The following is a 129,263-nucleotide window of genomic DNA, read 5'->3' on the forward strand; positions in this document are numbered from 1 at the left end:
GCATAACACGGAAATTCAGTTATTTTCACCTGCATATCTATCCAGTGCCCTCAAAGAAGTTCCAAATGCTTTAGCAAGTCACATGAACAGGAAACTTCCATATTTTTTTCCTCCTCAAATCCACTTTGTATTCATGCCCAGCTGTAGTGAATAACTTACACTCCCATGAAAAGCCTCTTTGAGGGGCACCTGGGTTGCTCAGTTAAGAGTCTGCTTTCGGCTCAGGTTGTGATCCCAGGGTCCTGGGATGAGTCCCCGCAATGGGCTCCCTGCTCATCCCGAAGCCTGCTTCTCCCTCTCCCACTCCCCCTGCTTGTGTACCCTCTCTTGCTGTGTGTCTCTCTCTGTCAAATAAGTAAATTAAATCTTTCCAAAGATTAAAAAAAAATTTTAAAGCCTCATCATATCTGCTACTCATTAGGTCATACTCACCTGCTCCATTCACTTACAGGATGCGGTCTTCCCCACGGCTTAAATATTCTTTGCTCCAATAAGACATCTTGTGGGGTTTTGTCCTGTATGCTAATAAAAGCAATGTGTAAAAGACTACAGGCTTGGAATCAGGCTGCCTAGATTAAAATAATAATCCTGCCACTTATTCTGTGAACTCTGTCCTTTTTTTTACTTGTAAAATGGAGATAACAATAGGAATGAGAAGGAACATCTTGATAAATATACATAAGGGCACTGGAAACTCGACCTGACTCATGACCAACCTGTAAAAAATAAATATTATCCTCAGATGATGGGAAACATGAATGAGGGGTGGATGGTTTAGTAACTTTGCTTTATGATGATTAAAATATTATCAATAACTGTACATCCATGAAGCATCTGGCTCTTGATCTCAGTTCAGATCTTGATCTCAGGACCATGAGCTCATGTCGGCATTGGGCTCCATGCCTCATCAAAATGTTGACAAGGGCTGCAGATGACTCAGGTATTCTGAGCGTGTGTGTATTAATTCCTAGAATGCCAGAGAGAATCTTGGTGAAATTGTGCCATTTTAGGCTACGAGTGTCTTCCTTGATTCTGTTACTGAAAACCAGGCAGCATAAGAATAAATTCCTATTTATTTGGAATAAAGTTCCAAAATAATATTTAAGAAAGAAATACCATTTGTAGTACAGCACCTATGCATACATTACAAATGATAACAGTGGTTATGTCTAATCCCTGAGATTACAGGTTATTCCTACTCTTTTTATATTTTTGTATGTCCTAATCTCTCTATAATGGGCATATATTTTACTATAATAAGAACATGATGTATAAAGCCCCAAAAGATCTTCTAAACCTGTTAGAAAAAAAACTTCCTCAGAACATATTCAGAACTATTTCCTGTTATATTTTTTTATGTACAACATTGAGATTAAAAACATAGACTTGAGGCTCTAACACCTTGGTTTCAAATGGCAGTTTTGCCTCTTACCAGCTGTAAGTTTTGGGCAAACAAGCTTACCAAGAGTAAATGAAAAAGGAAAAACAAAAAAGGAATTTTCCTTGTCCAAAAGATGAGAGCATTTTCTTAAAGCATTTCCATAGGAAACCCAGGGCTTTTGGGATCTTTTCTCTGACCTTTAGATGCACTTGTAAATCTTGTTAGAGGCCCAATATGCCTCTTACCAAGTTTAGAATCCAGAAGTGCTTTTCAAAGGTCTAGACTTTAAATTAAACAATTAAAAAATAAAATAAGAGGTCAGGGCTTTGTCCCCTTTAAATGTAAATGTATGAGAAAATAATCCAGTGTCCCTATCACTGTGTGGGTTGAACCAAGGTGCTGTTCTCTGAACTTCAGATCTGCTAGCAGGGGAGATGATACATTTCATTACTCCCTCAGATAAAGTCAATTACCTAAGACATGATTCCCAAGTAAATTTTAGCATAAATTTATCAAACAATTTGCAGCATATGGTGCAGTCAAGTCCTCTTATAGGAAGAAAAGCTATTGTTAATCTTGAGAATGCACAGATCTAGTGGTTGGATTGCATGTATCCAGTATTGAAAAATATAATGGTATAGAAAGCTTGTAACCGCTTGACTGTATAAATGGGATGAAACTTCATTCTTTGTCATCTCTTTCCCTAAAAAGATAATAACAGCATTATCTACCTCACAAGGCTGTTGTCATTTCACGAATTCTTGTAAAATGATAAGGGACCACCACCAGATACACTACTTGTAAGATGAGAATAACGAGACCAAGAAAGATTAAGTAAATAGCAAAACACTGTTCTGCTGGGAAGAACTGACTGGTCGGTGAGGAAAGCCGGCAGGAGAGCCAGGAGACCTTCAGACCAGGAGCCACGAGACCTGCGCCGCCCCAACCCCGAGAAGCACCAGGCCCTCCCCGCGGGAGGCGAACGCAAATCCCTCCCACTCCACCCTCCTCTGCCAGCCGCGGTTTTTCTTCCTTTCCCCGAGAGCAGAGGTCCCGCTGGCTCCCCGCTCAGTTTTAGAAAGGTCCCTGGGATGGAAGATACTGGACAGGAAGGTGAGCAGCGGCGTAGCACTATAGCGAGTCTCCTTCCGCCTAGAGGGAGCACCTGGACCACTTCCCACAATCCCCCGCTCCAGCTGCCCAGAAGCGGAAGTGCTGCAGGCTACAAGGACTCCAGACTACAACTCCCAGAATGCACAAGATAAATGACGCCCGAGCTCCGCCCTCTGAGGAGAAAATACTTCCAGGTATTCTGAGCGTGTGTGTATTAATTCCTAGAATGCCAGAGAGAATCTTGGTGAAATTGTGCCATTTTAGGCTACGAGTGTCTTCCTTGATTCTGTTACTGAAAACCGGGCAGCATTTTAGCCACTCGTGAGGACGGGTTCGGGAGGAGGTAAGAGTAAGGTGGTGAGTAATCCCCAAGAGCTTCCCGGTAGGAGTAAAAATATAAGGGAAGTGGATTGTCTTTGGTAGAGACTGAAGACAAACTCCCAATCACGTCACTACTTGAAATTGGTTTACAGTGAATCTTTTTTGTTACACTCTTCAAGCACCTAGCACAAACAAATGAACATCTTTTCTAGAGAAAGAGAACATCACCCTAGGCTTCACATTTTTTCTAAACTCTAAAAATGTATTAATACTAGACCAAAGAGTCCTTGAAGATAAAAGCATTATGAGGTATACAAATAAACACTTCATAAGCTTCAGATTATCAAGAATAACAGCTTCAATGTAATATAAAGCAAACTTTAAGAAGCAAAATTAAGAGGCACATCCGTTCCTGGGTCAGTTAAGCTAGGGTCTCTTGATTTAGGCTCAGGTCATGATCCTGGGGTTGTGGGATCCAGCCCTATGCAGGACTCCCAGCTGGGTGTGGGACCTGCGTTGAGATTCTGTCTCACCCTCTCCCTCTACCCCTCTGCCCCCCCCAAGAAAAAAAGCAAAATTGACAGAATTACAAGGAGAAGAAATTCACAATCAGAATGGGAAGGTTTAGGGTGCCTTCGTGGCTCAGTTGGTTAAGGTCTGCCTTCCGCTCAGGCCATGATCCCAGGGTCCTCGAATCAAGTCCTGCATGGGGCTCCCTGCTCAGCGGGGAGTCTGCTTCTCCCTCTACCCCTCCCCCTTGCTCATGATCTCTTGCTCTCTTACTCTCTCTCTCTCTCTCTCAAATAAATAATTTTTTTTAATCGGAAGTTTCAATCCTAGGAGGAATTGTAGAGTCTTAAGAGCATTTACTATAACAGAAGGGAAGCTAAAAATAAAAGTGGAAACATCCATCTCGGGAATTTAATAAAAAGAAAACAAAAATATGGTAAGTAGATGGAAGGAAATGATAAAGATAAGAAATTCATGAAATGGAAAACAGACTGAATTTTTTTTTAAGTCCAGAGATCATTCCATGAATAAAACAATAAAAATGATGAAGTTTCGTAAGAGTGACCTCTGGCCTCTCCCCTTGTGCTCTCTCACTCACTCTCTCTAAAATAAATAAACAAATCTTTATTTTTTTTTAGAAAGAAAGAAACCATTGCCTAATCCAAGGTCATGAAGATTTATGGTTATGTCTTCATCTAAAAGTCTGATTTTTAGGTTTTTTAAAATTTTGTTTATTTGAGAGAGAGAGTACAAGCAGGTGGAGTAGCAGGCAGAGGGAGAAGGAGAAGCAGGCTCCCAAGAAGCCCAACATGGGTCTTGATCCCAGGACCCTGGGATCATGACCGGAGCCAAAGGCAATCACGAAACCAACTGAGCCACCCAGGTGCCCCTGATTTTCAGTTCTTATGTTTAGGTCCTTGATCCTAGTTTTTGTATATTGCGTGAAGAAGCGGGTGTGACATCTTTTGCCTGTGCACATCCAGTTGTCTCAGCACCATTTGTTGAAGAGACCATTCTTTTGCCACTGAATTGTCTTGGCACCTGAACTGGATTTTTAAATTCATTTATTGTGTCCTACATTGAATAAACATCCTTAGTTATGAAGAAACTAATTTTTTTTTAATTTATTTGACAGACAGAGATCACAAGTAAGCAGAGAAGCAGGCAGAGAAAGAGGAGGAGGCAGGCTCCCTGCTGAGCAGAGAGCCCGATGTGGGGCTTGATCCCAGGACCCTGAGATCATGACCTGAGCAGAAGGCAGAGGCTTTAACCCACTGAGCCACCCAGGTGCCCCTATGAAGAAACTAATTTAACAAAATTTGTCTTAATTTCCGTGCTTTTGAAATTCCCAAGTTTCAACAATATTATCTTGCATCTTAAAAATTAACTTTCTTGGAGCTCCTGGGTGGTTCAGTCCGTTAAGCATCTGATTCTTGATTTTGGCTCCGGTCACAATCTCAGGGTCATGAGATTGAGCCCTTCCTTCAGCTCCCTGCTGAGTGTGCAGCCTGCTTAAGATTCTCTCTCTTGGGGTACCTGGGAGGCTCAGTCAGTTAAGTGGGTTAGGCCGCTGCCTTTGGCTCAGGTCATGGTCCCGGGGTCATGGGATCGAGTCCCGCATAGGGCTCCTTGCTCAACAGGGAACCTGCTTCTCTCGCTGCCTCCGCCTGCCTCTGTCTACTTGTGTATACTCGCTTTCTCTCTCTCTGGCAAATAAATAAAATCTTTAAAAAAAAAAAAAGTTGGTGTAGCTGTGAGCTGGGGTCATAAGAGCGTGTTGATAGCCCTACCAGATGAAACCAAACTTCTTTGGATGATGTTTACTAACAGGTACAGAGGGGGGGAAAGCATGTTAGCACAATGGTGGCCTATCAGGTGGGAGCAAATGTGTTGATTTGCTCCAGCAATAAAACCTCATCTGATTCTGCAAGTGATGTCAGGTCCTAATTAAATTTACAATAATCCCATGTCATTCCCAGATTCACCTGTCTTCTGCACAGGTCAAATGAGTAAACTGAAGAGGGCTATGACTTTCAAGATACCACTAGTGGTGCTAACCTCTAGAATCCCTTGAAGAATACGGTATTGCTTTTGGTTTTCCATTTTGATATATACAAAGCAGTTACAGTGTTTATTTGTCCTTTCTTATCAAAATAGTCCTTGTTTCATTGGTGAGAGAACCAATATGAGGATTCTGCCACTTGTTGGGTATTTCTATTGCAACTCTGCATTCTGGAACTTAGAAAATAACCAGATGATGGGCTCAGGGATCCATTCAGACCACCACATATGAACCTGAGCAAAAGCATCCATTATTTGTTCTTTATAAGCCCCACTATTATTTGCTGGGCACAGGCATTTGAGGCTCCAGGAGTTAATATCATCTCTAGTGTCTAGCAATCCTTCCATGTTCTGGTTATTTCCACTTACCTAATATATAACCTCCATAAAATATAGCTGCAAGCCACTTTGAGGAAGTCTAGAACAATTTGTGGTACACAGTTTTGGCAGTATATAAGATTCTTTCAAGGAGACCCAGCCTGACCTCTAAGGTGCTCTGGAAATGGGAACTAGTTCACATTATGGAATTAGCTGAGGGGCCACAACTCTCATGTTGACTCAGGTCAGAATAAGAAAAGTTGGGTGCCTGGGTGGCTCAGTGGGTTAAACCGCTGCCTTCAGCTCAGGTCATGATCTCCGGGTCCTGGGATCGAGTCCCGCATCGGGCTCTCTGCTCAGCAGGGAGCCTGCTTCCCTTCCTCTCTCTCTGCCTGCCTCTCTGCTTACTTTGATCTCTGTCAAATGAATAAATAAAATCTTAAAAAAAAAAAAAAGAATAAGAAAAGTTCACCAGAGATCAAGTTTCCTGCAAGGAAACCATCACAGGGGAGATTATTACAGGTTCTTCAGGCAAGAGGAGACTACATCAGAGCAGAACAAAAGGCTTCCTCCTAATGGCAAAGGAGACGCTTAAGTTAAGACGTCAAAGACCTAAGCTTTGTTGGAATCTGCTCATATATTCCCACCTCAGTTTTTCAGGATTCTATTCCTTCCCTCTGATGCTCTATAACGTAAGAGAATCTACAAGGTTGTGAACCAATCAATGTGTCATCATTCAGTTGGTGACTGAATTTGACTTTGAGTCCCCTTTTCGTTAAAAGAAAGAAAGAGAGAGAGAGAAAAGGAGGAAAGGAAAGGAAAAAGGAAGGAGGGGTGGGGGAGGGGGAGAAGAAAGGAAGAGGGAGGGAAGTAGAGAGAGAGGGAGAGGGAGGGAGGGACAAAAAGAACAAAAGAGACTAAGAAAGAGAAGAAAAGAAAGGAGAGAGAGAGAAAGGAAGAGGGAGGAAGGAAAGAATGTTTACTCTATATAACAAGTCCCCAAAGTGTTAATATGTAGCCATGCTCAAAACTAAGATGGGAAAATCCCCCAGAGGCACCCCCCACAAAAAAAAGAGCTGATGTGTCAAGTAGGAGTTGAAACTGAATGGCCCACAAAGGCCAATGGAACTGGATACACAATTAGAGGTTTAATTTAGTGTAGATGGAAGTCAAGGTCAGAGGAGCCATGCACACAGGCAGAGTAGTAAACTACCCAATATTATGAATGAAAGACTAGTTCTCTTTCACTGGTTGAGGAGAAACAGGTAGTCCCTATTGTTACCACCATCTCTGGACCAACCTAAAGAACAAGATCAATCAGAAGGGCAGATACAAGAACCAAAAGGAAACCATTCTGAAATCCTGACTGTACCAGGCTCAAGTTAGGCTCTACTTGTGGTCTTTCCAATTGTGGGAGACAGATCTCTTCAGTTTAACACAGGGATCAACAGGCGTATTCTGTAGAGCTCTAGAAAGTGTTTTGGATTTTGTGGGCCACTGTTTGTCACAACTACTAAACTCTGTCACTGCAATGAGAAAACAGCCATAGATACATAAATGAATGGGCACTGCTCTGTTCCAATGAAGCTTTAAAGGGAGTGGACCACATTTGGGCCACAGGAAACAGCTTGCCAACCTTTGATCCAACACACTAAACGAAAATTACCACGAGAGCTCACAGGCTATCCTGGTATCACCAAACAAAACTAAACACAGAAGGCCGGCCTAAGCTTTCTCCTATCTAACACAACTTGAGGTAGCACGGGCTTTACATAGCATGTGAAGGTGTGGTCCAAGAAGTCAACTTTGGAAACCTGCCTCCCACATTATATCCTTTGCTGAGTAAAGCCATTTAACCAAAAAAGCCTCAAGGATCAGTGAAATGCCTATGTCAGAAATGGTACTCAAACCTGCTCAACAGCTTGCTCCTATCGTGCTAGATGATCCCCTATACATAGCTTTCCCTTAGGGAATCTTTGTTAAATTTTACCTCAAAACATACATATTTTCTTTCTCCATCTTCATGATTTTCCCACTCAGTACTCTGTAAACAATTTTCTCATCATTCCTTTTCTCCACAGCTCAAGGTTTTCTGTGCCATGGTGTCTGGAAAGACCTAGCTACTTCCCTAATCAGACCAAGCACTGGAAAGTACCAGCCAGTATCCTGGGATATCTATTCCCCCTGTAGGGAAGTCTGAGAAGAATAAGGATGTATAAATTTTCACTGTTGGAACTACATTAGAATCTTCTATTCCCATAGAGTTATGCATAAACTTCAAATATACTAATTACAAATATACAGTTACACTCACTAATGTATCTGTCTCTGAATGACCACAGAAATTTTTTTAACAACTGATTTCCAGAGTTCTATTCCTTAGTTTTGGTCTTATATACATGGTGATAGGATTTCTTACTGTTAAGAGATATGTTCTTATAAATTTTTAAGTCATAGTTTACTGTGATTTAATAATTTGATTAATATAATAATTTAATAATTTGATTTAATAAAATAACTACTTTACTATAAAACTGATGCTTAATTTTAAAAACATGAGTAAAATAACTGAAAAATCCCTGAAAATCTTGCCACTGTTTATGTGGGGTAAATATCCCTTCACATGACTGGATGATTAACACATTCACAGACACACACGGTTGATTAAGGTATGTGATGTCCCTAAACTACCTTAAACTGCTACATTCTTCCATCTTAAGTCTTGGCCATCATTTTAATGAGTCTATTATTGCATAAGTTTATCAAAATACATATATATAAATTCCTGATGAATGTTTATTTCCACTTGAATAAGACTGAGTTAACAGCATTGATGTCTACTGACCTTTTCTCCCTTTCTATTTAAATCTCCTAATCATATATTCTTATTCTATCATCTCCAGACCAAAGGGATTCTGTATTTTGACATATACTGACCAACTTCAAAAAGTAATTATTTGGGGCACCTGGGTGGCTCAGTTGAGTCCAACTCCTGAGTTTTGCTCAGGTCGTATCTCAGGGTTGTGAGATCGAGCCCAGTGTCAGGCTCCACACTCAGTGTGGAGCCTTCTTGGGATTCTCTCTCTAAACAAACAAACAAAACTAAATAGCCATTATTCAATCCACTGCTAGGAAAAAATGTGAAAGTCAGTCATGCCCCCAGGTAATCAATGTGTTTGATAAAGTTACCGAATTTCAACAAATAATTTTTTCTTCTTTCTCTGTCTGGGGAGAGCAAGGAGTAATAGGGTAGAGAACTTGACAAAAGTAATCTACTTCAAATAGCCTCTCTACCTAAGAAGTTTGTTAAGACTTTATATTTACTTGTCAGAGACAAGGAGTGAGAACACAAGCAGGGGGAGTGACAAGCAGAGGAAGAAGTAGGCTCCGCACTGAGCAAGGAGCCTGATGTGGGGCTCGATCCCAGGACCCCAGGATCATCACCTGAGCCAAAGGCAGATGCTTAACCGACTGAGCCACCCAGGCGTCCCTACCTAAGAAGTTTTAATGAAGTAATGCTAAAACCCTTATTTGGAAGGCAATTATATCAAGTGTGGTTGGAAATGTGGAGACTAAGAAACTAATGATCAATTCAACGTTTACTAAGGGACATATGTTATTAGTATAACTTTGACACTTAAACCCCTGCCTTGACATTGAGAATAAAAATGAATAGTAAAATGGCTTATTGTAGGATTAGCAATCAAGTTTCCAGTCTGTGCTATCACAAAAGATAACAATTTGGTATTCCACTGATTTTATGCAGTGTAAGTTCAAAGTCCATAATGATAGGACCCACCTTGATAAGAGGCTGGGAAAGACAGGAGCTCATCACAAGGCAATGCCAAATTACTAGGACAAATTACTAGTTTTCTTGCATTTCAACTCTGTCTGCCTGAATTAATTTCATTAAGGCCACACTGAGGTTGCTTGTTCTGAATACAAATTTTTAAGAAATTCTGGAGGTAATCGTAACACAACTATCAAAAGATCCATTTCCCCTGTTTATTAACTGAACAAGTATTGCACACCTCCCAAGTCCCTGCTAATGTTAAGACTATGTAGATTCAGAACAAGTCTCTGCATTTATAGAGCTTACATTCTAATGGGCATTACTTTGTGTGTTCATCATGCTTTTATACAAGACCTAATAAAACTCGTCCTTTCCAAAGCCTCCCCTGAGTAGTATTTAATAAAGGTCAAAGTTCAAACTGTACCTTACTATGCCACTCATAAGTGTTCTCTTTTGTGTGGCCTCCTGACTACTGGGATGTGTTAAACTGTGGCTCAAACACTGACTTTCGTGAAACAAAGGATTTTTTTCTTTTGAACTTCATCATTGGAAGAATTCACATGACACCTCGGTTTTCTTTTAAAAAATCATTTTATACAGCCATTTTCTTGTGTGGACTCTCTGATGTTCTTCCCGCTCCTATTACTTTTATAGGACTTATCACCAGCATGGATTCTGTGATGAATGGTAAGATTTGATCGCCAGCTGAAGCTCTTACCACATGTCTCACACTTGTAAGGTTTCTCCCCTGTGTGAACTCTCTGGTGAGACTGCAGCTGTGAAGAGCGACTGAAGACCTTACCACATACATCACATTTGTACGGTTTCTCTCCAGTGTGGACGCTCTGATGAAGCTGAAGACTTGAGGCCTGACTGAAGTGCTTACCACACTCCCCACACTTGTAGGGTTTCTCTCCTGTGTGGACCCTCTGATGCATGTCAAGATTCAAGCTCCACTTGAAGCCCTTCCCACACTCCTCACATTTGTACGGCTTTTCCCCAGTGTGGACTTTCTGATGGGCTTGGAGGTGTGAACTGCGACCGAAACTCTTCCCACACTCTTCACATTTGAATGGTTTCTCTCCACTGTGGACTCTCTGATGAGCCAGAAGATTTGAGGCCTGCCTGAATACTTTCCCACACTCTTCACAATTATATGGTTTCTCTCCTGTGTGGATTCTGCAATGAATTTTGAGATCTGCTCTACGACTGAATCCCTTCCCACACTCGTCACATTTGTATGGTTTCTCGCCAGTATGGATCAGCTGGTGAATCTGAAGTCGGGAACTCTGATTGAAGCCCTGTCCGCACTCCTCACACTTGTAAGGTTTTTCTACGCTGTGCGCCTTCAGATGGATTTGAAGATACGAACTCTGACTGAAGCCCTTTCCGCATACCTCGCATTTATAGGGTTTCTCCCCTGTGTGGACTACCAGATGAACTTGATAATGGGAGTTCCTCCTGAAGCTCTTCCCACACTCATCGCATTTGTAAGGTTTTTCTCCTGTGTGGACTCTCTGATGGGCTTGAAGGTTTGAACTCAGAGTAAAGCCTTTACCACACACATTACATATGTAGGATTTCTCTCCAGTGTGAACACCCTGATGGGCCTGAAGACTTGAAGGGCGACTAAAGCCTTTACCACATTCCTCACATTTGTAGGGTTTTTCTCCTGTGTGGACCCTCTGATGAATGTATAGATTTGAACTACAAATGAAGCCCTTCCCACACTCCTCACATTTGTATGGCTTCTCTCCCGTATGGACTCTCTGATGGGACTGAAGATGTGAATTCCGACTGAAGCTTTTGCCACATGCATCACATCTGAATGGTTTCTCCCCAGTGTGGACCCTCTGATGGTCCTGGAGATGAGACGCCTGACTGAAGGCCCTTCCACACTCCTCACAATGATAAGGTTTCTCTCCTGTGTGGACTTTACAATGAACAGTAAGTGCTGATCTACGACCAAAGCCTTTCCCACACTCCTCACATTTAAATGGCTTCTCTACAGTGTGGACTTTCTGATGGGTTTGCAGAAGTGAGCTCTCACTGAATTCCTTACCACACTCAACATGCTTATAGCCTTTCTCCCCCATGTGAACTCTCTGATGAATACGAAGAACTGAGCTATAACGGAAGCCTTTTCCACACTCCCTGCAGGTATGAGACTTTGCTTTTAAGTGCAACCGCTGATGAAGATCAAAGGTAGAGAGATCACTGAAGGTTTTTCCACATTCGTTACATCGGTGAGGTTTTGGTCCTATGTGAGTCATACTATTCTGGTCCAATGTTGAAATCTTCACACTGTCTTTCTCACTATCATCGTTGCTATAAGATTGGTCATTTCTGTAAATTCCTTGATTTAGATGATGTGAAATCCAACCAATGACATCAACATCCTGTTTACATTGACACAGCTTATTTTTCATGGAAACTTGCTGGGATCTGTTCCGATACATGGAAACTTGCTGGGATCTGTTCCGATAACTCTGTGACTCAGTCAGAGAAGATTTCCTCCATGAGTCCTGGGCTCTCAAAATTGGAAGGTGTGAGTTTTCAGTACCATTAGGATCATCCACTTTACAACATGGTATACAGTTCTCATCTTCAGAAATTTGAATGGAGAGTCCTGTCCCAAGCTGGCAGGGAGAATCACCTTGTTTGTGAAGTTGAGAACTATTTATCATGGAGTCTGGAGGTCTGGATAGGTCATTTGTAATGTGTTGCCAGATTTGCCAGCAGGAAAGCTCTTCATGTGGCTCTCTGCCTCGAACAGTCCTCAGCGCACTTTGGCTGTTCCCTCCTATAAGGGACAGAAGTCAGAGATGTGGACAAGTGAAAACTTTGTTCAAAGAGTCAAGATCTCACACTTAGGACACAGTAGGAGACTTTAATGAACCCCAGGATAGTTTTGCTTACCTTTTTCACCATTTATGAAATACTCTGGCTTACACACTGATCGAAACCAACAACAACTTAGCATTAATGAAATCCATCTAAAACAAAATTACTGCCACCTGACAATTTAAGTCATTTTTCAAAAATTACATGGTCTTTCCCACCACAGTACAGTGTCAATAAGGACAAGCAGCTGGCAGTGTGGACAGCTTTTAACAGTGCCTAGCAGTCAGTAGGTGTTCAGGAAATGTATGCACAGATGAATCCCAGTCTGATGTCTGAGATTGTCTAGAATTCTAAATCCCAGTTTAAGTACAAACAAATCAGAGCAGTACAAGTAAGGTGTCTGAAATAGGACAAGGATGGGCAAATACAGTTTGCTAAGAAGTTGAAAGTCTGCACCAGAAGCAGCAGTATACTAAGGGGGTACTGAGGAGAAAACCAAGGGTGCTAAAGAAGGAAAAGCATGAAGATCTATACACTAGATCCTTCTGAGACTTTGGTACTGGCTCTCTAAATGCCTTTCCCCACCCCCGTCCCAAACCCCCACCTCAAAAGGAGTCAAATTTAGAGGGCAGGGAAGAATGCTGTCTCTCTGAAAATTGTGTGGAAAATTTTTGTATATAGATACATTGGCCTTCAACAAGAATGACTGTTTTGAAGTGCAGAGTGCAGTTTACTGGTGAGCTGGGAGAAAAATTCCATCACTCATGATATTTAGAAGAAACATACTAGAAACTATAAGGAATCATCACAAGTAGGAAAGCTGTCATTACATGAAATGCCTTCAAAAGTCATTTATTGGGCGCCTGGGTGGCTCAGTGGGTTAAGCCGCTGCCTTCGGCTCAGGTCATGATCTCAGGGTCCTGGGATCGAGTCCCGCATCGGGCTCTCTGCTCGGCAGGGAGTCTGCTTCCTCCTCTTCTCTCTCTCTGCCTGCCTCTCTGCCTACTTGTGATCTCTCTCTGTCAAATAAATAAATAAAATCTTTAAAAAAAAAAAAAGTCATTTATTTATTTTCCATTTTATTTATTTTTAAATTTAATTTAATTTTTTCAGTGTTCCAAGAAAGTCATATATTTAAATCCATACACAAACATTAAGTCTGCAGTAACAACATAAGATCCATTTATGATTATATATCTGCATTTGAAAGAAGCAAATGGGATGCAGCTGGGCAAATCTTTTTAGGGAAAGGCTAACTCACAAGCTGGCTATTTTCTGAGACCTTCCATGCCCTGATATAAAAGATACAGAAGTTGAATTTTTTCCCTCCTCTGGCGCAGCTGCTTAACAAGTGGACAGAAGAATCCTCTATCAAAAACAAACAACAAAAAAACCCAAAAAGGGCACATGGTGGCTCAGTGGGTTAAGCCGCTGCCTTCAACTCAGGTCATGATCCCAGGGTCCTGGGATCAAGCCCTGCATCCGTCTCCCTGCTCTGCAGGAAGCCTGCTTCTGTCTCCCCCTCCCCCTGCTTGTGTTCCCTCTCTCGTGTCTCTGTCAAATAAATAAAAATCTTAAAAAAAAAAAAAAAAAAAAGAATTCATTTGGAAGACAAAAAATATTTTGCAATATCCCTTTTTCACATGGATCTGTCCACCACTTCTTAGCTATTTCTGTGGAGGGCAGGTTTTCCTATAGATTAACTCACTCATTTATCCAACATATATTTACAGGGCCTCTGCCATGTACCAGGACTATTCTAAGCACCGAGGACAGTGAACAATCAACAAAACACAAATTTCCTCCACTCTTGAAGATTACACTTCAAGTGAGGAGATGAAGATAAAATAAGCAAATGAAAAAAAATACGTGAGGTGACAATCACCCAAAAAAAGGCAGCACACAGACTGTCAAGAGAGAATGACATTTTCAACAGGGTGGTCAGAACCCTCATGGGAGATTAGAATGGAGTGACCTGCAGGAAGTCCAGAGGGGTCTGAAGGGTTCCAGGTGAGAGACTATTCCAGGCAGAGAGGAACAAGTGAAGGACTCTGGGGCAGAAGCTTCCTTCACAGGTCTGAGCAACGGCAGGGAGGACAAGATGGGTGGGAAAGGCGGAGCAAGAGGAAGGACAGCGGCATTCAGCCAGGCCATGGGGGATGAAGAGCAGATCCCAGAGGACTCGTTACAGAAGCTGCTCTCGGTGGTTTAAATTCCAAGTAAAATAAGCCGTAAGAGAATTCTGAACAGCAGACTACCATGATCGGACTTGAAGTTATAAAGGATCCCCCAGGCTGCTACTTAAAGAACAGGCCACAGGAGATGGGTGGGAGCAGGCACCACTGCGAAGCCTGCGGCGATAATGCAGGGAAGAGGTCTGGCACTTTAACACGGAGGACAGCACACGGGTGCGCTGAAACAGAAACAAAGCAGATAGGCAGGAAACTGCGACAACGCACAGCTGCTTCATTCTTACCCACATTTCTCTCTATCTGGGGTGCTGTCTTCGTCAACCACGGCCGCCTCTCTTCTCTTTCTGTGAGCCATTTATCTCGTTTAAAGGGTTGATGTCCTGAGAACACGCAAAGTCATGAGTTAAAATGAGCATGCTACTTCCTAGAGAAGATTATCCTATTCTGCAAACCGCGAACAGTGGTCTTTGAAGAGTTGCCGTCCCTCTAGACAAATATTTTCCAATCCTTTTTGTATATTCTTCTTACAAACAATACCTGTATCTTTACTGAAAGTAAAGATTTGGGGAACAGATGGATAGAATGTATTAGATTATTTCTTTACCCTGTGTTTAGTGTCTAAAGACCCATGTGATAGAAACCAAGCTTTGGTTTCTGGATACATGAGCTTACCAGTTTTTATACCAATGTAATGAAAGATGATACTACTGGGCACCTGGGTGGCTCAGTTAGTTAAGCAACTGCCTTTGGCTCAGGTCATGAGGCTGCAATCCCAGGATCGAGTCCTGCATTGAGCTCCCTGCTCTCCCTGCTTAGTGGGGAGTCTATGTCTCCCTCTGCCCCTCGCCCCCTCATATAAATAAATAAAATCTTAAAAAAAAAAAAAAAAGAAAAAGAAAAAGAAAAAGAAAAGAAAGATGATACTCTTGTTGCCCTGTTAACAAACCATTTGGTTTCATCCAAAAAGTACCTGTTTCCTCCATGATTTAATCACATGGATGCATTAGTACTAAAAGCAAACCTGTGACTTTTGGACAGTAGATTTAGCGGTCTATAAAGTGAAGCCAACTTAAAAAAACAGATCCTCAAGATCTGTACTTATATTTTCACAAGGGCCTTACCAAGTATATAAATCTGTTTTTGAATTATAACTATTAATTAAAATTGCAAGTAGGTATGTTAAAAATAAATAAATAAATAAATAAATAAAACATGCTAGAGCTAAAATTTACTGGAAATTTGAGTTCCAACTGCATATTCAAGATATCGAAAGTGTACTTTTCAAATCTTTTTTTAGTTATGACCAATTGAAGAAATAGCATTTATTTCATGACCCAATTATTAACATAGAGATAGGTATTACCCAAACAAAGTTTGAGTGACCTATTTCTAACCTGTCTGTTTTCCCCCTATCTCTTCCCAGTGACCCTCACACACACATGCAATCAACTAGTTTTTTGCTGCAATGTATCCAAAGAAGCTCTGATATTTTCTCTCTATTGATTTCATTCAAAACCGCTCAGAGAACTCAGTAAATCAGTTTTATAATTCACTAATATGATAGGAGTGATATCTGAAATCAAATAGACAAGGTATCACAGTATACTGTCCGTTTATAGTCCTTTACAAAAACCCGAATGAAAAAGACCTAAAAGATCCTGTTCAGAAATTTTAGAAACATCCTATGTCCCACAAGAATTAGCAAAGTCCAATCCCTAAATTCAGGGAACCATTTTAAGAGCCCCAAAGCCTTAAAACCCCAAGGTGACAAAGGTCCTCCAGAGGGAGGCTGTTCTCACCCACTGAGACGAGGTTTCTGAAGTTTTCCAACATGACGTCCTGGTACAACTTCCTCTGGGCAGAGTCCAGCAGCCCCAGCTCCTCCTCCGTGAAGGCCACCGCCACGTCCTTGAACGTCACTGCTTCCTACACATACAACAAACACATACAACCTCAATCTTACACCTAAGTTCGACTGGGAGAGGTAGGAGGATGGGTGGGGAGGTCTGGTGGGGAGGACCAATGGGGAGGTGCTCTGGCCCCGGAGCAATCTGTAGATTTTCCAGCCCTTCTCCTTCTCTCCTGCTGATGCTACACACTGACTGTCCTCAGCCTCATCACAAGTGCTGCTATGGAAAAGAAAGCTTTACCTATTTACCAGGCCCTCTCAGTGAGCACTGTTAATAAGCAAACTCCCTAAAATTCTAACAGGTGTATCCTCAACTAAAAAGGTTTACTTTTTAATTAACACTGCCAATTACTTCAGAAATATCAAACAGTTTAGCGCCAGCAGTGTCTTCCACTAAGGTGGGAACCAAGTCAGGAGTAGCGCTCCTTGTGGAAATAAACCAAAAGGGCATGCCAGGTCACTGAATGAAAAACTCTCTCTCCTCCTGTAATCTGTCTCTACTCCAGATCTCTACTGTTCTGTGTGAATTTAAGCAGACGTCTTTTTCACAACCCCTTGTCTTCATATTTAAAGTGAAGATAGGGGCACCTGGGTAGCTCAGTTGCTGGACTCTGCTCAGGTCATGATCTCAGGGTGCTGGGATCCCTCCCCCTCAGCCCCTCCCCTGCTCAAGCACTCACAGGCTCCGGCTCTCTCTCTTTCTCAAATAAATAAATGAAATCTTTAAAAAAAATAATGAAGATAAAACCAAGCCCCTCTTCATAAAATTGTTCTGAGGTGTCAATGCAGGGAGCAACAAAATCTTTAGCACCCCTGGATTTTTTTAAACTAAGGTTATTATTTTGACTAAAAATTAAAAAAAAAAAAATATGCTGGGGGCACCTGGATGGTTCAGTGGGTTAAGCATCTGCCTTCGGCTCAGGTCATGATCCCAGGGTCCTGGGATTGAGCCTGTGTCGGGTTTCCTGCTCAGTGAGGAGCGGGCTGCTCTCTCTCACTCTGCTGCTCCCCCTGCCTGTGCTTTCTCTCTCTCCTCTCTCTCTCTCTCTCAAATAAATAAAATCTTTAAGAAATAAATAAATAATTTTAAAAGTACACTCAAGGAAAAAAAACAGTAAATAAACTACACATAGGGTTTGTGACTTAGGTTTGGGAAGACAGAAGCTAGCTCTTGTGATTAGAAAGCTTCTAACAATATCTTTTCCTGTGAAGCTGAAGTCTGATTCCAACAAACTGTGCCATATTTGAATATCCTACCAAAAAACATCCAGTGCTCCAGATATAAAACGGACCTCTTCAATTCTGAATACCCAATACCTAACACATTAAGGACAAAAAAGGGCAATAATTTTCAGAACGGTCTTTTGAGAAACAGATTAAATCAGGAAAACTATCACTGTAGTATTCCTAAAAGAGTAAAAAACCTAAACTAAATGTCTATGAATAAAGAAATAGTTTTAAAAAATAGGTATACAAATGTAAAGAGAATATGAGACAGCAACTGTTATATAGTAACTGTGTGCCTGTCTGGCTCAGTCAGTTGAATATGTGACTCTTGATCTCTGGGTTGTAAGTTTGAGCCCCATATTGGGTGTAGGGATTACTTAAAAAGAAACAAAATCTTTAAAAAAAAATTGGTGCGTAATATTAAATGGAAAAAAAAAGATTTAAGTTGTATGTTATGGGGTTGGGGGATCGACAAACAAGTGAAAAGGAAAAAAAGTACAAACTTCCAGTTACAAAATAAGTCACAAGGATGAAAAGCACAGCATAGGGAATATAATCAATGATATTAAAATAACTTCATGCAGTGACAGACTCTAACTACACTTATCATGGTGGACAGTCTGCGATGTACCTGTCAAATCACTATGTTGTATGCCTAAAATTGATACAGTACCTATGTTTCCATTTTAAAAAATAATAATAATAAAACTAAAGAATAAAAAATTTAAAAAAACAAAGGTATGAAAGATTTTTAAAAAAGAAATCTTCCAAGATATAAAGCTGTATCTATGTCATGAATGCAAACACACAGCTATGAATACATGTGATGATGAGATTACAGAAATAACCCATCTATTTGGAAGCAGGGAAAGGAGTGAGGTGCAAGATATTCTCATTTCTATTAATTGTTCTACTTTTCCTTGTGAGATTAAAAACGGATGAAATGAAAGCTAAAACCGAAACAAATTAACTTAAAAGGCATAAAGAGAAAAGCACCTAACACACTCAGCAAGTCTGCAGACGCACTCTCCTTAAAAGAGAACTTATGTGTAGTCTCTGAAGACCAAAATGATATTTTTTAAAAAAGATTTCATTTATTTATTTGAGAGAGAGAGAATGAGCGCCCAATGTGGGCCTTGATCGCAGGACCCGGAGATCACAACAGGAGCCAAAGGCAGATAGATGCTTAACCGACTGAGCACCCGAGGTACCCCTAAAATGACATTTTTAACAGCAAGAAAGGCAAGCCCTACTCACCTTGAACATGCTCATATTCTCTTTCCTTCTGGGGAAACAGAATCCTAGAAAGAAGAAAGAAGTCAATGGAAAAAGTCAAGTACACCATTAACCTATGGGACCGTGCAGGTGAACATGGCGAGATGAGCACAATTTGGCACGTGTACCAGACAGCCCCCGACCCCTTTCGGCAGGAGTTCAAGGAACCACCTGCCCAACCATGTAAATGGCCCCATCCCAGTGAGCCTGTAGTTTCCACAGTAGTAATTCTTACTCTGGGTAGGGTATAAATCGAGACAACAGCCATAAGAGAAGGCTCTGGAGTCAATATGCGAGGGCTGAAATCCTGGCTAGCCGTGTGATCCTGGCCTGATGATTAACATCTCTCTGTCTCGGTTCTGTTGTCTGCAAGTGGGGGAAAGAATTATCAATCTCATGGGATTGTTGTAAGGTTGAAAGCTATCAGAGCGCTGTCAGTTTCTTATTCCTTTCCAATTGTGTAATGTGTTTGCAGAATGATATTCTATGGTTTGAAGTTATCCCTGTAAGTCTAATCCCTAAATGATTTCTACCAAGAGAATATTGTTAAAATACACGAGAGTTCACGGTTGTTGCTCTGTCATATGAGTCTCGGTGACGGCTCAAGATCTCTGGTTGTCTTCCTGATAATTTGTTATCTCAACAACAGTATCTAAATCCACACAGCCCACTTTTTCTAAAAAGGTATAAAAATAAGTGAAGTTTCTTTTTAAGCAGGAAGCGCACTTTGACAGGTAGGCATGGAGGTAAAGAAAACTAATCAAACCTAAGATTCTGCAAACAACAAAAGAACAGGTTGACAGTCCACATCTAAGGTAAATAAAAAAGACAGGCATCTGAGTCGTAAGCATATTGTTATGAATAAAGGAATGTATAAGAAATAAATAGGTAAGGGGCACCTGGGTGGCTCAGTGGGTTAAGCCTCTGCCTTCGGCTCAGGTTATGATCTTAGGGTCCTGGGACTGAGCCCCACATTGGGCGCTCTCCTCAGCAGAGAGTCTGCCTCCCTCTCTCTCTCCGCCTGCCTCTCTGCCTACTTGTGATTTCTCTGTCAAATAAATAAATAAAATCTTTAAAAAAAAAAAGAAAGAAAAGAAAGAAAGAAACAAACAAACAAACAGATGAGAAGAGAAAGTTCCTGCTATGGCAGAAGGCAAACCAAAATATGGAGAATGAAAGAGAGTTAGAAAATCATCAGTGGATGCTACAAAAATGGTGAAAGTTTGGTAATAAGATGGTCACACAGTCTCAAAATATTAACTGGCAGATTCTTTGCCCAAGAAAACAACCTGATACCAGCAACTGGAACAAACCCACAGACACGGGCTTCTCATGACGCACTGAGAAGGTGGCCTCACCGCTTACTTCTGGAGCATTCCTGCTGCTAACGCAGAGCCAGAACCCAATCACAAATATCAGATAAACCAAAAAAGGAAGGACATTCTACAAAGTACTTTGCCCATATTCTTCACACAAATACCATGAGCTAAATAAAGTCTGAGGAATCATTCTATTTTGTTTTGTTTTAAGTAACCTTTACATCCTGGAGATGAATAGTTGAGTGCTCTACCAAATGAGCCAGCCAAGTGCCCTGGAATCATTCTAGACTAAAGGAGATTAATGAAATAAAAACTAAGTTCAACGCATATTACAGGACTAAACCCTGAACTAGAAAAGGAAAACTGCTCTCAGAGCCTTTACTGGGGAAACTGGAAAAATGGAATATGGGCTGTGGATTAGGTAACAGTGTGTTATCACTGTACTTAATTCCACTTTGATCAGTCTCTAGCTTGCCTTCAAATGGTTCAGCAAAAAAAACAGAAACAATATACCAGTATGATAAAGCTGTGAAAGAGACCAAAAAAATGGCTCCGGAAGCTAGCAGCAACAGCAGCTAGAATTTGGTGTTTCCCACTGGTCACAGAGAATCTGACAGGGCCACTCAGTCTTAGCGATGAACGTGAAAAGGACAAGACAGTCCTTAACACAGAGATAAAGACTTTCTGAAATGACAAAAAAAAAAAAAACAAAACCAAGAACTGCCCTCCCAACACGAGTGGCTGACTATTAATAATAACAACTGAATGGAAAACAGTATGGAGGTTCCTCAAAAAGTTGAAAATAGAGCTATCTAAGACCCCGCAGTTATACTACTCGGTATTTACCCCAAAGATACAAATGTAATGAACTGAAGGGACACCTGCAACCCATGTTTATAGCAAAAATGTCCACAATAGCCAAACTACGGAAAGAGCCCAGATATCCATTGCAATGACATGGATGGAACTAGAGGATATTGGGCTGAGCAAAATTAAGTCAATCAGAGAAAGACAATTATCCTATGACCTCACTGATAGGAGGAATTTGAAAAATAAGACAGAGGATCATAGGGGAAGACAGGAAAATATGAAACAAGACAAAACCAGAGAAGGAGATAAACCGTAAGAGACTCTTAATCTCAGGAAACAAACTGAAGGCTGCTGGGGGTTGGGGGGAGGGATAGGTTGGCTGGAGAATGAACATTGGGGAGGATATGTGCTATGTTGAGTGCTGTGAATCCCATAAGACTGATGAATCACACGGCGCCTGGGTGGCTCAGTGGGTTAAAGCATCTGCCTTCAGCTCAGGTCATAATCCCGAGGTCCTGGGATCTGCTCCGTAGAGAGCCTGCTTCCTTCTCTCTCTCTGCCTGCCTCTCTGCCTACTTGTGATCTCTGTCAAATAAATAAATAAAATGTTTGGAAAAAAAGACTGATGAATCACAGACCTGTACCCCTGAAACAAATAATACCTTGTATGTTAATTTTTCAAAATTTTTTTTAAAATTAAAAAAAAAAGAAAATATAGTGAAAGAAGAAAAAAATAGCAACAACTGAAGACTCATTTTGTTTCTCCTACCTACTATATAAAAACTATTACAATATTCAGTCATCAACTTGGTTCTGCTTCTGGATAGCAGGTAAACCATAACAAACCCTCACTGCTTAAAACTCCCAACTCAGCTACCACAAGCCAAAACCCTATAAGCAGCCCCACCTAATAACCTCTTACTAAGACACCTGGGTGTGTGGGCTTCTTTGCTTCAGCAAGCTAAAATGAACTTAACTCTTTGATTACAGGTACATTCCTGGGGGTTCTGGCTGACACTAACAGAGCATCAGGTGCTAGGTGTGGAGTCTGCTTAGGATTCTCTCTCTCTCTCTCTGCCCCTTCCCCCATTCATACTCTCTCTCTATGAAAATAAAATAAAAAATAACAAAGTAAAAGAAGTTAGGAAATAGCCACAGCAGTAAGAACAGTAACAATGACAGTTCAGACTATGGCAAAAATATTTCCTGTTAATGAACAGTAACTACTAGCTGATCTTCTGACTTCAGGCAGAATTTCTCTGGTGCGAAAGATGGCAAAGAATCCATTCCCCAAGGCCTGGGAGAAATAATATCTTCAGATTTTCGAATCCCCTCCATTTTGACTCTATACTTGCCAGCTGCTTTCTGCTCAAGTCAATACGCTGCAAGGAGACCGGACAGTTGACTAGTGGGTTTAAAAATCACTGGACTAAGTAGACCGTATGGTACATCCAGCTCAGTTTTATCTATGACATCCAGCAAAGTAAATTTTCTAGGTCTGTTTCCAGACAAGAGGCTTTTTTGAGCTTCTCGAATTTTCAAGTGCACAGGAATCTCCCTGGGATCTTGCTGGAATGCAGATTCCTGGCCCCACGGGCAGAAATTCTATATCAGAATGTCTCAGAAGGGGTTCAAGGACAAGTATTTCTACCCAAGTAATGCCGACGCCACTGGTCTGCAGAACACAATTTAAATGGCTCTGCAGTGTACCATTAGGCCCAAGGGAAATAGCCGCCACTAACAGAAATATACACAGAGTAACCAGGTAAAAGGCTAAAATGTTATTGTTACATTCCAAGGTTATGGGTAATTGGTGGTTTTATTTATATATTTTTGTATTTTTCATAATGATTAGGCTACTTTTATAATATAAATACTATTTGAAATATATGACACAGATCAGAAAGTTACTTTAAAGTAACTTTAAAGGAAAAATAGGGGCACCTGGGTGGCTCAGCTATTAAGTATCTGCCTCCGCTCAGGTCATGATCCCAGAGTCCTGAAGCCCCGCCATCAGGCTCCCTGCTCAGCCAGAAGCCGGGTTCTCCCTCTCACACTCCCCTTGCTCGCATTCCCTCTCTCACTGTGTCTCTCTCTGACAAGTAAATAAAATCTTTTAAAAAAATAAAATTTTAGGGGCACCTGGGTGGCTCAGTGGGTTAAGCCACTGCCTTCCGCCCAGGTCATGATCTCGGGGTCCCAGGATCGAGTCCCGCGTCGGGCTCTCTGCTCAGTGGGGAGCCTGCTTCCTCCTCTCTCTCTGCCTGCCTCTCTACCTACTTGTGATCTCTCTCTGTCAAATAAATAAATAACATCTTAAAAACAAACAAACAAACAAAAAATAAAATTTTAAAACTAGGAAAAACAGGGGTGCCTGGAAGGCATCAGACTCTTGGGTTTCCCCCTGAGTCATGATCTCTGGGTCATGGGATCCAGTCCCCTGTAGGGCTTCCCAGTAGGGAGTCTGCTTGAAATTCTCTCCCTCTCCTTCCGCTTCTGCCCCTCCCCAGCTCGCAAGCGCGCTATCTCCCTCTCTCTAAATAAAACAAATCTTTAAAACAATAACATAAAGTAGGAAAAACAGCAGTACTGCTTAACAGAGCCACTGTGTGGCGGAAATGTGTTCATCTGTGTAAAGCTTTTAGAATCAAACTTAGCAACTAAGGCTCAGCTATAATCATTACGCAAGCGCGTGTCCCACACGTTCTCCGATTTCCGTGACCATCTTAGTAGAAGAATGCCAAGCCCTCCTCACGTGGAGCTCTGAGGCCTCCTCCTCCTCCGCGCAGTGCTTTCTGAGAAGTCACTGCTGGGGAAGGAAAGGGGGCTGTGACATACCAGGCTTGTGCTTCCATTCCCGATACATCACACTCCCCGGTACCAACTAGCAGCAACTCTCTCCTTCCAAAACAAAGGTCAGGAGTCCAGAAAATTGAGCTTCCTGCGTTCATAGAACCTAAGAAATGGGCGCTTCTTGGTTAATTACAGTAGTTTTAATAACAAGAAGTCTCCCGCGAGGCAGTTTCAAACCTTTTACTCGTACTACCTCGCAAGAAGCCTCAGAACACTGTATTCCTCACAGCACAGTATGAGCGACGTATTACTCCTATTTCCCTTTTACAGAACAACAAACCGAGACACAGAGGGATTAAGTAACCTACCCGGGAACGGACCCATATGAAGACAAACAGCTCGCGGGTGGGAAGCTAGGACAGGGGTGCAGAGAGCCCGGGAGACCCTCACACCCGGGAAAGCACAACCAGAGTCCGCCTCATCCCGGACAGGTCCCCAAAGCGCAAAGCTCCGCCCAGGAGAACGCAAATCGCCACCCTCGGCTATCAAACCTCCGTTTTTAGCCGCTCTTCCTCTTTCTCCCCCAATGAAATGCTGGTGGCTGCGGGACTCAGGTGCGTTCTCGGGGGAAGTTGGAATGGGTCGTGGACAGCGAACCTGAAAGACTTTAATCAGTGAAAAGATGGCTGCTAAGGCGGCCTCCTGGGGCGGAAGTGCCTGCGACCAACAGGCGCTCCTGGACTACACTTCCCAGAATTCCCGAAAACCACCGTCTTCAATGGAAGTACCTGCGACTACACGGCACTCCTGGACTACACTTCCCAGAATCCCGCGGAGGAACGGGAGGAAAGGTTTACAGACCCGCCTCACTATAGCGGCAGGATGTGATTACTAGGGTTCCAGACTCTCTGGGGCTGGGGGTAAGGGGCTGTGGTCAATATTACCTTTCACCGACTGTGGGACCGAAAAAGAGAAAGATGCACCCCTTAGGCGGAGATGCCTGACTGCTCTAAGCTCCCGGTTTTCAAAAGAGGGTCTGGGCAGAGGTCTTTACTATTCTAGCACGTCGGCGTCAGGAGAGTGTAGATTCTGTTCCTCGAAAGGCGGAGAAACTGAGTACCGCTTCAGACATGCTGGAGGGACTAAAACACACAAATCCACTGCCTACAACAGAGACTTCCTGGTAAACCCCAAAGAGCTTCACCATAGGATTAAGACCAAAAGGAAACATGGCCTTCTTGGGCAGGAACTAAACGCAAACGTAAAGTCACCTCAGTCCCTGAAATTGCGTGAAAGTGAATTGCTGGCATCTTCCAACCCTTGCAGAAGCAAGTGAAAAGTCCTTTGCAAAGAAAGATGTCAATCATCATCCTGGGCCTCAAATTATTTCTGTAACTAGAATTTGTGATGTCCATATTACACCAAGAGAACTTTCAGGGGGACAAAAAGCATTACTCGGCATACAGAGGGCCATTTCATAATGATAAAAGATTCAAAGTGCCAGAAAGTAATGACTTCAGTTTATACTTTATAAAGGGGAAATTGACAGAACTACAAAGAGAAAGATTCAAACTCAGTTGGAACTGGAGGGGTTTTTCCTTAAAAAATATTTTATCATATGGACTCACTTGTGGAGCATAAGGAATAACACGGAGAACATTGGGAGAAGGAGAGAAGAAGGGAGTTGGGGGAAATGGGAGGGGCAGATGAACCAGGAGAGCATGTGGACTCTGAGAAACAAACAGAGTTTTAGAGGGGGAGGGGAGTGGGGGTTTGGGTGAGTCTTGTGGTGGGTATTAAGGAGGGCACCTATGCATGGAGCACTGGGTGTGATGCATAAACAATGAAACTTGGAACACTGAAAAGCTAAAATAAAGTTTAAATTTTTTTAAAAAACGTTTTATTTATTTTAGAGAGTGTGTGAGCAGGGTAGGAGCAGAGGGAGAGACTCTCAAGCAGTTTCCCTGCTGAGCAGAAGTCCCTTGCAGGGCTCCATCTCACCACCCTGACAGATCATGACCTGAGCCCAAAGCAAGAGTCACACACTTAACCAACTGAACCACCCCACCCAGGTGCCCTGGAACTGGAGATTTTAACACACATGTATAGAAGGAAGTGTTAAGCCTTAAATGCATATTTTTAAATAGAAGAGTAGCTGAAAATCCATTGTGAAAACATCAATCTCAGAAAGTGAATAAACAAATAGCAAAACTAAAGAAAGCAGATAGAATAAAATAAGAGCACATTGATAAAAAACAAACAAAATTAAGTGGATCCTCCCCTCCCACAAAAGGCCAAGAGATCACCTTGTGGATAGAGCAATAAAATTGATAAAAGTATGGTGAGAATGACTAAGAAAATACCGCGTATAAGAAATAGCCAGTATCAGAAATAAAAAAGAGAACATCATTAAATATTATCATGATTTGTGAACAACCTTATAAAATACATAAACCTTATAAAAATATATTCATAAATTTAAATGAAATCAATATATTTCTAGAAAAACAGAAATATAAACTTATATAATAAAATTATTACTTGATGAAATCATGGAAACTTCACTTTTTGAAACTGGGAATGAGAAGACAACGCTGATAATAACTACTTAAAATTGTAATGGATCTTGTATCCAGCAAACTTGTCAAACTCATCTATAAATTTTAATGTTAGTGCCACATTCATCTGGGCTTTCTATACACTTAATCATGTTATTGTAGGTAACAACAATTTTATTTCTTCTTTTCCCGCCTGTACACCTTCTCTTTACTTTCCATTCCTGGCGAGGATCACTTTATTTCCTCTAACATATTTTCAATTTTTATTTATGTCTTAAGTAAACCAGAGATGTACTCACACAAGTAAATACATTAGTATCTATCTCTTACTAATAAGAACTTTTTTGTAAATTCGTCTCCACCCACAACGTGAGGCTTGAACTCACAACTAGGAGCTCAAGAGTCACATGCTTCAGCACCTGAACCAGCCAGGGGCCCCTGATAACATTTTTAAAGCCTAAATATATTATACAATTATACATTTAAGAAAAGTAAAAATATTTGTTTAATAACAATTTATACCCAAGCCCTGATTTTTAAAAAATGTTGAATTGTGTTAAATATGACTAATTAGACTAATTTTTTTGAATCCAGATGTTAAGAAAAAAGAGCCATGGGGCACCTGGGTGGCTCAGTCATTAAGCATCTGCCTTTGGCTCAGGTCATGATCCCAGGACCCTGGGATCGAACCCCACATCAGGCTCCCTGTTCGGCGGGAAGCCTGCTTCTCCCTCTTCCACTCCCCCTGCTTGTGTTCCCTCTCTCGCTGTGTCTCTCTCTGTCAAATAAATAAATATATTTTTTTAAAAAGACCCATACATTTGATTTTATGGATATCACTATTAAATAGCTCTAAAATGATGTGCTTTTCATTTTTTTTTTTAAGATAAGACTGAATTCATGGACAATCACATTATTTTCCCTACACTTGGAATATTTTGGATTTGGCTAATTGCCCCAGCAACATTGAAAGCTATATCTCAATGGAACAATAATTACAAGATTCTTGTGTCTTTTTTACGTATCTGTGTTCTAAATTCTTCTGGGAAATCATCCTCCAAGAACCATGCCTGACTTAATGCAACATGGCACAGAGAACAGATACAGGCTACTTTCTTCTTTCCTTGTTTGCATTACATATTCTGATTATTGATACCTTGTCAGTTTTAGAAATTACAAATATCCTTTCCTAACTGGGCACATATTTTTAAATTTTGTCTATTGTGTCCTTCATTGAATAGAAATCATTGATTTTAAAATGACCACTAATTTTTTTTCTTAATCTCTGTCTTTTGAAACTCCTCAGGCAAAAATATTTCTTTGTGCTTGTTTAAAATTAAATTTCTAGACTTGTCTTTCATATGTAGGTCCTTTAAATGTTTTGGAAGCTATGTAAGTACATCTTATTATACGAGGATTCACTTTTTTAAAAAAATATTTTATTTATTTATTTGACAAAGATCACAAGCAGGCAGAGAGGCAGGCAGAGAGAGAGGAAGGGAGGCAGGCTCCCCACTGAGCAGAGAGCCCGATGTGGGACTTGATCCCAGAACCCTGGGATCATGACCTGAGTGGAAGGCAGAGGCTTAACCCACTGAGCAACCCAGGGGCCCCATGGGGATTCACTTTTATTTTCTCCAAGAAAAATTCTTTAAAAATGGACAGTGATATGTGGAGAGCCATGAAATAGATGCAAGGAGTCACGTATGCGGAGGTGCCCGGGGATTGAGGAAGCGAGACTGATTGGCTGGCTGCAAGCATGGGTGAGCCCGCGCTCGCAGCGAGATCAGGGAGAGGGGCGTGGACTAGATCGGTGATTGGCCGAGGTAAAGGATATAAAGCAGAGAGACTGTCGGGACAGTGAGAGAACTAATAAAGAAGCTTGCCACCCATCACGTTTGCGGGTCGTTCTTGCCGGCGAGAGCGACAAGTGGTGCCGAAACCCGGGAATTCGCCCGCGTCGCAAAGAGGTGATCGAGGTAGAGCAACGATAAGGTAAGGAGTGCACCAATAACTGTCTATTGACAGGGAGGTTCCCTGAAGACGATCGGAGGTAAGGTTGCTTATAAGGCTCTTCAGGGACGATAGAGAGAAAGTTTTCCCAGGATGGGAAACGAGATTGCTAGGTGCAGGATGGAGGGCCCTCTAAAGGATATCCTCAAGGCTGGCACCCCCTTAAAGACGAAAACAGCCCGCTCTTTCTTGAGAGAAGTAGGAGAAGTTGCCCCCTGGTTTATAGAGGAGGGGCTCCTGAATGTGCCACAGTGGGAGCACCTGGGGGAGGACTTGAAACGCCCATTTGTAACCTCGGGAACCCTTGCTGTGTGCTCCTTGGTGAGAGTGTGTTTACAATCTACTCGAGAGCCCTTGAAGCAAGCAGTGCAACAGGGAGGGGAGGTTCTGGAGCAGGTAAAGGAGGAGTCTCATAAAGGATCTTCCCAAGACTCCGACTCTGAAAGTGAAAGTTCGGAAGGACTCTCAGATAGCGAGTTGCAGGAAATAGGGGAGAGAGAGGCAGATAAGAAGGAGAAATCTCCCAGTCTCCAGGCATTACAGGATTTGGAAGCCATAAGACAGCAATTCGAGAGTAAGGAGGTGGAGTTGCAGAAGGCATTAGAGGAATTAAGAATGCAAGGAGAGGTAATGGCGCAGCTGAAAGCAGAAGCGGAAGCTGCAGCTGTGGCGCAGATTGGGCCAACCTGGCCAGAGCGGTTTTAAGATCACGTAGGCTCTCGATTTGAAACAAATGTTACTTGCAATTGCACCTCAGCTAAGCACATAAGTTACTCACCAATGCCCGTCTGTGTTAGAGCTCCCTTTCTCTTCATAGTTTTTAATGCTTCTACTATTAACAAGTCATCTAGTCTCTCTTGTGAATCCCAGAATTGTCTGCTATCAGAATGTTGGAACGCCACGGTGGGAGACTCGGCAGTAATAGCCAAGATACCGACGTATATCCTGATGCCAGTACAGGTGAACCCCGACAACCTGCCGGTGCTGCTTCGACATAAACGAGACTTTGGACAACCTTGATACAGACTGCAGCAACACTCAACAATGTCACCGGGAGGGTAGCTGAAGCCCTTGCAACACAAAATCAGATTAATGGACTGTTGGGTGTATACAAAACCTGCCTGGACTCTGTGTCACCCCGGTAGCTTATAATAATTTGTCTCACGCCGCAAATTTATCCAAACAACTGAGCCGCATGCTCAATGGTTCCTGGAGCGTTGAATTCCAGAACCTGACCAAACAGTTGCGAGCCCAAATTGTTATCATAAACGCCACTAAGGTACCCATTGACACTGTCCATGATTGGGTTGTCATGCTACAACAATCACTCTCGCTCTTCAAAAACTGGGCAGGCATAGGAGCCCTCGTTATATTAATGATTCTGGCTCAAGTGCTCCTACTAAGATGCATCTGTAGAGTTGCGCGACGGCAGCAACGGCAGCAACAAGTTTTGGTTCAAGCTATGATGGCTCTAGAGGCTGGTACCTCTCCCCAGATATGGCTTAATATGCTGGATCGGTAGTCAAAGACGGGTAAGACCGACCCCACCCTATAGCAACCTAAGACAGGGACCCCTCGGCCAGGAGGGACACCCGATGACGGGTAAGCGTAGGGAGTGAGGGCGGCAACCTAAGACAGGCACGATCCCCGCCATCATATATAAATAAAAAGGGGGAGCTGTGGAGAGCCATGAAATAGATGCAAGGAGTCACGTATGCGGAGGTGCCCGGGGATTGAGGAAGTGAGACTGATTGGCTGGCTGCAAGCATGGGTGAGCCCGTGCTCGCAGCGTGATCAGGGAGAGGGGCGTGGACTAGATCGGTGATTGGCCGAGGTAAAGGATATAAAGCAGAGAGACTGTCGGGACAGTGAGAGAACTAATAAAGAAGCTTGCCACCCATCACGTTTGCGGGTCGTTCTTGCCGGCGAGAGCGACAGTGATATTCATGGTTTTAAGATTCAGTATCATAAAGATGTCATACTGTCCCCAAATAATCTGTAGTATCAATCAAACCCCAATAACAATACAGTATTTCCCCCTGGAAACTGCTAAGATGATTATAAACGTTATGTGGGAAATAAAAGAGCTAAGAAAAGTTGAAATAATCTGAAATAAAAAATGAAAAGGAAAACTTACATTAATCGACACTAAATCCTATTAAAAATCCACAATATAAGACAGTCTGGAGTTTGCTCAGGGATAGACAGGCGAGGGATGCCTGGGTGGCTCAGTCAGTTAAGCTGCTGCCTGTGGTTCAGGTCATGATCCCAGGGTCCTGGGATCAAGTCCCACACTGGGTTCCTTGCTCAGAGGGGAGCCTGCCTCTCTCTCTCACTCTCTCTCTGACAAGTAAATAAGTAAATAAATAAATAAATAAAATCTTTTAAAAAAAGAGGGATAGACAGGTGAGAATAGAGATAAAAATCTATATTGAAACAGACATTATACCTGACGTGTATAAAGAAAACAATGCAACAGAGAGGGTAAAGAGGTCTTGCAACTTCTATATATGGTTCTTGGTCAGCTGGGTATCTCTATGGGAAAAAAACACTGGTCATTGTCTCATAGGATATTAAAGTAGAAATTCCAGAAGTCTGCAGATTTAAATTTGAAGAGTAGACAATGATAATGTAGGAAAAACAAGAACAGATTGCTTACCTTGGAGTAGGAAGAACTTATTTTTTTTTTTAAGATTTTATTTATTTATTTGACAGAGAGAGATCACAAGTAGGCAGAGAGGCAGTTACCTGCCTCTCGAGAGAGGAAGGGAAGCAGGCTCCCCGCTGAGCAGAGAGCCTGATGTGGAGCTCAATCCCAAGACCCTGGGATCATGACCCGAGCCGAAGGCAGAGGCTTTAACCCAATGAGCCACCCAGGCACCCCTAAGTAAGAAGAACTTCTTAATACAAAAAAAATCACACAATGTAAAATAAGAAAATTGAAAAATTATACTATTTTAAAGTTAAATACTGTTAATCAAAACATACACTAATAGAATGAAATGGCAAAAAGTCAGAGATATTACCAAACATGTATGGAACAAAAGACTCTTATGTAAAATGTAAGACTTCAAATCAATAAGACAGGCATCCCAACATAAAACATGGACAAAAGACTTAAAGGGTGCCTGGGTGGCTCAGTTGTTAAACATCTGCCTTCAGCTTGGGTCATGATCCCAGGATCCTGGGATTGAGCCCCACATCGGCTCTCTGCTCAGCAGGGAGCCTGCTTCCTTCTCTCTCTCTCTGCCGGCTTGTGATCTCTCTCTCTCTGTGTCAAATAAATACATAAACAATCTTAAAAAAAAAAAAAGACTTAAGTAAACAACTCAGAAAAGAGGATGTCAAAGTAGCCAATAATCATGAAAAGGTACTAAATTCCATATCATAAGGTAAATTCAAATTACATTATTATGAGATACCAGCACATTCTGATCAGAAAGTCTAAAATTTATTTTTTTTAAGATTTTATTTATTTGACAGACAGAAATCACAAGTAGGCAGAGAGGCAGGCAGAGAGAGAGAGAGGAGGGAAGCAGGCTCCCTGCCGAGCAGACAGCCTGATGCAGGGCTCGATCCCAGGACCCTGGGACCATGACCGGAGCCGAAGGCAGAGGCTTTAACCCACTGAGCCACCCAGGTGCCCCAAGGCTAAAATTTAAAACACTGAAAAAACCAAATGGGTAAAGATGCCAATGTTTGCATATCACAAGTGAGAGTGTAAATTGGTATAACCACTTTGGAATACTGTTTGAAAGTACAAAAACAGTACTACAAAAAATAAACTACAAAAAAATAAACATATCTATCCCACCCATATTAATTTTCCTCAAATAAATGTATTATACATTAAAAACAAGACACGTTTTAGACTGTTCATGTCAGTACTCAGTGTGATATCCAAAAATTGGAAATTACCCTCTATCCATCAACAATGGAATGACTAGATCATGGTACATTTACACACTCCAATAATATCCAACAATGAAAGTAAAGTTCAGTTCTCTGCTCCCAACAATATGTTGATGAACATCATGATATGATGTTGAGTGAATGAAGCCAGATATAAAATACATACTCTTTGTTGTACATAGAGTATGACTCCATTTCCATAAAGTACAAAACAGGCTTGGGGCACCTGAGGGCTCAGTGGGTTAAGCCTCTGCCTTCCGCTCAGGTCATGATCTCAGGGTCCTGGGATCGAGCCCTGCATCAGGCTCTCTGCTCAGCAGGGAGCCTGCTTCCCGTCCTCTCTCTCTGCCTACTTGTGATCTTTCTCTGTCAAGTAAATAAAAAAAATAAAATCTTTAAAGTACAAAAGAGGCTAAATGAATTTCTGCCACTATGAGTTAGTGGCTACCACAGGGTAAAGGAATTAACTGGAATGAGCCAAGAGGGGTGTTTCTAAGATACTGGGTTTGTCCTGGTCCTCCAGGAATTGGACACCAAGATGCTAAGCAAGACTTTTTTTTTTTTTAAGCAAGACTCTTAATGAACAAATATTTTATTAGTCAGGGGCCTGGGTGGTTCAGTAGGTAAGCGTTTGCCTTTAGCTCAGGTCAGTTCTGCATCAGGCTCCCTGCTTGGCGGGGAGTCCGCTTCTCCCTCTGCTCCCCATCCTCCACCAGCTTGTGCTCACTTGCTTGTGTGCACTCTCTCTCTCACAAAAATAAACGAATAAAATCTTTTTAAAAACACAAATATTTTATTAGGGCTAACATCTGTGAGAGAAAATGATAGGGAGCTTGGGGCAGAGGCTGCCTGAGCCATGAGATCATGGTACAAGTGTGACCCTGAGTGAAGAAATCTTGGACGGAAGATTTGGTGACCATCCTAGAATGCCTTGTAATCTAAGTAAAGTTCTCCAAAGCTGTCAGAGTCCCTAAAAAAAATTCACTGTATAGAGGAGTCCAGCCTCCAAGGATCTTAGGATTCTTATTGTGTTGACCAGGAGCAATCATGGTAAATCTCCCACCAGATTTGTGTAAAATCTGGTTTGAAATCAGATTTGTGTAAAATCAGGTCGTAGATTTTAGAACACAGCAGCAGGAGTCTTTGGTCAATTATGTTCCCTTGAGTCAATTAATTGTGAAGCAGGAAACTGTCTTATCTGATATTCCCCCATGATTAGATTTGATTGTCTATTTTTTGGCAGTAATAATGGTGAAGCAACATCCTATCAGGAGGCCTAAAATGTTGGTTTGTTCTATTATCAGTGAAATGAACATCTTGGCTGAGAGTATTAACTGGATTTCGCCATTATAGACCTTCTCTGTTTTCTTTTATAATTAATAATACTTTATGGAGAGACATTTTCAACTGTGTAGAAACCATCCTGTTCCTCAGGAACTTTAAACTAATAAGCCATACCTTCAGTCTTATGGGTTGGGAGGACAACAAATAATTTTTTTTCATCTCCTGAGTTTTCTGTAACAAATTCCCTGACAACCTATTATGGTATCTTACAACAGCAAAACAAAACAAAACAAAACAAAAACAAAAACAAAAATCAAACAAACAAAAAAAAACCCCAAACAAACAAAAAAACCAAAAACAAACCAAAATGAAGGCACTGGGTTTTTGACATCATGTATGCTGAGAAATTTAAGACAGAGCTGAGACCACTATCTTTGGAGAGGCCTGCTGGCAAGGCTCATTCTTGATCAGTATCTGGATACTTGGATTGCTCTGGAGGATTCCTAATATTCACTAAGAGTAGCTCACAGTGCCTAAACTCTGTGCAATGTGGTTTATGCTGAATATCTATTTTCCTGCTGAGAGTCTCTAATTTTGGTACATGCTGGGCAGAGAATGCCTAAGTGACCAGCCCCCCAATAAAAAAAATCTAGGGCCCTGAATCTCTGGTGCATCTCTGGTGACAGTTACATGTTATCACAATTTAGTGCTCAAGAAACCTAGTACATTGTGATTCCATAAGGAGAGAACTCTTGGAAACTCACACCTGACATCCTCCAGATTTCATTCTACCTACCTTTCCTCTTTTGCTTTGTATCCTTTCAGTGTGACAAATCGGTTGTGAGCACTCCTAGTGTCTCGTGAGTACTCATAGGGAATGAAAGCACATGGAAGTAGCCGTAGGAACCCCCAACATATCACACAAATTGAGACAACACAGACCTTAGTAAATACCTAGCATCCTATGAATGTGTGGTCCAGAAAATCAGTTGTGGGAACCTCTCTTGACTTAATATTATTTGCTGAGTAAAGCCCTTTAATCCACTACAATGAAAAATCACCATTGTGTCTGACTATGGAATAGCATTCAAACCTGCTCTTCATCTTTATTGGTTCCACATCCAGAGGGTCAACGTCTATTATTTTATGATCTTTCTTCATGCACACCTTTTTCGAAAAGGACTCTTTTGTTGTTGTTGTTAATGCCCCCACAACATATGTTCATTTTGCTTTAGCTCCAGGATCTTCCCACTCCCTGTTAGGAATTTATACTTCAAGCGGAGCATGCACTTATTACAAAGATACAACTGCTAAAACTCATGAAGTTATTTGTCTATGTAAAACAGTCAGAGAAGCTCTTGGCTTTGAAAATTGGCTTCCAGAGCCCATTCTTTAATTTTGATCTTATGTACGCCATATGATAATATAGAACCCTTACAATGGCTTAATTTAAAGGGATAATTACCTGGTACATTCCTAAATTCTATTACAGTAATTTACTGCTTTGATAATATTCCATATTCAATGAAAAACTGAAACATAAATGGAAAGATAACAAGGATGGAGGAGAGAGGTATTTTTAAAAAATGGGAAAAGACCACAAAATAAATGCTCCTTGCCAAGGAAAACCACCATGGAACAGCATCCCTTTATACATTGTCTTATACATGTACACATATACACACGCATGCACACAGAGACAGACTCACAAGTATTTATGTTTGATTATGCTATGAAAGCTACAATCTATGATTTTCAAAGCCTAACATGTATTTCTGTCATTAGTTATCTGCCATAATCTTAATGGCTTCACGTTAACATAGGAATACACCAAAACTCAAATTCCTACATATGTGTACTTACTCCCATTTATAAAAACTCAGTGAAATCATCAATATGGTGCTCATCTTTTTGGTATTTTAATCTCATAATCTTAATTTCCAAATATAAGATTTCCAAATCAAAGAGACATATTATCTATATTGACATATACTCCTTTCCCAGAAAAATGCTTCAGAGCTTCCAATAGGGAAAAGCATATAACTATCAATCTTGCCTCAAAAAATACATTTGATAAAATTATCAAATTCCCACAAATTTGGGGGGCATTCTTTTCATGGGTGTGGGGAATACAATACAGACCCTATGTGAGAAGTTTTGATAAATACTACAGTAATTAGAAGACAAACATTTTGAGTTGGGATGGAAATGCAGTTAGAAATCACCAATTCAAGGCTGATTAAGAAAATTGTTGGGGCGCCTGGGTGGCTCAGTAATTGTGTGTCTCCTTTGGCTCAGGTCATGGTCCCAGTATCCTGGGATTGAGCCCCACATCAGCCTCCCCGCTTGACCAGGAAGCCTGCTTCTCCCTCTCCCTCTCCCTGCTTGCATCCCCTGTCTGTCAAATAAATAAATAAAATCTTTTTAAAAATTGTTATTGGTAACTACTGGTGACACTTTCAAAGTGTTACAATAAATTCCTGCCTTAACATTGATAGATAAAAAAGGTTAGGTGTGTGAAATGCAGTTAAATCCTAGCTAATATAAAACATTTTTCCAGTTTGTACTGTCAGAAAAATTACAAAAGATAGTTCAATATACACTGTATACAATCCTTGGAAAACCAGACAAGGGCCCAGATAAGAATCCAACTTGAGAACAGAGGCTGTGGGAAGAGAAGAACCAACTGTAGTAATTACATTAATATTGTGGATTTAAGATCAGGTGGTTTTCTACACTTCCACAAATGTTCATTTTCCTGAATTAATTTTATTTTGCAGGTTTCCTCCTCTGGATCAATCTTCCTATGTTTGTTTAACATACAAGCAGTGAGCACACCTACAAGTGCTAGTCAATGTTAAGGCTGTGTAGATCTTTTAAAACTTTTATTTAAATTCCAGTTAGTTCACATACAGTGTGTTAGTTTCAGGTGTACAATATGGTGATTCAGCAATCCCATATATCACCCAGTGCTCATCGTTTAAGTGCTCTCCTTAATCCCCATCTCCCAAACCACCTCCCCTCTGGTAACAGCTTGTTCTCTATATAAAGAGTCTGTTTCTTGGTTTGCCTCTCTTTTTCTCCCTTTGCTCATTTGTTTTGTTTGTTTTTTAAGATTTTATTTATTTATTTGAGAGAGAGCATACAAGCAGGGGCAGAGGGAAAAGCAGACTCTCCTGCTGAGCAGGGAGCCTGATGTGGGGCTCGATCCCAGGACCCTGGGTTCATGACCTAAGCCAAAGGCAGATGCTTAACTGAGTCACCCAGGCACCCCATTTGCTTTGTTTCTTAAATCATACAGTGAATCATACAGTATTTGTCAACTTATTTCACTCAGCATAACAATCTCTAGTTCTACCTATGTTGTTGCAAATGGTAAGATTTTATTCTTTTTTTATGCTTGAATACTATTCATTGTATATATACACATCTTCTTTATCCATTCATCAGTTGGCGGTGACTTGGGCTCTTTCCATAGTTTGGCTATTGTAAGTAATGCTGTTATAAACACTAGGGTGTGTGTATCCCTTTGTATTAGTATTTTTGTATTATGTGGGTAAATACCTAGTAGTACACTCGCTAGATCATAGGGTAGTTCTACTTTTAACTTTCTGAGGAACCTCCATACTGTTTTCCACAGTGGCTGCACCAGTTTGCGTTCCCATCAATAGTGCAGGAGGGTTCCCCCTTTCTCCACATCCTCGCCAAAACCAGTTGTTTCTTGAGTTTAGCCATTCTGACAGTCATGAGGTGCTATCTCATTGTAGTTTTGATTTGTATTTTCCTGACAATAAGTGACACTGAGCATCTTTTCAATGTGTTTGTTGGCCATCTGGATTTCCTCTGGAAGAAACGTCTACTCATGTCTTGTGCCTATTTTTTAACTGCATTATTCATTCTTTGTTGAATTTAATAAATTCTTTATATATTTTGGACATTAACTCCTTATCAAATATGTCACTGGCAAGTATCTTCTCCCATTCAGTAAGTTGCCTTTTAGTTTTGATTGTCTCCTTTGCTATACAGATTTTATTTTGATGTAGTCCCAATAATCTATTTTTGCTTTTGTTTCTCTTGCCTCAGGAGACCTATCTAGAAAAAAATAGCTACAGCTGATATCAGAGAAATTACTGCCTGTGCTTTCTTCAAGGACTTTTACGGTTTCAGGTCTCACACTTAGGTCTTTCATCCATTTTGAATTTATTTTTGTGTATGGTGTTAAGAAAGTAGTCCAATTTCATTCTTTTGCATGTGGCTGTCCAGTTTTCCCAACACCATTTGTTGAAAAAAATATCTTTTTCCCATAGCATATTCTTTCCAGCTTTGTCGTAGATTAACTGACCATATAATTATGGGGTCATTTCTGGGTTTTCTATAGTTTTATTGACCAATGTGTCTATTTTTGTGCCAGTACCATACAGTTTTATTTCTTGAAGTTTTGTAATATAACTTGAAGTCCAGAATGATGATGCCTCTAGCTTTTGTAATATAACTTGAAGTCCAGAATGATGATGCCTCTAGCTTTGAGGGCTGTGTAGACTTAGCAGCAAAGTCCCTGCCCTCGTGGAGCTTACATTCTAGTGGGTATCAGTTCTGGTATACCCATCATTATACTTGTGTTAAAGGTCAGACCAAACTCTTTTCCTAAGTACTACTACCCCCTAAGTGATTCTGAACTAAGACTCACTACACCACTTACAGGGTTTCTCCACTGTGTTATCCTGTGAAAACTGAGATATGTTCAATTATTGCTTAAATACCAACTAAACTAACACAAGTGTTTTCTCTCTTATGAGACTCAATGATGACAGGAATTCAGGGTTTTGCAAAGCATCATTTTGAACATCTTTCTGATGATTCTTTGATGTTCTTACTACTCTTCTTACTTTCATAAAATGTACTACCACCATGAGTTTTGCGATGATGTGAAAGTTTTGATCGCCAACGGAAGCTCTGACCACACATCTCACATTTGTAAGGTGTCTCCCCCGTGTGAACCCGCTGATGAGATTGCAGCTGTGAAGAGTGGCGGAAGACCTTGCCACACACATCACATTTGTATGGTTTCTCTTCACTGTGAACACTCTGATGAACCTTCAGACTTGAGGCCTGACTGAAGTGCTTACCACACTCCCCACACTTGTACGGTTTCTCTCCCGTGTGGACCCTCTGATGCATGTCAAGATTCAAGCTCCACTTGAAGCCCTTCCCACATTCCTCACATTTGTATGGCTTTTCCCCAGTGTGGACTTTCTGATGGGCTTGGAGGTGTGAACTGCGACCGAAACTCTTCCCACACTCTTCACATTTGAATGGTTTCTCTCCACTGTGGATTCTCTGATGGGCCAGAAGATTTGCAGCCTGCCTGAATACTTTCCCACACTCTTCACAATTAAATGGTTTCTCTCCTGTGTGGATTCTGCAATGAATTTTGAGATCTGCTCTACGATTGAATCCCTTCCCACACTCGTCACATTTGTGTGGTTTCTCGCCAGTATGGATCAGCTGGTGAATCTGAAGTCGGGAACTCTGATTGAAGCCCTGTCCGCACTCTTCACACTTGTAAGGTTTCTCTACGCTGTGGGTCTTTAGATGGGATTGAAGGTATGCTCTCTGACTGAAGTCCTTCCCACATACCTCGCATTTATAGGGTCGCTCTCCCGTGTGGACTACCAGATGAACTTGATAACGGGTTTTTGTACCGAAGTTCTTCCCACACTCATCACATTTGTATGGTTTCTCTCCTGTGTGGACTCTCTGATGTGCCTGAAGATTTGAACTCATAGTAAAGCCTTTACCACACACTTTGCATACATATGGTTTCTCTCCAGTATGGATTCTCTGATGGGCCCGAAAATGCGAAGGCTGAATGAAGCCTTTCCCACACTCCTCACACTTATAAGGTTTCTCTCGTGTGTGGCCCTTCTGGTGGATATGAAGATTTGAGCTACAAAAGAAACACTTCCCACACTCCTCACATTTGAACAGTTTTTCTCCTGTGTGGACCATACAATGACTATTAAGTGATGATCTACGTCGGAAATTCTTACCACATTTATCACATTTGAAGGGTTTCTCCCCAGTGTGGATTCTCTGATGTTCCTGAAGATGTGAAGCATGAATGAAGGCCCTTCCACATTGGTCACAGTTATAAGGTTTCTCTTCCATGTGCAATTTATAATGAACATTAAGTGCTGATCTACGACAGAAGCCATTCCCACACTTCTCACATTTGAACGGCTTCTCCACAGTGTGAACTTTCTGATGAGTTTGCAGACATGAGCTCTGGCTAAATTCCTTACCACACTCATCACACTTGTAGCGTTTCTCTCCCAGATGAACTCTCTGGTGAATATGAAGTGCTGAACTATAACAGAAGCTTTTTCCACACTCACGACATATATGAGACTTCACTCCTGAGTGTGTTTGTTGATGAAGATCAAGGCTGGAGACATCACTGAAATATTTCTTAAGTTCACTAGACTGATCAGGTTTCTGGCCTGTGTGAGTTACAGACTGTCCTGCCCCAACCTGTCGGGGTGAATCACCTTGTTTGGGGATCTGGGAACTCTTTATCATGGAGCCCTGACACCTGGTTAAGTCACTTGCAATCTGTTGCCAGATCTGCCAGCAGGAAAGCTCTTCAGATGGTTCTGTTTCTAAAACAGTCTTCATCTTACTTTGGATCTTTCCTCCTGTAGAGACAGAATGCAAAGATGTGGACAACTGAAGACTCTGTTCAGTGTTTTCAAGATTTCACATTTAGGTGAAAGCATAAAACTTTAATGAATCCAGAGAATATTCAGTTGGTCTTTTCCACTGTGTATCTTATTCTCTGGTTTACATGTATATGAAATCCAAGAGGGGGTCCAGTGGGCTTCTATCCACTATGCAAGTACACACCAAGTCTCCTTTTTTTTTTTTTAATTTTTATTTATTTATGAGAGAGAGAGAGAGAACAAGCAGGGAGGAGGGGCAGAAGGAGAGGGAGCACCAGGCAGGGGGCCCAATGTGGGGCTCAATCCCAGGGCCCTGGGATCATGACCTGAACCAAAGGGAGACACTTAATGACTGAGCCATCCAGGTGCCCACACACCAAGTCTCCTAAGAGAGGTATAAGTTAGATGTCAAAGACTTAATTCAAAAATTGTAAATATGATTCAAACTGTGAACCTACGGCCATTTCCACTGAATCTGAAAGTCAGTGTACAATCTTGAATAGTAAATTATGTAGTTAAAAAATAATGGAAACAGAAACATTATATAATAAAATATGAATCAACTAGAACTTCGGAAAAGCAGTAACCATCAAATTGGGGGTTCATGTTATATATCCTAATATCAAATACCTTGAAATACTTATATTTATATATGCAAAGTATTCCTGGAAATTCTGCACATTTACCTAATCTTTCTGTTTTAACAGACATTAAATGAGTAGGCTACTATTATACAGTTCTGACCACTTCTAATAATTTAAGTTCAGAGATGTATTTTCTAAAAGGTTTATCCCATTGGTATTCCCAAGTCTCTATATTTATACAAAAGTTATCTGAACACTGGAGATTGTTTTTTCACTAACCTTTTCAATCAGCTTAAGAACTCAATAATAAGGAAAAAAAGAATGTGGTTAAAAAATGAACCAAAGACCTTAATATACACCTTACTGAAGAAAATATACAGATGAGCCAATAAAAATATTGATTGATTCACAGACCTGTACCCCTGGGGATAAAAATATATGTTTATAAAAAATAAAAAATTAAAAAAAAATATTGATTGTTGTACCAATAAATCAATAAGTATTGATCTACTGGGCCAATAAAAATACAGATGTTCCACATCTTATGTAATCAGAGAAATGCAAATCCAAACACCGAGATACCCTACACACATACTAGAATGGCCAAAATCCAGAATACCAACACTATCAAATGCCACCAAGATGTGGAGCAACAGGAATTCTCATTCTTTACTGGTAGGAATGCAAAATGGTATAGAGCCACTTTGGAAGAGTTTGGTTGTTTCTTTCTTTTTTTTAGATTTTTATTTATCTGAAAGACAGAGAAAGAGAGAGTAAACACGAGCAGGGGGAGGGGCAGAGGGAGAAGCAGACTCCCTGCTGAGCAGGGGGCCCAATGCTGGGCTCAATCCCAGGACTCCACAATCATGACCTGAGCCAAAGGCAGACACTTAACCAACTGAGCCACACAAAGTACCCTGAGTTTGGTGGTTTCTTACAAAACTAAACACACTCTTACCATACTCTCCTGCTATTGCACAATTTGGAATTAACCAAAAGGAACTGAAATTTTAAGCCCATACAGAAAACTATACACAGATTTTTATAGGAGGTTTATTTATAAGGACAAAACTTGGAAGGAAGCAAGATGTCCTCCAGTAGGTGAACAGATAAATATTAGCTGTGGTACACCCATACAATGGGATATTATTTGGTGCTAAAAAGAAATGATCCATTAAACCAAGAAAAGATATGGAGAAAATGTAAATGTGTATTACTCAGTGAAAGAATCCAAACTGCAAAGTATAATTCCTAATTACAACATTCTTGAGAAGGCAAAAGTAGGGACAGAGTAAAAAGATCAGCAGTTGCTCAGGGTCAGAGGGGAGGGATGAGGAGGTAGAGAACAGGATCTTCAGGGCAGTGTGACTACTCTGTGTGATAAGGGTGGATACCTGGCTTTATCCACTTGTCCACATCCATAAAATGTACAACACCAAGAGTACCCTAATATAAAGTACAGACTCATCCATACCAACGTGTCAATATAGAGTCATCAATGTTATCTGGCAGGGGATGTGGATGTAAGATGCTGTGGGTGCATGGGGACAGGAACTATATGGGAGATTTCTGTCCCTTCCTCTCAATTTTGCTATGAACCTAAAAAAATAGTCTTTGCTATGAACCTAAACAAATAGTCTTTGAAAGCACTACTGAATAAAATGTTTACAAAAGAGAAATTCAGACCACCTGAGTGGCTCAGTTAGCTAAGCATCTGTCTTCGGCTCAGGTCATGATCTCAGGGTCCTGGGATCAAGGCTCTCTGCTCAGTGGGGAGGCTGCTTCCCCGTCTCTCTCTGCCTGCCTCTCTGCCTATTTGTGCCCCAGCCCCTGTCAAATAAATAAATAAATAATCTTAAAAAAAAAGAGAGAGAGGAATTCACTCCCCTACCTGTATGAATAGTCAATTAAAAGCTGCCTCCTCTTTCAATATAGTAGGCATGTGGTAAACAGCTTCTATATAACTATACAAGCCTCAGATCACTTTATTGGAAAGTTACTTCAGTGTCGAGGTTTCAAATGTCTAGAATGACTTGCGGGTTTGGGAGCATATACCTAAAGCACATGGACTAAAACACAGCATAAAGCAGAGAGCAGAACTTAGTTTCCTATAGGCAAGTTTCCTTCATGAGGATAAAAGGGAAATAAAGCTGTACAGAAAACATACCTGGCTCTAAAACCTGACAGAAACTCAGATCTCTAGGGAAAATGTGAAAACAAAAGAAATTGAGCCTGGGAGAAGGAAAAGATATGATCACAGCATGAACTCTGAAAGCCAGTACTGGAGTGGGGAGTTCAATCCTGCCAGGAACTCTTCCCAGATATACATGTGGATCATTCCTCATGATTTCTAGGTCTCTGCTCAAAGTGAGCCCAGCAACGAGGACCTTTATCACCCACTGTAAAATAATTGATTCTGTCCTAACCCAGTTCACCTCCGGGGACTCCCATCCCTAGCTGTTTCTGTTCCTCGTGGCACCTTGCACCATGTGACACGCTAAGTCATCTGCTGTTCACCACGTCTTTCCCACCATCATGCAGCATCAAGGGGGGAAGCATGTTACACCTTGTAGGCTGAACACATTTTACACTTTCCTACTTTATAACCAATGTCCAAAATCATGCCCGGAACATGGTGCGTAGTCAACAAATCCATGTTGAATGACTAAATGAATCCCAGTTTGACCATTCTGGTGAGAGTTTAAGCCAAGTCCTAGAAGGAAAACATCTTTTCCAAGTAAGTTATTTGAAAAGAAAAGGGACAGAACACTGTGGTCTTGCTGAGAAGCTGAAAAGCTGGACAGGGGACATCAAGAGCCAGAGGTACATGAAGCAGGATGCTAATAAGAAAATCAAAGATGGGGGTGCCTGGGTGACTCAGTCAGTAGGGTATCTGCCTTCAGCTCAGGTCATGATCTCAGTGTCCCAGGATTGGCCCCATATTGGCTCTCTGCTCAGTAGGAGTCTGCTTCTTTCTCTCTGTGCTCACTCTCTCATGTAAAAAAAAAGAAAGAGAGAGAGAAAAAGATGGGAAAAGAAAGGTAGAAGAATTCCTGGGGTGAAAAGGAAGGAGGGTCTATTGCTGGTTCCTTCTGAAGCTTTAGGAGTGTCTGTCTGATGAAAGAATGTAGAAAAACAGTGCATATGTGAATGTGTGGATAAAATAGCCCATCACAATAATTTTTCAAATTAAAAAACTCCAGGATGCCTGGGTGGCTCAGTCCGTTGAGCAGCTGCCTTGGGCTCAGGTCACGGTCGGGCTCCTTGCTCAGCAAGGAGCCTGATTCTCCCTCTGCCTGCTGCTCCCCCTGCTTATACATGCTCTCTCTCTCTCTGGCAAACAAATAAAATCATTAACAAAACAAACAAATTAAAAAACTCCAATAGGCCAGTGAGCTGGAAAGATTTAGAAGCTTATAAAAAGCTTTCAGAAAAAAGAGCCAGGACAGAAACCATCAAAGCATCACAGCCAATAAGACAGGGGGTCATTACATAAAATGCCTATGAAAGTCACAGGTATGAACTGACATGTGAAATGTTTGTTCTGATTACAATGAAAGATCCATTTCTCACTATGGCTCATGTTCAAAAAAAACTTGAAAACTTTGGTTCTAGAAGTTTACCCAGTTGTTTTTTTTTTTTCTTAAAGATTGTATTTACTTATTTGACAGAGAGAGACAATGAGAGAGGAAACACAAGCCAGGGAGTGGGAGAGGGAGAAGCAGGCCTTTGCCAAACAGGGAGCCGGATGTGGGGCTCGATCCCAGGACCCTAGGATCATGACCTGAGCCAAAGGCAGATGCTTAACAATGGAGCCACCCAGGCATCCCAACCCAGTTTTTAATTACACGAATTGTTCAAATGGAAAGGTAAGTTTCAAGAACAGAATCTTGGGAAAATAATACTTAGGTGAGTATGTACTTTTCTGGTAGACAGTGCAGTTCACGGTTTTATTTAACAAATCGCCCCTTAAAAAGAGTAGACGTGGGGCGCCTGGGTGGCTCAGTGGTTTGGGCTGCTGCCTTCGGCTCGGGTCATGATCTCAGGGTCCTGGGATCGAGCCCCGCATCGGGCTCTCTGCTCCGCAGGAAGCCTGCTTCCCTCTCTCTCTCTCTCTGCCTGCCTCTCTGCCTACTTGTGATCTCTGTCTGTCAAATAAATAAATAAAATCTTAAAAAAAAAAAAAAAAAGAGTAGACGTTTGGGGCTTCTGGGTGGCTCAGGCAGTCAAGCAGTTTCAGTTTATTTCAGTTCAGGTCATGATCATAGGGTTGTGAGATTGAGCCCCACATCAGGTTCCAAGTTTGGCAGGGTGTCTGCTTGGGGATTCTCTCTCTCTCTCTCCCTCTGCCCCTCCTACCGCTCACACACATGCTCTCTCAAATAAATAAATCTTGAAAAAAAAAAAAAGCAGTAGCTGTGTGAGGGGAACAGGGAGTATCTCTCAGGATGTGATAGCAAGTTTCCTGATTCTCTCTAGGTTAGAATGTTCACCAGTTGAAAAACACCCTATCTTCATAAAAAATCAAGGAAAAACTATAACATCTATACTCTTCAACATTTGTTTAATGGATACACTTTAGAAAATAAAAGGCATAATGTATTGTGAGCCAGATGTACAGGCAGTATTTACATATGTGTCTCCTGCTACTCTCACCTTAAAAGTTCCCCCTCGAGGACAGGGAAAGGGAAACCAGGGGGTAGTTAACATGGGTGCGGGCTCCAAAGGAGGCAAATGGGCAGAGATGGCAAATCTTCAAGAGGAAGACAGCTTACAATCTGGCTGACAGTGTCTGACACTATAGCAAACAGGTCTTCCTCCTTCTGTGGGGGGATCTGAGAATCAGAATCAGAATTCTCATCCCACAAGTATTCTTCCCAGAAAGGAAAATGCCCCCCAGTGGAAGATTTCAGGGAAGTTGTAGGCAAAGGGTGTTTACTCAGTATGGTCACAACCACAATGCTTGTTAAGTTTCTCTGGGACACCGGTCAAGTACACAGACCCAAACATACACTCATGCCAAGGGCACCCCAAGAAAGTGAGTGAAATAGAAAGTAACTAGACAGGCATTCAGTAGAAGACAAAAAGTATTCTGCAACATCCTTCATTCACTCTGGTTTGCACATGACGTACAGCTATCTTCCTGACCCACGGAGGCATACCGGTCTCCCATCCATTGACACACTCACCAAGTCAACACGTATTTCCAGACACCTGCCACATACCCATAGAGGGCCTGTGCTCACCCACAGAAATCAGGTTTCTGAAGTTCTCCAGCATCACGTCCCCATACAGCTTCCTCTGGGCAGGGTCCAGCAGCGCCAGCTCCTCCTCTGAGAAGACCACTGCCACATCCTTGAATGTCACCGTCTCCTACAACACCAAACACATGCAACCTCAATCTTGTATCTGGTGGCCACTGGGAGTGGAGCCGCGCAGAGGAGGCGAGGATGGTGGAAAGCGGTTTCAGAATTTGAGGGACTCGAGTCCATCATAGGCTTCTAAGCCAACCACCCCAACCCAGCAACCCTCATTTTGTTTTGTGAGATTGAGTCTCTCATGGTTTGTCTCCTTCCCAATCCTATCTTGTTTCATTTTTTTCTTCCCTACCCCCAAAGCCCCCACCCTGCCTCTCAAATTCCTCATCAGAAAGATCATATAACTGTCTTTCTCTGATAGACTTATTTCACTCAGTATAATACCCTTTAGTTCCATCCACATTGTTGCAAATGGCAAGATTTCATTTCTTTTGATGGCTGCATAGTATTCCATTGTATATATATACCACATCTTCTTTTATCTATTCATCTGTTGATGAATGTCCATATATTTTTGTGTCTTCATGCAGTCTACTTATAAGTAACCACAAAGAGCTCTGAATACACATCCTGGATGACCCATGTTTTGTTTTGCGGTGCCCACTGCCAACCATCCCAGAAGTATTTTGCAATTTAGCCCAAACATACTTGATTGTACCTACCTTCTTCCTCTCTCACATATGAACCCTGTCCCTTTGCTCTAACATGTGTCAAACTCACAAGCTTTGGGTAACCCTGTGGGTGTGGTTGGCCCTATGTAACATTCGGCACCATGTTCTAGAAACGAAGGCCTCAGTGCGATTCCCAAGGGTGTGTACTCTGGACAATTTTGTCCGTGTGCCTGAACTTCTCCATACGTGGTTCTTCTATGACAGAGTTCTTTGCAAAGATTAAACAAGGGAATACCTATAGTCTTTGGAACAGAGTAGGGCACAGAGTTAAGTGCCTAAAAAACATCTGATATTATTAGTACTATTTCTTCGTATTGCCAGCATGAGTAATATTTTCATCACAGTGTGTGGCTGCGTTATCTCAGAGAACAGATCCTCTATCCTTACCTGTTCGGCATAAATGGTATTTAGTTTTACATATTTTTCTCATTATAATCCAACCCACAAAGAACATATATTATGTAGCTTTGTTCCCCATCTGTTGACTTGGAAATAATTGCAAGAGAAAATTAAAAGGTCAAAAATAAGCACATTTAAAATTATGATCATATGATGGTAGATTTTCTTCCCAATCTTTTTCCTACTTCCCTAATCTTTCAAGAGAATACAACAACCCGGGTTCTCCAAGCGATGGTCAAGAGCAGGTTATATAACCTTCTATGGTTTTGGCAATCTGATTTGGAAGAACAATCTGTATTAGTATTCTCACTTATTTGACTGTAAATTAATAGAACTACCTTTTCAGGGGAGCCTGGGTGGCTCAATCGGTTAAGCGGCTGCCTTGGGCTCAGGTCATGATCTCAGAATTACGAGATCAAGTCCTGCATTGGGCTCCCTGCTCAGCAGGGAGTCTGCTTCTCCCTTTTCCTCCCTTCCCACCCCCATACTTGCTATCTCTCAAATAAAAAATCTTAAAGGAAAAAAACCACAAACCTACACTTTTCAGATGTTTATTCGTATTTCTCATTTTTAACATGGCTGTGCATGTCCTTCTTTGCATGCCACTGGGTTTTTTCCCTTAACCATATGCGTAAGTTGCCAGTCTCCTTTTTGGCATCACTGTGGTAAATATTTTTGCCCCAGGTTATTGTTCCTGGTAATTGCATATAAGGTGTCTTTTGCCAGAGAGGAATTTAAAGGTTTTTATATAGCGCCTATGCTAACTGCTGTCTTTGTGTCTGTAGCTTTGAGCAGGTCAGTGAAGGAAAGCGACCACAGGAAGAGAGATACCCTGAGACAGGGGTCAGGGAGCAGCAACACTGGTAGAGATGCTCTCTCAGAAGAGTGATCCAGGGATGCCTAGGTGGCTCAGTCGGTTAAGCCTCTGCCTTCAGCTCAGGTCATGATCCCAGGGTCCAAGTATCCAGTCCCACACTGGGCTCCTCACTCAGCGGGGAGCCAGCTTCTCCCTCTTCCTGCTGCATCCGCTGCTTGTGCCCTTGCTCCCTCTCCAACAAATAAATACAATCTTAAAAAAAAAAAAAAAAAGGAGGAAAAAGGAGGAGTGTTGGGGTGCCTGGGTGGCTCAGTGGGTTAAAGCCTCTGCCTTCAGCTCCAGTCATGATCTCAGGGTCCTGGGATCAAGCCCCACATTGGTCTCTCTGCTCAGCAGGGAACCTGCTTCCTCCTCTCTCTCTACCTGTGATCTCTATCTGTCAAATAAATAAATAAAATTAAAAAAAAAAAAAAAGAAGAGCCCTCTAGACATGCCACAGGGCCGAGGGCCCGAAATGAACTCTCTCTGTCTTCCTGTCTATCTCTTTCACTTGAGCAGGACACCTCACATTCCTGCCCTGGGCTTGTTGTGTGAATCTGAGTGGGGCTCTCATATTCACATGCTTAAGAAGAAGGTAAGACTGACACCTCCTTCCTTGGCTACTCTGAGGGGCCAAGCACAGAGTGCAAGTCACCGGCCGATACTAAGACTGAGGCACGGGGAAGGCGGAGTCCAGCTCTCCCTGTGTGCAAACCTCCTGCGGTATTTGTGTGAAGCGGCACTTCCAGCCTGCTCTGCTCTGGCTGCAGCGGGATATTCCACCTAAAATATAGCCTACGTGGCACATGTCAAATGTGAGGACAAAAAGGGGGCTGAGTATTTTCAGAGTTGACCTGAGGGGACAAGGTTTTATGCAGAAAGAGACTGCAGTGTTGCTTAAGATAGTAAAATCCCTAAACCATGGACATGTCTCTGAGTGGGAAGGAGCTCAAGATAGAAAGGTACATCGATTCAATGGGAATGGGACACAACCATAAAAAATGAGCATGACATAACATGAAAGGGGAAAAAAAAATCAGTACTTAAAATTAGGTGTATGTTATGAATACAAATTCAGTTATGAACGCCCACAAGCATAAAAGTAGGAGAAAATGAAAACAGCTCATCTGTTAGTTGGGAAGTAATGAAGTGGGGGAACTGTTCATTTCTAGTCATTTATTCACTCCATAAAATAAGAATACAGCAAAACCCAAAAATACATACGAAGTAAATTCAAAAGGCACAAAGTAAGACCCTGATGGAAAATAGGTCCTCAAAGGCCTTTTGCTCTGCTCGAGTCATCCCCAGAAAAATGTGTGACGACCTGAGTAAGGAGATGGAATCTGGAAAGTGAGAAAGGAAGCCCTACTCACCCTGACCATGGTCATGTATCCTCCTACTTCTGGGCGCGTGCAGAGTCCTATGTTGCACAGATCCCAGGAAGACAGAGCTGCACCTTGCAGGGTGCCTAGGAAGGCAGGAAAAAGGCATGAAACGTAGCCCAGGACGGTGCTCATCTACAGGGATGACGGTTGTGAGTCCATACTCGAATGTTCACAGCGCCATTATTCATTAATAACCCTTGAGCTGGAAACCACCGAAACGCAGACCTATGACCTATGCAGGAATGAACAAATTGTGGCAAATCCATACAATGGAATATTAGCGGCCAATTAAAAGGAAGGGGTGCGGATCACGCTACAGCATGGATGAACCTTGTGAACACTGCTCAAAGTGAAAGACGCCAGTCAAAAAAGGTCAGATACCGTAGGATTCTCTTTATATAAAATGTCCAAAAGAGGGAAATCTATGGAGACAAAAGCAGGTTAGTGATTGCCAGGGTAACAGGGGTGAAAATGGGGGGTTAACTAAAAATGGGCATGAGGAATGGGGAAACAAAAACGGTTGAAACTGAATTATAGCAATGGCTGCACCACTCAGGAGAGTTACTAAACATCACTGATTCAAGGGGTTCACCTGGGTGGCTCAGTTGGTTAAGTGCCTGCCTTCGGCTAAGGTCATGATCCCAGGGTCCTGGGATCGAGTCCCACATCCTGCTCCCTGCCCCATGGGGAGTCTGCTTCTCCCTCTCCCTCTTCCCCACCAGCTGCTCACTCACTCGCTCACTCAAATAAATAAATAAAACCCCTCTCTCTCAAATAAATAAATAAATATTTTTTAAAAAAATCATTGATTCATGCAACTAAAATGGGTGAATTCTAGGATATGTACAATATACCTCAAGTATATTGGTAAAAATAAATGTTTGTTCATCTACATGTTATTTAAATTAGCAAAACTTTGAATGAATGACTGAATAAGCAAAGGGGAAGGGGAAGCTTGTCCTCACAGTAGGATGTCCACTAACAAGTGTATCTTCCCCATAAGAAGGCTTCATTAATCAAATAGTAACTTCACAATGAAGAAACCTAATAGAAATCACCTTAGCTAGTCAACAAAGTTGAGTTCACCAAAACCTAGACAAACCAACAGCCTTTGGCTCCTGTTACGTTGCAATACAAGAATGCCTCAAGCTTCTGTGGAATCCCCGCCAACGACACATAACAGAACCTAAACATGTACACGTCAGACAAACCCCAAATGAAGAACTGTCTCCAAATGACTTCCCTCTATACTCTTCAAAAGCATCAAGAACCAGCACCTGGGTGGCTCAGTCAGTTGGGTGTCCGACTGCTGATTTCGGCTCAGGCCATGACCTCAAGGGTGTTGGGACCCGAGTCCCTTGCCGGGCTCTACACTGAGTGCGGAGTCTGCTTGAGATTCTCTCTCTCCCTCTCCCTCTGCCCCTTCCCCCACTTGCACTCTCCCCCTAAGTAAAGAAATAAAATCTACAAAATAAATAAATAAATACAAATAAAAGCATCAAGAACAGGGGCACCTGTGTCAGTCACTACAGCAGGTGACTCTTGATCTGGGGTCATGAGTTGAGGCCCCACACTGGGCACAGAGCTCACCCAGAAAAAAAAGTAACAACAACAAAAAAAGCATCAACGAAGAAGGCTATGGAATGCATTCCATATTAAGGGACAAAAAGATGATAAAAGTTTTGTAAAATGTTTATAAACAAATATACAGCTCAAGGCAATGTAAAAAATTGGACTTTGAACTGAGATGGGTTAGGGGAGACTGGCTATAAGGCCTTTAAATGAAAAACAGAACAAAATTAACTACAAGACTGTGGATTACATAAACAGGATGCTATATAATGTTTTCCAGGATTATCTAATAGGTAACACTATTAAATACTATTAATAATAACTTACTAGATATCTAATATTTAATAGATAACACTATTATGTAGCATAATATCTAAGAGTATCAGCTAAGTGGTGCTAGAATTCTATAATCAGCCTCTCCTAATCCCTCTTCCCAAGATACCTCCTGATATCCGTATCTGGGGCTTCCTTCCTTCAGAAAGCTAGAATAAGGGGCGCCTGGGTGGCTCAGTGGGTTAAGCCTCTGCCTTCAGCTCAGGTCATGATTTCAGGGTTCTGGGATCAAGCCCTGCATCGGGCTCTCTGCTCAGCAGGGAGCCTGCTTCCCTATCTCTCTGCCTGCCTCCCTGCCTACTTGTGATTTCTGTCAAATAAATAAAATCTTTAAAAAAAAAAAAGAAAAAAGGAAAAGAAAGCTAGAATAAGCTGTCATTGAATTCCATGTATATTCCTGGTGTTATGTGGCTGACAGAGCCATAAAACAGGCAAAATGTAAACAACTAGGGAATGTGGGTAAAGAGTATATGAGAAATCCTTGCACTATTTTTGCAACTTTTCAATGCAAAAATTTTAAATTACAGCCTTAAAATATCAGGAAACAGCCATAGGAATAATAGGAATAATAAAAAGGATTAGAAAATTATATGGAAACTCATTAGTTTATTCTTTCTTCGTAGTGTTTAAAAATTTCCATAGTTAGGGGCTCCTGGCTGGCTTAGTTGATAGAGCATGTAACTCTTCATCTTGGAGTTGCAAGTTTGAGCCCCACACTGGGTAGAGATTACTTAGAAATAAAATCTTAAGGGATGTCTGGGTGACTCAGTCGGTTAACTGGCAGACTCTTGATTTCAGCTCCGGTCAAGCTCAGGGTCCTGGGATCAAGCCCTGCATAAGGCTTCATGCTCAGCAGGGCATCTGCTTAAAATTCTGAATTTCTTGGGGCGCCTGGGTGGCTCGGTGGGTTAAAGCCTCTGCCTTCGGCTCATGTCATGATCCCAGGGTCCTGGGATCGAGCCCCGCATCGGGCTCTCTGCTCGGCCGGGAGCCTGCTTCCTCCTCTCTCTCTCTGCCTGCCTCTCTGCCTACTTGTGATCTTTGTCAAATAAATAAATAAAATCTTTAAAAAAAAAAAAATTGCCTCCTTCTCCCTCTGCACCATCCCCTGCATGAGGATGCGCGCTCATGTACACACTCTCTCTCAAATAAATAAATAATAAATCTTTTTTTAAAAATAAAGAGGGTGGGGGATGGGGTAACCGGATGATGGGTATCAAGGAGGGCACATGCTGGGATGAGCACTGGCTGTTACACGCAGCTAATGAATTGTTGAACACTACAACAAAAACTTGTGATGTACTATTTGCTGACTAACTGAACATAATAAAAAAATAAGTTTAGAAAAGAAATTATAATAAAAAGGTAATAAAGAATAAAATAAGATCTTACAAAAGTTTTCCATCATTAAAATACGCCAGGTGAAAAACACAAAGAAATATGTGATAATTTCGTAAAATGCTTATAAACAAACATACAAATACCACCAAACAGAAATACGTTAAAAGCTTCACATTTGCGATCTTTACATTGTGGATTAATGGGTCATTTAAAAAATGTTTTCCCTCATATTTCTGTACTTTCTGAATTTCGCATCATGGTTCTATAAGCATAAAACATATTATTAGTAATAAGTAAAACAAAATAGTTGACAATGTTTGAAAAAACTCAGAAAAGTCATAGCCCATTAGCCTTTTCAGATCATCCAGAATCAAGTGCTAACTATCTGGGGTCTGACTCCTGCTACTTCCTGTGGCTTAAGGAGAACATATCCAAGAGATTAGAACTCAAGTTCTGGACTCAGACTGCCTCCATCCCAACCCCAACTCAGCTTCTTTACAGGTAGAGATTATGGGCAAATCATTTATGCTCTGTGGGTCTCAATCTCATTTTATAGAACAGAACAGAAAAAGAAAGCAGAATTCCTTCACATAGCTATGGTGTGGCACAATATATTTATTTGTATAAAACCATCGCTGGTGAGGTCGGCAATAAAAAAAATAAGCCCCTGCCCGGTTACACATCCCAAACGTTATCCGACTGATGAGAACATTGTTGTAAAAGAAAAATGCCAAATCCCACTCACGCGGAACCTTGCTGTCAGTCGCCAAGGAGTCCCTCCTCCCACCTCTGTGCAGCCCTTTGTGAGAAATCAGGCTGGGGAAAGAAGAGAATGTTATGAAATGCCATGATCATGCTGCTATTCTCAGTAGAAGTTAAAACCTCCATTTCCCTCCATGCAATCTGGAAGCAACCCTTGCCACCAACTGGACCCCAAGACCTAACGTTTAATGCCCACCTGCTTGCACTCATTAACCTTTGTCTTGCATTGTTCCTTAAGCTCTTCTTTTTAGCTTATCTCTTACCTCAGGCAAGTGAAACTCAAAATCACGCCTCAAGTGATGACAACTGCCAAGACCTGCCACAGGCCCAGACCACCCAGACCTTTTGAGTCTGACTCATACTTGTGTGGAAGGACCATGGAGTGACTTCGGGGGCCGGTGGCGGGGGGGACGACTCAGCCTAACTTACATAACATACAGTGTATGTGTAGGCTAGTTTCCTTACGGTGTATCCTTGACCTTGCCCACCTCTACACAGGATGACAAAACTTCCCTATCTAAATACCCCTCCTAACCCTAAACGAAAGGAACCCATTCACCCTCTTCTGTGGGAATCACAGCTTTGGAAGCCATTCCCTGTGATCTCTTTATTTGCTGCAAATAAGCTTTCTTTGTGCAATGATTTAACCTGGTACATTTTCTGACTCACCAAGGAGCAAACTCACGTCAGTTCTGTTACACCCTCACCTTCCTAAAAGAGAGATTATAAGGGGTCTGGGGTTATGAAGCATCACCCAGGAATCAGAGAAGAGTAAAGGTTCTGCAGTGGAATAGCTGACCCTGACCCGGGGAACTGACTGCTCCTCGGGAAATTAATACTAAGAAAGGTCACCATCCACCAGGTGCCAGAAACAGTTTTGAGATTTTTATTTCTATCACTCGCTGGCACACAGGAGTGCAGGAGCACCTGGCTCTGGGATTCCCAAACAGACCAGACTCCACCTGACAAAATCCACAAGCAGAGAAACGAGTGGTGGTGAATTAAAAAAGGAATTTATTTCAGCGAGGCCAACACCAAAAAGACTGCAAACAGCTCAAAGACTGTCTTCAAAGTACCGCAAATACTTCCAGGTCTATACAAGGAAAATGAGGGGCGATGGCAGGTGGGCAGTGAAGGTCAAATGATCACTGTCTCAGTCGCGGGTGGGGCCTTGCTCGCTCCGAGCAGTCCTTACTGCGTGAGCGGGTAGTTCTGGCTCCCACGAGGGGATGCTTTGCCCTCGGGGTCTTCCACCCGAGCCGAGACAAGCTGGAAAGAAGCCAACTAGAAAGTTTGAGGTCAAAATGGAGGCAGCTTTCACCACCTCTTTCGATTTCCCAACCCCAGGAAGCAGAAGCTGCCGTAGGTGCAGGGGAGGCCGACACTGGGCGAGCTGAGACGCGCAGAAACTCTCAAACCAGGCGATAGGTGACCCCACCCCACCCCAAGACTCTCAAACCACCCTGAAAGCAGAGTCTCTCCCAAAGATGCACACCCCTGCCATCCGCCCTCCATACCTGTATACTCTGCCCAGGCCTCTTTCCCCCTAAACCACCGGGTCGCTGCAGGTCCCCAGTGGACCCAGGAAGTTTGGAAGCGCCGGAGAGGCGGAACTGACGCACCTCTCCCAAAGCAAATTCAGTAGCAACCTCACACTCACCCAACGGAAGTGCCGGCGAGACCACAGAGTCCCGAACTACACTGCCCAGAATGCAGCACGAGATCCGCCTTCCTGAACCACAGAGAGCGTCTGGATGGCACGTCCCAGAATGCATCGGATCTACCTTCCGGAGCGGAAGTTCATGCCACCACACAGGGCGACTGGACTACACTTCCCAGAATGCTGAAGGCAGAACATTCTTAGTCTGACGCTCCAAAGCAGGTCTTCCAGCTGTTGGGAGCTCCTTGTCTCTACTTCCCCCAAACGCCAGAAAGGAAGGAATCACATAGTCTCTATTTCTTGAGTGCTCATAGGGGTTTCTACATTAAAAGTCTGCGTTCCCTCTGCCTGAGTCCTGTGCGAAATGATTCCATGAATACAACTTCCTGAATTCGGAATGCTTCCCAGTTGTGACAGGAGCATTGTTGGAAAGGGAAGGGGTGAGGAGAGAACAATCTTCAAGAAATCAAAGGGAAACGATTGCTTAGGTGACACTAGTTGACTGAAAGGAGGATAATGTTGAGTATAATCTGATGGTAGGAGGCTAAAAGAGAGTTTAAAGGAATGGGTGGGGTAGAATTTGGGAGAGGCGGCGAGGAGCGAGGAAGTTACGCGCCCCTACTCCAGACCCTGATGTGCCCCAAGTTTAGTGGGAAAAACAGCGTAAGAGGGCCAAAGTGGAAGCTTGTCCTCATGGAAAATAGCTCTTCCCTCACTTAAACTTTTCATTAAAATTATCCCTACTTCGGAGGTGAAAACGTCAAGTTTCAGTGAAGTTACAAAATTGTCCACTAACTCGAAGCAAGCAGAACAGCTGCAGAGCTTGACATTGGCGTTATTCTGATTCCCAAAGCGTATGATTTAATGCTAAAGCACTGAGAAGGATTCTGTAGGTGGGGGAGTATATTATAGCATTAAGAGGTTTGTTTTTTTTTTTTTTTCTTTTTTTCTGGTTAAAATATCTTTATTATAGTTAGCAATTTTATTTTTTTTAAAGATTTTATTTATTTATTTGACAGAGAGAAATCACAAGTAGATGGAGAGGCAGGCAGAGAGAGAGAGGGAAGCAGGCTCCCTGCTGAGCAGAGAGCCCGATGCGGGACTCGATCCCAGGACCCTGAGATCATGACCTGAGCCGAAGGCAGCGGCTTAACCCACTGAGCCACCCAGGCGCCCCTATAGTTAGCAATTTTAAAAGATGCATGCTACTGGGGCGCCTGGGTGGCTCAAATAATAATTCAGTAGACTTTCCATCTTTTTATTCACTAGGGACACCAAGATCAACAAGGAAATGTAGAGTTATTTTTAGAAAACATATTGTAAGCCCTGAGGGGTAACTATGGAAGCAGCTGGAACATCAGCAGCATTCTTGGTCTTGGGCTATTGAACGCAATGGCCGTGTGGGAGCAGGATCCCATGATCCCCAGGGTCAGGGTATAGATTAGGAGCTATGAAGGAATATAACCCTCAGTCCTCACTTCCTGTGCCTGACAATTGCGAGCCCAGACATCCTGTTCCTCCCTTATCCCATGACTGACTCCCTGCATGCCTACATGCAGGGGAGAATGCAAGCCTGCTTAACGGCTTCAAGATAGTTGCCATCCCTTTGTACTCCTTTCCCACACTTCTAGGCATTTGTCCTTGCTTTTCTGGTTAAAACAAAACAAAACAGGGCACCTGGGTGTCTCAATGGATTAAGCCTCTGCCTTCAGCTCAGGTCATGATCTCAGGGTCCTGGGATCGAGTCCCGCATCGGGCTCTCTGCTCAGCGGGGAACCTGCTTCCTCCTCTCTCTGTCTCTGCCTGCCTCTCTGCCTACTTGTGATCTCTCTCTGTCAAATAAAAACAAAACAAAAGCTATGTGCAGACTTCAGCTTCTCCTGCTCTGTTTTGCAAGGCAGCCTGCATAGCCACTCAGATTGGAGTCTGAGAACTTTATTTCAATGTGCAGGGAAAGTTCAAGAAGCCAGTGCATGACTTGAAACATTCAAGTCATTAACAGTTGAGCTGGAATTTGAAGCTGTGTGCTCTCCCCGCCCCCACTTTGTCCAACATAGTTAGGAGCAAACCCCTTATACTCTTTAATGTGACTGATACGTTCTGAGGTCTTCAATAGTTATTTCCTTAAGAGTATCAAATGTGTATTTCATACATGTTTGTTATGTCACACCATGGCAAGTGCCCTATTTTGCATTGGAAGTAGAGTCATTAGTGCCTCTGTATCTATTAAGATTCAAGAATGAATTCTAGAAAACACAATTCAGAAAATTTCTTCTAAAGATTTTGTTTCTCTAGGGGCACCTGGGTGGCTCAGTCAGCTAAGCAGCTGCCTTAGGCTTGGGTCGTGATCCCAAAGTCCTGGGGGTCAAGCCCCATGTCAGGCTCTCTGCTCAGTGGATAGCCTGCTTTTCTTTCTGCCTGCTGCTCTGCCTGCTGTATGCTCTCTCTCTCTCTCTCACTCTTTCTCTGTCAAACAAATGAATAAAATCTTTAAAATAAAACACATTCTGTTCCTCCAGAACCATTCTTGGAACAAAAATCTTTTTCAAAATGATTCAACCAAAGAAAAAGAATTATTAGGAAGTAATATAAGAGATTTATTCCAAGAATCTGGCTCACTAGATTGCGGGGTTGGCTTGGCAAAGTCAAAATCCCTAAGACAGGACATCAGGAAGGCCAAAATGGACCTCTCGGGCATAAACTAAAGATGCTACCAACAGGCAAAATAATGGTCTCTTACAGGAAGGTTTCAGCTCTCCTCTGCTCTTAAGGACTTTCGGCTTGTTGAATCAGGCTAACCCAAATTGTTAGGTCAAAGTCAATTGATTCTGAACTTCAATCACATCTACAAAATACCTTCCTAAAACCTAGTACTTTATCATAATAACTGGGGACTGTAGTCAAGGCGAGCTGCCACATAAAATTGACCATGATACAGGTCTTCAGCAACAAGAAACCAGTTAGGGAAAAAAAAATGATAGTTGGTATGCCAGAATACTGTGTAGGTACTAGAAATGAGGTTGTAGGTCAATTTATTGAAGTGACCTTCAAGAATTATTTCAATTTAGTGAAAAACTCTAAATAGAATATAGTATGGTGGTGCCTGGGTGGTTCAGTGGGTTAAAGCCTCTGCCTTCAGCTCGGGTCATGATCCCAGGGTCCTGGGATCAAGCCCCGCATCAGGCTCTCTGCTCAGCATGGAGCCTGCTTCCTCCTCTCTCTCTGCCTGCCTCTCTGCCTACTTGTGATTTCTTTCTCTGTCAAATAAATAAATAAAATTTAAAAAAAAGAAAGAAAATAGTATGCATTGGGGCACCTGGGTGGTGCAGTGGGTTAAAGTGTCTGCCTTTGGCTCAGTCATGATCCCAGGGTTCTGAGATCAAGTGCTCCCCCCTCTCTCTGCCGCCTCTCTGCCTACTTGCAATCTCCGTCAAATAAATAAATAAAATATTTTTTTAAAAAAGGGAAAGAAAATAGTATGCATTAGGTTCTTAGTTTGTAAAATTCTATACAACTCTTACTTGTATGCCTAGAGGTACTGAAGAATGCTCATCAAAATATTAATAGTGGTGAGTTCCTACTACTTCCTGTTTTCTTCTTTTGACTGTCTTCTGTTGATGGGCTTCTTTACAATGTCCAGGCATTATTCCTGTCAGTAAAAAAATATGAAAGTATTTATAGTTTGAACAAATCTTTCGAGAATTAATTTGTGGTAAAACATGGCATATGTAACAAAATGTCAGTCTCCAGATGAGTAAGGCAGAGGTTCTGATAACTTTAGAATCAGTCACAGTGTGTCAAATAATCAGGAGATATTGTGGTACTGGACTCAGATTTTTTTTTTGGACTCAGATCTTTAAATGGATATCCTACCAATATAGTTAGATGTTAATGACTTGGAAAGCCTCTCCTTTTCAAACACAGAGAAAGGATAATGACCTTAAACAATCCCTATCAAATGTAGGTAAGTTCAAAGCTAAGATAAGGATATCCATAGGGACCACATAAGAAAAGTGAAATCCATGGTGACAAGTGGGAGTGAAGCTGGATGAGCTCACCAAAGCTCTGGAACTAGATACAAATCTAAGCATTTACCACTGAGTGTGGTTGGGAGGCTCAGCCTCGCGCTTTGGGAGACACGAACATGAACACACGCCAGCCAGTCTCGGGTTGTCACTAGCTGGGACCACCTTGAGGACTCCTGCAACACAAGTTAGGTGTAAGCCCCACCTGTAGTCTTTCCAGTTTTAAGAGTTAAGTACTTTTGGCTTAATCTGGTGAGATTTGTTACAAATCACTACCTTGGTGATGACTTACTAGTATTTGATGACATTTTAAAAGGAGAAAAAAAATATGGGCCATACATTTCTGTATACCATGTATGGAGGAAAGTTAATATAGCAGTTCTGAGACAGGGATCCTTACTTAGGCCTGCTTGCAAGCCTGGATTTGGCTGGTGTCGGGGAACATGGATTTGGGAAGACTTAACTCCATTTCATTACTGGTAAGAGCCTCTCTCCTCTCATGTTCTCTCTCACATACATAAATAAAAATCTTAAAAAAAGAAAAGAAAATGAATCTACTAGATATACTTTGTAAGTAAAGCTCTTCAGTCAATACACTTAAAATATCACCATGGTGTCCAAGAAGCGTGGGCATACAAAACTGCTCTTTCTTCTTAGAGGTTTGGCTACTACGTTATGATCTCTAACCACGCGCTTTTTTTTTTTCAAATCATTTCTTTTAACCCCCACCATATAACCACGTTACTACTATCTCCAGTATTTGTTTCTGCTCCCTGGCTTATGCCTCAAGATGCATCTTGTGCATTAACTACAAAGACGGTTGATCATAATCATTACTTTATCGCTGTATTCAAAGCAAAAAAATTTTTTTTTTTAAAGATTTTATTTATTTATTTGACAGAGAGAAATCACAAGTAGATGGAGAGGCAGGCAGAGAGAGAGAGAGAGAGGGAAGCAGGCTCTCTGCCGAGCAGAGAGCCCGATGCGGGACTCGATCCCAGGACTCTGAGATCATGACCTGAGCCGAAGGCAGCGGCTTAACCCACTGAGCCACCCAGGCGCCCCCAAAGCAAAAATTTTTGAATACTGCTTGAGTCCTATTTCTTAATTTTGATCTTATCGGTTATATGATAATGTAAAGCAATCTTAATTAGGTGATTTTAACTGTAAGGGGCTCATATAAATAATTTTTCAAATACTATTGCACATAATTTACTAGTTTGATCAAACTGATGCTGAGAAATAAAAACATAATAGAGGGGCGCCTGGGTGGCTTAGTCAGTTAAGTGTCCAACTCTGAGTTTCAGCTCAAGTCATGATCTCAGGGTCATGGGATCAATCTCTGCATTTGGCTCTGCGCTCTAGTGTGGAGTCCGCTGGAGATACTCCTTGCCAGAGAATATTACTAAGTATCAACTTCCACATTATGTATAGATATACACAAAACACACACATACACACAAGAGAGTTATGAATTTTATTATGCTATGAAGACTATGGTCTGATTTCACAAAGTCTGTATTATGTTCTTCTGATATTACATGTCCATTACTTTAATGTCCCAATGTTATTACGGGAACATATGAAATTGAAACAAATTCTTATTGTGAACATTTGTTATTTCCATTTTAAAAACTGACTCTGAAAAACAATCTGAGGGGTTTGAAGCGGCAGGGGGTGGGAGGTTGGGGGAACCAGGTGGTGGGTATTGGAGAGGGCACGGATTGCATGGAGCACTGGATGTGGTGCAAAAACAAGGAATACTGTTATGCTGGGAAAAAAAAAAAACAACCCTGCAGTATTATCAATGTGGTTTTCATCTTTTCATTGTCTGAATCTCATAATCATATGTTCCTAGTTTGATTTCCAGGTCACAGTTACATGTTCACATTCTGCTATATACTCCTTTTCAAAAGATATGTATTGTCACCAAGCAAGAATAACATGTTAACTGTCATTTCTGTACAATTAATATATTTGATGAAACCACCAAATCCCCAATTTTTTCTATTATTTATTTCATGGGGATGAGGGAGAATATGGGAAGCTGACACGCTAAATGTCCTTCAAATCTGGCATAGCTTCTACCAGAGAAGTTTGATTTTTTTAAAATGCTACAATTAGAAGACAATCATATATAAGATCACACAGAAATGCAGAAAGTTGGTTGCTTCTTGGTCTTTTGGCTAAGATCAAATGTAGAAATGCAGAAATTTGAAAATCAATGATGAACTCAAAATTAAGAAAATTTTATCATTACTAAATCTGACACTTCTAATGTTACTTTGAACCCTTGCCTTAACACTGTTGAGAAAGTCCAGTTAGGCTATGTGCAATGGCCAGTTATTACAAAGTTAAAATTGTTTCAGTCTGCAATGAGAAAAGCCACAAGAGAGTTGAATTTCTACTGTACAAACCAATGGAACATGAGATCAAGACCCAGAAAATAACCAACCACAGAATAGAGGCCAAGGGTATGCCAGGAGCCAAATGCAATAGGATACTATCAAAATAATACTGTGGAATGCAGTACTGTGCATTTCTGCATTTCAATTCCTATTTGTTTCTCTGAATTTTTTTTTTTTTTTTGCTGGTTTCCTTTTACAGATACAATTTTTAAATATTGCATCTTCTCCCTTTATCACTACTTTCTGCCGTTTTCCAGAACTATGTGTCTTGGTGTGGACCTTCCTGGGCTGATTTTTGGAGTGTTCTGTGCCTCCTGGATCTGGCTATGTTTCCTTCCCCACAAAAAGGAAGTTTTCAGCTATTTCTTCATATAAACTTTTTGCTCCCTTTTCTCTCTCTTCTTCTGGGATCCCTTCAAAGCAAATGTTATTATGCTTAATGGAGTCAGAGTTCCCTAATTATTTGGATAAATTTCCCCGCTCATTTACTCAGCTTGAAAACTTTTCATTACTCGGTCTTGCAGATCATTAATCATTCTTCTGTGTCATCTAGCCTATTTATGCCATCAAGTGTTTATTTATTATGTTCTTCATCTCTGATTGGGTCTTTTTAATCTCTGTGGTAGGGTCTCACTGATGTCTTTCACTCTTCTCAAGTTCAGTGACTATCTTTATGAACATTACTTTACATTCTCTTACATCTGCTTTGTCTTTTTCTGTGGTTTGGTCATTTTTCATTTGGGTGATATGCCAACTCTCCTCATTTTGTCTCTATTTTGGTGTCTTATTCAAGTGTTACGTCTCTTGGCCCTTGGAGGTAATGGCCTCATGAAGGAGTCTCTTGTTCCCTGGGAACTGTCGCTTTAGGGCATGTCTCCTGTGTGTTGCCTATGCCTGCTGTTTTGTCCTGGCTGCCTTTTCCTTCAGTCTGGTCATCTGCAGAGGCTCCCTTTGCCTGTTGTGGGCAGTGCTTGGTCTTCAGCTGGCTGAGGCACATCTAATGTGGGTTGGTCTACATGTGAAGAGACCTGCTGCCACTGCCACCTCAGGATGTGACATCCCATAAAACATGCAGGTCGGCAGATGAGGTGTTAGTGGAATTTGCTCTACTCTTCCAGGGGAAGGGGCTTGCAGTGCCAGGACTGAAGCAAGTGTGCCTGGGAAAGGCAGATCCACTGGACCACAGTGGGTAGGCCTCGGTGTAATCAAGTTAGGTAAGGAGTGTTGGTGCTGCTCCTTACCTAACTTGTAAGCAGGTGGCCATGTGTTTATGCTGGGGCGCCTGGGAGGGAAATGGGGCTTACCAACTCCTTTATTCCTGGAGGGGTGTCCCCATGATCTGCCTCTCCGGGCCATACTCAGAGATGAATTAAGTCACTTTCTCTCTCGTGTGCCCCTGACATTTTCAGACTGCTGATTCCTGGCTATATCTCCACTGGTTGGTTGCCATGCTCTTCTAGAGCCCAGCCCACAGAAACTGAAAATCCAGGCTTTAAGTCCCACTGGTTGTAAGAACTCATGGAATTTGTCTTTCCTGTGATAATGTGTTTTTTGCCTTCTCCCCACCACAGACAGACACAGTCTGTTTCACTCTCAAACTGCATCTTTGCCCTGCCTGCCTTCTTTGATATTGCCTCTTCTCTACCTTTAGCTCATCAGTTTGTTATGCCAGGCTTCAGGTCGATTTCTGGGTCACTTACACTGATGTGTTGTCTAGCTGTATCTATGAAAGGAGGCAAGCTTAGGGTCCTCCTACTCTGCCATCTTCCCTAAGTCTCTCTCTTCCCTTTGATTCATTTAACAAACAAGTACCAAGTGCACATACAGAGTGCTACTCAATGTTTATTATATAAATTCAGCAGCAAATAAACTTCTTGCCCTCATGAAGATTATATTCCAGGAGACATCAATTTTAATATCCATTAGAGTTTGATTAAGTGCTTAAGGAAAGATTATTTCAACAGCCTGTTTCTTGAGTGATAACTTCAATTGCTAAGGCCTTAACTAAAGCCCTCATTGCACCATTTCTGTGATCTTAAGATCACTGAGATCTATTCAGCTATGGATAAAACATTCACTTTACTGTTTTCCTATGAGACTGGATGAAATTTATCACCAGCATGGATTCTGTGATGAATTTTAACATATGAACTTGAACTGAACTGCTTACCACATATCTTACACTTGTAAGGTTTCTCCCCTGTGTGAACTCTCTGATGAGATTTTAGATGTCCAGACTGACTGAAGACCTTACCACACACATTACATTTGTATGGTTTCTCTCCAGTGTGGACTCTCTGATGAACTTTAAGATTTGAGGTCCTAGTAAAGTGCTTACCACATGCCCTACAGGTGTATGGGTTCTCTCCCATATGCACACTCTGGTGCACATCAAGATCCAAGCTTGTCTTGTAGCCCTTCCCACACTCCTCACATTTGTATGGTTTTTCTCTGGTGTGGACTTTCTGATGAGCTTGCAGGCATGATTTCTGACCAAATCCCTTCCCACACTCTTCACATTTGAATGGTTTTTCTCCACTGTGGACTCGCTGATGTGTCAAAAGAGGGGAGACCCATCTGAAGCTCTTCCCACATTCTTTACAATGATAGGGTTTCTCCTCTGTGTGGAACCTCCGGTGGTAATAAAGATGTGTCCTAGAAAAGAAGCTCTTTCCACATTCCTCACATTTGTGTGGCTTCTGTCCCATGTGGACTTTCTTATGGATACGAAGACGTGAACGCCAAGTATAGGACTTCCCACAATCCTCACATCTGTATGGTTTTTCTCCTGTGTGGACTACACAATGACTGTTAAGTGCTGATCTACGACGAAAGCTCTTACCACAGATATCACACTTAAATGGCTTCTCCCCAGTGTGGATTCTCTGATGGTCCTGAAGATGACAAGCATTAATGAAGGCCTTCCCGCATCCCTTACACTTATAAAGTTTCTCTCCCGAGTGTAACCTGCAATGATTACTAAGTTCTGATTTACGACTGAAGCCTTTCCCACATTCTTCACATTTGAATGGCTTCCCTATGGTGTGGACTTTCTGATGAGTTTGCAGATGTGAGCTCTGACTGAATTCCTTACCGCATTCATCACACCGATACTGCCTCTCTCCCAGGTGAACTCTCTGATGAATACGAAGTGCTGAGCTATAAAAGAAGCATTTCCCACACTCACGACATGTATGAGACTTCGCTCGTGAGTTTAACTGTTGAAGATCACAGTTGGAGATATCACTGAAGAACTTTTTACACCCATTTCCCTGGTAAGTTTTCTGGCCTGAGTGAGTTATAGGCAGTCCTGCCCCAACCTGGCCAGGTAAATCATGTTGTTTGTAGAACTGAGAACTCTTTATCATGGAGTCTTGATACCGGGCTAAGTCTTTAGCTATCTGTTGCCAGATTTGCCAGGAGGAAAGTTCTTCGTGTGGTTCTGCTTTAGCAATAGTCTCCATCTCATGTTGGACTTTGTCTCCTAAAATGACAAAGAATGCAGATGTGGACAAATGAAAGCTTTGTTCAGTGTCTTCAACCATTTAGCAGCTGGCAAAGAGCATGGGACTTTAATGAATCCAGGACAGAATCCCTACATCCTTCTAGTGTATATCATGCCTACACAAACCAAGAGGTAGTCCAGTAGGCTCCTATGCACTAAGCATCAATGAAACAAATTTAGAATCACTCCAAGCCTCATATGTGATATACAAATTAGAAATCAAAAACTTAATGACCATGATACAGGTTAATTTTGCTGCTTCTATTGAATTTCATAAATAAGTGTAAACACTTATTATCAAAACAAAACAAAACCCTCCATGCCCAGGATGGCTTGAACTTACCACCCTGAAATCGAGACCTGAGCTGATATGGAATCAGACACAACTAACTGAGCACAGAAATAAACTCTTAAATAGTAAATTATGGGGCAAGTAAATTATATACACAGTGAAGGCCTTTGTCCTTAACATGTGGGAGACAGTTCTAAGCCCCTGGCATGTCATGCCTCAAAGGAGTGCCGCAGGGTCTTTAATCACATTAGACGGTTTAACAATATGATTTAGGGATGAGGCAGACCACACCAGAAACACCAAGACTAAGATTTTAGGTGGGGCTTTCAATCGCCTGGTGGTATGAACCAAAGGACTGAGAAAAACCATATGAAACCATTCAGTCTATTCTAGTCAAATGACAGAGCTCCAATAATTACTCTGGACACAGGATCAGGTGAGTTTCCCTAATTGGTAACATCCTGGGTATAACTGTTCACCTTCATTTTGCAAAGTAACATAATAACACACCCCTGACCCAACTGAAAGAAACCAAAGAAAACTCTGCATCTGGCACTTCTCTAAACTCCCTCTCAAGTACTTTTTTTCTTGCTTGAGTGTAAGGTGTATCCTTCCCTGTAATAAACGCCAGCTGTGAGTAAAACAGTATTCATGAATTCTACCAGTCCCTTTAGAAAACTATTTAATCTGAAGGCAATTTTGGGATCCTCTCAAACCTGTAGTTGGTGTTGAGTGCCAGGGGTCCATGTAAACTTTCCCTCTAAACTTTGTAGTTGCTTAAACAATTTGCAATCCTATGTATCAAGCACCCAGAACTTGGTGCTGTATATTCTAAGTATTTCTTAGCTATATATTCTAAGTATTTCTGCAAATTCTATACAATGTGTGTAATTCATCTCATTTTCCTGTGTCAATACACACAGAAACTTAATTAGGATATCTGAAATTTACATTTTATTAATTTTTTCCAGAGAGAGAAATAAGAAAGCAAGAGCACAAGCAGGGGCAACTGCAGGCAGAGGGAGAAGCAGGCTCTCTGCTGAGCAAGGAGCCCAATGCAGGACTCGATCCCAGGATGCTGGGATCATGACCCGAGCTGAAATTAAAAAGGGAGAGGAAACTGCAGTTTTCCTGTGAAGTCAGAATACCCACAAGGAGGTCGGTGTTCCTGATAAAAGAATCAAAGGTGACAAGAACCAGGAGGGGTAAAAAGACCACATGAAGTTTATGAACTGGTTTCTTCTGAGGCTTCTGGAATCTCTCATTCAAAACAGAGTGTGAGAAATCTTTGAATGTAGATAAATTAGGCTTTTACCACAGTCTTTCTAATTGAAAACTGCAGCCTTTTAGTCAGCTGTAAAATAAACTTAAAATCATGCAATAAGCATTTAGGAAAAAGGGACAGTAACTATCTGAGTGTCATTACTGACAGAAGTGGAGCGACTCCATGAATTGTCTTACACAGTCATCTATATAAATCTACATACATGTGATTTTTTTTTTTTTTTTTAAGATTTTGTTTATTTATTTGACAGAGAAAGTGAGCGAGAGAGATAGAGAGCAAGCACCAGTAGGGGGAATGGCAGGCCAGGGAGAAGCAGGCTCCCCACTGAGCAAGGGGTCTGATGTGGGGCTCGATCCCAAGATCCTGGGATCATGACCTGAGCCAAAGGCTGACGCTTAACTGACTGAGCCACCCAGGCTCCCAGATATTTCTTTTGGATACATTGAAAGAAGTATTTCCTAGTAGGGCTTGTGTTCTAAAAGGTCTGAAAACTTATTTCAGGAACTCAGCAAGTCTTTCATTAAACTATTTGTTCAAATGTAAAGAAGTTCTAAGGATAAAAACTTGGAAAATTACCAATAGGTGAGTGTGTACCTCTTTTTTTTTTTTTTTAAAGATTTTATTTATTTATTTGACAGAGAGAGAGATCACAAATAGGCAGACAGAGAGAGAGATGAGGAGAAGCAGGCTCCCCGCTGAGCAGAGAGCCCCATGTGGGACTGGATCCCAGGCCCCTGGGATCATGACCTGAGCCGAAGGTAGAGGCTTAACCCACTGAGCCACCCAGGTGCCCCGAGTGTGTACCTCTTGGTAGATACTAGTTTATGATTGTATTTAACTATCCCTTTAAAATAGTTTTCTTTGGGGCACCTGGTGGCTCAGTCAATTAAGCTTCTGCCTTTGGGTCAGGTCAACCCTGGGATCAAGTCCTGCATCAGGCTCCCTGCTCAGCGGGGAGCCTGCTTCTCCCTCTTCCTCTGTGCCTCTGCCTGCTTTTGCGCGCACACACACACACACACACACTCTCTCTCTCTCTCAAATACATAAATAAAAATCTTAAAAAAAAATAGCAGAGGACTTTAACACCTCACTTACATCAATGGACACATCATCTAAACAGAAAATAAACAAGGAAACAATGGCTTTGAACGACTCACTGGGACAGATGGATTTAACAGACATACTAAGGTAAAAAAAAAAAAAAACAAAAAACCCCAGACATTACACATTCTTTCAAGTGTACATGGAACACTGTCCAGAACAGATCACATATTAGGCCACAAAACAAGCATCAACAAATCAAAAAGATCAAAGTCATACAACGCATCTTTTCTGAGCACGATGATATGAAACTAGAGGTCAACCACAAGAGAAAAATCTGGAAAGACCACAAATACATGCATGTTAAGTAACATGCTAGTACATAATTAATGGACCAACCAAGAAATACAAGAAGAAATAAAAAGTACATGGAAATAAATGAAAACACAACAGTCCAAAACCTTTGGGATGCAGAAAAAGTGGTTCATTTTAAAAAAGATTTTATTTATTTATTTATTAGAGAGAGAGCGAAAGAGAGCAAGCACAAGCAGCGGGGAGGGACAGAAGGAAAGAGAGAAGCAGGCTCCCCACTCAGCAGGGAGCCCCATGTGGGACTCAATCCCAGGTTGCTGGAATGACCATCTGAGCCAAAGGCACATGCTTAACCGACTGAGCCACCCATATGCCCAGATACAGCAGTTCTAAGAGGGAAGTTTAATAGCACTACAGGCTGACCTCAAGAAGAAAAATCTCAAACAACCTAACTTTATACCTAAAGGACCTAGAAAAGGAACAATAAACAAAACCTAAAACCAGCAGAAGAAAGTAAGTGATAAAGATTAGAGCAGAAATAAATGATATAGAAACAACAGATTAATGAAATCAAGAATGGATTCTTTGGGAAAAAATCATTAAAACTAATTAAGCTCTAGCTAGACTTATGAGGAGAAAAAGAGAAAGGACTCAAGTAAATACAATCACGAATGACAGAAGAGAAATAACCAACCACAGAAATACAAATAATTACAAGAGAGTATTATGAAAAACTACATGCCAACAAATTGGACAGTTTAGGAGAAAATGGATAAATCCCTAGGAACATATAACCTACCAAAACTGAAAAAGAAAGAAACAGAACATTTGAATAGACCAATTATCAGCAAAAAAAATTGAATCAGTGACCTAAAAAGCCCCAACAAATGAAAGTCCAGCACCAAATGGCTTCACAGGAGAATTCTGCCAAACCATACTATCCCAAAAAATAGAAAAGGGAAGAAAACTTCCAAATTCACTCTATGAGGACAGTATGACACCAAAACCAGATAAACACACCACCAAAAAAAAAAAAAAGAAAAAAAGAAAAAAAGAGAGAGAGAGAGAACTACCACAGGTCACTATCTTTGATGAACAGAGATGCAAAAATCCTAAACAAAATACTAGCAAATCCAACAACATATTAAATAAATCATTCACCACAATCAAGTGGGATTTATTCTGGGGTTGCCTCGGTGGTTCAATATTTGCAAATCATTCAACATGGTACATCACATCAATAAGAGAAAGGGTAAGAACCATATCGTTGTCTGAATAGATGTGGAAAAAACATTTGGCAAAGTACAACATCCACTCATGGTAAAAACCCTCAACAAAGTAGGTTCAAAGGCAACATAAAGGCCATATGCGAAAAACTCACAGGTAACATTATCCACAAAGGGAAAAACCTGAGAGCTTTTTCCTCTACAGTCAGAATAAGACAGGAGGGGCGCCTGGGTGGCTCAGTGGGTTAAAGCCTCTGCCTTCGGATCAGGTCATGGTCCCAGGGTCCTGGGATCAAGCCCCGCATTGGGCTTTCTGCTCTGCATGGAGCCTGCTTCCTCCCCTCTCTCTCTGCCTGCCTCTCTGCCTACTTGTGATCTCTCTCTCTGTCAAATAAATAAATAAAATCTTACAAAAAAAAAAATATAAGACAGACAGGAATATCCACTCCCACCACTGTTATTTAACATTGTACTGGAATTCCTAGCTTCAGGAAGTAACAAAAAGAAATAAAAGGCATCCAAATTCATAAGGAAGAAGTAAAACATTTGCCATTTCCAGATGACATGATACTATATATAGAAAACCTGAACGTCTCCACCAAAAAACTGTTAGAACTGATATTAATTAAATTTACTGAATTAAATTAATTCAGTAAAGTCATAGGATACAAAATCAATGTACAGAAATGTGTTGTGTTTCTACACACCAATAATGAAGCGGCAGAATTAGAAATTAAGGAATCAATCCCATTTACAATTGCACCAAAAATAATGAGATAAAATAATAAATAAATAAATAAATAAATAAAATAATGAGATAAAATAAATAAAGCTAACCGAAGAGTGAAAGACCTGTACTCTGAAAACTATAAAACATTGATAAAAGAAACTGAAGATGATGCAAAGAAATGGAAAGACATTCCATGCTCACAGATTGGGAGAACAAATATTGTTAAAGTGTCTATATTGCCCAAAGCAATCTACACATTTAATGCAACCCCTTTCAAAATACCTGTCAGAATGGCTAAAATAAAAAACACAAGAAACAAGTGCCGGCAAGGATGTGGAGAAAAAGGAACCCTATCGCACTGCTGGTAGGAATGCAAACTGGTGCAGTCATTGTGGAAAATAGTATGGAGGTTCCTGAAAAAGTTAAAAATACAACTATACTACCACCCAGCAACCGCAGTATTGGGTATTTACCCAAAGAATAGTAAAACACTGATTCAAAGGGATACAGGCATCCCTGGAAGCAGCACAAGTGTCCATTGATCGAGGAACAGATAAACAAGATGTGGTGGATAGATATATACAATGGAGTATTATTCTTCCACCAAAAAGAATGAAATCTTGCCATTTGCAAGGACATGAATGGATTTAGAGAGGATAACGTTAAGTAAAGTAAGTCAGAGAAAGACAAGTACCATATGAATTCACTCATACAAAGAACTGAAGAAAGACGACAAATGAGCAAAGCGGAAAAAAACCAAAAAGAGACAAACCAAGAAACTACAGAGAACTTACAGTGACCAGAGAGGAGGTGGGGGTGTGTGTGTGAAATGCGTGATGGGGACTAAGGAGGGCCTTTGTGATGAGCATTGAGTGATGTACAGAAGTGCTGAATCACGATATTGTACACCTGAAACTACTGTAACACTGTACGTTAACTAACTAGAATTAAAACGTTAAAAAAAAAAAAAAAAGATTTTTCTTCCCAGAAACAACTACAGAAGGAAAGCCACAGGGAAAGGATGTTCTGTGGTGTGGGCACACACAGCCACACTCCAAGTCATCTAAAGAAGTAGAAACTATATAGGCAGCCATTTGAGGACAAGTAACATTCCTCAATATCTTCAATTCACTCTGGTTTATGGTCACTTATTAGTGATTGCCATGAGGCATGGAATGGTGAAAAGAAAGACTATGTCCTGTTTTCTCACAAGGCTTCTGGGCTGCTTCTTTGAAAACAGGGTGGGAAAACTTGGCACATAGATCATCTGGTCTTTTTTGCATCCGTTTTTTCAAGGTGCAAACTAAAGACTTTTAGTGAGCTGTGGAATAAATTTAAAAGCCTGTAATAACAGAGACCTGTACCTCTGGGGCTAATAATATATTATATGTTAATTTAAAAAATTATAAAAAAATAAAAATAAAAGCCTATACTAAGCATTCAGAAAAATTAACTGTTCTACATCACCAACAGCAAGAAATACAGTTAAATTCTCCTATCCATGGATTCATTCACAAAGTCAATAGTTATAGGTATCTGCTGCATGAGTCTGCTGGCCTAGGCACTGAGGACACATCAATAATCAAAACAAATAAAATTCTCCTCCTGCAGATTATACCCACCGGGGAGAGAGAAGTGAGAGGTAAACAAAAGCATGTGAGACACAACAGAAGGCAACAGGAGTGACATAAGCATTGTATTTTACACAGAATGTTAGAAGGCCTGCGTCATGCATGGTATTAAAACCCAGCAAAGACCTGGACGAGGAAGAGAAGAACCAGTAAGATTTCTGGTGAAAGAATATTCCTGGCAGAATGAAGAAGTAAAGGAGCCTGAGGGAGAAGCTTCTGTAACAGACTTAATAATGATTCCAGAAAGATGTCCATGTCTAATACCCAGAACCTGTGAACATGTTATGTTATATTAATTGGGTTGCAGAGGCAATGAAAGGTGCTAATCAGCTGATCAGAAAAACAGATAGAACATTCTGGATTGTCTGGGAGGAAGCAATGTCATTGTAACGGTCTGGAAAGGTAGGAGACAAGAAGGAATGCAGCCTTGTAGACACCTTGGTATTATCCCAGTGAGATGTGTCAGAGCTCATACCTGAACGACAAAAATACACTAAAACTTTATTGCTTAGTCTGCTATATTCATAGTAATTTGATAAGGCAGCAATAGGCAACGTACAGTATCCTTGGTTTGAGTAACAGCAGGGAGAACAACACGGGTGGAAAAATGGAGCGAGAGGGGCACCTGGCTGGCTGCAAACTCTTGATCTTGAGGTCCTAAGTTCAAGCCCCATGGTGGTTGTAGAGATAACTTAAAAACAAAACAAAACAAAACAAAAAAAACCTTGAAAGAAAAATAAAAATGGAATAAGAGAGAGAGGACAGAAGATGTATTCAAACAAAAGGGACTGGGGATGCAGAGCAGACTCTGGCGGACTCCAGGAGCCACTTCAAGTGGTTTTAACTGGAAGGCCGGGGGAAAAAAAGAAGCCATAATGGATTTTTTTTTTTTTTTAAAGATTTTATTTATTTATTTGAGAGACAGAGAGACGGAGCACAAGTGGTGGCAGTGGGGGTGAGCAGAGGGAGAGGGAGAAGCAGACTCCCGGCTGAGCAGGGAGACCAACATGGGGCTCAATCCCAGGACACTGAGACCATGACCTGAGATGCAGACGCTGAACTGACTAAGCCACCCAGGCGCCCAGCCATAATGGATTATGACCAGAGGAATGTCAATGTCAATTGCATTACCTAAGGATCCCTTTGGCTACTCTGTGAAAACAGATGTAGGATGGGAAGGGTGGGAGCAGGACAACCCACACAGAGGCTGTTGTGATAACCCAGGAAAGAGGTTTGGCAATTTAGAACAAGGTGATCGAAATAAGCACAGAGAAATGTCAGACTGGAGAGTTGCCTCCAAGACTCATGGTTACCTGGTTCTTACCTGAAATGCCTTTTCTTTGGGTTGCTAACTTCATCATCCCAAACTTTTCTTCTCTTACCAAGTGGACTCCACCTCGTTTGAATGGTTGATGCCCTGGGAGCGCACAAAGTCATATGCTTGAAGTCAACACGTTCTAGATAAGATTCACTGGAAAATGGGGTTCCTACTTCCTATTCTTCAAACAACCAGTAGCAATGTTTTTCACACATTTCTTTTCATGACCCACTGGAGGACATATCATTTGCCAAGTCTCCTACGTGTATATAGAATCAGTTAGGAAGTAATTACTCTTCTTTGATTTTTTTTGGAAGAGTGTGAGGAGGATTGCTACTATCTAATTTGTTTATTTCATTAAAAGCTGCTAATATATTTCATTAAAAGCTGCTAATAGAGCTGTATACTATCCATTTACATTTCTTCAACAAAATAAAGATCTACCTGTTGGTAAAAAAATACAATGCTCTCTGCGAGTCCTACATATATTAGGGAAGTCAGATCCCCAAACTCAGAGAACCAGTTCAAGGGCCCCAAAACCTTGAAAACCCAAGGATACGAAGCCATTCTTGGAACTAACATTCAGTTACAGAGGGCTCGTGTCCTCACCCACAGAGACCAGGTTCCCGAAGTTCTCCAGCATCACATCTCGGTACAGCTTCCTCTGGGAGGGGTCCAGCAGCCCCAGCTCCTCCTCGGTGAAGACCACTGCCACATCCTTGAATGTCACCATCTCCTACAACACCAAGCACATGTTGCCTCAATCTTACAATCAACCTTGACTGAGAGGGACAGCACAGAGGGATATATCTTCTTATATATAAGAAGGCAACCAAGATGTCACTTAGGTGGTAAGTGGATAAACTGTATATCCAGACCAGAGTATAATTTAAGGATTAAAAAAAAAAAAAAAAAAAGAGCTATCAAGTCATGCTAAGACATGGAGTTACCTTAAATTCATATGACTAAGTTAAAGAAGTCAATCTGAAAGGCTATATACTGTTTGAATCCAACCATATGACATTCTGGAAAAGGCTAAACTATGGAGACTACAAACTGTGGAGTCTAAAAGATCAGTAGTTGGCAAGGGTTTGGGGAAGGAAGGATAAGCAGGTGGAACACTGAGGGTTTTTAAGGCAATGAAAGTACTATATAGGGTACTATAATGGTGGGGCCACATCATTACAAAGTTGTCCAAACCAATAGAAAAAAACATCAAGAGTGAATCCTACAGTAATCTATGGACTCAGTGTGATAATGATGCATGGAGAGAGGTTCACCCACTCTAACAAGTATATTCCTCTGATGGTGGAGGTTGACAATGGGAGAGTTTGTGGGTGTGTGGGGGCAGGGTGGGAAATCTCTGTACTTTCTGGATTTGACTGTGAATGTTAAACTGCCCTAAAAAATGAAGTCTGTGTATATGCACATACACACAAACCTGAAGTTATACGTTACTTTGAAAAAACTAATACATGATGGAATAAAAGTAGATCAGTTAAGTGACATGTAGGGTATGATTCGGACATAAGACAGACAGAAGCCTGCTCTTCCTGTGTGAAAATCTCCGAGATTTGCATTAAAGCGGCAGTTAGAGCCTACTGTGCTGTGTAGTATTTGAATTTGTTTTTAGAGAGAGATTTTATTTTATTTTTAAAAAATTTTTATTTTTTATTAACATATAACGTATTATTAGCCCCTGGGTTCAAGTCTGTGAATCGCCAGGTTTACACTTCACAGCACTCACCATAGCACATACCTTCCCCAATGTCCACCACCCTCTCCCTCCCTCCCACCCCTGCAACCAACCCTCCGTTTGTTTTGTGAGATTAAGAGTCTATGTGCCGTATTTGAATATTCTATCTACAAAACTCTAATGCTGCATATGTCAAATATACTTTTTCATTATTGAGCTCCTGATACACTGAGGAGAAAAAATAGGTAGCTTATTTGGAGAAGTGATTCTTTTTTTTTGCAGAAAAAGACTGCAGGTAGGAAAATTATCACCTCAGTATTGCTTCAAACAGACTCCTAAGCCACCTAAGCAGCAGGTAGTTAAAAATTTAAAAAACATATCAATTTAATAGAAATGTGATATAACCACAAATAACAAATGTTCTATAATGTTAAATGAAGAAGCACAAGTCAATATTAGATATATATCATGAATATTAATAAATGTGAATATACACGAGAAAGAGTACAAGAAAATAAAAAATAGTTGATTTGTCAGTGGTAAAGCAAGCAGGAAAACTGGGCATTCCTATTAATTAGTCCACATTTAGTTTTACTTTTTTATATATATTTTAATTTTTTTATTATATTCAATTAGCCAACATATACTATATTAGTTTTTGATGCACTGCTCAATGATTCACTAGGTGTGTATAACACCCAGTGCTCATCATGCACCTTTTTTTTTTTTTAAATAAAATGAATAATGACAAAATAAGACAAATGCTAAAAACAAATACAGAATAAACAGGTCATTTAGCCTGGTGTTCTCCCTGAGCCACCCCAAGAAATGAAAAAAATATGTAAAAAAAAAATTTTTTTTTTGAGAGAGAGAGAAAGCGAGCTGTAGGGAGGAGCAGAGAAGGAAAGAGAGAATCCTAAGGAGGCTCCTGGCTGAGCACATGTCCAAAGCAGGGCTCAATCTCAGGACCCTGAGATCATGACCTGAGCTGAAATCAAAGAGTTGAACACTTAGCCAACCAAGCCACTCAGGTGCCCCAACATGTAACATTTTGAGTAGTGAAATGGAATTTTAACAGCAAGAAAGGCAAGCCATATGCACCTTGAATGTGGTCATTTTTTTCTTCCTACTTCTGGAGAGGTACAGATTCCCAGAATACGGAGTCCTGGCAAGGCAGACGTGTGCCTGGTCGTGTCTGGAAAGGCAGAAAAGGACATGAATAGGTGCCCAGGGATGATGCTCGCCTACATGAATGTTTACTGTGAATTAGCCAAGGAGCCCCTTCCTTCAGGTGGCTGCTGCTGTCCACAGCGCGAGGAGCCAGTCCTGGAGTGGCTAGTTCATTCCTACACAACACACACACTGTTGCTGTGTGTTGCCTTGTGCTATCCTGTGGCTCTCAAGGTAGCAGTTCAGATGCTGATATGATGGAAACTGAGACAACATAATGAGTCGAGCAAGAATTATCTCTCTGGGGCAACGATATCTGGGCTCAAATCCTACCTCCGCCTCTCACTAATTTTATCATCTTGGGCAAATTAATAACATCTCTTTTCCTCAATTTTGCCATCTGTACAACTGGGACAATAATATTTCTAACTTTTCTAACTCATGGAACTGTTGAGAGCTGGACAACACTCTGAATACACTCAGGGTTTCTCATTTTTGTAGCTCTGGTTAAAAAAAAAAAAAAGATGACACTCTTGCAGTATGGAATTGCTCTTATACATGTGACTTCTACCAAAAGACATCGCAGGGACCTGACTGAACCTCTGACAAACCAGTCAACTCTGCCACATTGTCTTCCCTCATACTGTGTTACCTTAGCGGTAATTTTTAAATTGTTGTGGACAGCCACTTTCCCAAACAATAACGACATTGGTTTCTAGTATCTATTAAGAAACACAAGATTCTAGGGGCGGGGTGGATGGGGACAGTATGATGAAGCCAATCTGAAAGTTTTGGCAGTTTATCAAAAAGTTAAACCAGAAGCTACCAGTCAGCCAAGCAATTCTACTCCTTGGTATCCACCCAAGAGAAATGAAAACCTATCTCCAAACAAAAATGAGTACTTAATGTATTTATAACACTGTTATTTATAGGAACCCCAGACTAGAAACCAAGATGTCCACCCATGGGTGAATGGACAAAGGGTGGTATGTTCACACCGAAATACTAATGGGCAATAAAAAGGAATAAAATTATGATGTGTACAAGGATGAACCTTGAAAATAACAGAAGTGAACGAAGCCAGTCACAAAAGACCACATCTTGTATGATGCCATTTAAATAAAGGGTTCATAATATAGAGACAGAAAAGAAGTTAGTGGTTGTCTGGGGTTGTTGAGAACACGGATTAACTACAAATGGTAACAAGGGGTCTTACTATAAGAATGAAAATGCTCTAAAATTGAATTATGGTGACAGCTGCACCACTCAATGTTACAAAAAGCACTCAACTGCACACATGCAAAGGGAAAATTTTGAGATATAAAACAGAGCATGGTCTGATAAGCAACATCTCATTTAAATTAACAAACCTGGACTCAGAGTCTGTATAGAATGTATATTTGAAGGAATGAAAAAAGAAGCAGGAGGAAAGCAGATGGTGATCTATACAACAGAAAGCCCGCTAATAAAACATGTCTGCCCACAGGAAACTTAAATCACAAAAATCAACAGTGACTTCGGTGGTAAAATGGCACAGAGCTCTCCTTCGCTAAGTGAACAAAACTGGCATCACCAATATAAAAACCAAAATACGTCCTTCAGCTCCTGTTATGCTGACTAAAAAGGCCACCTCACCAGCTCTGTGGAATTGCTGCCAACTACACATAATCCGCAAACTGTGAAGTCTATCACATAAAATTCAAAAGATGGACTTTCTCTGATATTTCTTGCCTCCACATCATGAACAAAAACATCACGAACAAAATAATGGAGGAGGAGGAATCATTTTGGATTAAAGGACACAACAGAAAACAGGACAGCAAAAGGCAGCCCACAAAAATGGCTTTAATCAGGGGGAAACAGAAAGGATAAAAGGATTTTAAATGAAATTTAAATGAAAAACAGAACACATTTAAATATGGACTGAGGGTCAGATAACAGCAGATTAACAATGTAATTTTCTGACTTTGATCTAGATACTGTGATTATAGAAGAGATTATCCTGATTCCTAGAAAGTAAAAACTGTTTAAAGGAAAAACACAGGACTAAAATGGCATCACTTAGGCCAAGTCACCCACCAGGGCTTAACGCCTAACCTAACTGCAATTTCAATCTCCCCCCCAGAAACACGCTCTTAACCAGTCACTCAGGAATTTCCTGATAAGCACCTAAGAAGTTAATCTAACACCCAGGCCTTCTCCGTGTCTTCAAGATGAGGTAATCTGCACAAGATCCTTTGCTTTTCCCTCCAAGGGAAAATGACCTTGCCTAAAACAATCCTTTCTTTCCTCTTGCTAATAATTTCCCTGCCCCATCCTCCTTCCTACAAAAACCTTCCATTTTGTACAACTCCTGGGAGCTGCCTTCTACTTGCTTTATGGGATGCTGCCCAGTTTATGAATCATTTAATAAAGTCAATTAAGTCTTGAAATTTACTCAATTTTTGTTAACAATGCAAACATTTAGGGAAAAAGAAGTATTGTCTACAGCACAATCTCTAATTCTTTGGGGGGAAAAAAAGAGATGTGTGAAGGAAAAAAATGCAAGAACAGTTGACAGCTGGCAGCAGCGAGGCCTTGGTGTTTTCAACTCATAAAAGCTGCAAGAATATCAACAATTTTCAGACATAACTACTTATCGACAACAGTGCAACAAGAAATGCAGTCTTTTTTGAGATAAAGGCCAAGGAAAGAAAGGAGGCTCTGAAATACCATAATTCTGTCTTTGTCTCTGAGAAATCGGATAATCTGTCCCCACCCCGCCCCTCCTCCTTTCCAGCTGGAAACGGTTTGGGAGGGTTAACCTTCAAAATAAAACTGCCAGGGGCGCCTGGGTGGCTCAGTGGGTTAAGCCGCTGCCTTCGGCTCAGGTCATGATCTCAGGGTCCTGGGATCGAGTCCTGCATCGGGCTCTCTGCTCAGCAGGGAGCCTGCTTCCTCCTCTCTCTCTCTCTCTGCCTACTTGTGATCTCTGTCTGTCAAATAAATAAATAAAATCTTTTTAAAAAAATTAAAAAATTAAACTGCCAGTTGTATATAGCAAAACCATGGGCAAGTCCACAGAACAAAGGGGAGGAACCCTCCTGTACAGGGGAAAGGGAGAAATTGAGAATGCTGTCCTAAACACAAAAGTCCAAGGGAGTGAACTGCGGCTTGGAAGTATAGTGGCTCTTCACTGGCTGAGTTTGGGCGGATGCAGGGGCAGGAAAGCCGTTCTTCCTCCCTCTGGATAGTAACTTAGGAGCTAAAATAGTATCAAGTGGTCTCTTCCAAGTGGGTCCACAACTGGCAAGAGTTAGGGTAGGGCAGGAGGGCTTTCCCCTGCCAGCCTGTGACTCCACTCTAAAGCTGATTTGCTTTTATTAACTTTCACAGGAGTAACCTCAGAAGGGGTTCGGGACGATCAGGCTTCCTAGAGGGATCAAAAAGAAGTGCCAGGACTCCTTGCAGCCACGATACTGGTGACCGTCTGGTTACTGAGCACTTAACAAAATTCAAGAGTCTAATACCAAGAGACCACTATTCACCACGGGGCAGGAACTGTCCTTAAGATTTTTATTCCTACCATCTCGTTTGAGTCTCAAAACACTGGATTATAGGAAGGTAGGATGTCACCCCAATTTTACAGAAAACATCAACTATAAACACACACACACACGCGCGCGCGCGCCCCCACTAGAGCCAAGGAAATTTAAGTAAGTGGTCCAATGTTCAACCGCGCGAAAAGGGCTGAGCGAGGGAAAGGTGTGCGGCCTGGGGAGCCCCTCCACCAGGCCATACGCTGCTCCACCGCCCCAAACGCCAAGAGGGTTCCTGGAGGGGAACGTCACTCCAGCCCTCGAGCCCCCTCTCGCGCGCGGAGCTCTAAATCCAAAACAGTGACCAGTGGTACTGGCACCCGGGGAAGTTCAGGAGGGTTCCGAATCCAGAACCCACTCACCATTGCCACAGGAAAGCCCGCAACGGAACACGCAACAACCGGGCCACCTGAACGGAAGTGCCTGAGACCGTCCCGCCCCCAGGCTGCGCCGGAGCTCTACTACCCAGAATTCCTCATTCCCGGCCGCCTTGCGGAAGTAGCCGAGTCTCTACCTAACTGACGGACTACATTTCCCAGAAATCCGGAGAACACTGTCCCCTTTCCCATCCTCCTTGGCCGGAAGTGCTTGCGATTTTGGGGAGACGGGGTACTACGGTTTCCACAATGGTTATGGGGCTAAGTTCGTGTTGTCCAGTTCTTGGGCGATAACGTGCTTTCCCACACTGGGTCTAGAGTTTACCTTTCAGGAGTCCAGCATCAGAAAATATTGTTATTTAAGCTGCTATTAGTTTTGTCTCTACAGTAACAGTCAACCTAACTTATATATGATTGGAAAGTTTTGTTCAAGCTGCAGTGATGAACTTAAGATCCTCAGAAGAATGCAGATATGGGTACCTGGGTAGCTTAGTCCTTGGGCGTCGGCTCAGGTCATGATCCCAGGGTCCTTGGGTAGAGACCATCTGGCTCTCTGCTCAGCAGGAAGCTGGCTTCTCCCTCTCCCACTCACCCTGCTTGTGTCCCCTCTCTTGCTGTGTCTCTGTCAAATAAATAAATAAATAAAATCTTAAAAAAAAAAAAAAGCTGTACATTTGGAAACCTACACAGAACTGTGGATAAAAACTTTAACTTAAAACTGTATTACAAAATTCATGGGCCCAGGAGAGGTATGGTAATTTGGCTGATGCTTTATTACCTCTCCCACATGAGTCTGAATCTCCCAAAATCCATGAGTCACCTCCATTCTGTCAGTACACTATCATGTAATAGCCCAAAGAAACACTGCCACAGAGAAGCGCCTTTAATAGCCAAGGCCCCTCAAGAGAACCTCATGGGCATCAATCTTGGCATTTCCTGGGGTATTTGGTAGACCACTCAAATGGGATAAAGGCCTGAGACAATCCCAGAAGGAGAAACAGGATTGGACACACATGGGCGCAGATCCCCGCTCTAGGCACCCCAACTGGACAACACTCAGGCAGCAGAGGGTAACATTAAAAAAATTGGTATTTCATAGTATGAGCCCTCCTGAGGCACAGGACCTGATCCCATCTACTTGGATCTAAGAACTGTACAGTCCCCTCTATTCTGACAATCTCACCTCTTTAAGCACACATAGTCTTCTATTGTTATTTACATTCTAGTGAGTTAACATAAAGTGCAATAGTAGTTTCAGGAGAATTCAGTGATTCATCACTTCCATACAATACCCAGTACTCATCATAACAAGTGCCCTCCTTAATACCCACCACCTATCTAGCCCATCCCTCAACTACCTCCCTTCATCACCCCTCAGTTTGTTCTCTATCATTAGGCGTCTTTTATGGTTTATTTCCCTCTTTGATATTCCCCCCTCCTATGTGTTCATGTGTTTTGTTTCTTAAATTCCACATACGAGTGAAATCATGTGGTATTTGTACTTCTCTGACTGACTCCTTTCGCTTAAAGTAATATACTCTAGGTCCATCCACATCATTGCAAATGGTAAGATTTCATTCTTTTTGATGGCTGATTAATATTCCATTGTTTATACATACCACATCTTCTTTATCCATTCGTCAGTCAATGGACATTTGGGCTGTTTCCATAATTTTGTATTGTTGATAATACTGCTACAAACATTGGGGTGCATGTACCCCTTTAAGTACACATAGTCTTATAAACTGCAGAGCCATGAGTATCTTTAACTATGATGTCACCCTTAGCCTGACATCACCAAAACTGGTCTTTTTTTTTTTTTTTAAGATTTTATTTATTTGGGGTGCCTGGGTGGCTCAGTGGGATGAGCCGCTGCCTTCAGCTCAGGTCATGATCTCGGGGTCCTGGGATCGAGTCCCACATCGGGCTCTCTGCCCGGCAGGGAGCCTGCTTCCCTCTCTCTCTGCCTGCCTCTCCGTCTACTTGTGATTTCTCTCTGTCAAATAAATAAATAAAATCTTTAAAAAAAAAAGTTATCCATACACAGCATTTCTTTAAAAAAAAAAGATTTTATTTATTTATTTGACAGAGATCACAAGTAGGCAGAGAGAGAGGAGGAAGCAGGCTTCCCGCTGAGCAGAGAGCCCGATGCGGGGCTCGATCCCAGGACCCTGGGATCATTACCTGAGCTGAAGGCAGAGGCTTTAACCCACTGAGCCACCCAGGGGCCCCCAAAACTGGTCTTTAAAAGATTGGGTTTATTACAGAGAAATTCCACTCAGGTAAGTACCAAGAGAGATTAAAACATATTTACACACTTGCACAAAAATGTTCATAGCAGCATTATTCATAATAGCCAAATTGTAGAAATAATCCAAATGTCCAGCAGCTGATGAATAGTAAATAAAATGTGATATATTTATAAAATAGAATATTATCCTGCAACTAAAAAATGAAGTACTGAGGGGTGCTTGGGTGGCTCGGTCAATTGAACGTCTGCCTTCTGCTCGGGTCATGATCCCAGGGTTCTGGGATCAAGCCCCACATTGGGTTCTCTGCTCAGCAGGGAGTCTACTCCCTCTGCCCCTCTCCTTGCTTGTGCGCTCTCTCTCTCTCTCAAATAAATAAATAAAACCTTTAAAAAATGAAGTACTGATTCACTGGAGGGTTAACCTTGAAAACGTGCTTAGTGAAAGAAGTTACACACAATAAAGAATGTGTTTAATGATCCCCTTTATATGAAATGTGCATAATACATCAAGCTGTAAAGGAAGATTAGTTGTTATCAGGGACTTGTCCATTGGGAGTGGAAAAATGATTGTTAAGGGACGGGCGTGAACTGGTGAACTGTTGAAAAAGTTCTGGAATGAGATAGTGGTGATAGTTTACATCTTTGTGAATGTACCAACAATCATGCAATCATACACCTCACTAGTGTAAATATTAAAGTATGTGAATTATATCCCAATTTAAAAAACTATTTGAAACAATTTCCCTCTCACAAGTTATTATGGACTTAACTGTGCCCCTCTGTCATGCATATGTTGAAGCTCTAAAGTCCAATATGACTGGAGATATGACTCCAATATGATTGGAGATAGGGTTTTTAAGAAGGCAATTAAGATTAAATAAGTCATTAGAGTGGGGCCCCAGTCTGATAGGATACAAACAAATGGGAAAGTATTCATGTTCATAGATAGGAATAATTTATACTGTTAAAAATATCAATACTACCAAAAGCCATCTATAAATTCAATGAAATCCCTATCGAGATTCCAATGGCATTTTTTTAAAGAAGTAGAAAAAAACACTCCTAAAATTTATACAGTACCACAAAAGACCCCCAATAGCCTGAGAAAGAGAACAAAGCAGGCAACATACTTCCTGATTTCAAGCTATACTATAAAGTTACAGTCATCAAAACAGTATGGTGTTGATATAAAAACAAATAGATCAATAGGAAAGAACTGAAAGCCCTGAAATAAACCCAGACATATATGTTCAATTAATATTTGACAAGGGAGTCAAGAACACTCAATGGAGAAAAGACCATCTTTTCAAAAAATGCTGCCAGGATAACTGGATTTTACATGTAAAAGAATGAAACTGGGGGCGTCTGGGTGGCTCAGTGGGTTGGGCCTCTGTCTTCAGCTCAGGTCGTGAACTCAGGGTCCTGGGATCGAGCCCCACATCAGGCTCTTTGCTCAGCGGGGAGCCTGCTTCCCCCTCTCTCTCTGCCTGCCTCTCTGCTTACTTGTGATTTCTCTGTGTCAAATAAATAAAATCTTTTTTTTAAAAAAAGAATGAAACTGGATGCATATCTTATACCACTCACAAAAATTAACTTAAAGTGAATTAAGAACTTAAGTGTAAGAAACTGCTAAAAAAAAATAGGAATAAATCTCCTTAACATGGGTCTTGGTTACAATTTTTTAGATATGACAAAGCACAAATAACAAAATAAAAAACAAGTGAGACTGTATCAAGCTAAGAAGCTTCTGCACAGCAAAAGAAACCACAAACAAAGTGAAATGACAACCTATGCAATGGGAAAAAAATCTGCAAGCCATATATCTGATAAGAGGATAATGTCCAAAATAGATAAGAACTCATACAACTCAGTATCAAAACAAACAAACAAGCAACCCCCTCCCAAATAACCTAACTAAAAATGGGCATAGAACCTATACAGACATTTCCCCAAAGAAGACATACAAAATACCAAGAGGTACATGAAAAAAAGTGCTGTTTCACTAGTTATTAGTAACACCATAATTAAAATCATAATGAGATATCATTTCATGTGTGTTAGAATGGCCATCATCTAAAAGACAAGAGGTAACAAATGCTGGCATGAATGCGGAGAAAAGGGAACACCTGTGCACTGCTGGTTAGATTGTAAATTGATACCGCCACTGAGGAAAACAGTATGGAGAATCCTTTAAAATTAAAAATAGAATTACTGTATGATTCAGCAATTCCACTTCTGAGAATATATCCAAAGGAAATGAAAACACTAATTTGCAAAGATACCTGCATCCCCATGTTTGTAGCAGCATTACTCACTATAGTCAACACAAAGAAACAACGTTAAGTTTTCATCAGTGAGTGAATGAATGGATAAAGACGTCTCGGTGTATATTTACAATGGAATATTACTCAGACATAAAAAGAAATGATGAATGTTCATTTCAGCAATGCAAATACTAAAAAGAAGAAACGATGGAACCCCACCATTTGCAATAACAGAGATAGACCTTGAAGACATGCTAAGTGAAATAAGTCAGACAGAAAAAGACAATTATTGCGTGATCTCGCTGACATATGGAAACTAAAACAAAAACAAAAATCTAAAACAAAAAACAAACCCATAGAAAAAGGGAATAGATTTGTGGTTACCAAAGGCAGAGGGTGGGGGAATTGGAGGAAAGTAGTTAAAAGGTATAAACTTCCAGTTATAAGATAAATAAGTACTAGGGATGTAATGTATAACACAACGACTACAGCTAGCAATGTCATTTAACATACAGGAAATTTTTTTATGAGAGTAAATTGTTACGAGTACTCATTACAAGGAGAAAATATTTTCCTTTCTTCTTTTTATTTATACAAGAAAGTGGATGTTAGCCAAAGCTATTTTGGTAATCATTTCACCATATATGTAAATCAAACCATCTCACTGTACACCTTAAACTTATGCAATGACGTAGGTCAATGATTTCTCAATAATATTAGGGCTAAAAAGCAAACAAATAATTGACTAATATGTATCTGAAAATATAAAAAATGAATATTTTTAACTATTAGAGTCATCATTGTTGGAACTGATGTGTTATGTAAAACTATCACCTTTTCCTACTCATTCCACGTTCCTCTTACTCTCAGCAAACACCTCAGTTCATTGTGATTCTTTTCCTAGTGGATGAACCAAATTCTCATTCTTCGAGATGAGACATTAGCAGTCCTGCCTGAATTGTGTTGTATTTTTCCATGGGTTTTAAATCATAAGACCTGGTGCTTTTAAGAGACACCCTAAGTGATCTCTTGCATTCTGGACATACTCTTGCTTACTTCCATTGTGTTGCAGCAACTCAATTCTCTTATCGTTATCAGGATCAATTACCCAGCCAGTAAGATAACTTCCTTCTTTGATTAGTCTTTCAGAAGTAAGAGACATCAAGTGCCCAGTTGGAAGTATCAAGTTCAAGTTCAATGGAATCATTATTGTATCTTCTGATTCCCTTGGAAATAAGATCTCTATAGAGCCTGCTCATGAAAACAGGAAGCAAAATATTTGCTATTGGATCACTTCAAGTAATACTGAATGGAGCCACAAAAATTTTTACCCCTGGATTCCTGATTTTGTGAAACTTATTTACAGTTATAAGAGCAGCATATTCTGGGCACTAATTTAAATCATATACAGCATCTATGAAGACATTGTTCCAGCCCAACAAGATACTGCCACTTACCTGGTAATGTAACTAAATTTTCAAAAGGCCAGTTCATTTTCTATCAATTCAACTACTTCAAAGGTAATGGGGAACATTATAGAAACAATGTATTCCATGAGGATGGGCTCACTGCCACCACTTCATTTGCTATGAAGTGAATTCCTTATCAGAAGCAATGTTGTGTGCAGGTTTCAAAAAAATTAAAAATAGAACTACCATATGATCTAGTAATTGCACTACTGGGTATTTATCCAAAGAATATGAAAACACTAATTCAAAGATATATATGCATCCCTATGTTTATTGCATTATTTTCAATAGCCAAATTATGGAAGCACTCAAGTGTCCATCAATAGATGAATGAATAAAGATGTAGAGTGTGTATGCATGTGTGTACACACACACACACACACACACACACACACACACAGTGGAACATTATTCAGCTATTTAAAAAATGAACTCTTGGGATGCCTGGGTGGCTCAGTCCGTTAAGCATCTGCTCAGGTCATGATCCCAGAGTCCTGGGATTGATCCTGCTTGGGGCTCCTTGCTCAACAGGAAGTCGTCTTCTCCCTCTGCCTGCTCTGCTTGCAGCTCTCTCTGCTTGTGGGCTCTCTCTCACTCTGACAAGCAAATAAATAAAATCTTTAAAAAAAAATTTAAAAATGAAATCTTGCCATTTGCCACAACGTGGATCTAGAGAGTATAATGTTAAGCAAAATAAGCCAAAGAAAAAGACAAATACCATACGATTTCACTCATATGTGGAATTTAAGAAACAACTGAGCAAAGAAGAAAAAAAAAGAGACAAAACAAAATACACTCTTAACTATAGAAAACAACTGATGGTTGAAATAGGTAGGATTAAGACTACATTTACCTTGATAAGCACTGAGTAATATATGGAATTGCTGAATCGCTATATTGTACATCTGAAACTAATAGAACTCTGTATATTAACTACACTGGAATTGAAATAAAAATAAATTTTAAGAAAGAGAGTCAATGTCATGTGGAATACTACAATGGTAGAAAAGAACTGTTAGGGTGCCTGGGTGGCTCAGTGGGTTAAGCCTCTGCCTTCAGCTCAGGTCATGATCTCAGGGTCCTGGGATCGAGTCCCGCATCGGGCTCTCTGCTTGGCAGGGAGCCTGCTTCTTCCTCTCTCTCTTCCTGCCTCTCTACCTACTTGTGATCTCGCTCTGTCAAGTAAATAAATAAAAATCTTAAAAAAAAAAAAAGAAAAAGAAAAGAACTGTTAAAGCACACAGTTGGTGGTTTTGGCAAAAGCACTATGGGCATGGAAGGTGTATCCATATCCAAAGTGTCTATTCAATTCAAAACAAGGCACTGCCCTTTCCATGATGGAAATGGTTAAATAGAACCAAACTCCCGCAGGTAGCTGCAAAATCATCCTGGGGAAAGGGGCTATGTAAAGGAAATAGTGTTCGTCTCTAAGGCTGGCAACTGTGCACTCAGCAATGGCTACAGCCAGGATGGCCTTGGTACATGGAAGTTTAAGTTGCTGAAACGGTGGATATCCTCCATTCCTGCCATTACGGCCACTTGACTCATGAGTTCACTGGGCAGCAACAGAAGTGGCTGTTGACAAAAGCTAAAATGTAGCAAAACACTGGGTCAAACTACATACTTATTAAAACCCTCTTCTACTGAAAGTACCCTATAGTGGTCATTTACATGGAGCACACTTTTCTTCACATTCTCTCCCCACTCAGTGGTCTATCCAAAATACATCTCTCAGGATCCTGTGCAACCTATTTCCAATCCTGTTTGAAGAACCTGAAAATCCAGCCAAGCCCTTGGCCATAACCCATGAAACTGTAGAGACTCTTAATTCTAGCCATTTGCTCCTCATGCCAAATGAGCAACCAAGGTGCACTGCTCAAAGTTCTGCCCACTGAGAGGATTTCCCTTCACAACTGTCCTTCAGGGATGTCCCAGAAAGTGTTGTGTGTCAGCTGGACAATTTCAGGTCAGTGCCTGCCTATCACACAGAACCATCTGCAAATCAGTCAGGAGTTGTTTTCCCCTCCTCACTCAACTAGGCACAAGGAACTTTCTGTAAATCCATAGAGGAGCACTGGGACAAAGTAATGTAGCGCAAGTATGGACCATGGACATTTGGGCCATTTACTGATGCTTTTAATACTTCATATATACTTCCATTTACTTATTATATATCTCTCTCTTTCATTTGATAATGGAGTGCTTCTGTACATGCCCACATCTAACCCTACATTGGTAAGATGACACCTAGTCCATGAAGGCAAGGTCAGGGTATATAGTAACTTGGTAGCCCATGGTTAACTCTTCAGCCACTGCTAAAGTGCAATAGTAAAACAAAAGCTGTTTCTTTTTTTTTTTTTTAATTTTATTTATTCCTTTGACAGAGACAGATCAGAAGTAGGCAGAGAGGAAGGCAGAGAGAGTAGGAAGCAGGCTCCCTGCCAAGCAGAGAACCCGATACGGGACTCGATCCCAGGACCCTGGGATCATGACCCGAGCTGAAGGCAGAGGCTTTAACTCACTGAGCCACCCAGGTGCCCCAAGCTGTTTCTTAAAAAGAAGGTAGGTGTGTCTCGAGGATGCAGGGGTTCGTGCCAGAATTCTAAGTGTCTGTATTATGGATCTTCTATAGGGGCTGGCCAAATGTTAAAAACACCATTCCTGTCTGCCACTGACATTTTAAGAACCCTTGAATCTGCTGGATCATATGACCTAAGTGGCAGAACAGCTTATACATGGCAGCCTGAACTAGTTGAGAACCTTTTTCTCCTCGGGGCCCCAGTCAGTTTTGAGGTCACACAAAAAAGAACAGTGTAGCACCCCCCAATGAGGAATACACTTGTTCAGAGATCTGAAGGAGCACAGTAGGCATGGTGACTCTCTTTTGGTTGTAGGAGGGGCCAGATGCAACATGTCCTTTACTTTAGTGGCATTTCAACATGCCAACATTAATGATCCCCTAGAAATTTTACTGAAGTGGAAGGCACCTAGATTTTTAGGGAATTTATTTCCCACCCTCTGGCATGTAGTCTTACCAATGTGCCTAGGGTAACAGTGACTTCCTGCTCACCAGGGCCAATCAGCATCAATCAATGTCAGAGCCAGGATCCGGCAATCCCAGGTAAATGGTCCCTTTGGGGGAAGCTGGGAAAAAGAATAAAACTGCAATGCTTGGCAGGGTAATGGGATACTTACTCAGGAAGATGCAGCCTTTCCTGAATTCAATAAATTCTGGGTGTTAAAACTGGCTTGTGTCTGGGTGCTGCTTAAGAGGTAGTCAGTATCTATTTTTGATGGATGCAGTTGGACTTCTGTTCACATGACTTGGAACTATTCTATTTATACATATCAAATAAGAATTTAGTACTCTTCACATCTATTTCTTTTAGGAACATTAAAGTCAATAGCCAATGTCACATATCAGGCTATTCTGAACACTATGTTGGTTCTGTTGTCCATTAGAGTATTCCTAACCAGCTGGTCTTGGGACTAAATGCCACTAATCACTTGGCTGCCACCACACTGGGATCCTATCATTAAATTCATTTAGGGATCCCAGTTCAGTGGAGTTCCCACTGTAATACCTCATCTACAGAGAAGAACCAACCTTGAGCTCTTCAAAGATACTGAGATTCCTCACAAATTATTTCTCATGGTGAACTATGATTTCTCTATCCTTCCAGGGTTGGTGACCATGTCTAACATGATAAATCTGCTCTAACATTTAAATCTCCATAAGACTTCGATCACTTTCCTCTACATTGTACCAAAGAAATTCTGGAATTTCAACCTAACTTACTGTAGCTACATTTCCTTCCATTTTTCAACCTACCAACCAAAAAAACAAAGCAAAACAAAACAGACTCTCCAACTTAAGGAGCTAAAATTTTAGATCCAGAATCTAGGCTTAGTGAGCCTATTTCAGTATATTCATGTCATCAAATTTTATACTCCTTGTACCATCACCCCATATCCCCAAGATCCATTCCCAAACATGTTCCCAGATTTGTCCATATAAATTGAAAAATCATGAAATTCTTTTGAGGTGTGGACTATCACCTCAGTGTTATATTTATAACTAATCTTTGGTATGAGGTATGAATTGAATCTAAGTGTAAGTGTGAAACCAAAGAAGTGTAGCAGGATTTGGTCCTGAGGAGAATCAGCAGTGTCATTCAATGTATCTATCTCAGAGGAAACCACTGCATGTTCTTCAGGCATAAAAGGGTCAATTTCCTCAGGCAGTAGTGCCTGGTGGCAAGGATGACTTTGCAAAATTCAGGGGTTTGAGAGCAATCTCTCAGGGACAAGGGTACATTTGTAGGTATTCTGTATTCAATAGAAAAGTTCCAGCACTGTTGGAGCAACAAATCTGAGAACAGATGTATTGAAGAAGATAAGAACAGTTCACTTTATCTGTGTCACCTCTCTTCCAAGACAGCAGAATTCACTGCCAAGAGACATTCCATTGGTCTGCAATTTCCCCCATGTGGGAAAGTATGATCATATGAAAGAGTACTCGGCCTCCCCAGTGGTGTGTGATGCTTCTCAAGAGGCTCACTTCTTTCCTGCTCTACCCAGAATACTGAGGTGATCCGCAAGGCTGAATGGCTGGGAGAGGCTGGAAGCACAGCAACCAGGGCTGGGAACTCATCCAAGATATGCAGATTCTATTAAATGCTTCACAGACTGTCAGGAAGCCTGCCCAAAAGCTGCTGCTGGGGATGCCTCTCCTGCAGTCTCTGCAAACTGCCCATTGGCAGCCCCAACCCTCCACATGCCTCATTTCCTCTACCTTGTGACTATCTCCCTGCACCCACCTCAGCAGATGCTAAGCATGAGCCTTTACAGACCTCTAGCAAACACACATAGAAAGCCAACTTAATTCTGTAGGATTTGGAAAAGGAACACAGACATAAGCACTTCAGGGAAAAACTGTAAGGGAAAATAAGGGAGGCTCCCAACACCAACCCTGGCTTTGTGGGGGTAGAGAAAAAGCATACATTCTTATAAATGTCTTCCATCAGAGGGAAGACAAAGTGTGGACTGGATGCATCCACACAAAGTTCTGAGAAAGACTCAGAATCCCTAGCCAGCTGACTAGTGACAGTATTTCTCTACTGAAGCCACTCAGTAGAGACTGGAGGAGGTTACTCCTTCAAACGAAAAGACAGCAACACAAGACTTCAAGGAATATGAGAAATCAAGGAAACATGACACCACCAAAGAACACAATTTTTCAGTAAGTAACCTCAAAGAAACGGAGAGTGAAAAGTTGCCTGACAAAGAATTCAAAATTAACTTCTAAGCAAGCTTAGTGAGAACACTGACAGACAACCCAACAAAATTAGGAAAGGAATATGTCAACAAAACAGGAAGTTCAGTGGAGAGATAGAAGTTAGAAAAAAAGAACCAAACTGAAATTCTGGAGCCCCCAAATACAATGAATGAAATGAAAAGTGCAATAGAGAGTATAAACATCAGACGTGGTCAAGCAGAATAAAAAATCTGTTGGTTCAAAGATGAGTCATTAGAAATTTTCAGTCTGGGGCATCTGGGTGGCTCAGTTGTTGTGCGTCTGCCTTCGGCTCAGGTCATGATCCCAGGGTTCTGGGATCGAGCCTCGAATCGGGCTCCCTGCTTGGTGGGAAGCCTGCTTCTCCCTCTTCCACTTTCCCTGGTTGTGTTCCCTCTCCACTCTCTCTGTCAAATGATTAAATAAAATCTTTTTTAAATTTTAAAGAAATTTTTAAAAAGAAGAAATTTTTAGAGAAGAAAAAGAGTGAAGAAAGCCCATGTGAATTATGGGTTATACTATAGGAAAATATACATATTATGGGAGTCCCCGAAGAAAGAAAGGGGAAGAAAGCTGACTTGTATCCTTTATAATATCCTGTAATATTATGTAAACTGATTTCCTGAATTATTCTTCCTGGTGTGCCTCGCCAACATCACCATAATAGACTTCATTAAAACTTGATTACAGGGGCGCCTGGGTGGCTCAGTGGGTTAAGCCACTGCCTTCAGCTCAGGTCATGATCCCAGGGTCCTGGGATCAAGCCCCGCATCGGGCTCTCTGCTCAGCAGGGAGCCTGCTTCCTCCTCTTTCTCTCTGCCTGCCTCTCTGCCTACATGTAATCTCTCTCTGTCAAATAAATAAATAAAATCTTTAAAAAAAAAATAAAACTTGATTACATCTCCTCTGGGCCCCCAGATATCACTGACTCTGATCAGGATACACATTAGTGCTCATTCAGTTCAGGCACACACCTTACCAAAATAAAACATCATTTGGAACATGCGTTTGTCCTATCATATACAGATAGAGAAAAAATGGTCCTCTGAAGGATGCCCTATTAAAATCACAAAATGGGTGCTCGATTTGGCAGCACATATACTAAAATCACAAAATGGATAATGGCTTCCAAATGGCTCTCTCTTCTGCACATTTCTTTAGTCACCTTAAACTTTCAATTTTTAGGTCCCAAGACTGCCAAAATGCCATCAGGGGACCATTCTTTTTCTTTCCAGGCTCTATAATACCCAGATAGAACTCCCTTTTTCACCCAAAGGCACCCCCCCCCCCAAATCCTGCCTCTTCAGTTCTGGCACAATGTATGCTGGACTGGCAACCAGTTCTAGGGCAGATAATAGAATGGGATCCACTGGGAACTGAGGGCCCATGACTGCTGAAAAGATTATTCTATAGGCCACAAGAAAGGTCTCTGCCAAACTTGCTACCCTTCCCCAACAGTATAAAGGTTGGCTAATGGGAGGTCTCCCTTTATAGGAAGTATGTCTTGTACCCAGTCCCATACCTGTAATTGTGTAGATCTTTAAACAAGGGGAAGATCTTAAATTAGTTCCCAGCACCATTTTTTTTTTTTTTTTTTGAGAGAGGGAATGCATGTGAGCACACATGTGCATGTGAGAGAGTGGAGGCAGAGGGAGAGGGAGAGGGAGAGAATCCTGGGCAAGTTCCACACTTAGCAGGGAGCCCAACATGGGGCTTGATCTCATGACCCTGAGATCATGACCTGAGCCAAAATCAAGAATCAGACACTTAACCTACTGAGCCACCCAAGTGCCCTACCCAGCACCAACATTCTTAAATAGGACACCAGCTCTGGCTTCAGCCCATTATGTAAATACTTAATGGGAATGGGGGAGCTTACAGGATCTGGGATGACAATGCCCATGATTCCCATCGTAATAAGCAGGCACCCCCAGCATGATGAGGACCACACATCAAAGGCAAAAATATGTAATTGTGGGACATTATAGCTCTACTTGGCCTGACCTTATCTCATTTGGCTCATGATCTGGGCCTGGGATTCTCCCACTCCAGCTCAATGCTGTTTGGGCATTCAGTTACTTCACAGCTTTACTTGATAACAAATGGAGGTAAAAGTGACAGAAGACACAATGTGTATCTGTATAGGTAGAGCTCCTAAGTCTACTTATATTCTACATCTGATGCATATGAGGTCACCTGGTAGAGCCAACGTGCCCCAGAGCATCCCTTGGTCTTCAGTCAGTCTTGCAATAATTTCTCAAATGTAGAACTTTGCCTTGAGGTCTTGGGTGTTCGCCCAGGATTCATACCAGGAGTTTCCATCATCTACTACATGGTTCCTTAAAGGTACTACCCACCACTCAATCACAGATGACAGCACAAACAACAACCATCAGCTCAGGGATGAGGGTCTCAGCCCAAAGAAATCAAAGCATCCCGAATGATAACTTCAGCACAACCATAGTTCCAACCTTGATGCCAACTCAAGATATTCTATCACAGTTTCATGCCACAGCCCATCAAAGAACAATTCTAAAACCCCCGTCTGCTCCAAGTCCAACATACAGTTTTCCCAGCAAACCTGTACCCCCTTTAGTGGCCACTGTAACCTCCCAAATGCCCCCTTTAAAAAATCACTCACCTTCTGCCTTATCCCCAAAGTTTCAATCTATGTAGCCTTGCTTATTACACTTTGTTCCTGACTTAGCCAATGCCAACAGTATCTATCGTAGGTAACTTAACTGAAACTCCCAATTTCTCTGCTTATGTATATCTTGGCAACCTCCCTATTCTCCTCCCTTATACAACGTAGGCACACTGTAAGAAACTAAAGCTTACTGCCAGGCCCTTACTTACCGAAACATACCCAGGTCCTAATGAAGAACACGGGGACCTACTATTGCCTATTACCTACTCCAATGCATCAAGGAACACAAAGTAAATTATCTAAATTTGTGCTTGAACCACTCTTTTCCTTCTTCCTGTGTTGCCCTTTTGTTGTGAGCTAGCACCCTGCAAATTAGCCAATTTATATACACTGGTGCCTCACCACTTAATTTCACCTTTCGGTGAAATTAGCACTACACAAGTTTAAAACTCCACCTCCTTCCATGCTTAAGAGCTGGGATCTGGACACGGTAACTGCCCCCACACCACTCTCCACTATGCCTGCCACAACCACATCAGCTCCAATCCTTTTGTTCAACAATCCATGCTACACTCTCCACTACCCCCACATCACTACACCACTTCCTACTTTCCTCCACTTGCTGGATAATATCTATAAAACAGTTAACATGCTACCCAAAAAATAAAACTCCAACAATGCTGGACCAGGCACCTCAGCTTGGGTAAACCACTTACACAACTAATTCCCACGCCCTTGGAGGTCTTTGCTATCCATATTAACCACTATCCTCTTTGGTCACCTTCCAGTTCCTTTACTTCCCCCAGCACTTCCTCAGCCTCACAGGCTCTTCCTCATTATCTTTTGCTTCACAAACCTCATGCCCTTCCTAGCCTCTACCAACAACTGTTGTTATACACATAGCTATTAAAAGTATATGCCCCCTTATGTATACGCTAATGTACCCACAACAGGGTACACACAGGCTAGCTTTTAAGTCTATTATAAATTAGGCCTCATTTTTTATACACCACATTTTATATAAACACCACAATTTTTGGTATAATAGGCACAAGTCTAGGTCCTTTCAGTTCTGTGCCACAGTCTTAGCACCTAGAGGCCAACCAAACAATGTCACAACTCCTGGCAGACCACATATATCAAAAAGCCCAAGATTTAGAAGGCTTTAATAAGACAAAGTTCTGTAGCTGCTGTAGGAGCCAATAACATTGCCTTGGCATCTCAAGGTAAATCCTTGTAGGGAACCTCTGGCTGTATGTAGGTCAGTAATATAGGAAAAGTCTCTAAAATAGTTCAATAGATGAAGCAACAAATCAAAATAGTCAATGATATTGCCAAGTTACAATCATACTCCAAGAGATTTCTTGAATCCCCACTCAGATCTTCTCTCAGATCCTTCCTCTACCAGGTCTTTTATCTGGCGCCACATTTTCTTTCATAAAACTATCAACCAGGCGCCTGGGTGGCTCAGTGAGTTAAAGCCTCTCTGCCTTCTGCTCAGGTCATGATCTCAGGTCCTGGGATCGAGCCCCGCATTGGGCTCTCTGCTCAGCGGGGAGCCTGCTTCCTCCTCTCTCTCTCTCTGCCTGCTTGTGATCTCTCTCTCTCTGCCAAATAAATAAATAAATAAATAAATCTTAAAAAAAAAAAAAACCACACACAACTATTAACCAGATTATTTTGGTCAACTTTGCAAATGTGCCCTCTCGAATACCAGTTTATTTACGGAGATACCTGGGAGGTTGCCATGCTAGCCCAAACGTCAGAAGCGAATTGTGAAGAAACTTTGAAATAGGAAAGAAACTTGGACATATGATTTAGTGTCTGCCAATTATAAGCTTCATCTCCTGCCCATGTTCACTGCCTCCTTCATAATTCTGATAAGGTTCACCTACCACTCCCAAAGTGCAATCTTCCACCATTTTTAAAACTTGTTCAGGGAGGACTTCCACTGTATAAAGTACCTGAACACTGACCATTCTTTCTGTTCCGGACCTTCTCTTAGACAGCTATCCCCTCTACCTTAGATCATCCCAAAGCACTACCATCATGAGTTGTGTTACCCCAATTTAACGATGGTGAGGGTACTTCCTTACATCACAATGAAATTGCTGTAACATGTATATCAATTGCATAGAAAAATAAAGCTTCTTGCAGATGACATGATTATCTACATAGAAAGCTCCAAGGAATCTATACAGCATGGCAACTTTAACTAATACCCAAGTTTGGCAAGATCATAAAATACATAAAACAATCAACTGCATTTTTATATACCAGCAATAAACAATTGGAAATTGAAATTTGAAAAATTGTACCATTTAATTTAGCACCAAAAAACACAGAGTATTAGGTATAAATCTAGTCTAATAAAATATGTGCAGAATCTATGTGCTGAGAACTACAAATTATTGACAAAAGGAAATGGAAGTGTCCTAAACAAATAGGCAGATACTCCATGTCTGTGGCTTAGAATATTCAATATTGCTAAGATGCTAAGTCTCCCTAAAGTTATCTATATATACTCAGTGCAATCCCAACAAAATTTCCATCAATTAGTTTATTTTTAAAAATCACAAAACTTATTTTAAAAATTATACAAAAGTTAACAAATTAAAAAGGCCAAAACATTTTGAAAAAGAAGAATGGAGTTGGAAAACTCACACCATCTCATTTCAAGACTTAAATAAGGCTACATATTAGCAAAATGATAGACACATAGATTGATGGAACCAAGCAGAGGCCAAAAGAAGACCTACACGTATGATCAATAGATTTTCCACAAGGGCTAACAGAAATTTGATGTTAAAAGGATACTTAGTAAGTGGATGTTCACGGACCAAAAACCACGGTCCTTGACCTCACACTTTATAAGATGAACTCACATGGATCAGAGACCTAAATGCAAAAACGTGAAACCATAAAATTTTTAGATAAAAAAAGGAGAAAAGTCTTAGTGACCTTGGATTGGGCAGAGTTCTTAGATCTAAAACCAAAAGCACAATCCATGGAAGATGAAAACAGAACTTCATCAAAAACAAAATTTCTACTCTGTGAAAAACACTGATAATGGAATAAAAACACAAAACACACAGAGATAAAATATTTGCACATGTAACTGACAAAGGACATATGCCTGGAACACATAAACTCTCAAAAATCAAGAACAAGAAAACAGTTCCCAGAGAAAATAGATACACATACAGGACACATTCAGATATAAAAGATGCCCAACACAGTCATTAGGAAAATGCAAATTAAAACCAAAGATGTCACAATAAACCTTTTCAAATGGTAAAAGCAAAACCCTAATATGCATTGATGGTAGGAATGCAAACTGGTATACCCATTTTAGAGTTGTTAGCTTTCCATACAGTTAGACATACTACACAATTCCACTATTTAAATTTTTACTAAGACAAAGAAAACCTGTGTTGACACACATATCTCTTTGCAAATATTTATCACTGTTTTCTTCATAATCGCTAACAACTGGAAACTCAAATATCCTTGAATTCATAAATGGATAAACCAAACACGATTCATCCATACACTAGACTACCATTCAGCAGAGCCACACATCAAGATTCATGACTCTCAGAAGCATAAAGTGAAAGAAGCCAGACTTGAAAGATTACATACTGTATGATTCCATTTTAGGACATTCCAAAAAAAGTAAACTATGCAGACAGGAAACAGGCAGATGGCTGCCAAAGGCAGGGAGAGGAGACAGGGAGAGGGGTTGACTACAAGAGTACAAAGGAATTTCAGGGTAGGGGGTCGGTCTTGGAAGTGTTAAAACATCTTGATTGAGTTGGTAGTAATACAATAGTAAGCATTTGCCATGACACAGAATGATATACCTAAGAGTCGATTTTACTATACCAACTATTCCCTAATAATAATTTTACAAAAAATGTTAGCTTGTAGAATTTTCATAGATGTCTTTTATCTCACTGAGGAATTTTTATAATGGACACTGATTTTGTCAATCTTACTTTCCTCAATCTACTAAAATGATCATATATTTGATCAAGAGAATCCAGACATAAGAGGACACACATTGAACCAAAGAACAGACAACTAATGTGAGGTATAGCAATCAAACTTGATGCCACTGGAGGTGGGAATGACTAGAAATGTACACAAGGAAACATTCTGGTTTAATAGAAATATTGTATACATTGATTTTGGTGATTACATAAGTGTATACATTTGTCAAAATTCATGAAGTTGTAAAATTGAGATTTATGCATGTTACTGCATGCAAATTATACCTCAATAAAATGTTAGCATATAAAAGTGCTGGTCACAACCCACTGAAGTGATTGGGGACCTACTGGCAGGTTGATAAACACTAGTTCACAAGACCTGCAGGGTTGGGAAAATAAGCCCATGGGTACAACTTAAATGTCCTCCAAGCCTTGCAGAATTCCTCTTCTAAGCACATTTCACAGAAATTTTTAAAGAAGAACTGAATAAAAATTTCACATATGACCATTCTCCCTTTCACTCATTTAACATTACTAAATACCTACCATGTGTTAGGCACTGAAAACACGGAATAGATTTGGCAGTCAACAAATCCCTATGCTCTTGCGAGCTGATACTCTCATGGAATATAAAATTCTGGCACTTCCCTCTCAGCCCTTCAGTCAACTTCAGATCAGATGCGTCCTTCCTAAGCCTCACTTCCGTCTATTATCTGCTAAATGTCAGCGTTCTGAATGAAGTCCTTATGTCACTGCTCTCATGAGGCTTTTCTGCTGTGTGGTCACCCAACCACTGTGACATGTCAAGCCCTGGCTAAATACTGACTCTTTTATAAAATGCTTTGTCTTCTAGGACAGTTCTGATAATTAGACTATTTCAGCACCCATTTGAGGTATTAAAACACATTTTACGGAGCTTCTTTCCTGTGCAAATTGTCTGGAGAAGGCAAGTCCTTATCACCCTCATCATCAGCATGTACTCGCTGATGAATTATAAGACTTGAGCTCCAACTGAAGCCCTTCCCACATTCCTCACATTTATATGGTTTTTCTCCAGTGTGAACTCTCTGATGGGCTTGAAGGTATGAGCTCCAACTGAAGACCTTACCACACTCCTCACATTTGTACGGTTTCTCTCCGGTGTGGACCCTGTGGTGGGCTTGAAGATAGGATCTCTGTCTGAAGCGCTTACCACACACATCACACCGGTATGGCTTCTCTCCTGTGTGGACTCCACGATGAGCCAGAAAATTTGAGGCCCGACAGAATCCTTTCCCACACTCCTCACACTGATACGGTTTCTCCCCCGTATGGCACCTCTGGTGGGCTTGAAGCTGCGAACCCACACTGAAGCCCTTCCCACACTCTGCACACTGATAGGGTTTCTCTCCCGTGTGGACTCTCTGATGCACTTGAAGACTTGAGAACTGACTGAAGGCCTTACCACACTTCTCGCATTTGTAGGGTTTCTCTCCGGTGTGGATTCTACAATGAACGTTAAGATCTGAACTCCGGCTGAAGCCCTTGCCACACGTCCCACATTTGTATGGTTTTTCTCCAGTGTGGCCTCTTTGATGTGCTAGAAGATTTGAGGCCTGACTGAAGCCTTTCCCACATTCCTCACATTTATAGGGTTTCTCTCCTGTATGGACTCTGAAATGAATGTTAAAATCTGAGCTACGACTGAAGCCCTTTCCACATGCATCACATTGATATGGTTTCTCACCAGTGTGGCCTCTCTGATGGTCCAGAAGATTTGAGGCCCGGCAGAAGCCCTTCCCACACTCCTCACATTTGTAAGGTTTCTCTCCAGTGTGACTCACCTGATGGGCCTGAAGGTGTGAACCTACACTGAAGCCTTTCCCACACTCTTCACATTTATAGGGTTTCTCGCCTGTGTGGATTCGACAATGAATATTAAGGTGTGAGCTGTAACTGAAGCCCTTGCCACATGCCTCACATTTGTACGGCTTCTCTCCAGTGTGGATTCGCTGATGAGCCTGTAGTCGCGAACGCCAGCTGAAGCCCTTTCCACACTCTTCACATCTATAAGGTTTCTTTCCCATGTGGGCTCTCTGGTGGACTTGAAGATATGAGCTCTGACTGAAGCTCAGCCCACAGTCCTCACATTTATAAGGTTTTTCTAATGTGTGGACTATCAGAGGAGCTTGACAATGTGAGCTTTTCCCGATGTTCCTCCCACATTCCTCATATTTGTGTGAATTCTCTCCAGTGGAGACTCTCTGGTGATGGTGAAGAGATGACCTCTGTCGTAAACCCTTAAACGATGTGTCATAATTCAACAATTTCTCTCCACTATGGACCCTCTGATGGGCTTGAAGGCTTGAAAGCCGACGGAAGGTGTTTTCACATTTTTCACATTTATAGGGCTTCTCTCCTACATGGGCTGTCGGGTTAGTTTGAAGATGACAGCGCTGAATGAAACCTTTCTCATGCTCCTCTGCCTGGTAGGTTTTTCCTCCCGGATCGTCTCTGTGGGGAACCTGAAGATGTGAATTCTGATTAAAGCCTTTACCAAACCCCTCATCTTTATAGAGTACATCAGCTCGTTTTTCCAACTGAGAGCCAGTTCCTTGAATACTGACCATAGAATCTTGGCACTGGGCTAATTCCTTTGTAACCTGTTGCCAGATCTGCGAGCAGAACAGCTCTTCATGTGGCAGGAACTTTGATCCAATTTCTTGAAGAGTCTCCAGGTCATTTAGATTCTTGTCTCCTAAAAGAATAATAAGAATTTAGAGATGAGGCATATAGACACTTGGTTCAGAGATGTCAGGGCTATAAACTTAGGTCCATTGAGAATCATACTAAGTTTAACATGGAAGAAACAGGTTAGAAATTTAGTGGCTGCAGATCAAGATTCCTAGGGAGTCTCTATAAAGAGACTTCATCTATAAAGATGAAGCTGCACTTTACTAAAAGCCTTGTCTTTGCTTCGGCATATGTCTGATAAATAGCTTCCACATAATTCTTCCTGTTGTACGCACATATGACCAAACGTTCAAAATGTTTAGTAAAACTGACAGATTATCAGAAAATGTCCCCAGGCAATGCTGAAAATCTTTGCTTGAAAATTATTTCACTGCAAGTCTATTCTATGTTAGAAGCCTTAAGGCACTGGGTTGGTTGTAAAGACACGTGTTTGGGAGAAGCTATCTTATCACATTAAGTGCCTAAAATTCAGAGTATAAGCAGAGAATGGCCTTTCACCTCCTACTGGGAAATATTCTTCAGGACAGTAATGGGGGAAGAGGTTTACAGTACCATATGTCATTCCAAAACCTCACAGCAATAAAGTTCCTATCACCTCCAGGGGGGAAAAAAGTGACAAATCAGAAGTTTAATCTTTTACACCAGAGCAAGAACTTGTGAGGAGGAAATGAACAGGGTATGGTACAGATTCTCAAAGTCAATACTGGTCAGGAAGAGTTATGTTCTCCTTGGAACTCTGTTCTACCAATAGACACACACCTAGCTACCTGCTTCTTTTCAGATCACTCGTCAAATCATACCTTATCCACAAGGCCTCTTTTCCCATCCAATTTCCAGCAGTAAATTCTCCCTATCCCTCAATACTCCTGGCCATCTGCCTGGCATCTGCTTTACCCCGTTTTGTTTTTATTTTTTTGTTTTTTGTTTTTTTTTTTAATATTTTATTTATTAATTTGACAGAGAGATCACAAGTAGGCAGAGAGGCAGGCAGAGAGAGAGAAAGAGAAGCAGGCCCCCTGCTGAGCAGAGAGCCCGATGTGGGGCTTGATCCCAGGATCCTGGGATCATGACCTGAGCTGAAGGCAGAGGCTTTAACCCACTGAGCCACCCAGGTGCCCCAACCCCGTTTTGTTTTTAAACAGCACATATTACATCTGACGTACTATATATGTATGTCCATTATCTTTTTGTTTTATGTCTTCTCCCACCTGAACACAGCAGCCACAAGGACAAGCATTGTCACTGCTCCCAGAACCCTGTCAGTATCCAACAAAGACATGCTGAAAGAATATGTAAGTCCCAGTTTGCCTTCTTTATGGAGTTTGAACTAAGTTTCTTTTTTTTCTTAAGATTTTATTTATTTATTTGGCAGACAGAGATCACAAGTAGGCAGAGAGGCAGGCAGAGAGAGAGGAGAAAACTGGCTCCCCGCTGAGCAGAGAGCCCGATGCGGGACTCTATCCCAGGACCTTGAGATCATGACCTGAGCTGAAGGCAGAGGCCTTAACCCACTGAGCCACCCAGGCGCCCTCTTATGATGTTCTGATTTGAGAAGAGACCTACATGAAGGAAGGGAGAGGCTGAGAGGATGACAGAGAGAAAGGGCACTTCTTACAGAAGGAAGAACAAGTAGAGAGAGAGGCTGATGAAGCAGGGCCGTGAGGGGAAGAGTGGAGCGCCAAAACTGGATGGAACAGACTGACATGGGGGCAGGTGACAGGTCACGTGTGCGGAGTGATGGGGGCAAAGCAAGGAGCAGGAAGTGGGACATCATAAGCCACTTGAAGTACTCCGCTTTTACTCTGAATGAGTTAAGAAGCTACCAGAGATTCAAGCAGAGGACAGGATCTGACAAACATACAGAAGAATCACTTCGAGTGGAGAATGATTATAAAAGAGCCAAGGAGCAAAATAAAAAATTAAAAAAATTAAAAAAAAAAAAAAAAAAGAGCCAAGGAGGGGAGGAAAAGCACGAGAGACTGCTGCAGAGTTCACAGTGGAGGCGACAGGAAGCACGGCCACGCGGCTCTCACCTGCGATGCCGCGGCCCTGGGTTGCTGTCTTTCCCATCTGAAGCTTTTCTCCCCTCTCGCACTGGAGTATTACATGTGGGATGAAGGGCTGATGCCCTGTCAAAAGGTAAGGACAAACATTTAAAGTTTAAAAATTACTAAACTACTAAAAATGTGGTTCTAACCATATCATTTTTAGGACATTAAAATCAGTGATTTCCAAACTGTTAATTACAACCCATCAGAAGACGATGTTTGATGCAAAAATCCAGGATATGCGGGCCTTACCTGTAAATTACTGGAAAAAAAAGTCTGTTTTCTTCAGACTCTTTCCACCATTTCTCACATGATTTTCAGCAACGTGCAGTTATTGCCAAGGACTCGACTATTTTCTACCCTATTTCATTAAAAATGCTGGTCCAAGGAGAGCCTGGGTGGCTCAATCAGTTAAGCATCAGACTCTTGATTTTGGCTCAGGTCACAAAGTCAGGGTCCTGTGACTGAGCCCTGCATTGGGCTCCATGCTAGGTGTGGAGCGTGCATGGGATTCTCTCACTCCCTCTCCCTCTGCCCTTTTGCCCATTTGCACATGCATACATACACTCTCACTCTCTCAAAAAAAAAAAAAAAAAAGCTAGTACAATACGCTACATATGTGTCATGAGAGATGACCACAGCAGTCATTGAATCAATTTACAGCTCATTTATAAAACACACTTTGATGATAGAAGACCAGAGAAATGTCATCCAGTTCAAGAGCTCCAAAGGATATATGCATCCAAGGATACAATAAACACTGCAAGGGACTGAAGTCCACAGGGCACCTGTCCTCACCCACAGAGAGCAGGTTCCTGAAGTTCTCCAGCATCACGTCTCCGTACAGCTTCCTCTGGGCGGGGTCCAGCAGCCCCAACTCCTCCTCCGTGAAGACCACCGCCACATCCTTGAATGTCACCGCCTCCTACAACACCAAGCACACGCAAATTCAATCTTGCACCCAACGGCTGCTGGGAGGAGCACTGAGAAAACTGGAAGGGATGTGTAGGAAGTAGTTTCAGATTCTAAGAGACGAAAGTCAATTTTACTACAATATAGGTAAACATTTCAGGTAATACATACTGTATCACATTAGATTTTTTTCTTTCCAAAATAAATACTAAAAAGAACTTTCAAATAAATATTAGCCTCCTGTGTTAATTATTTTCTTAGAATAAGTTTTAAGAAGAAAAAAACTGCAAAATCCAAGAATATGCCACTTCAAAATTATTATGTACGATGGCAGGTTTCCTCCTTTTCAACTTTTTCTGTATTTTATTCTTCCCCTCAGAAAATTTAAGTAGCCCTAATTCTCCACACCATACATAACACTGAATATAACGAACGTTTTTAAGTCCTATGTAATCTGATTAGTAAAAAACAACTTATTTTTCATTTTGCGCTTATTTGCCACTTAATAAATGATCACATTTTCATATATTTACTGGCCATTTTTATTTCTTCTTCTTTACTACCTTGCCAGTCAAAGTCCTTTGCTCATATTCCAATCAGGGTTTTATTTTATGACTGTAAAATTTCTACTAGAGACTTTAAGCTTTTTTTAAAAAAACATATATAAAACATATTTTAAAAAACATACATAAAAACTCATGTTTTGCTATTTTTCCTGGATAGCTCTGTGTACGGCATGGTTTCTCAACCTTGACAGTACTCACATTTGGGGCCAGATAACTGCTTATTGTGGGGGCTGTCCCCTGCCTTTTTGGCAGCAGCCCTGGCTTCTGTGCAGTAGAGGCCGAAGCCTCCCTCAAGTTGGCGACACCAGAAATGCTGCCAGACACTGCCTGGGGGCAAAAATCACCCATGAGTAAGACCAGCTGGTGTGCAGTAGAGTCTTAACTATTTTACATGGAAACTTTGTGTTCATCATAGGAGCCCTGCATGTCCAGGAGCCGAGCAACAGAGATCCTAAAGGAGCCACTGAAGAGTGACCATGAAGAGGCAGTCTCATTAGCTGTGGTGTCTTCTGTACACAACAGCAACTAAGCACACACAGAAAGGCCTAAGTCCTCAAGAAGAATTATTTTCCCTTGCCTCCCTCTTTATCCAGAGTCTTTTGGGATCCGTTGGACCTTTGGTTTCCTGTGTGAGCCTAAGGAGTTTTCTAAAATTCTACAATCTTGTTTCTTTGGAATTAACATGCAGGGGCGACCACGGACTGCCTCTTGAGGCTGGTCGGAAACTAAAGGCAGTAAGAAAAGCATCAGTATGTCTTCCTATACTAGTACTTTTTAAAATTAAGAACACTATTACTTTGATAAAAAAATAAATCAATAGGTAAATAAAAAATATAAATCAGGGGCACCTGGGTGGCTTCGTTGGTTAAGTGTCTGCCTTCAGGTTAAGGCATGATCCCAGGGTCCTGGGATCGAGCCCCACATTGGGCTCCCCACTGGGCGTAGAGTCTGCTTAAGATACTTGCTCTCTCAAAAAAAAAAAAAAAAAAAGATTCTTGCTCTTTCTCTCCCTCTGCCCCTCCTGCTCATTTCCTCTCTAAAACAAATAAATAAGTTCTTTTTTTTTTTTTAAAGGACTCTAGTTTTCTTATGGGAAAATACAGAAGAATATTTTCTCCATGTGACACACCAGTTATGCCTGGCTACACTAGGCCAAATCAGAGTGTTCTATGTGCAAAATCCCCAAGGTACCCCTAGCAAGTGTCCTTTCTCAATTTAGATTCCTAAAGCATTAAGAACAAAGAATAGCAAATGCCTCAACCTCAAAATTCCTTTTTGAGGAAAATGGTTATGTTAGGAACATATTAGTACAATATTCTTTCAAGTATGTAAAAATCAGAATTTATTATAATGTCACTTTCCTGGTTTTGCTTTTTTAAGCTTTTATTTAAATTCCAGTTAGTGGGGCACCTGAGTGGCTCAGTGGGTTAAGCCTCTGCCTTCAGCTCAGGTCATGATCTCAGGATCCTGGGATTGAGCCCCACATCGGGCTCTTTGCACAGCAGGGAGCCTGCTTCCCCCCTTCTCTCTCTGCCTGTCTCTCTGCCTACTTGTGATCTCTGTCAAATAAATAAATTTTTTAAAAAATATCTTTAAAAAAAAAATAAAATAAAGTAAATAAATAAATAAATTCCAGTCAGTTAGCATACAGTGTACTATTAATTTCAGGTGTACTATAGAGTGATTCAACATTTCCCTACAACACCCGGTGCTCATCATAACAGTGTTCTTTAACACAGTAAAAATTCTAAATGACCAGGGCGCCTGGGTGGCTCAGTTGGTTAGGCATCTGCCTTCAGCTCAGGTCATGATTCCAGGGTCCTGGGATCAAGCCCCATATCAGGCTCCCTGCTCAGTGGGGAACCTGCTTCTCCCTCTGCCTGCCCCTCTCCCTGCTTGTTCTCTTTCTCTCAAATAAATAAATAAAATCTTAAAAAAAAATTCTAAACGACCTAAATGTCCAAAAATGGGGCAGAAGTTATGAGACACACACACACACAGACACACACACACAGAGTCCATCAATTCAAGGGAATATGATATAGCCATTAAAAATGTAGGGAATAGGGGCACATGGGTGGCTCAGTGGGTTAAAACCTCTGCCTTTGGCTCAGGTCATGATCCCAGGGATCATGATCTGGGATCAAGCCCCGCGTCGGGCTCTCTGCTCAGCAGGGAGCCTGCTTCCTCCCCTCTCTGCCTGTCTCTGCCTACTTGTGATCTCTGTCTGTCAAATAAATAAATAAAAAATCTTAAAAAAAATGTGGGGAATAAAAAAAACTAGGAACTATAATATTAATTAATTAGAAAAGCATAATTTGAAAATTTTAACTATATAACTATTATAACTATATGGTTACGAATGCATGTAAGGAAAAGAACATGGGAAAATGAAAACAGTTTTTATAAGGAAAATATAGTAAAGTGGGAGGATTTTTTCTACTGCTAGTGACCTTTCTCCTCTATTTTACTTGTGAAATTATGAAATAAAATAACAAAAATTAATCTACACTAAAATAAAAAGCAGCAATCCTCTGGCACAGAAGAGATTCTGAAATGCCTGCTATTCTGTTTAACCATTTTCAAGAATGCATCTAATCGCAGAGAAATGAGACAATGGTTTAAAATTTAGAAAGGAAGCCCAACTCACCTTGAACTTGGTCATTTTGCCCTCGTCCTTCTAAGGAAGGGCTGAGTCCAGAGAAGGTACAAAAGGGGAAGGAGAAAAAAAAAAAAAGCCATCAGCGTCTGGCCAAGACTGTCCTTAACCCATTCGACTAACATATTATCACTACCCATATTTCATGCTTCACATCAAAGAGCCATGGTGCCCTTTCCTCAGGGGGCTTGATGGGCAGAGGATGGTCTGGATTCCTGAGACCACTGATCCCTTTGGCTGAGAGCCCCTGCACAATGAACAACCTGCCCAAGCACACACAAATTCTCCTTGTCACTTTTAGGGTATGAATCTGATTCTAGGGAGCGTGGATGTGGAGAATTAAATACCCAGGTTGAGAAAGTAATCACCGGGGTCAAATGTTTTAGGTTCACTTACTAGCTGTGAAATCTTCGACAAATTATTAATGTCTCCGTGCCTCAATTCTTTCATCTGTAAAAATGGAGGGATTAACAATGCTTATTTCATAGGATTGTTTTAAGAATTAAATCAGCAGGTACAGGGCGCCTGGGTGGCTCAGTGGGTTAAGCCGCTGCCTTCGGCTCAGGTCATGATCTCAGGGTCCTGGGATCGAGTCCCGCATCAGGCTCTCTGCTCAGCAGGGAGCCTGCTTCCTCCTCTCTCTCTCTGCCTGCCTCTCTGCCTACTTGTGATCTCTCTCTGTCAAATAAATAAATAAAATCTTAAAAAAAAAAAAATCAGCAGGTACAGGACACACAGAACACTCTTAGGGTATCTTATTTCTTAGTAGCTGTAGAAAAGCAGATAATATTCACTAACATAAAAGCTGTCCTCATAAATGGTTTCTATCAATGGAGCCTTTGGAGGCTGTCGCTCTGTCCTGCAAAAATCACCTTTAACCTCCGAAATATACTATACTTTCTTGGTCAGCTTACTTAACGGGATGCCTTTGCAATAAGATTTAAGATTACGTGGATGACTTGTTTTCCTGCATAAAATAAACAGAACCTAAAATTTACCCTTTTAACCATTATTAAATTTGCTATTATTATTATTATTATTCACTATTAAGTTCATTAACCGCATTCCACCACCCATCTCCAGAACTTTTTTGCCATCCTCAACTACAACTCTGTACCCATAAAACAACAGCTCCCCATCAGTCCGCCCCTCAGACCCTAGTAACCACTACTCTACTCTCTCTCTCTGAATTTTACTATATGGACACCCGTGGGCTTTTCTGTTTTTGTTAACAGAGGACTGTTTTTTGAAAGATATGAGACCTTGTCAAATTTACTGTTAAAAGCAGGACCTTGAAAAAGACTCTCAAAAGCTTAAGAAGAAGTAATAAAAACCTGTGACTCAGGGGTGCCTGGGTGGCTCAGTAGGTTAAATCCTCTGCCTTCGGCTCAGGTCATGATCCCAGGATCCTGGGATTGAGCTTCGTATCGGGCTCTCTGCTCAGCGGGGAGCTTGTTTCCTCCTCTCTCTCTGCCTGCCTCTCTGCCTACTTGTGATCTCTGTCTGTCAAATAAATAAAAATAAAATCTTTAAAAAAAACAAAAACCTGTGACTCTGCAAGACTTATCTACCCATAAGTGAGGTGATCATTGTCATTATGTCATTCAAACTAACAAGGTATAATAATCCTAGTAAATAATTAAAAACAACAAAAACAGCAGTGGGTGGCTTTAACTGAGCACCAAGTACGTGCCAGGGACCTTACGAAGCACCTGGCACACCGTTTGGTGAAGGTACTGCCCACATACCTATGATGAAGTTACTGTTGCACAAGTCGTGTGACTTTGGTCCAACTGCCTACACCTCTGTGTCCATCCTCAGATACAACAAAGAGATCAAAACAGAATTTCAGCCAGAGGGTTACTGTGCTGGAATAAATGAGCTAATCTGTGCGATGCCTCTGGCATGGTACCGGCATTTTGGAAGTTCCCACTTGATGACGAGGACTGTGGCTTCCGTTTAACAGATGAAGAAACTGAAGCTTGATGAGGTCAAGACACACAGGCGGAAGTGGAATCCAGCTCTCACACCAGAACTGGTATTCTAGATGCTTCTCTGCTGCTTCTGAGGACAAAAATACACTGATGGGACTCCAAGAGGTCTCACAGGAAGAGAAACGAGAGCTGAGAGTAGGGTTGACAGACACGGAAACGGGGAGACGACTCTGAAGCCAAAGGATCTGCTTGAGGGAGAAGAGAACAGTGCTGTGAAGGGTGTAGGCTCTGGAATCAGACCACCAGTGTGTGAATACTGCATCCCCAACTTGCTAATACTTTGTGTCTCAAAGCGCAAGCTAAAACTGGAGATAATAATAATGGCAACAATAACATTACCAACCTCAGGGGAAGGGAAGTAGGTCTAAGTAACTATATGTCAGACACTTGGAACAGCATCTGGTGGCTTAAACATGCAACACAAGTGACTCGTATGGCTGCTCGACATGGAACACCCAAGGAACCCCTTCCTCGGGGTAGAGACAGGCAGAGAGTGGGTTAGATTCCTGAGATCAAGCCTTTTCTAGCTGAGCACCTCTGGGTAGTGAACCACCACCCAACCACACAGGTGGCCTGGATATAAGTTCTCCTTTTCACTCTCAGGGTAGGACTGATTCTGAGGAGGGTGGAAACTGAACATACAATAATCAGGTTAAGAGATTATTATTGGCCAATTGTTGGTTAATTTGTTACTTATTAGTTAATTACTATTACTTACTCCTCCATCTTTAGATACAGGAACCCTAGTATGGAAAAGGGCAATGGAAAACTTCCCAATCTTGGCAGAAACAGGCTTCTGGGATCTGTGCTTCACTTTGTTCTGACTCTATTTGCCCAAAAACTTTTGCTCAGTAAGAAGTGTTCTGCAGGGAGCGCTTTCCATCACCTCTGGGAAAAGGGGGATAACTGGTAAATCAATCTTGTAATTAATACTGACTCAGCTTTGTAGCTCAAGCACTTGAAACAGTGCTTGGAACAGGAACTGCTCAGGAGACACTCAGCAGTCCGTGTCAGGTTCTTAATGAATGAAGATTTCTTTGAGTTATTAAAAAAAAAAATTTCTTTTTAGAGAGGGAGGAAGAGAGGGGGGTGGAGAGGCAGAGGGAGGGGAAGGGAATCTTAAGCAGACTCCACACCCACCATGGAGCCTGACATGGGGCTCTGCCTCACAGCCCTGAGATCACAACCTGAGCCAAAACCAAGAGTTGGACACTTAACCAACTGAGCCAGCAGGCACCCCTGAGTTGTAAAATTTTGAGGCTGATCCCAGGTGGGAGGATTTGGAGAGCAGGTGTTTTATTTCCAAGATTTTCCTCCAAGTCTTTCACAATATTTGCAAGACCAAGGTCAACTTTGGAAGGAAAAGAGCCTCTGGATTTTTTTCCTAAGATTTTGTTTCTTTATTTTAGAGAAAGATGGCGAGCACAGGTAGGAGGTGGCACAGAGGGAGAAAGAGAGAGGGAATCCCAAGCAGACTCTACATCAAGCCCAAAGTGGGGCTCAATCCCAGGACCCCGAGATTATAACTTGAGCCCAAATCAAGAGCTGGACATTTAAGCAACTGAGGCACCCAGGTGACTCCTTTTCTTTTCTTTTTTTTTTTTTTAAGATTTTATTTATTTGAGAGAAAGAGAGAGAGAGTCTGTGCGCATGCACGCACGCTGGCACGTACACATGCATGAATTGGGGGGTACAGGGAAAGGGGGAGAGAGAGAAGAGCATCTGGATTTTTAAAACTCCCATCTCAGGGCCCCTGGGTGGGTCAGTTGGTTAAGCGACTGCCTTTGGCTCAGGTCATGATCCTATAGTCCCAGGAGTGAGTCCCATATCAGGCTCCCTGCTTGGCAGGGTGTCTGCTTCTCCCTCTGACCCTTCCTCTTCTCATTCTCTCTCTCTTTCTCTCATTCTCTCTCTCAAATAAATACATAGAATCTTTTAAAAATTAAATGAACTAAAACTACCATCTCAGAAAGGTGATTTCTGCTTTTCGAAGTCAGTACCTACATGGACCTGGTACGAAATCCACACAGTGTGTCCATCAAAATATTCAGAGCAACTAGCTCACTGCCTACATAATTAGCAATAGACAGGTTAATTTATAAATTCTTCATTAAATGAGTTTATCAATTCACTGAACACTTATGGAAACCTCACTAAAAGAAATATAACCGGGGCGCCTGGGTGGCTCAGTAGGTTAAGCACCTGTCTTTGGCTCAGGTCATGATCTCAGGAGTCCTGGGACTGAGCCCCACATCAGGCTCCTTGCTCAGTGAGAAGTCCCTCTGCCCTTCATCCTGTTCATGCTAGAGTCTCTAGTGCTCTCTCTCTCTCAAATAAATAAAATTTAAAAAAGAAGAGAGAGAGATACAACTTGCTAGTTTGGTGATTATACGTTGCTACCTGGCAGAGTAGGGTATGGGGTCCTCTGGGTCCCCTGAGGCCCATGGAGCAGGTTCTACATAAACATAGCTTTTGCTGAGCTGTGGGGGATGACCGAGTTCTACTAGACCAAGAGAAGTAGAATCACTGGAAAACCTCAGGAGAACAAATTGCTATATTGGGAATGAATACAAATCAGAGGCAGCAACAGATAAGCAGGTGGGTGGGATTCAACCTCCCTCGATGTGAGTCCCAGTTTTATCTGCAAGGCAGCAGGAAAGCCTTGAGGAAGGGAGGGTAAAAGATCCCTTTGTCTTGTAATCAGATTATTCTCTCAACAGAGAGATTGGAAGGGGAAGTGGCTGGGATCAGAGAGGACTGTTTGGAGGATGAAGTCAAGAATCATTTACTTCTTGGAGAGAAGGGAAGATGGTGGCAAAAGCAGGAGGACCCTAAGCTCACATCCTCCCATGAATACAACTGGATAACCTGGAAATTCCTACATACCCCAGTCATCAACCTAAACACTGACATAACAAACTCACAAGTAAAGGTAGAAGCCAAGAAGTGTGGAGCCTTGGTTTGGGAGAGAAACAGATCGTGGCTTCAGTGGGGAAGAGGGAGCTATGGTTGTGGAGAAGTGTGAGAGACGCGAAAATGAATCTCCCATAGCCATGGTCTCAGAAAGCAAGAGGGGCCGCATTTCAGGAGTTCTTGCAACCAGCAGGGCTGAAAGCCTGTATGTAGTCTGAAAGGTCAGTGGGCCTGGCTCAGGCAGAGCTGGAGACATCCTTCTTGGAAAGAAGGCAGGACACAATACCTGCGGACATACAGCATGGAGGCAGCGATGGGAAGTGCAGAAGTGCGCCTGGGGCACATAGTGGGTAGGTTGTCTGCTCATCCTGAGAGTGTGTTCCAGAGAGGCTGCATTCCTGGAGAGACCCTCCTGGAACAAAAAACTGGCAGGAGCCACTGGCCCTCCCTCACCCGTCAGCATAAACACAGAGCCACTTGCAGGAACAAGCACAGCACTGACACTCCCTCTGTAACTTCCTTACACCAAGCAGAGCACACGCCACACTCATAGGAGACACTCCCCGAAGCACCAGGCACTGGGGAACAGAGAACACTACATGGCAGGACACTACAGGACTTCTTCTTCACAAAGCCATTACCCTCCAGTAAGGGAGATGTCACTGACTTTCTGAACACAGAGAAGCAGGCACAGACTTAGACAAAATGAGAAGACAGTGGAATCTGTCCCAAATAAAAGAACAGGGCAAGGCCACAGCCAGACATCTTAGTGAAAGAGATCTAACTAACATGCCTGATAGAGAATTTAAAGTAATGGCCACAGAGATACTCAGTGGACCTGAGAAAAGAGTGGAGGGCACTGGTAGGCCATTAACGCAGAGCTACAAGAATAACAGAGATAAGAGGGTGAATAAATTAAATGAGAAACACACTCAACGGAATGAACAGCAGGCTGGAAGAGGCAGGGAACCAATTAATGACTTGGAAGACAGAGTAATGGAAAGTAATCAAGCTGAACAAAAGACAGAATAAAGAATTCTGCAAAACAAGAATAGACTTAGGGAACTCAGTGACTCCATCAACATAGTAACATTCAGATTATAGAGATCCCAGAAGAGAGAGAAAAGGGGGCAGAAAAGTTATTTGAAGAAATAATGCTGAAAACTTCCCTAATCTGGGAAGGAAACAGATAACCAGATCTAGGAAACACAGAGAACCCCCAACAAAATAAAAAAAAGCAGATCCACACCAAGACATATTGTAATTAAAATGGCAAAAAATGTAGAGAAACAAATTTTGAAAGCATCAAGACAAAAGTAGTTTCTGCGAGCACTCAGTAGGAAAGGAACTCAACAAAGACTTGCAGAATGACTGCTGCAATGAATAGCTGACAGATATGTCGTGTTGATCAGGGCCTTATTATTTATCTCCTACTCTATGCTATAGTCAGTTAAGCATCCGACTCTTGATTTCAGCTCATGATCTCAGGGTCATAAGATCAAGCCCCATGTTGGGCTTAGTACTGGGTGGAGAGCTTGCCTGGTATTTTCTCTTTCCCTTTCCCTCCACTCCTGCACAAGTGCTCTCTCAAAAAAAAAAAAAAAAAAAAAAAAAAAAAGGCATGGTAAAAAGAGGTGAAGAGATAGCAGGAAGGGCTGTTGCAGAATAACTTTTTGTCATGGATGCTTCTCGTACATTTGACCATGAAACCTGAACCAAGCAAGGGAGAGCCCATCATGCAGAAATCTGGTACTGGAAGGATGTGGAATTCAGCCAGAGAGAAAACAGAAAATATTTTTTGTTAAGAAGCATGAGTCTGGGGTGCCTGGGTGGTTCAATGGGTTAAAGCGTCTGCCTTCGGCTCAGGTCATGATCCCAGGGTTCTGGATCAAGCCCCGTGTTGGGCTCTCTGCTCTGCAGGGAGCCTGCTTCCTCCCTTCTCTCTCTCTGCCTGCCTCTCTGCCTACTTGTGATCTCTCTCTCTCTCTCTGTCAAATAAAAAAAATAATTTTAAAAAAAAAGCAAAAAAAAAAAAGCATGAGTCTGTTCTCTCTACCAGTGCTTCTCAAATTTTAATGTTCCATGAATCAAATGGAGACCCTGGAAGGTACAGAAACCTCTGTCTCACACCTAGAAATTCTAAATCAGAAGATCAAGGATGGAGCCGAAAAATCTACATTTTTAACAATATTCCAGAGGATGCTGATGCTGTTGGTTTCTGGGTCACTATGAGAGTAGCAACAGTCAAAACAACCCTCCAGATATCCTCGGACAGACTAAAGACTTGAGGTTTTCCCCTTCAACTCTTCTTCTAACCATAACAGAGCAAAAAGTTAAGAGAAAGTAAATACACTGCAATCTTCTCTTTCTCTCTGGTTCTAAAAATGGGATTAGAATCAAGGTTTGTTAGGATCGGAAAGAATACCAAGGGCACTCTAAGCACCCAATTTTACCCACAAGGAAACTCAAGCCATTCATAAAATACTCTCAATTTTTGCTGACATTTAATAGCAACTGACTTAGTACCTACCATGGCACCATTTCCACGAATGTTGTACATGTGCTATCTTATTTGATCTTCACAAGTCTAGAGATTGAGACAAATCATCCCCATTTTACAAGTAAAGAAGATAGAGCACAGAGAAATAGCTCTGTTCATGATCAACCAGTGACCAATAGAAAAGTCAAGATTTTCACCCAGAGCCTTAACTACTAGGACTGCGGTTCTCAACTTGGATAGCACATTAGACTCAAAAAGGAACTTAAAAAAAAAAAAAAAAAAAAAAAAGGGTTCAGGCCTTACTACAACTAATCAAATCAAGTCTGTGGAGGGGGGCGACTGAGGTGTGCACTCCTACACCCCTCCTACTGCCCCAGGCCACATTCTCATTGTCTGGTTAGGACACTGCACCAGGCACTAAGGAACCTAGGCAATATGGCGCCCAAGCCCTTGTCTTATAAGCAGCGGTTGTCAACTCTTGTGTACATCGCATCGTAAGGCCCGAGATTCCATGTGCTGCCTATACAACTTTGAGCCTCACAGGGCCCAAAGGCCTAGCCATGAGTTACTCTGTTCTCTCCAGATATGGTCCTGGCCCCTGATGCTGGGGGAAAGGCTCCCACCCAGCTACTTCCTCTATATATGAACCAGGGTCTAGATTCAATACTATCTGACATCTTTTATTCCAACCTCACCAAGAGCCTGCTAAATCACAAAGCCAGTCTGTCAAAAACCCAGAGAGCACACAAGAGCCCTCATTCTCCTGACCACTGACCCCAACCTGCCTCTTTTCACTAGTACCCAATACAGATGTCTCCACCTGGTTATTTGCTGCCTCTCTAGTCATAAAAGCAAAACCCCCTTCCTCTCTCTGCTTCCCAACCCTGCATGTAACAGGCTTCATATGGTCCTATGTAGCAGGCTATGCCTCTTGGTTCTGGGGGAACCATAGTGTTAAAAACCTTCTTTCTCAATGGAGTGAACCTCTCCATGTTGCCACACAATAGCCTGTATAACTTTAAGACCCGAAAAAATTCACTCTACCAACTGGACCAGATGCACCCCACTCAGTCCTCAACCTAACAGCCTTTACCTCCCTGCCAGCTGTCAAATTATTCAGACAAGCTAATCAAATCTTCCTTCAGGAGCGAAGGGTCACTTTACATTCCTGTCACTACAAAAACCCCCTACTACAGTCCCTGCTGGTTTACTCTATTTTGGGCGCAAGCCCCACACGGCCCTACACGGCATGTAGTGTCCTCCGCCCAAGGGCTGTGGGTAAGCTGCTGCCAATGACACCTGCCCAGTGTTGGGTGTTACGCCTTCAGCCATCTCATACTACTTAGAACAAGGATTCGCCTTCCTACACAGGGTGAATAGGAGGTGATCAGAACAGCCTCAAAATCACCCAGAAAGCTAATAAACACAAAAACCAAGGCTCACTGATACAGTAAAACTCCTAGATCTTTGTAGTCTCTCTATTTTTGACCCAGTTCCCTAAAGTGATTTTGATATGACCATAGTTTGAGAACCACCATGTCAGTCTATCCTGCCTCTCCAGGAGTTGTCTGAACTGCTGAAGGACATCCAGAAAATCAAGGGCAGGGTTAGACCTGGCACTGAGGCCTCCTAAGTCCAAACTCTCTGCTTCTCTCCATTGTATGATGCTCTCGGAGGCCTAAGGAGCAAGAGTAGCTCATGAATGCCCCTGAAGGCAAATCCCCGGAGTGAAAAGAGAGCTTCCATGAAGACCAGTGCGATCTGACAAATACAATGCAAGTTCCATAGTATAATTTAAACGTTTCTAGTAGCCACATTAAAAAAAGTTAGAAGAAGCAACTGAGCTCAATCTTAACAATATATTTTATTTAACTCAATATATCCAAAATATATTCAGCCTACGATCAACATAAAAATTCAACCTGCAATCAACATAAAAATTACTGAGACATTACACTCCTTTTTTTCATACTAGTCTTTGAAATACATTGTGTGTCTTACACTTACAGAACATCCCAACTAGCACTAGCCATATTTCAGGTGCTCAATTATCACATAACTTGAAACTTTTTAAAGCAACTGAGACCAAATAACCATCCCCCAGGGACTTTCTGGGTTCAAGACAGCAAATTAGTGTTAGTTATAAGTTTAACCAATGGCTATTACAGAAACTATTCATTTTTGTTCAACTGAATGACGGAACTAAAGTAGGGAAAATGGTAGGCAGGTGAAAAAAAGAATACCTTAAAATCCCCTTTGCCCTTTCGATAACTTGCTGCATTTTTCATGTCACATAGCCACCTATAATAGAAAAAAAAAAATGTTAGTTTGTAATATGTCGAGGATTTACAACATCCTAAGCTATGTCAAGCACTTTACATAGCATTTCTCTTTTAATATTCACAAAAACTTTAGGAGGTGGGTACTGAGAGTCCTATTTGGACAGGTAAGAAAACAGAGGCACAGAGAAGCTAAATACTTTGCCCAAGGTTATCCAGTCAGAGTGCCAGAGCTAGGTCTTAAACCAAGCTGCTCAAGTTTGATCCTGTTTTGCCCGCTACTGACTGCCCCCTCTCCTGCCCCACTGCTTGTTTTCTCGCTCTTTCTGTCAAATAAATTAAATTTTTAAAAAGATTTTATTTATGTATTTGACAGAGAGAGACACAGCAAGGAACGGAACACAAGCATGGGGAGTGGGAGAGGAAGAAGCAGGCTTCCCGCTGAGCAAGGAGCCCAATGCAGGGGTTCGATCCCAGGATCCTGGGAACGTGACCTGAGAAGACAGACGATTAACGACTGACCCACTCAGGTGCCCCAATAAAATCTTAAAAAAAAAAAAAAAAAAGAAAGAAAGAAAGAAACATTAGCATCAACTTGTTTCTAAGAAAATTTGTTTTAGACCATGACATATTGGGCATAATGGTACATCAGCTTCTGAATACTCTTGAAAAAGTGGGTGGTATTCCGCAGCCCACCACAAGTGAGATCAAAGATAAGGAATGTGAATATAGATTATCTTCCTATTTTCTTTCCTAATCCCAGGCTGGGACTCCCCCTTCGATGGCTACTCACTGAATAACTCTTCTCTGCTAACTTCTAGGTTGCTGCTAGGCACTCTGGAAAGAATATGACAAGGTCCTGGAAAACAGCCGTCCCTGAAGCCAACAAGAGAGAAAAGAAATCAAAGTTATATGCCAGTGGCAAAAGCAACCTCAAAGGAGCAAAGACAACCCCTCATCTTCCCTAACTGCAATTCTTTCTAACCTTCTCCTATGAGTAATATTCTCATTGCCAAGACTGAAAACCTTAGAGTTGCTGTCGATATCTGTGATGGACTGAATATGACCCCCTAAAACTCTTATGTTGAAGTTCTAAACCCCAGTTCCTCAGAATGTGATGATATTCTGGGTTCAAAAGTCAGCAAATTAGCAGAATATATTATATTTGGAGATAGGCCATTTAAAGAGGTGATTAGCTTAAAATGAGTTTTTTAGGGCAGTTCCTAAACCAATCTGGTTTATGTCCTAGTAAGAGGACATCTAGACACACAAGAGGGACAAAAGAAGCAGGCACGTAGAGGAAAGGCCATGTGAGAGGACACAGCGTGAAGGCAGCCAAAGGGAGAGGCCTTGGAAGAAACCAAACCTGCCAACACCCTGATCTTTGACCTCTAGCTCCAGATGTAACAAAATAAATTTCTGTTGCTTAAGTTCATTACACCAATCCTGATGTATTAATAAAATCTCCCTTCCACTGGTTTTCATATATAAACAATTTGTGATAGCTTTTCAGTCCCACCAACTCAACATCTGGGTTTGCTTTAAAATACTCAAGGAGAAAGGCACCTGGGTGACTCAGTCAGTGAAGTGTAGCCAGTGTCTTCTGGAGATTTTCTCTCCCTCTGCCCCTCCTCCTGTGCACGCTCTCTTTCTCTCTAAAATAAATGAATAGAATCTTTTAAAATACTCAAGGAGAGCTATGAAATGTATAAGCCTGATGATTCACAGACCTGTACCCCAGGGGGCAAATAATACATTATATGTTAATTAAAAAATGATTAAAATAATCAAAGAGAAAAAAAATATGTGTGTGGAGAGCAGAGAAGCAAAAAAAAAAAAGAAAAAACTAGCAAGGATTGACTCAGGGTGATTGTTACATAGGAGTTCATTATATCATACTTTGGGTATGCTTGGAAACTTCCACAGTAGAGTTAAGGAACTAACTATAAATACTGGGGTAATAATATCATAAAATAAATAAACACACATTTAAAAACTGCTAAACAGAATGCACTAAAATGTTTTTAAAAACTGTCTATATTCTAGATTAGGAGTTATTCTTATTGCTTTTCTGTATACATTTTTATATTTTGTAACTTCTCTAAGATGAGTGTGCATATCTTCCATAATGAGAACATGAACTATAAATATTGTCTGAAATAAAAGGAAATGAGAATGCTTCTAAAATTTTATAAAAAGACCAGACTCATGAATCCTGCTTTCAAAATACTTTACATTAAAATTCCAACCTACCTCTGTAACTTGATCCCAAATGACTTGACTCCTCTGCAGCCAGTTTCCTATGGTTAAATATTTATATAGCTTATTTTTCTGTTTTGTTTCCTAATTCCAATTTGAGGACTTCAAACTTTGGGGCCAAGGATATCCACACATAAGGCACACACACCCTGGATTCAAATCCACTTCACTCACTAGCGGTGTGACACAGGATAAGTAACTTAGGCTCCTCTGCCTCCATTCTCTCGTCTGTACAATAGAGGCAGTAACAGTATTCACTTGAGAGGGCTTTGTGAAGACTGCGTTAATTTTTATAAAACCCTCGGGACGATGCTTAGCACTCCAGGTGTAACCATGAAGACCATCACTCACGTCCTGTGCATGTTCTCCATATTTTCTCAATTATTTAACAGTTGCTCATGAATGAAATACCTTCTATCACCGTAGAAGAGGAAGACGAAAGCGCAGTACGGTCGCAGCGGGGCTCTGCTGCCAAGGGGTCCTCTTTCAGAAGTCAGGAGGCGGAAAAGAAAGGAGCCTGAGATGCTGCAGTCTGGTCTGTGGCCCTGCAAAAACCGCAGAAGGTATATGTGGGGGACGCTCTCTTTCTAAAACACGAGTCAGAAGTAGTCCGGGCAGAGCCTCCTGTCCCGCATGGATGAGAAGAGCCAGTGCCACCTGGAAGAGTTTGCAGAGAGGTAACTTTTCTGACTACTACTGTAGTGTTTATATTCACAACTGACACCCTGCCACACGTCCGAACTGCTCCAAACAGTTCACTTACACTCTATGCCATGGATTTACAAGACAAATGTGTAAGGCAGGTAATATCCCCGCTTCCAGGAAAGGAAACTGAGGCACGGAAAGGTCAAGTTCTAGGAAGTGACAGAGCCGTGTGGAAGGGGAGGGAAAGCGAGCTGGGCGGCGGGGAGACGGGTCCGCCTCCAAGCCTGAGACCCGCGAAGCGCCCCAAACGTAGAGGCTCCGGCGAGGGGAAGGCAGGCAGCCGCCCCCGCCCCTCAACCTCGATCTCTGCCACGGGCCGAGGCTTTTCCTCCTTGTGACCTAGGGCCCGGAGCCGCTGATCTCATGCCAGGTCAAAAACTTAGAAAAGGTCGCGGAGTCCCGGGGATCACTCACCTCCCAGAGAGAAACGAAGGCCGCGATGTTAACCTCCCGCAGCGGAAATACCTCCGACTCTGCGGAGCTCCTGGACTACATTCCCCAGCATTCCCGAGAGGCACCCGGGCCGCTGTTCCGCCCCCGCGTGAGGCGGACAAGCCGGTTCCCACACCTACGGCCGGAATCCAATCCGGAGTCCACGAAAGGAGAGGGCTTCGCATTCTTGCCCTCTGGTAGCCGAATGCTTCCGAACACACAGAGCACTGTATTACGCTCTCCCATTTCTCCAGCGGAGCAAATAGTTTTGCGCTTTCCCGGAGCGGAAGTGCTCCAATCCCAGAAAGCGTCTGGACTACAAATCCCAGAATCCTCTGTAGGACTGAGCTTCCCGCCTACCTTAAATTTCTCTTTTGAATGATCAGGTGGAGTCTAAATAAACCCTCCGGTGTTGTGGAACTGGGCTTGCCTTTCTTTCTCACTGCTCCCTTTCACACCTGAAGTAGTTGGAAATGGGAAAAACAAAAGGAAAATTATTAGAAAGGCTGCTATGTGCTGGGTAAAAGTAGAGATCATAAAAGGGGCGAGCTGAGCTGCGCTGAACAAGCCTTCTTTATTACCTGAGCCTGGATTCACCTGTGACCAAGAATCCATTTAAAAGGAGATGCAACCAGAGACTCCTGGGTGGCTCAGTCGGTTGAGCACCTGATTCTTGCTTAGGACTCAGGTTATGGTCTCAGGGTCTTGGGATCAGGCCTTGAGCTCAGTGTGGCGCCTGCTTGAGATTCTCTTCCTCTCCCTCTCCCCCTACACCCACTCACGCACTCTAATAATATTTTTAAAATATTTTTTTAAAAAAGAGATGCAACTATCCAGCAGGATATAAAACAGAAAGAGAAAAGTTCTCTGCTTTTCCTTCACTTCAGGAATTTTTTTTGTTGTTGCACTGGCAGGAAATTGGTTTTGGATTGGATTTCCCTGATAATTAGCGATATTGTGCATCTTTTAATGTACCTGTTGGCCATTTGGATATCTTTTTCAGAAAAATGTCTGTTTGTTCCTCTGCCCATTTTTAAAAATTGAATTCATTGGGGTTTTGTTGCTGTTGCTGTTACTGAGGTGTAGGCATTCTTTATATGAGTCCTGACTCTTTATCTGATACATGGTTTCCAAATATTTTCTCCCATTCCATAAGTTGTGTTTTCATTAAAAAAACATATTTATTTTGCTGTGCAGAGGTTTTTAAAAAATTATTTTCCACATTTTTATTTAAATTCCAGGTAACTCACTCTATTAGTTTCAAGTATAGAATTTAGTGATTCATCACTTACATACAACACCTGGTGCTCATCACAATTGCCCTCCTTAATAACCACCACCTATTTAACCCATCCCTCCCGCCCCCCCCCCACTCCCCGGCCCCCCCTCCCCCAACCCAGTAACCATCAGTTTGCTCTACAGTTAAGAGTTTGTTTCTTGGGGCACTTGGGTAGCTCAGTGGGTTAAAGCCTCTGCCTTCCCCTCAGGTCATGATCCCCCCCCCCTTTATTTTTTTAAAGATTTTATTTATTTATTTGACAGACAGAGATCACAAGTAGGCAGAGAGGCAGGTCGGGGGGAGGGGAGAACAGGCTCCCCGCTGAGCAGAAAGCCTGATGCCGGGCTCAATCCGAGGACCTCGGGATCATGACCTGAGCTAAAGGCAGAGGCTTAACCCACTGAGCCACCCAGGCTCCCAAAAGAGAGCACTTTTAAGGAAATGGGGGTGTGGTGGCGAACATTTCCTGAACTGCAGTGCTACTGACCATTTCTTAAGTACACAGAAGAGTAACTGTACACAAAAACGAGCCACAATATTACTTCTACTTCTCATATACAAGATATCTTTCCATCTATCTCTGTCTACAATTTCTCTCATCAAAGTCATAATTTTCAGTATACAAGTCTTTTACCTCGTTTAAATTTATTCCAAAGGATTTTTATTTTTGATGCTATTGTGAATGGAACTATTTTCTTTCTCAGATATCCCATTTTTAGTGTATAGAAACCCAGCTGATTTCTGTATGATGGTTCTTTACGATACAACCTTATTGAATTCACTGATTAGCTCTAACCATATTTTTGGTGAGGTCTTCAGGATTTCCTGTATGTAAGATCATATCATTTGCAAACAAAGACTAATTAACTTCTTCCTCTCCTATTCGGTGTCTTTTATTTCATCTTGATTGAATGTCCCAGCATTATGCTGAATAGGAATAGTGAGTGAGTGAGAGTGGGTACATTGTTTTATTTCTAATTTTAGAGGATAAGCTTTCAATCTTTCATTGAGTATGGTAGCTGTGGGTTTGGTGTATATGGCCTCTATTAGGTTGAGTTATATTCCATCTATATGTGATTTGTTGAGAGCTTTTATCATGAAAGGATGTCATATTTTTTCTAATGTTTTTTTGATCCTTTTTTCAGATGACCATGTAATTTTTACCTTTCATTCAATTAAAGTGGTGTATCACATTTATTTTTTTAAAAGATTTTATTTATTTGACAGAAATAAATCACAAGTAGATGGAGAGGCAGGCAGAGAGAGGGAAGCAGGCTCCCTGCTGAGCAGAGAGCCCGATTCGAGACTTGATCCCAGGACCGAGATCATGACCTGAGCCGAAGGCAGCGGCTTAACCCACTGAGCCACCCAGGCACCCCGTGTATCACATTTATTAATTGGCATGTGTTGAACCATCCATGCATCCCACTTTGTCATGGTGTATGATCTTTATGAAGTGCTATTGAATTTGGTTTGTTGATATTTTATTGATAATTTTTGCATCCATATTCATCAATAACATTTGTGTGTAGATATCTGTGATTGTATTGTCCCTATCTGGCTTTGGTACCAGGGTAGTGCTGGTCTTCCCTATAAAATGAGTTTGGAAGTGATCCTCTCTCTTCAGTTTTTGGAAGCTTGATAAGGATTAGTGTTACTTCTTCATTAAATGTTTGTTAGACTTCACTAGCAAAACCATCTGGTCCTGAGCGGTGTTGGATTTGGGGGGGGGAAGTTTCCTTTCTTCCCTCCCTTATTTGTTATTGGTTTGTTCAGATTTTCTATTTCTTTCTGATTCAGTCTTGGTAGCCTGTATATTTCTAGAAATTTATCCTTTTCTTCTTGGGTTACCTAATTTGTTTGCATATGATAGGTCATACTAGTTACTTAAGATTCTATGAATTTCTGTGCTTTCAGTTGTAACATCTCCTCTTTCCTTTTAGACTTTATATGAGTATTTTTTCTAAATCTTAAGATTTGTCAATTTTATCTTTCAAAAAAAAGTCTCTTAGTTTCACTGATATTTTCTATTGTCTTTCTGGCCTCTATTTCACTTATTTATGCTCTTTGTTTTTTCCTCCTTTTTTTAACTTCGCACTGTTTGTTCTTTTTCTAGTTCCTTCAGGTGTGAAGTTAGGTTGTGTGAGATCTTTTTACTTTCTTAATCTAGAGGTTCGTTGGTATAAGCTTCCCTCTTTAAACTGCTTTTGTAGCATCCCATAGGTTTTGGTAAGTGTGTTTCTATTTTCACTTGTTTCAAGATATATTTTGATTTCCCTTTAGATTTCTTCTTTGACCCATTGATTGTTCAAGAATATGTAGTTTAATTTATACGTATTTGTAGATCTTCCAGCTTTCCACCTCTTACTGATTTCTAGTTTCATATTATTGTGGTCAGAAGAGATACTTGATATGATTTCACTTTATTAAACTTACTAAGATTTATTTTGTGGTGTATCATATGAACTACTTTGGAGAATGTTCTGTGAGTGCCTGAGAAGAATATGTATTCTGCTACAATTGGATGGAATGTTCTATTTATATCTGCTAAGTCCATATGGTCTAAAATATGATTCAAATCCAGCATTTTCTTGTTGATACTCTGTCATGATCATCTATCCATTGTTGAAACTGGAGTACTGACATCCCCTACGATTATTGCATTGTTACCTATTTCTCTCTCCAGATCTATATTTGCCTAATATAGTTAGGTGCTCCAATGTTTGTATATTTATGATTGTGATATCTTTTTTTTTAAGATTTTATTGCAGGGAGCATTGAATGTGGTGCATAAGCAATGAATTCTGTTACACTGAAAAGAAATTAAATTTTTAAAAAAGATTTTATTTATTTATTTGACAGAGATGACACGTAGGCAGAGAGGCAGGCAGAGGGGAAGGGGGAAGAAGGTCCCCCACTGAGCAGAGAGCCCGATGCGGGGCTCCATCCAAGGACTCAGGGATCATGACCCAAGCCGAAGGCAGAGGCTTTAACCCACTGAGCCACCCAGGTGCCCCTATAATTGTGATATTTTCTTGAAGAATTGACCCTTTTTTCATTATGTAATGACCTTATTTATCTCTTGTTCCCATTTTGGCTTAAAGTCTATTTTGTCTGATATAAGTATAGCTACCCCTGATCTTTTGATTTCCACTTGCATGGAATATCTTTCTCCAGCCATTCATTTTAATCCTATGTATGTCCTTAAAGCTGAAGTGAGTCTCCTACACAGCATGTTGTTTGGTCATTAAAAAAAAAAAAATCCATCTGGACTCTCTGGCCTTCTGATTAGATAATTAAATCCATTTGCATTTAGAGTAATTACTGATAGGATAAGGACTTACTAATGCCATTTTATTTCTCTGGCTATTTTGTAATGGGCTATTCCTTTCTTCCTCTCTTGCTACCTTCTGTCAAGAATTGGTGATTTTCTGTAGTGGTATGTTCAGATTCCTTTCTCTTTTTCTTTTACAAATCAACTATAGACTTTTATTTGTGGTTACTATTAGGCTTCCATAAAACATCTTCAAACAGTCTATCTTCTGCTAATAACAACTTAACTTTGATCACATCCAAATACTCATCCCTTCCTGCCCCTACTTTTATGTTTTAATGTCACAATTTACCTCTTATATTTTGTATTCATTAACAAATTATACAGTTATTTTTATGCTCTTGTTCTTTAACCTTTATGCCATAGTTAAGGGGTTAACACACCACCATGCAAAGATATTAAAATATTCTGAATTTGACTATACATTTACCATTGCCAATGTGTTGTATATTTTCATATGTTACTAGGTAGCATCACTTTGAGCTTGAAGAACTTTTTTTTAGCATTTTGTAAGGCAGGTCAGTCTTTGTCTTGGAAAGTCTTTTTTTTTTTTTTTTAAAGATTTATTTATTTGACAGAGAGAAATCACAAGTAGACAGAGAGGCAGCCAGAGAGAGAGAGAGAGGGAAGCAGGCTCCCTGCCGAGCAGAGAGCCCGATGCGGGACTCGATCCCAAGACCCTGAGATCATGACCTGAGCCGAAGGCAGCGGCTTAATCCACTGAGCCACCCAGGCGCCCCATTGGAACGTCTTTATTTCTCTTTCATTTCTGAAGGATATTCTTGTCAGATAAAGTATTCTTGGTTGGCAGGTTTTTTTTTTCTTTCAGCCTATTACAGAAGTAAAATGCCTCTTTTTCACATCATAGCAAGGATGCACCATCAACAGGATTAATGACTATTAATGTTGACCTTGAGTATCCATGCAAGGCAGGATTTTTCAGTTTCTCTATTATAAAGTTCTCTTCTTTTGCCCTTCCCATATTGTCCTCTTTGGAAGAGAGCTCACTGTGTACCCCAAACTGAGAAAGTACAGAGTTATGCTCACCCCCTTGCAGGTAGAGTAGCTACATAATGTTTTGTGAATATTTCATTTTTTAAAAAATTGTTTATTTAAATTCAACTTAGGTAACATATAGTGTATTAGTTTCAAGGGCAGAATTTAGTGATTCATCAGTTGCATATAACACCCAGTGCTCATTACGTCAGTGCCCTCCTTGATGTCCATCATCCACTTACCCCATCCCCCCATCAACCTCCCCTCCAGCAACCCTCAGTTTGTTTCCTATAGTTAAGAGTCTCTTATAGTTTTCCTCTCTATTTTTATCTTATTCTTTTCCTTTCCTTCCCTTATGTTCACCTGTTTCGTTTCTTAAATTCCACATAGGATCAAAATCATATGGTATTTTTCTTTCTGACTCATTTTACTTAGCATAATACCCTCTAATTCCATTCACATAATGGCAAATAGCAAGATTTCGTTCTTTTTGATCGCTGAGGAATATTCCATTGTATATGTAAATCATATCTTCTTTATACATTTATCTGTTGGTGGATATCTGAACTCTTTCTATATTTAGAGTAGGTCTGCTGGTGATGAATTCTCTTAGTTTTCCTTCATCTGAAAATGTCTATTATGTCTTCACTTTTGAGTTTTTTTCTGAGATTAACAATTCATTTCTTTCAATGCATTTAAGATGTTGCTCCACTGTCTTCTCAAATACCTGTTTTCTAATCTGAAATATGCAGTGATGTGAAACATTGTTCTCCTACCTGCAAAGTATAATTTTTTCTACATGCTTTTAAGCATTTTAAAAATTCACCTTTGGCCTTTTATGCTTTAACTATGACAAGTAGGGTAATTTTGATTTTAACATGTTTGGGTTTTATTGAGATTTCTGAATCTAAAAAATGTCTTTTAACAAATTGGAGTTTTCAACTATTATTTCTCCAAAATTTCTCTTATTCCTCTTTCTTCTCTCCTTCTGGAATTCCAATGATATGACACAAATATTAGGCCTTTTGATATTGGCCCAAAAGTCATTGAGGCTCAGTGGAGTTTTTTTCTAATTTTTCTTTCCCTGCTTCAGACTGGATACTTTGTACTGATCACTTTAAAGTTTACTGAGCTAAATTTGTCATATCTACTCTGCTTTTGTGCCATTTGGTTGAATTCTTAAATTTTAGTTATTTTATTTTAAAGCTCTAAAATTTCAATTTGGTTGTTTTTATAGTTTCTATTTCTCTCCCAAGAACTTTTATATTTCCATTCATTTCAAGAGTGTTTACTTATACTTTGCAGAGAATGGTTATAATACCTGCTTTATTAACAAAATAACCTTTGCATTATTATTTCTTTTTTTTTTTAAAGATTTTATTTATTTATTTGACAGAGAGAAATCACAAGTAGTCGGAGAGGCAGGCAGAGAGAGAGAGACACGGAAGCAGGCTCCCTGCTGAGCAGAGAGCCCGATGCGGGACTCGATCCCAGGACCCTGAGATCATGACCTGAGCCGAAGGCAGCGGCTTAACCCACTGAGCCACCCAGGTGCCCTGCATTATTATTTCAAACTTCTGAAATATTTAGGGGTTGACATCTCTTGGTTGTCTGTTCCCTTGAAGTTGGTCAGATATTTTCTGGGTTCTGTGTATCAAGTAATTCTGGACTGTATCCTGGATACTTTTAATATAACATTATGACTGTGGTTCCTATTAAAATCTCTGGAGTATATTGATTTTTTGTTTGTTTTAGCAGGCAATCAACTGGGTTAGGTTCACAAATTATGCCTCACTTTCTGCATGTGTTGGTTCCAAAACCTTGGATATATTGTTTGGGTCTGTCATTCATTGAGCCATCCAGAAATTAATGAGTTCTCTTAAAAATATTTTTTATTTATATGAGAGAGCATGAGCAGGGAGAGGGGCCAAGTGACTGGGAGAGGATAAATAGATGCCCTGCTGAATGTGGAGCCTGAAGCTGTGCTCCATCCCAGGACCCTGAGATTATGACCTGACCCAAAATCAGACACTTAACTAAGCCACCCAGGCACCCCAGAAATCATTTGAGTTCTGAGCAATGTCTTTTCTACACTTCTTTGGGTATGCTGTGAATGTGCAGCATAGGTGTGAGTCTGAAAATTATATCAGTTCATCCATAGAATCAGAGTATTTCCTTCTTTTTTTAAAATTTATTTTATTTTATTTTAGTATCTCCTTCTTTAGCAATGTCCTCTTCTGAGTTGCCTCTTACATTTATATATCCTAAGGTCCTTCTTTCCAAGTTTCTTTGACCCTAAAGATGAGATTTTCTAAGAGTTTCAACCTCCCACCCTACCACATATTTCTGTACTACTGGGCCACTCTTGGGTTACAATGGCAAAATAAAGTTAGATATATAATGACCATTCCTCCCCACACTCTACATAACAAAAGCTCTTTTCTCAGTTCCTGTATCTAGAGAAATGTGTTTTAACTAAGGATTTCATATGCACTGACATCAGTACAATTCCATCACTGGTGCTGGCCTTGGGCAGGCACCAGGAATGGGGGCAGAGGGGACAGGAGGAAAGGCGGGTCCCCCCAATATTCTCAGGGTCACAGGGGCTGTCTTTTTTAGTACTCTGGTCAGAAGATAAGTTTCTCTCAGGATTTTTGCCTCTCTGTTCCCAGGCTGTTTTCCAGGTTTCGTCAACCATCAGTTCAAAGCCAGGAGATAAAAGGGGTGAAATAAATAAGTAAATAAAAGGAAATTCACCATGCCATACAAATTGATCTTCAAGTTTTTATTTCTCACCTTAATCTGCCTGCTATTATTTGCTTTTCAAAGTCCTCATGTAGTTGCTCTTTGTATTTTATCCAGAGTTTTTGGTTGTAATCCAAGGGGGAGATTGGCTGTAGTGTGTTTAGTCCATCTCAGCTGTGCCCGTAATGTTCCATTTATTTTAATTCTTTATCTTGAACTTATTACATGTTACATTTATATACATTTTTAATTTTTTTAAACTTTTTAAAAAAGATTTTATTATTTATTTATTTATTTGACAGAGAGAGATAGATCACAAGTAGGCAGAAAGGCAGGCAGAGAGGAGGGGGGAAGCAGGCTCCTGCTGAGCACAGAGCCTGATGCGGGGCTCATTCCCAGGACCCCGATATCACTACCTGAGCCGAAGGCAGAGGCTTAACCCACTGAGCCACCCAGACGCCCCTATATACACTTTTTAAAAAATAATTTATTCATTTATTTGACAGTGAAAGACACAGCAAGAGAGGGAACACAAGCAGGGGGAGTGGGAAAGGGAGAAGCAGGGTTCCCAATGAGCAGGGAGCCCAATGTGGGGCTTGATCCCAGGGTCCTGGCCTGAGCCAAATGCAGACACTTAATGACTGAGCCACCCAGGTGCCCCTACATATGCTTTAAATCACACAGCAAAACATTACAGTTTTGTTTGAACAGTCAAGTGTTTTAAAGACACTGAAAAAGGAAAAGGTAGCTCACATATTTACTATTTTGTGCACACTTTTATTCCTAACAATCTGTTTCTTTTATGTTCAGTTAGTTTCCGACATAGTGCTCAGTGATTCATTAGTTGCATATAACACCCAGTGCTCATCACGACATCATGTTTTCACTTGATATCTTCCCTCCAGACTGCAGAAATTCCTTTAGCATTCCCTATAGTTAAGGTCTTCTGATGATAAATTCTCTTTTTTTTTTTTTTTTTTTAGATTTTTTTTATTTATTAATTTGACAGAGAGAAATCACAAGTAGACGGAGAGGCAGCCAGAAAGAGAGAGAGGGAAGCAGGCTCTCTGCCGAGCAGAGAGCCCGATGCGGGACTCGATCCCAGGACTCTGAGATCATGACCTGAGCCGAAGGCAGCGGCTTAACCCACTGAGCCACCCAGT

The 129,263-nt window shown here is 41.4% G+C and overlaps 3 protein-coding genes across 28 annotated transcripts; all 3 read right to left on the bottom strand.

Moving 5' to 3' along the window:
• Positions 1 to 9,411: 9,411 nt before the first annotated feature.
• LOC132005343 (zinc finger protein 226-like) lies at positions 9,412 to 55,253 on the bottom strand. 12 transcript variants are annotated; one of them, XM_059382345.1, is made up of 8 exons: positions 55,091 to 55,180; positions 53,557 to 53,627; positions 49,554 to 49,648; positions 46,183 to 46,309; positions 18,927 to 18,970; positions 16,333 to 16,459; positions 14,818 to 14,913; positions 9,412 to 12,300 (listed from the first exon to the last, which is right to left on the bottom strand). In XM_059382345.1, exons 3-8 carry the CDS (start codon positions 49,566 to 49,568, stop codon positions 10,085 to 10,087), a joined length of 2,625 nt encoding a protein of 874 aa, XP_059238328.1. In that variant the 5' UTR covers positions 49,569 to 49,648; positions 53,557 to 53,627; positions 55,091 to 55,180; the 3' UTR covers positions 9,412 to 10,084. The 12 variants fall into 12 exon arrangements, with proteins under 12 accessions (XP_059238328.1, XP_059238330.1, XP_059238329.1 ...); XM_059382347.1 differs by lacking the exons at positions 53,557 to 53,627; positions 55,091 to 55,180 and adding an exon at positions 55,234 to 55,253; XM_059382346.1 differs by lacking the exon at positions 53,557 to 53,627 and having other exon boundaries at positions 55,091 to 55,170.
• Positions 55,254 to 63,488: 8,235 nt separating this feature from the next.
• LOC132005351 (zinc finger protein 234-like) lies at positions 63,489 to 79,903 on the bottom strand. Of its 3 annotated transcripts, XM_059382377.1 has the most exons (5): positions 79,813 to 79,903; positions 75,804 to 75,897; positions 73,616 to 73,742; positions 73,013 to 73,105; positions 63,489 to 65,150 (listed from the first exon to the last, which is right to left on the bottom strand). In XM_059382377.1, exons 2-5 carry the CDS (start codon positions 75,816 to 75,818, stop codon positions 63,757 to 63,759), a joined length of 1,629 nt encoding a protein of 542 aa, XP_059238360.1. In that variant the 5' UTR covers positions 75,819 to 75,897; positions 79,813 to 79,903; the 3' UTR covers positions 63,489 to 63,756. The 3 variants fall into 3 exon arrangements, with proteins under 3 accessions (XP_059238360.1, XP_059238361.1, XP_059238362.1); XM_059382378.1 differs by lacking the exon at positions 75,804 to 75,897 and having other exon boundaries at positions 79,813 to 79,872; XM_059382379.1 differs by lacking the exons at positions 75,804 to 75,897; positions 79,813 to 79,903 and having other exon boundaries at positions 73,587 to 73,673.
• A 16,148-nt stretch (positions 79,904 to 96,051) lies between these two features.
• ZNF45 (zinc finger protein 45) lies at positions 96,052 to 120,021 on the bottom strand. 13 transcript variants are annotated; one of them, XM_059382369.1, is made up of 14 exons: positions 119,729 to 120,021; positions 119,021 to 119,266; positions 117,917 to 118,005; positions 117,144 to 117,226; positions 116,315 to 116,372; positions 108,413 to 108,843; positions 107,999 to 108,167; positions 107,061 to 107,114; positions 106,656 to 106,696; positions 104,204 to 104,332; positions 103,326 to 103,452; positions 102,513 to 102,608; positions 100,353 to 100,483; positions 96,052 to 100,250 (listed from the first exon to the last, which is right to left on the bottom strand). In XM_059382369.1, exons 9-14 carry the CDS (start codon positions 106,668 to 106,670, stop codon positions 98,655 to 98,657), a joined length of 2,094 nt encoding a protein of 697 aa, XP_059238352.1. In that variant the 5' UTR covers positions 106,671 to 106,696; positions 107,061 to 107,114; positions 107,999 to 108,167; positions 108,413 to 108,843; positions 116,315 to 116,372; positions 117,144 to 117,226; positions 117,917 to 118,005; positions 119,021 to 119,266; positions 119,729 to 120,021; the 3' UTR covers positions 96,052 to 98,654. The 13 variants fall into 13 exon arrangements, with proteins under 13 accessions (XP_059238352.1, XP_059238346.1, XP_059238344.1 ...); XM_059382363.1 differs by adding an exon at positions 111,858 to 111,983 and having other exon boundaries at positions 96,052 to 100,483; positions 108,413 to 108,728; XM_059382361.1 differs by adding an exon at positions 118,604 to 118,650 and having other exon boundaries at positions 96,052 to 100,483.
• Positions 120,022 to 129,263: the final 9,242 nt, after the last annotated feature.

The sequence above is a fragment of the Mustela nigripes genome, chromosome 17, assembly GCF_022355385.1.
Source record: "Mustela nigripes isolate SB6536 chromosome 17, MUSNIG.SB6536, whole genome shotgun sequence".
In the NCBI taxonomy this organism is placed as follows: Eukaryota; Metazoa; Chordata; class Mammalia; order Carnivora; family Mustelidae; genus Mustela; species Mustela nigripes.

Bases quoted from the DNA above. Each gene is read 5' to 3' on its own strand.
- LOC132005343 (XM_059382347.1), bottom strand. The intron at 14,914-16,332 runs GTGAGAACAGCC...GCGTGTTCTCAG, and splicing joins CAGAAACCTCGTCTCAGTGG to GACATCAACCCTTTAAACGA. The intron at 12,301-14,817 runs GTAAGAATGAAG...TGTCCCTTATAG, and splicing joins CCAGATAGAGAGAAATGTGG to GAGGGAACAGCCAAAGTGCG.
- LOC132005351 (XM_059382377.1), bottom strand. The intron at 73,106-73,615 runs GTGAGGACACGA...GTGCGCTCCCAG, and splicing joins CGGGAACCTGGTCTCTGTGG to GGCATCAACCATTCAAACGA. The intron at 65,151-73,012 runs GTAAGAACCAGG...TTGTCATTTTAG, and splicing joins CCAAAGAAAAGGCATTTCAG to GAGACAAAGTCCAACATGAG.
- ZNF45 (XM_059382366.1), bottom strand. The intron at 103,453-104,203 runs GTGAGTACTGTC...TTGGTGTTGTAG, and splicing joins GCAGTTATCTGGCCCCAAAT to GAGGCGGTGACATTCAAGGA. The intron at 100,484-102,512 runs GTGAGAGCCGCG...TTATTCTTTTAG, and splicing joins CCAGGGCCGCGGCATCGCAG to GAGACAAGAATCTAAATGAC.